Source organism: Anopheles funestus, chromosome 3RL, assembly GCF_943734845.2.
Source record: "Anopheles funestus chromosome 3RL, idAnoFuneDA-416_04, whole genome shotgun sequence".
In the NCBI taxonomy this organism is placed as follows: Eukaryota; Metazoa; Arthropoda; class Insecta; order Diptera; family Culicidae; genus Anopheles; species Anopheles funestus.
This window is the reverse complement of record NC_064599.1, coordinates 73717172-73839067: the sequence shown is the minus strand read 5'-3', so window position 1 is coordinate 73839067 and position 121896 is coordinate 73717172. Positions and strand designations below refer to the sequence as shown.

Genomic DNA, 121896 nt, shown 5'->3' with positions numbered 1-121896 from the left:
GCCACATTGCAGGATGTATTAATATAATAATGAATTGAGTAAAGCTCCTTTTAACCGGTCTGTTTCGGACTACACGCATTGCCGGATTCTTGAAAAATGAATTAGGATTTAAAACCTTTTTTATTTTTATTTTTGAGTGTTGTGTTAACCGGGTGTGTTTTGCACTTTTAGTTCTTAATAACATTTGATAAAATGGAGCTGTTATTTTAAAACTTTCAGAATAGATGGGTTCCATGTTGCTCATGCCTGCCATATTATAGTATCTGATCGACATTCCTTTCCCCAACCTTCAAAAATTGTTTAAATTGTCAAACAAGGAAATCCCTGTTATTTTGTTGCTTTCCCTTTACATTTTTTTGCATGTTTTATGTAGTAAGACAATTGTTGCAGCGTCAGAAAAACGTGGAAAAATTAAATCAATATTACTGATTAAACAATGTTTAATTTGGAACGGGAGTCGAACAACGGCCATCGGTGTACTAAACCGATAGCCGAGGTGGAGGGCCATTTCTAATCTAACATGCACAACTCATCTTGTACTTGGTGTTCAACATGTGAAAATAAAAAGTTTGGAATAATATATTATTAATTTCATTTTTTTTCAATTTTAAATTTTTGTTTTATAAAACAAAAATTAATATTTGGAACACGACGTATACGAAAAATGATGCACGACACCGTTCATATAGCAGCATAATAAGGGTGAAATATTTAATAACCCATTCAACACGGCCTAGGCCAATTAATTTTCCGCACAATTTCAGCCCACACTGGTACCTTCCTCGTACCCCTGCGCCTTGCATGACACACGCGCGAAACGATTAATGGGCAACAAAAATAGAACGTTCACTCTACATTAAACTATGATAATCATTGGAATTGCAAATGATTACGGTACACGGAGTGAAATGACATAAAATTGCTGAAAAATGTAGCGAGCATAAAATGTTTGCTTCCTATAGTAGCCCATTCGGCCAATGGTTTCCCATTTCCCACCATGCAACCGGGACGGAAACGAAAAATGGTGCCTGTATCTGACACTTTCGTCCGGTCTCAGGCACCCGTAAGCGTTTTCGAAAGCCGCTTGCACCGAATATTGTTCACCAAAAACTTTCCTTGCGCATTGGCAGGAAGTTTTATGCGTGGAAATGAAATTGTCACAAGATAGAAGGTGTGTATGTGTGTATGTTCGATGGAAACAAAACAAAACCCATCCCCTTCCCATTAGCAAAAAAGCAAGTGAAAATTGCACAAGTTGCACTTAGTCGCGGGGGGGTATGCCCGGAGGAGAATTGCATATAATTTTAATTACGAGCTCGAATTCACCACCCTTAGCCCGTTTATCTGCGTTAATTCGGGATATGCTGCATAATTCATGGCATTCCGGTTTTGTTGCTCCCGGGATGTCGGGATGGCGCTGTAGAGAATGAAATATCGTCACACACCACACCAACGTGCGCGCCAGGTAGGCATGAATAATTTTGAAACCATTTTTCTTTTTTTTTTTGGTTTAAGGATTCCATTTCTTTGTGTGAAGGTTTTGTTGGAAAACATGCGAATGTTGCTTTTTGGTAAAAATGATTTATTGAATTATCCTTATGAATGGCATTGTCTCGAGCAGAATAAAACGTCCCTAGGAAAGCTTTGGATCAGGAGCTGATTGGATTTTATCATACAAAACATTTTTTATTCTTCCTTTCTATTCTATATTTGACATTTATTGCTATAAGAATAAATTTTTAATTGCTATAAATCTGGTATAAAACTGTTACAATAGGTTGGCGCTTCCTAGTCAATTTAAGCGTCCACGTAAACATAGTCCATCGTTAGCTTCACCCTTGTCGTCTGCTACAATGCTTAACCTACAAATAAAGAACGATGTGTATGCGAACAAGCATGGTCATCCGATTTACAAGACGTTGATTTGCCTAAGGGTCATGGCTTACAAATAAAAAAAATATATATAAAAATAGCTACCTCAATCTACTTTTTTCCCTATAATGTCTGCACCTTGAATTCCCGCTCACGGCAAGACGCATTCCAACAAGGAATTGCTTCGTGCAGATAGTTCGCATGTTGCACGAAATAGCTTTTCCTCAGTGTCAGGCAAAAGCAAAAACCCCAAGTCCGGGCGACGAACAAACTCTGCAACATTTCGAGAAGAAGAACATGTTCAAACCCGGCTTATCGTGTTTCCCGCCAGGTTGAGTACCTCGGTGGCGTTCGGAACTCGGTGACATCGAGGGTTCAACACGATTAATTAATTTCGATTAGTTTGAACGCAAGCATTGCATGCTCTAACCGGGGCAGGTATTTGGCGAGTGTCACGATCCTGCAAACAGATTTGCCGTGAACCGTGGGGTGTATTGGATGTCGTTTTGTATTTTTTTTAAGTAAGTAAATAAAGAAAATAATGTAAATCCAATACTTTTTATGCTTCTAGAATACAAATCTTAAAGCAAACAAATAAAGAATACCATTGAGAAGGAATCAATCAATCCATCACCAATCACCTCCCTTTGGGCTATTGGGGAAAGAATTGCAATTGGAATTTGAATGGCAGGCTTCAGCCGAGACACGAGACGCGAAATTGCAAAAAATATGTCATATCATTTTTCCTCCAAATCGATAGATGATTGAAGAAATATTTCCAATACATATTGGAATGGATTTGATTTGGAAAGTTTTCTTTTTATAGCTAGAAGGATTTCCCATTCTAGCTGGAAATTGATTGCAATTTTATTTTGATAAATGAGATTTCCTTTTCGGGATGTTAATACATTTCTTATTTTCGTTACGTTTAAGTGAAACTTTTACCAAATGTTTGTAGAAAACATTATCTTCTTGATGAAACTTTACTCCTAACGTTCCACCACAAGCAAGAAAGCAATTAATATGTTATCTTAGTCGGGATGGTTTTAAAACCCCGAATCCCGGCTGTTGTTGGAATAATGTTTTGCCATTAATCTTCCTTATGCGTTCGCTTTGGACGCAAAGCTTAGACTAAGCTCACCATTTATACGTTAATGATTCGGGCGCATATTGAAGCGAATCTTAGTGTTTGAGATTCATGGCCGGTAATTATGGTTCTATTTACCTTATCTATTTCTATTTGCTCTATGAGCAGGGATTGCAACGGAATTTCCTTTCTTGGTTAGTAAATCAAGATAAATTCATTTTTTTTATAGTAAACAAATACTTTATTTACCTTGAGGAAAGCTTCTAAAAGAAGCATTGAAATTGAGCAACAAGCGATAAAAAAATGCCTTCGTAAGTTGGGAATAAAACTTCCCAAACCAAAAACATTCTAAGACTGTAATTATTATGCTATAACTCGTCTAAATTCGCTCAACCCCGCTTGATTTGTTTGATTTCATTTTCTTATGTAGAAGCATGTAATTCCCAGCATAATGACTGGCATGGCAAAATCGAAACAAACACCAGCTCGTTTTGAAAATGCAGTCACGCTATCGAAGGAAATAGCTTTCATAAAATCATATCTTAAGCTCGCCTGTATGTGATTGCTTCCCGGCCGGTTTCTAATCAACAAAATTACACATTCAAAATCAATTACCAAGCCAGCATAATTGTTTGCTACCACTGTCAACCTGTCTGCTTTTTTAAAAGAAGCTTGTAAGCCTGAACTAAATCATGCTGGAAAGAAAAAACGTGTACAGAACCTAAACACGCACTTAGGAAATTATTTGCCACGTTTAACTAAGCATTGTAAACAAAGCTTAAACCCTTTTCGTGGAAAGGGAATGGGTAACGACTTTAATGTTGAGTAAATGCTACTTTTGGCGAACAACCTATAAACCCCGTGCCTTAACTTGAAACAGTTTGTTGTATTTCAATTATGTCGTTTCTTGGTTCAATCTATCGGTGGAGAAAGGTATGCAAAAGAAAGGCACCGAAGGCGGGAATTAGGAGAACTTATTTTCCATACCCATTCGACAATCTTTAGCCCTCGGGTTCCGTACGCCTGCCATCAATTCTTGGCATTGCCACCCCCGGGGATGATTGAAAAGCGCCCGTTACCGCCGGAAAGGTTGATATCGGTCGCATTTTTCTTCCAGCGAATGGAGGGCGTCGGATTACCGCTCGCACGACATGGCAGCGTAGCAGCGGTGCCTCGGGGCAGTGTTTGATTAGCTGGTACGATCTGCAGTATCGGGGGTGGATTGCTGTCCTCCGATGTTAGAACCTGTGTGAATGGTACGATTGAGCGATAAAGGAGACGCGTTAGAATATGAATTGAGCTGTTGGTTGTGGAAGCTCAATTTTTCACTCTCCCACGGCGTACCTGTAAATAAGCTCTACTGGCAGTGGAACCGGCCACACTCAGTGCCGAACAGATGTAGTAGCCATCGTCATCTTTCTGCACACCGCGAATCTGAAGTGTCCCCTGTACCGAAACCTGCATATTATCGTACGTATTGTTGGGAAACATGAGTGTCTGTGAGCCTTCCTTAGTCCAGAAAACGGACGGCTGGGGGTTGCCTGAGGCGGTGCACTTGAATGATGCCACCCCGTTTAGGGCCGTCTTCTGATCCTGGGGCTTAATCAGGAATGTTGGTGGAGCTGGAATGGAACGAGTCTCAATCGAAATGATCATAGTCGATGGGAAGATGATGAAATGTCTCAAGATCAAAGGCGGATAAAGTTTGGAGGTAATAATGACGAATCAAGATGTGAGTGAAACGAAAGTTTGAAAGTAAAAGTAAAAAAGAGAGAAAGTAAAAATATATTTGATGTAAAATATTAAGTATTGGTTTGTTGAAGAATTAAAATATTTTGTGCAGAAATTCTTTACTACACATTGGTCTATTATTGGACTCTATTCTTAGAAAAAAGTCAAAATCTTTCATGGCAAGTTCTATTGAATCTTTTAACAGCAAAATATGCAAAATATGTAACAAGAAAAAGAAAGGAATATCAGAAAAAAAACATGAAAATTGTGTCATTTATGTCTAAATGTTTGAGAGGGAAGCGATTTGATTGACTCGAGGCAAAGAACTCCATGAATATACTCATTAGGGCAAAGAACTCCTTGAAAGTACTCCATATTGTGGTTGTGGACGTTGTTATGGAATTAGTTGCTCCAGCTAAAAATCTTGGTATAATAAATGAACACAAACATAGACACTACTAAATCGATGACCGACCTCGAGTTCTAGAACGTGACTCAGAAGAAATTTTTTCATCCAATTGCATAGCTGTCGTGAAGTACAAGCAACTTAGCAACGACTGTTTAAAAAAACGGCTGAACTCGGACCTACTCTATCAGTTTAACATGCCTTAGATTTAGAACTTTATGTAAAGCTCAGAATATTCAAGAATAAACAATTAGTATGCTAAATATTTGATTTATTCTTAATGATAACGGCTTGTGTCCTTATCGACAAACTCATAGGGCTGAAGTGTGCGACAATTTTGGCAAGTCATTTCCAGAACTCTAAATAGTCAGGATTGATGTTAAACTCGTTTGTATTTTCAACGTACGTGTAAATCGGTTTCCAAAATTTCTTGGAGAACTCGTGAAAAGCTTTACTAAAAAATAATAAACCTTTTTGATGCCATTCCTTTCGCCATTTTGTGAGAATTTATAAAATTATCAAATTCGTTATGATAAGTGAAGCACGTACTCTTGTGCATATGGATAGACTTATCATATGAAAAGTTGGTTTTTGTCAATACGGCCACGCCGTTCTACCTGAATAAAAAATGGTGGTTTTTCAATATTTTTTTTAGAACTTCGAAGTGTTCTGAGGTCCTGGAAAGCAGGCATTGATTTTCTTTTAGAACAACAAAAAAGTAAAACAAAAAATGTCGAAAGAAGTCGATAACTGATGTCATGCTTCTCATCTACCTGTACATTGATCAATGACCGTTCTACAGTGTACTAAAATTATTTTTCAAAATTGTTGCTTTTACAAATAAAACACATTTAACGCATTTTTTATTAAAATGCTTGTGTTATTCAATTTTCTGTTAGAAGTTAGAGAAATGACCAGAGTTATAATACGATCATCAACAGTCGCAGAGACAAATATCAAAGAGTGTATTTTTTTTTATTCATAAAGAACGGCCTGGCCGTATTGCTAAAGAGTATATTTATTAAAAACACAATCGTTTATCAACAAATGTGTGTATATTTGAATTGCTGTACAACTGTTCAAGTTTAGGGCAAATTTCCATATTCATAAATTTGTGATCCGAAGTCGATGCATTTATCTAGTACCGAAACACAATCGATATGCGTTCCTCACCTCAATCGTACGCGTAGTGATTTTTGTGCAAACTCGAAGCATTTCACCACTCATTGATAACCAATCGACCACAAACGTCGACCCCCCAGCGTACGGCTCTAATTGAACTAGCATAAATTTTTCAAAACCGGAACATCCGGTAAGACTAGAGCGAGAGAACCAACCTTAGGCACCAGCCATTGAACCTATGCTGCCATTCGACCAATCATCACTTCCATTTAATTCGAAGTTGTGTCCGGAATGCGATTGCGTGTGCAATTTCTACCACGGGGACACAATTCGCGTTGCATTGAATAGTGGATTTAATCAAATTGTCTGCTCGTGTCAATTTGCATAAACGATGAAGTCATTGGAGTCGGTCCGTGGGTTGAGTTAAAATTTTAATCAATTTAACAACAATCGGAAAACAAATCACTCGACAATTACCGGTTTTGCGGATTGCTTCGGATGTACAATTATGACATCTCGCGGTACTCATCGGTTGTGTGCGTGGTCCCGGTACCGTTTTGCTGCCTCGTTGAAAACCCAATCAATCATCGTATCGAGACGACAACTCCATAGGAAGAGGGGTGTGGGATGGATTGAAGAAGGGACGTGATTTAGTTGCGTCTAAATCAATGACCCACCATCCCTCCGGTTGTGATGAACGTTCGCGTCTGTTCAAACCACAAACTCGGTACTCTTTAGATGATTTTCAATTAATCAATCGATATTCCAATTTCGTGGGAGAATTTTTTTTTCGTTTTCAAAACATTAAAACTTACCTTAAAAGAAATTGTATTCTCTTGTTATAAAATCTAGTAATAGAATCTCGAAAAGTTTCCTTTACACCTATTCGAACACAGTACAAATGTCTAAGCAATGGTTCATTGCATGTCATCCATCGATGGTAGTCACATGTATCAAAGTCATCCATTCTCACACGGTACCATGTTCGGGAGCCGCCGAATACACCGAGTGGCTAAAGTAATTTCTTTTCAACACAAGTGCTTGGTGTCGTTTTCACTGATGTCACCATAAATCTTGCGTTTTCTATGCGAAAACTGTCTGCTAATGCAACTATAAATTCTACTGAAGAAGGGACCCTAATAGCCTTTCATACCGGTTTTTTATTAGTTGTTTTAGTTTCTTATTTTAGCATTTTTTTTTAGTTTTGTTTTAGTATTTTTATATTGTGCTTCTTGCAAAGGGTTATAAGGTTTTTACTCTTATATTTTTTAGGTATTTATTCTATTTTTTTTTCTTTTTTTATATTCTTATTAGCTAAACATTTTAGTTACAACATTTTTTTTTTGAAAAAAAATGCCCATTACAAACCAAAAAATGCAATGTTGTTACGTTAAATGGTTGTGAACGTTCCATGAATGGTTTGCTTGAAACGAGTTTTCCCTATTATCGAACTTTAAAATGTGCGATTTAGCAATCAGTATGCAATCGACGATTATTTTTATGACACTTGACTGTATGACGAACGTTCAAGTGTGTGTTCCAATGTGTTTAGTTACAACGAAACCGCATACCCATTGGCTCAAACCGTTTGACATGCAATTAAGACCACTTAATGACGTTTGCAGAAGAGGTTTTTAGGGTTGACGTTGTAGCGCAAGGAAAATGCGGTTGCAGTTGCAAAAGCATTTACCAATGCAAAACCAACTGAAACTGTAAAGCGCAATCCGGTTGAGGGTTGATTTAATTTGGCTTTTACAAAACCAATTACCGCTTGTTTTCGATGAGATTTCCAACAAGAATCAATATTACTTCCGAGTGCATTTCGGTAGCTGAACAAGGGTGCTTAAGAGTTGGTTGTAATAACTACTTGATGTTGTTAGATTGGTTCGATTTATTAGAGACTTGTTCGAATCGTATCAATTTGCTTTGGTGTTGTTAAAGTGTTTTAAAATAAAATTATGTATGTGCACTAAACCTATATACGATTATATGCAAAATATCATCACGAATCGTGGCTTTAATATCTACCAGTCCTGGCTGCAGCAAGAGTACAAAGCATACATTATACATCAATTACCACGTGGTCTGTGGCGACACTACATCATCGAGGGGTTTAGTGGAGAAGAATATTCGTTGATAGTGTTAAGCACCACCGTAAGATGCAACTATGAACATACATTAGGTGACATAAAGAGTGGAACCCTAGTGAGAGAGCATATAAATTCCTGGTGCGCTTCTGTGATGTGAAATTTATTGGAGCCATAATCAGAATTTATAGTGTGTTTCAACGCAACATCTTGGCTTTTTTCTTCTTCTTTTATTGAAAGTCGTGTAAAAAAACGGAGCGACTGAGAAACATTCCAACACGTGTCTTAAAATGAATTATTTTGTGCCAATATGGTTTCATACTCGTGGAGCTCCCTATGGTCGTTTTCCTTTTTTTATTCTAAATTAAATATTCAATTTCTTTTGTGTATAGTTAACATAAAAGGGCAAATTGTTCTTTTTAGTTTTTTTGTTCTTTTTCTCTCTTCCTTAATTTTTATTATCATAAGTGACTTTTATCCGTATAACATTCAATTATTAAATTTTGTTTAGCTGAAGAACGTGTTTTCAATGTTTGCAAAAATTCAACCAAAAATTTCAAACATAAACGTAAAAATTAACTGTTTTGTTATAAAATTGTTGTATTTTTCATATAATTTTCTCCTCTTTTTAGTATTTTACGTCGTACAATTTATCTTGTAGATTTTTTGATTGTTTTTTTTAAACAATAGAACTAGCGAACAAGCCTCTTTGATAACATTGATTTTTGACATCAAAAAATCCTTTTAAAGTACTTACATTTTTAAATCTTTTTATGGTATGATCTCCAGAAACTATAAAAATAAAATAAAGTTCTTCGAAATTGTTGTTGCAGTTTCTAGAAAGATACGTTTACACTTGGTAGTTGTAGTGTTAGATACATAATCTTATGTTAAGTGATATATTAAGATTTATTTTTGAATTATTTAATGCTCTTTTTCACATTTTTGTTTTCTTTACTTTATAACATTTGCTTTGTAACAAACTTCTTATTATCTTAATTTGTTTGTTCTTTAGGTTTTGATGCTTGTTTTACTACAAACTTCACTGTTAATAATCCATTTAAATTTGTTTTTTCTATTTAACATCCAGATTTTTATTTAACTTATATATTTACAAATTTTTCTCACTTTTTTGCCGTACCAAACGATGGCTGTTCGCAATATTTTGCACTAGCACACACGCAATGTGTTATCTTTCCATCCGCGGAAATGAACATCGCAACAGACAGCGTAATTTGATTTACAACACCAGTCTGTGGTGTGCGTACCATGGTTTCCGGTGGAACGCTCCGTTTGGCCATTAGTTTAGGAAGATTTGGTCTGATCCGGAAACGTAATCACCCATTCTGCCGGCGTCGTCAGGTCATTACGAAGCATCGTTAGGTCAACAACGGTGGTCTCCCTTGTTTTGCAATTTTGGGGGTTGTTCCGCTGTTAGGACAACGCAGGATCTAAAAGGACAAAAACTACAAAAGTGGCAAAGTACGCAATTTCGTGTTAAGGGAACCATGTAACCCGGGGCATCAAATTGAGTTGTTATTTTAACTTGTATCATTAACAGTACGTATCATTTAACAGACGATGATCTTTAATCGAAATTAAAGGGGTTTTTGTATTCTAGAAAAGTAATTTTAATCTCTAAAGTGAGTTATTTGCTAATTTAGTTTATTGTCGAGATTTTTTTTCTTAAATGTTTAAAAATTAAACTACATCAACAAAATAATCTTTAACCGATATCAGGAAATGTAAAAAAAAATAATTCTCTTCCCAAGAAGAAAGTTGCAGTGAAGGGTCATTAACGCCTTATATGCAAAATTACAACCTTATCGAAGATGTTATCCTCACAGCGATACTTCTCACGATCTTGCAACGAGGGTGTTGGCTCAAAAATAATTGGTTCCACTGAGCGTCAAACTAACGCACGGTGATGGTCAGTTTGCCGAAAACGACTGCTGAAAACTTTAATTGGAAGAACGGACAGCGAACGAGATAATTTCTTACACTCAACACCCAACCAACGAGTCATGATGCAAAAGATCGTGCTAATGATCGTGGCACGAAAAATGATAATCATGTCCCCAAGTCAGGTATCCATGTTTTTTTTTGGGACAGTCCGTTTGAATATTTAAGATCTTTTTGCGAATCTCGTTTGCAAAAACTCTGCGTTGGTTAAGTAGTTTTGAGTAGGTGGCGCTGACCAACGGGTTTCGATTATGTTTTACAACGTGACGAAGCGGTGTGAATCGAATGCGTCGCTAATTTGATATTATCGCTGATCGATCGCTACTACAATATTTTGAGATGGGTTTCGATCTTCAATGTATTTTAATTTTTTAGCAGATAATTATTTAAACTCTTGGTTTTTATCCTCATTGGTTAGGTTTAATTTTTGATGCTTTTCAATAATGTTTTATCTTGTTCTCATTAATTTTAGTAAAAACCCCGTTCTCTTTCTCGCGAGATTTGATCCAGTTCTAACCACTCACAAACAAACGTGACAGATAAAAACAAAACAGTATAAAACTCACCTTAATCCTGAAAAATAACACCCAAACACGAGTGTAGCGATCTGAACATTTTGATGACGCGTTTGATCAACGCCTGTTCACTGTGAAACTGAAATCCTCTTACAAAACATACTTTCTCACTTTGGTCGAAACTAGAGATGGGCGCGTCGATCCGAACCTATCGAGTCGGAACTTTGTGGATACTAGTAGGTCCAGTAGGTGTAACGATTCCGATAGATGCATGCGACTCCGACTCGTGGGTGCAACGATTTCGGATCGGACTCAGATCGAAGTAGGTTCAGTAGGTTCAGTAGGTTCAGAAGGTCCAGTAGGTGCAAGCTACCATAAGCGACTCCGACCCGCGGGTGCTACGAGTTCGGATCGGACTCGGGTCAAAGTAGGTTCAGTAGGTCCAGTAGGTCCAGTAGGTCCAGTAGGTCCAGCAGGTGCAAGCTACCATAGGCGACTCCGACTCGCGAGTGCTACGAATTCGGATCGGACTCAGGTCGAAGTAGGTTAAGTAGGTCCAGTAGGTCCAGTAGGTCCAGTAGGTGCAAGCTATAATAAACGACTCCGACTCGCCGGTGCTACGAGATCGGATCAGACTCGGTCGAAGTAGGTTCAGTAGATTCAGTAGGTCCAGTAGGTGCAAGCTATCATATACGACTCCGACTCGCAGGTGCAACGAGTTCGGAGTACACTCGGGTCGAAGTAGGTTCAGCAGGTGCAATGATTCCGGTAAGTGTAACCTACCATAAGCGACTCTGACCTCTGTGGGTGCCACAAGTTCGAGTCGGAATTACTGTCCCATCACTAATCGAGACATGAGCAAAAGACACAAAAAAATCCCCATTAGCGCAGCGCACTTTAACTTTGTGCCCACGGAACACGGAATGGACAGGTTCACCAGAGTGCCACGGTAACGGGAATGGATCAAATTCCATCGTGGTAAATGATTTAAATCACTCAATCAAAGGCTTCCCCGATGCTTCACTTTGTAGAAATTGATACACACCGACCACCCAGCGCCACGTGCCACGGGAAGACGACCATTACGAACTGGTTTCCCGGCGCGACATGACCGCCGCGAGTCCAACCGACGAGGCGGACGCTAATGTTGGAGTGACGCCCCCGTATGAGGTGGCTGTTTTTTTTTTGTTACTCTTCTACTGGCTCGCTTGGCTATGGTCGTCTTGAATTTCTCTGTCCAAACTTGTCTGTCTTAAGCAAAAGACGGTTTTTTTTGTGACGTGACGAGGTAAAAGTTGAAGGACTTGTTCGAGTTCGAGTGTAATAATTGGTTTTTTTATATAACTTATCGGAAAGGGAAATGAAAAATGAAGACTTATCTTTCTCTTCTTGGTATCTTCAGCATAATTCCGTCTCGTTTGAACTTGTTTGACGATAAAAAAATAAATAAATTGAAGCATCATAGAGCTATCCGCGGGATGCCAATTAAATCAAGCCATAAAATTTTCAACATGAACTTTATTGTTACATTATTCGAACCATAAAAAAAATCACAACAATGTAAATTTCTTTTCGTGAACAAAAGGTACAAAGTACACTTGTTGTCGTATTTTGACTTATAAGGAGGAAAAACTTTTCTTTTACAATAGAACGTTGAGGTCTGGTATTTTGAGTGGTACGGTTACTCCTAATTACATTATTTTTTGGATAATAATTCTTTTGCTACGCTGATCGTTAAAAAAATTAAGAAATATGTTACAGTTTTTCGAAAATTGTATATAATATAACCACAAAAAATAAGAACACTTCATTTAAATCATTTTAATTTTTTTGATTAAATATTTCTAAAGCAATTAATGCATTACTTTTGAAAAATAATGTAATTCAATTCCTTTCAACTTGTCTAAAAAAAATTCAACTAGTTAAATATAATTTCTATTAAAATCATCAATAAAATAGTTTAACATTTAACAAAAGTGGAAGTAAAAATCTTTTCTTAATGCACGTAATCGTTTGAGATATCCAGTAATGCATCTAAAATAGTTGTTCCTCTTAATTTGAATATCAAAAAATTATTTACCTTAATACAATTACTCTGAAGAAGCTATTTTAGTCTATTTTAATCATTCTTTAGTGTCAATGATAATAACATTTTTATTATCATCATTAGCTAACTGGTTGACTGGTTAGTTAGAAGACTTTTGTATCGCTTGATTGTTAAGGAACCATCATTTTTTTTAATTTCCTTCTGTGAAATCCCACAAAATAGTCTGTTCTGCAATTATTTTCCACCTCGAAAAACAGCAGACTGTAAACACTCCTTGTGAGGGAAGTTCCAAATGGAAATAAGAGAAAAGCGAAGCAACAATAAAAAAGTCATAAAATGGTTTCATTTTACCACACAAAAATGTTTCATTGTTGAAGGTCTTTTTGATGTACAGATGAATTTCATTGTTACGGTTATTTATTATTTATTTTGATATACTGGATTGCATTTTATAGATCTTTTTTTTGATAAAATATTTTACTTAAGTTAAACAAACAAATGAACAAATTTGAGAACAGGGAAATATTGAAAAGCTTTTCCAAATTATTACGGAGACAATCTTTAGTTTTCCTATTTTGGAATGATACACTTCTACTGTGTATTGAGCTAATGAAACCCAAAGCATTTGTATTCCGTCCTACATGTTGTCTTTTGTCTTGAAGCGTACATACAACAAAAAAACAATACTGGAAAATGTAGGACATAAAATGATCTAAATATGCTTACACTGAGAGACAGAAAAAAATCGCAAACACTACATAGATGCCACTTGTGTACATATCATCGTTCAAAGTATGCTTCACAATCAGTGGACAGGACATCAGGAGTTTCACAGTGCCCAACAGCCTTCAAACAATAATGCGATGCAAAGTCCCATGAGCACCACCCGCCTTTCTGCAACCATTGCTTCGTCTACAGCACGAAGAAACAATCGCTTAAACAATGGCGCCATATTATGTGGACAGGAAAAATGGACCCATACCCGAAGCGTGGAAGGCAAAACCCTGGAGCTGGGGGATTACTTATTCAGAGGAAAATCGAGCATGGGAAGTATTACGTTCGTTTAGTAGATGTGTGCGTCTGTATGTTTGCTCGATGTACATCCACGAAGATCTATAAAAGATAGGATTTTTTCTTTCCTTCGTATGAAATTTTTATCCATGCAGATGACATTCTTTTCCGTACGGTTAGTAAATACAATGTTGCAGCAATTCTTTCACTTTAATGGCTTTAAGAAAAAAAAATACGATTTGTTTTGTAATTTTAAAACATTGTAGAGTAATTAAAGCTGGTTTATTTTGTGTATGAAAAAGAAGGGTTTTCAAACAATTAGAGAATAATAAACCATCTTAAAGTATGCAACTACATAACCCATACAACTCAATGAAGGTGTAAGTGGATCCATGGACTCGGCGTTCTGTCTAATATACTGAAGATTGAGCATCAAGACAATGTTCCATCATCGGAATTCGCCTTAAAATTAGAAGCAATTCGGAATATGTCACCTTTTTCCACAGACACCGAAGCATTTTTGCAGTCGTTTGAGCAGGTCGCCTTCAGTTCCTTCAGTGAATTTTTCTGGATCACCTCAAATGACTCAAAGCGGCGTCGGCAAAGATTTATTTATCAGAAGTCACATTTGGCTAAATCTGCTGAATAGAGTGGATGTTCGATGACATGTGTCTAATGTTTGGTCAAAAGTATTGGGCCTTATTAAACGGTGCGTTGTTAAGAAGAGAAAATCCATTAGTTACCCTCCACAACTTAGTCCCTTTCTTACAAACTTTCTCTCACAAATGTTGCATAACTTGCAAATAGTACTACTATGTAGAACCGTTTGAAACGAACCATCTTCTCGATTTTCTGGACGTTTTTCATCAGTTGAAGACGATGATGGACGGCCAAAGTGGGACAAATCTTCGACGACATCTCGACCCTCTACGAATTCGTAGGTTCGAATTTTTGACAAAACATTCTTGCCATAGGCTTTTTGCTGCATTTTAAATGATTCCGCACATCCAATTCCGTTAAAAAACACAAAATTTTAAACAAACTCTTTGTTCAATGTTTTTCGCTTTGTTCAATGTATCCAAGGACAATGGATAAAAGAAGATACAATTACATTTCAAAGTAATACTAATTGACAGATAATTTCAAAATAAAACATAACAATGGACAGCTGTTGTGGCTCTTCCTTATCCTAGTGAAGAAAAATAGAATACTTGTGAGATTCGCTTTTGTAATGAACAATTCGTAGTACTTTTGTGAGTAATTTACGCATTTCAAAATAAGTCTTCGAGCAAGTATTATATTTGTTTCTCTAAGACTTAATTTTTTTGTTTTAAGGCATGGTTTTACACGGTTCGTTTCAAGTTGATGTGAATCTGTTAAATCTTTCTTTTTTTGGGCTTTTCCAAAGATTTTTAGCACAATGTACTTACTTACTTGAACTTCTTTCCAGAAGTCCAGAACTTTTACAATTTCGTTTTAAAAATCATGTAAATCTCGTGTCGTGATATGATTTGTAGATTTAAGAAACAGTTATTAATATTTCTTCTAAAAATTGTCGAAATTATAGTGCAGTTTTACAAAAGAAAAACACTTTTTTTCGCTTGTTAAATCCGTACTTGTAACAGCCTAAAAAAGCCTTACGAATAACGAACAAATTGATATGGAACCAACTGGATAAAAATTATAATAAATTGAGTTAAAAAACTCTAATCTTCATTTAATGGTATCTACTTGCCTTTAGCTGGGTAATAAAAAAACAGTAGCAATAGATATCCTTTTTATACCATGAAGTAAATATAATGAGAATATTTTTTTATTATTCTTGCTAAGATGCTTATCAGACTCTTCGATAGCATTACAAACTGGTCAGTTGTAGCTATAACATTATTCTTCCACGTCCTTATACTAAACGCCCGATATCATTAGCTAGTACGATAATCATAGTCATGATCATAACTGGTTCCATCATAAATGAACCAATGAGGTTGGAAGAAGGTAGACTGGGAAGCATAGAAATGACCGTTCAAATATGCTCATTTCAGCACCACATAACCGATACGAACCAATTATTCCAACATTCCCGAAGATTACACCATTAATATGCCAACAGCCAAACGTTGATTAATTCTTTACGAGCCCGAATCATGCATGGGGAGCAATCATGCGCAATTGTTTGCCCTGATGTAGTATGTGTATGGCTTTTTTTGTGTGTTTTGCTTCCACTCCTGAAAGGACGAACATTTCATATCTTTCGCATCGATCGATTGGGAAACATCCTCCGTATCGATGGCTCCAAGCAAATAGACGGGTTTGCGTCGATCCCCGTCGCCGGTGTGCCCGGTGGCGGCACGTTGTAAACAAATAATCAACGTATCAAAACTAACCCAAGGCCAACAACGACCATGCCGGAAAATTGGTGAGGAAATGGATAACCCACAGGGAAGGGGGGAGGAAGGGAGTGAGAGAGAAAGTGGTGAAACGTGCTGTGAATATCTTGCCGGGCACTGCACAAATCGATGGACCCCGACATGTATGTGCTGCAACGAAAGAACCTTTGTAAAGACACATTACTCTTCACTCGGAGGTCCTCCTCATCCTTAGGTAATGGGGGTTTACTTTAGGACTCCCATTTTATTGCTAAACCCTTTTGCCGGTGGAACTTCTTCCCGTTAAGCTTTTGGGGCATAAATTTTCCTCGATTGCAATCGAGAGCCTTCCTACGCCATCGATTCTCCTTGTAATGAGTATCCCTCCCTCGATGACCCTTACATTTTCTTTCACTATATGCAAGTGTCTACAGTGGAAACATTTTCCATCAGCTGCTGAACTCTTTAAGAAAACAGCACAGCACAAGACAAATGCTTGTGCAGATGAATGAGCCACAACTATTGCCGAGAGTATTTATCGTCGTTCATTTTGAATGTCAAACTCTTTCCACTCTCTCTCTCTGGCGGGGGTAATATAGCACTGTAATTGTGGTGAAATGAAAAGTTGCAACACTTTTCACCCAAACGCGGTAAAATTTACTATGATCGCTACATTTGCACCGAATACGGCACATTAGTTACTTGGCAGTGAAATGGAAGTGCAACATGAACACATCCATGTCCGGAAGCTTGTGTACGAATGGGTCTCACATGCACACGGCATCATACGTGGAGTTGATTCGGCCGGTGTGTTATGGCAAAGTACCAATAAACCCGGAAACCTCCGAGTGAGGGAGGGGTGGCAGAAACTTCCCGGCAATCGTTTCCTGCGCTGTACAAATACGACTCGGTACTCATGCAATTTTCCCAAACCAGCCAGACAAAACCAAAGTACCAGGGCTGGTGGTTGGTAAAGGCCCATCCTTCGACCAGAGCTTCTCCACAGCTAACCGAAGCATTATGGTGTGTCATGCAGAATTTATGATTTACGGACGAGTAATTCAATAATGCAAGGATACAAAGGCCGGGTACGTGTATAATCACGACAGAAAATGGCAAAATAGCGAACCTCAATTTCTGGCTGCGTGTTAGTAAAAAGAACCACGCCGGGGACTTGGCTTGTCTGACCGTTCGATGGTATGATGTTGTTATCCCTATTGTGGATTACTCGTTACCAGGGATGGATTATAAAACCATTCAAGGATGCTGAGCAGCGAAAGTATTTGTTTTACAACGTACACAAATCGGTCAGCATTATGTAGTTTGAGTTATTAGGTTTGTTAGGGATGATTACAATCGATTTCTAATAAAACATCATAGAACACCAAAATTCGAATAGCTTTTGTACCTATTTTGGGTTGTTTTATGGACGTATCTCTTAGAAACTTTAATATATTTTATGATGGAAGAATTTTTTCTTTATTCATTTTGTATTCTTTCAGGGATGTGTTCCTTTATAAATTTAAATGGCAAAAGTTAATAAAATTAATAGATTTTCTTATAGTTTAAAGTACTTTTTCTTTAAGTTCTCCTTTTTTTTCAATATTTCTGAGAGCTCATTTAGGTTTTTTTTACTTAACTTTAGCTACTTAAACATTGTTTAATGACTCATTTTTCGATTTAATTTATTTCTTAAATTGTATAATACAGATCTCAACATACATTGTGTCGATAACATGACAGCGATATCAGTTATAGTTTCAAAGGTTATTTATTCAAGATTATTATTTGTATAGTTGAAATCTTCTTCTTGTTCTTTTTATTTTTTCTTAGTGACCTCTAAGGTCATGCCAATCATTTCTGGCTTAATACATTTATTTTTGATGATTTAATGTATCAAAAAACGGTAATGCGTTAATTTTTGTTGATTTGTATTAGATTATTCAATCGGTAGTATACAGTAAGTAACATAACTCTAAGGCTACTTGCTTGCTCTAAACCGAAGAATAATTGAAGAGATAGATAAAAGTATTGTTTTACAAAATTATGCAGGAAAATATAATTTTCTTGGTTTATTTAACTATTTTGTCGTATACTATTAATTATCAATTCACCTGTTCCAAAATTATTTTATGCTATATTAACATGACGTTGACGAAAGCTAAGCGTTGTCGATGCGTACTGTCTTTTTTAAAATTGAGCCAAACCTTCAAATAGTTTTTAATGTTTCAAAAAATGTTTTAGAAAAATAGAATAATTTCTTTACGACTGATTGCTCCTGTCAATCAATTAACAAAGATTCGATCATAAGTTAAAAGCAATGTGATTTTCGGTGTTTTTGTTTTTGGATTTTAGTTTAAATTCTTTAGTGAAACATAGTATTATACTTTTCTCTACCTGTAAAATAGCTATTTTATGTAATTTTATAATTGAAGAATTAAAAAAAAAAAGTTTGTAAAATTATGCTAAGCACCGTATCGGTAAGTAAATGAATTATACGGTCACACGTAGTTCTTGATTCTATCATTTTTAACGTTCTTGTTTTCTAGGATTTTAAACTTGCTTGGAGTGACCATTCAACTATATTTGCTGCTACCGTTGCTGCTAAAATAACAAACTCACAGAACTACGTACAGTAAACTAGAATGTAATGCAGAGTTCCTATGTATATATATCCTGCATCGTTCTGGAATGAAGCATTTTGAGCTATTATGAGATCAGCTATACAAGTGACAAAATGAAGGATTTATAACTAAAACTACTTTCAATAAAACCTCCACAGAAGAAATACATACATTTTCAATTTAACTTTGTTTTATAAGCTATCTATGTTACAAACGCTTCGTACACTAAGCTGTGCATAAAAAACGATAATCACCGTTAAGAATCAAAAGTGTTTTATCAGCATCGTTGATCTCCTCTAGCGACGAGAATAAAAAAGAATACAATGAACTTTAAGAGAAATGTTAAAACTCGGCGCGAAAAATGGAAGAATCATAACATCACCAGGGCTTATAAGATTCACCCGGTACTATAAGGACAATCCAGCGGGCAAGCAATAATAATGCAATTTAAAACTTCACCAGGTGCTGACACAGAAAGCTCGTACCCTCTCCACGGCACGGCAAGACGAGAACGTTTATTTTCTTTGTCCAGAAGGTGCTTAATGCAAAAATCCGTCGTGTGGTGCAGTGGCAACAGCACCGAAACAGCAGCTGGAAGGTGAACAATTTAAATCCACCCACCCAGCAAGGGGGCGTTAGTTTTCATTGTGAATGTTCTTTCCATCCCTGGGAAGATGTTGCTGAAAAGATGGCTGGGTATCTCCGTACGGAGGGGGGAAATATGCAAATTGCATTCGGAAAATGTTGCATTTCCACTTAAGGTTTTGCCAGTGGCAAAAAATTGCATCCGCCTTTCGGTAGTGCAGATAGTCCCAGTAGTAACACCTGCCGGAAGCCACTGAAAAGAAAAACGCTTCCACAGAATATCGATCTTTTGGGTATTGTCCGAAAAGACTTTAGCGAGAAACCCCTGTTCCGGGGGTTGAGGTTTTGTGAAAAGAGGTGCGTAGCCTAGAGCAAACGATGCTTAATGTTTTGTCGTACCCACAATCAGGTGAATAGAATGGACTCATTGAAATGCAAAGCTAGTATAGTTATGTGAAAAAAGAATCTACCGCACACGTACTAAAAATTATGTCATTTCCACTTTATTGCAATTAAAACAAAATGTATGTATGTAATGTGTATTAAATGTAGGAAGTATTTTATATTTTTAATTTAACGATTTTAATCAACAATATATTTTTCTTATGTATTATTTTAAATGATTTTTTGTTTATCATGTTCAACAATCTACTACTTTGTACGTGTTCGTTTGGTATTTTGGTACGAACAGGTAACATAACCTTAATGGATTGTATTTCTATTGAAAAACGTTGGAAGGAAAGTTTTTTGTTTCCGGAAAAAATCCATCATCTGAAAATAATTTATAATAATACATTTTTAAGTAATTGTATTTTCAGTGGACGCGCCTAATACAATGACTAATTCTTACAACCAGCATTCTTTCCTCCTTTTCCTTTTCCTTTTCCTTTTCCTTTTCCTTTTCCTTTTCCTTTTCCTTTTCCTTTTCCTTTTCCTTTTCCTTTTCCTTTTCCTTTTCCTTTTCCTTTTCCTTTTCCTTTTCCTTTTCCTTTTCCTTTTCCTTTTCCTTTTCCTTTTCCTTTTCCTTTTCCTTTTCCTTTTCCTTTTCCTTTTCCTTTTCCTTTTCCTTTTCCTTTTCCTTTTCCTTTTCCTTTTCCTTTTCCTTTTCCTTTTCCTTTTCCTTTTCCTTTTCCTTTTCCTTAAACTATTTTTTTTTCTTTATTTCTTTTGTTTTAAACTTAAAAGCTCATTTCAAAGCTTGCTTTGCTACAATATGTAATTACAGAATATTTCAATATTGAAGTTTTTCTTGTACTCTACATAACCAGTTTCTCAGTTCAATCCGCAACAAACCATCTCTCGTAACTGACCATTATTAATTGGCAACAGCTGTGTAGCCTTTCTGATGGTTTTTTTAAAACATTGCCATCATTCGTCATGTGCAACCCCCATTCATTCTTGTTATGATTTGTAATGATTCATTGCTTACCTTCTGCAGGCTTTGTCCAAGCATGTGCAATGTAAAATTGGGTTTTGCTGTCGGACAAAATATATCTTTTCCGCAAATGTACGTTGCGTAAAAGCACAAAAATTAAAAATTATTACACGCATTATCATTAGCACGACGCGGAAAAGAATGATATGGCACCACCCCATGGTCCAGAATTCGTTTCGTCCTCTAATTGCAATCATCAGTGCTGTCATTATCACGTACTTTTGCACTCGGTGCACACATTCAAGGCTCACGCATTCCGACAGTTAGGGCATTTCCTTCGTTACTTAAATTCTTTTAGCACAATTTTTTGTTGCTGTCATTTTTTCTATCACGTTCTTCGTAGGCATTGTATTGGCCTACATCATTAGAGGATGATGATGAAATTTTCATCTCATACTCCATCCGCAGGAATCTTTCAATATTGGGATTTGGAAAAGCAATGACAAAAGCCACAACATGGTGTCCGGAGGAATACCACAAGAAAAAAATGTCAATCCTGCTCATCATTATCACCTTTTCACCATCAAATCCAATAACCGTCGTTAGCAGTAACATCACTTCCCATTTGCACCTTTCGTTGGTTTTAATCGGCGCTTTCTTGTAGGCGGCGCTGGGAAAAATCTCTCAGTGAATAGGAAATTAGGACAGTAAGTGAGAAAATTGTTTAAAAATTGTTATATTTTTTCTATATTTTAGTAATTGAATTACCAATTGTTAATTATTTTAAAAAGCATTTCATCCCAACTCATCTCAACATTTTTTATTTACTTATTGAACACTTTTTTTATTTTGTCTTTAATGATTTCTTCTGTTCTGCGTCTTCGATCCGATCTGCCGCCACGTACACTTTGTTTATTTTTATTGTCCTGTCACACCGTCAATATTGTGTCGGGCGTGTCAAAGACGCGGCTGCCGGTACAATTTGATTGCAATGATCAACGTACTTTATGAGCTACTGAGCGGTTCGAAATATCGCCCCCCCGGGTACGGTAGTCTTCCTGTTTTTAAGCTAGTGAACCGGTACACAACTGCAACAACGGTTGGTTTACAGTTTTTTTTGTTTTTGCGGTGACTCAACTTTAATTTCAACAGAACACGAGTTTTTGAAATCTCGTACGATCAAAGCATACCGGCTGTAATCCGTGCGAAGGAGCGGAAGGTGATAATTCAGCAGAAGTAAGTGTTGATGTGCGCTATTAAAATAAAGAAGATGGCTTCAACCAAACAAATCCCATCACATTGAAGACGTTGAACGACGCACCAAAAAAAATAATAATAAATTTAAATTGTAGTACCATTACTAACATGCCGTACTAACTTTGATTCTCTGGTCGGCAGATGAGGTCATCAGCAATGTTTATTCTTATTTTTGTGTTATGATGTTGTATGGCATAACCCGTGCTCAGTAAAAATAATTTACAATTACACAACGATTATAGAAGAAGACGCACATGATTGTTTTTATTACTTCAAAATTATTCCATTTATATAAAAATGTGGAATCAACTTATAAAAGTAGAAGTTATATTTAATTTAAAATAAATTTGAAATAAATAAATGGTGAGTTTAAGCACATTGATGTTGTACAAATCAGTAACTCCTTAGTTATTAATTAATACACACAACAAACAAATGAAATTTGCATAAAACAAGTACAAACAGCACATGAAAACGGCTAGAAAAAGCACAAAATACATTCCTACAGCATCCTTCCCGTGTGTGCTGTGTGACAAGTCACATCACAAGAGGAGTGAATTAATTTAATGTTTCACATCCGTGTTTGTGTACGTGTGCTCTTTGTGTTCGGAAAAGTTTTGCCAGCATTCGATTCATGAAGCAAAAACAATGCACCAACGCTTGGTTATCGCACGAGAGGCTTCAGGACGCCGAGCATTAGCATTTGCAAAAGTTGCTTCAACTAGTGCTTCCTGCTCCATTTAATTAAGGTCTGGTGGCGTAGTGGCGGGAACAAACGTTTCCCTCGCTTTCCAATTATCGGTATTGTCCTAATGCTTAATGCTTTGTTGCGTTTGTTCTGCAACAACAAAATGGGATCACTATTGTAACACGGTTTTTGGGTAAGTGGTGTGTTTCCACTATGAGTAATTGATTCTGTGTAGGCTTTGGTGTAGGCTGGTTGGTTGCTGATAAACTTCTGTCTTGTGTAGGCATGGATGAAAAGAGTAACTATCGTCATTCTTTAATGCGCTCGTGTAAGAACAGCCTCTTGTCAACGGGCCTAGAACAACATTCTGCTCCATAAGAAAGGAGCAAGTTTCTTACTGTTGAATTGATTTCTATATACAAAAGTTAAAGTTTCTCTTACTGAAAACTACATCTGGCTGATTTGCACAGTATAAAACACACAAGAGTATGTGTTGGGATTTGTTCAAAAAGATAACAAGTTCATTACCGCTGTTTCGAATTGAAATAAGTTGATAAATTGTTAACAATTCTTCTCCTTTTTTCTAAACACACCCTACCCTGTAGCTTGACATTAATCGGTTGTGTGATTTGCAAATGGATGGATTTGTTAATTTATCTTGTTTGTTAACAAAACCGATGTACTTGACTTCCTTAATTAATTGTTTGTAAGATTATCTTTTTCAAATAATAAATGTTAAATAAATAAATAATTTATACTCAGTTCCAAAACTTTACTCGGTTTTGAAGTGCTTTGTATTATGAGTAGAGTTGTAATGGTGTATTTAGATGACGTAGTTTAAGGTGCTTTCGGCAGCTCGCACTATTATTTTGGCAGTAGCCACCCATTGGGGATGGTTCATAAAAATGAATGGTCATAATTTATTAAACACAACTATATTAAATTTTTTTGAATTACAGCAATTGCAATCATGAATAATATAAGAAAATCCATAAATAAATGTCATTGATTTTAATTCATTGAGTAGAAGAATTAATGTTGTCCATACTCGTTGTTCATTGTTGCTAAATGTGAAACAGATTGGCGCTAGTTTTAGTAGCGTGTAATTGTTACAGACTTAGCTATTTCTAAAACTAAAATTTTATTTCAGTTACACACAAGTTATTCGCCCGAAAATTTTTATGGTTAATAAATTTTTCCCTTTAATAGATATATTTACATATTTCAGCAATTCTTAATGATTGCTTGAAACGCTCGTTTTAAGTACGTCAACACATTCCATAACCATTGTTCCATTCCCAGTTGCGAGCAAGTACTCAATCACGCCAGCAATTCTTTGTCGCTTATGAACTAATTCCGCATGCAAAACGGATTCATTCAACTTCTTTTCCCCATGGATTAGTTCGCCGCCATCTCCAACTACAGTTCCACCAGTTCACCATCCAAAACTACTATTGCTGTCATAAGGAACTGTACTGGTTGCACTCGACTCTACCTCGATGTTGTTTTTTCCCCCTTGGGAAGGGGGGAATGACTTCGTTTGTACGAACTTTTGTAAACCGTACTTTAAACGAAATTGCAGTCGGTACAATGCGGTAGGAAGAAATGGAACAATTTCGTCATGGCAATGGAAGCAAATCTCTCAGGATTTAAAGACAATTGAAGACGATAGATTATTCCTTGAAAAAACAGAAAAAAATGAATGAAGCTTGGAAATGTTGAAAAGTGACTTCAAAACAAAAAAATAAACATATTTTCCTTAAGTTATTTTTTTTCGTTTTTTACCATTTTCTTTTACTATAACGATAATCAATATTAACCGAAAATTTATTATACCCCAATGTTTATTCAAGTAATGAACTGGTGGTAATAAACCAACAATCGATCGGTTTCGTTAAGTTTAAGTTGACAGTGGTTGAGTTGCACGGCTACTCAAATGTGTGTAAGTAGTAGATGAAAAACACAAGAAATGTGAAGTTTATATTAGTATACAATTGGTAAATAATCGTCAACCTTTAGCATAAACGCAAAACCAAAAAAAACAATACTGAATCACACTAGCAACTCACACAAAACAAAACTTTGCTCTTTCTGGAACAATAAAATCAGCCGAGAAAAATATGTGCACCAAAGGATTTACATGCGAAACGAATAAATTAAATACTGTAAAGTAACATAAAAAACCCACACGCACAGAAACACCCGGTTATGGGTGTTAGTCGATCGGCATGTGGTGCGACAATTTTCGCGCCTTCGCACCTTTCTGTATGACCTGACCTTACTAAACACAGCCAGGGCAGACGATCCTCCGCCAGCAGTGTTTCGGCGTGGGCGACTACCCTAAGCGTTTTGTTTATGGTTATGTCTGTTCCTGGGGGATAATTAAATGCACTGTGAAGCGTTCGCCGCAGACACGTTCTTGTTGTCGTGGGAAGAAATGGGGTTGTAACGGCAACAACGAATGCTTTACAGAGGTTTTGGGTTGGAAAATGTATATACATAAGACACTTTTAACAAGAATGTACTCAATTGGTAGAAGTGTCATTTTTGTATTTAATTTATACATCTAACTTCGTTATAATCACTATTCTATTAATTGATAAATTATTAACATCTTTTACTCCACCCTTCCGAAGTGAAATGACAGAACGTTAGTATTTAAATTCAATTTGCGGCAAAGTGCCGCAAACCGAAAAAGAAATAAAGACTCATTTACCTCCTCAATAAATTACGGATTAGTTCCCACTGTGTCTGGTCATATTGTAGTAATAAATAAGCGAAACAACATATTACAACACAAGTGGACAGCTTTGTACGCTAAACATCTTCAAACGCAATACATCACACCACACTTCCGGGGTGTGTCGGGAACGTCATGTCATTTGCCGACAGTCGACAGTCTAATTGTTGTAAACGGGCCACTCCTCTCCGATACACGGGCGTATAGGTGTTCTTCACCTGTCCGGTCCAGTGGGACGTGGTATGACATAGAAAAAGAGAGAGAGACAGAGATACCCTTTTCCACACCGAAGACCACCCACCCTGTGTCTTTATCTTTATATTGTGCATTAAAGTGTACATTTTTTTTAAATTCCCGATGCGGGAAGGCTCTTAACAAGATTTACTGTACGTGGCATGGTATTAAACAAGAAGCTAAGAGGTTGCATTATTTTAGAGGAAAAACAATAGAATTTACCCTGCGCGTTGTGGTTGAAGTTTCACGTACAATCTCGATAATATGATCTAGCACGTTGTCAAAGTTTTTTTTTGGGGGAAGGCAATTTAGTGCGACTGTCTGAAAAGTTCATCATCGTGGATGGTAAATTCTTGCCACAACTTACCAACAACAAGTCCGTGTAGAATTTCCATAATTAATTGCACATAAACCTTAACCGGAGCTAGACGAGGCGGAATCCTTCCCCTTTCTTCCTTCCTTCGCTCCTCACTCGATCGGCATCGTTGAAGCATGAAAGTTGGTAAACTATGAAAAAGTTGTAAATTTATTAACAAGCCAAATCGAGCCAAGCAGCTCGTCCTGCAGCAAGAATCATCCCTTTTCCAGTGGGTGGTAAATTTTCCTTCCCTTCCAGGTAGTGACGAACGCGATCGTTCGTTGGTTTGTAGGTGCGAGGATATGAATCAGCAATAATCCCCCCGTTCGTCTTCGTCTGTGCCAATTTTGCAGCTCGATTGAAGCGAAGTGTGTGTGTGTGTTTTTTTTGCGAACATTTGCATCCAACAATAGAGCACTGGCTGCTGGGTTGGAATGGATGCTGGTGTGTCTGTGGGTGGTAAATGTTGGAATTGAGTAAAGCGAAAAAAAATGGAAATCTCCCTGCAACACGAGAAAACCTTGGGCTCAAATTGGTATTGTTAAGTTAAAGCCAAGTTAAAACCATCGGGCACACGCGTTACATTCGCGTTTCGCATTACATGTGTTTATGTTTGGGCCTCGGATCGCAAGCATAAATTTGTAGCTTCACGGACAGAGCGGGATGGAAATGGCACCGGGACGGACGGGATTGCAAGCATTGGAAGGAACTATTTACGATACAGTAACATCGTGTTCCCGTACCTACATAAGGCGGCAGCCGGGCACGAAGGCACCAAAGGTAGCCGCCGTTCATTAAAAGGCTCGGCGTTCGAGGCTGATGCTGTGGAGCAGCATCGTCTGTAGCTTTCCCGCGGGTGGGTGAAAATGGGTGATCAGTTGCATCGTCCGTACCGTAGTAGTACCGAACCTGCTAGGATGAGGATTTTTTTTGTACCACCTCCACCCGGCTTAACATATTCCAGGCACAAACCGTGACGCAGCTTGCAGTGTTAAGTGTGTGAGCTTTTTTTTTTGTTAAGCCGAGCCGCGTTGATCGGTGTGTAGAACAGTTAATCGCACAATGTAAGCACATTTTAGTTTATTTTATTGTGTAATATATCTTGTAAAATATATATAATATATTTTTGTGTATTATTGTGTATTGTCTCCATCTCTTTCGAATAATACTTTCTTATAAATATTTTAGTTGCATTGCTTCAAATATATTATTTTTAAAAACTAGTTAATTAAAAAATTCTAATAGTTAAAAGCTTTACATGAAAAAAGAGAGGTAAGAAAGTTGAATGAAGTATTCAACAAGAAATTAATTAATTAGAAATTTAAAAAGTTTTTAAACTAACAAAAAAAAAATAACAATGAATAAAGGAAAAATCAAATAAACAAATAAATAGGAAGATACAAAAACTGTACAAAAACAAGAGAAAAAACGTTACAAATAATTGCTACAACTTGAAAATTACAACATTAAAAAAAAATGTAGGTAATATATAAAACACTAATAAAAAGAAACAGTTTCTTTCTATACATATTGGTTATTTCGTGGATTATGCGAATTTTAGACATAAAAACCAAGTATTAAATAAAGAAGATAATTTATCTTTTTTTAGTTTTTTGTAACAAAAATCTCAAATTTGTAGTTAAATACGTTAATCTTGAATGTCTGTTAAAGATTTTCCAATTTAAAAAAAAATTAAAAAAAAAATTTGACTTACTGTTGCGGTTGTGCAGATCACTGTAATCGATGTAATGTAACGATACTTGTTTTTAACTTACGCTTCAGCGATGCTGGAAAAAAGAGTAGCAAACCGATACCAAAAGACACAACTCCGGTAGCGTACAGGAAGCGTAACGCGTGGCAGTTGTTATGAGCATCACGATTTATTGACCATTTTGACCGGAAAATGGTTAAGTGCAAAAAAAAGAAACAGCAAAAAAAGCAGAAAAACAACAACAACAGTTGATATGAATTTAATGTTACCGATCTCTCACACTCGCGTGGAAGCTTTGTGAAGCTAATTTTTGTATCGATTTATTGTTCTGACGGATGAATTTATCACACAAAGTTTTTCCCTGTACAAAGGTTTTAAGGAAAAGATGGGAGATGGATATTTTTGTCAAATAATAGCACGTAATTTGAATCCCACAGTATCGGATAATGAGCCCACCACTCAGCCCAGCATATCGAGTGATAATTGTTTCATCGTTAAAGATCCTTCAGCACGAAACTTGAGCTGCCATCGGGTGGACTTTTTGGCTTAGTGGTGGGAGTGGGAATATTTCCATTCCGACACCGACACTGTCAAACTTCCAACCAGCCAATTTGGACGGGCAAACGAGGAGCAAGTTTTAATTTGGATGGGTTTTCTCGCTTCAAACCACTTGGTTGGAGCATCTTGGCCTGGCTGCTTAATATTCATGCGAAAACTGTGGGAAGGGCTTTACACTGAAGATCAATGAAAAAGTCATTTAAAACCGAACCAATTCCGGACGTTGGGCAGAGGAACGTTGGCAGAAGAAGCATTTGCATCGCATTTGTGCAATCTGTAGTACATTTCGGTTGTGCCAGTGGATTCCGTTCCGTTGCTACGGTTTCGGTTGCATTTTTGTGATTGTGGGTTTTTTGGGATGGTAAAACTTTGTCAATTAGGTTTGCTGCTTGTTTTTGAGCGATGGGTTAATGAAAGCGAATTATATTCACCATAGATCCCCTAGACTATTGTCCTAATTGCATTTTGTAGTCCCACCCCCCATAGGGATGATGGCAATTTGCGGTGTGGAAGGATGGCTTTGTTTTGAGAAGTAAATGAGAAGGATTGTTTGAATGTAGTACGATTAAAGTTGCGATGTAAATGGACGGAATTGAAGACAGTTTTATTCGATTGCTAATTGATGGAAAATAATGAAGCTGTTTCAAAACTTTGGAAATGTAAAAAAATGGTTAATTTATATAATCTTCAGCAAAAAAATATGAAATTAAAAAAGTTGGTAAAGCTTCAAATAGCTGTCATTCTTAACTGTGAATAAATAAATAATTGAGAAACAGACTTTTTTTTTGTTTATTTTTAAGTAACTGGTGTGGTGGTTTAGATCCATTACTTTACAAAAGAAATAAAATGGCGGAAAATATTTAAAGAATTTAGGGAAAAGTATTTTCGATTTCAATTTAAATAAAACAAAGGATAAAACATGCTTTTCCTTTGTTTAATTTCTACATTATCATCTGGTTCTAATTATTATTTAATTATCCTCTAGAATTGTCAGACAATTAGCCTTATAAAATTCATTGCAGGATTGATTTGATAAAAACATTTTGCAAAAATACAAAATAGAAAGTAGGAAAGAAAAATGGCAATTAACTTTTAAAATTATTCAACGAACATTTTTTTACATAACATTAGAGGAATTATTTGACAGTTTTAGATTTATTTTTTGAACATTTTCATTATTTTCAATATTTTCCATTATATTTTGAGATTAATTGTTTATTTTAGAAAATTTTCAATATTTGAAAAAAATAAAACAATACAAAATACTACAATAAAAGTTTATGAAAAATGTGTGGTGGTTTTTGTTTTTCCTACCGAATGTGAAAAATAATTTACTTGTTTGGAATTTTACACTAATTGGTAGTTTTTATTGTGTGTATTATCAATCAATTATAAAAGTCTTAAACCTAATTCTGATACAAGTCGTTTATAGAATGTGATGGGTGTCATTTAATATTAAGCAATTTTACATTTCTTTATGTAATTTGAGATAGTTTACCCTTTGAGTTCGACATAAGAATTATTTGAAATAAAACTAATAGCTTAAAGCTCAAAGCTAATTGAAGATGGACTTTTGAGTGACTTTTTCTTGATATGCTTTGTTTCTAAAGTTTGTATGTTCCACCTCAAGGTTAAAAAATATTAATTTTGATTTAAGTTGGTTTTAAAATGTCTATAATTTTTTTTGCTCTACAAAATACCGTTAATTTAAACAACTTTAAGCCAAAACTGTACTGGATGCGTTACGGTCACTGGAAAATGACCAAATGCAACACACTCTCCTGCGGCGTAACACTCCATGCAACATTCTCCATGTTTCAGTACGCACTTTTCCAACATTTCACCTCGGTGTGATACACACTCTCTCGCAAACGCTCTCAGTATCTCTCACCCGGTGAGAAGGGGTCGAAAAACTTAACGAAAGACCTAAACGAACGGTAAGGAAGGTACGAGATGGCAACAACGCGACACGAACCCTGTACCGGCGCCTGTCAAGCAAGAAAGGGATGCTGCGTGCTGTTTAATCTCTCATCGCAGTTTTACGCTCTCGGCTCTCCACGAATTGTGGTACGCAAACCGGGTTTTTCTACCATCGGCACGTCATCATTGTTTTCGCTCTCAGTCTTTTACGAAACGCGTCAAAGTGAACGTTGTCCGTCGGCATCGTCGTCGTCGTTTGTGGCCGCGTTGGTTTTGCCAGTGTTGTAGCAAAACAATGGAAGCCGTTCCAGCTCGCGTAGCGTGACACGGTCGTTGCAGTTCGCGTAGTGGATTTTTTATTTTATTTTATCCTTTTGCGTTCACGGCATCAGCGTCCGTTTTAGGACGTTCGGGTTTTCTTGTAACAAAAAAAAAGAAAGGGTTCGTTCATATTTAAACACTTGGCTGCAACGTTGAAAAGTGCATCACATCCGTACATCTTCCAGCTCCAGCATCTTTCGTGTCGGGTCGGGGCAGATTTGTCAACACACGAAGGGTTTTTTTTGGTGTGCGTTAGTGTTAGTGGTCGTCTCCTTACGAAACAGGAGTATATGTGCATCTGGTGCATCTGGTGTTTTTTGAAAAGGAAAGTTGAAGCCAGAGGACGCTTCATTGCTTGGCTTTGTGTACGGCTGTTCGGTGTGCTGGGGCTCGTTCCTGCGTGAATGCATCCTCGTGCATGCGCTGTCGTTGTTGTTGTTCTCGCGTGAAGGTGAACAAACGGCCAACAGTGGTGTGCTCGTTTGTGTGTGTATGTGTGTGTATGCTGGTGTATGTATCCAAAGTGCGTGTTGTTGCAAAATTCCATTTCCTTCCCTGCCGGTGCTATTTATTTATATTAATAGATTTATCGATGATACGCAGTGCATAATTTAATTGCATCGTCTTGCATCGGCCGTTGTGTCCGAGTGTGTACGGTGTGCATCGATGCGTGTGATGTGCGACCCGGTTGCATGCGTTTGAAGTGCAGCAAGTGAAGACGTCTCGGCATCGGCATTCGGTCAATCGTGCGTTCGTTTCCTGCGTTTTTCCCTAACCATTTCCTCCAGGCCCTTGTTTTTGCTTGTGGTGGCCGAGCAATTCCTGGACCCAAAACCGGGAAGAGAATCCGTGCCTGCGTACATCCCCCTGTTTCCCCCTACGCACCCCCCATCGTATGTGTGCGCGTCAGCACACGAATGCTATTTCTGTACCGCGAATGAATAATTGCCGGCAATTTACGCCTCGTCTTCGGCAGTCGTGCGCAACGACTCTTCAAGTGTAGCAAACGCAGGAGCAAAATTGTGATCCGTCCGTGATCCCAGGGAATGTACACGTGTGCGTGTGTGTGTGTGTGTTTGTGTACGTGGCTGTTCGAGCGAGATTTAATTGTCGAAGCACAAATTAAGCATTAAACGGTTGGTGGTAGCGGTGACCGCTTTTAGAGCTAGGAGAAGAGGTCATCATCAGCAACGTGGGTCATCTTTGTACGATTCTTCTTCATTTGTCGCCAGCAGGCGCTACACGGACATCGTGAGCTGTCGAATAAATTTGCTCATTACCTCCCCCACCTTTCGTTGTGTTCATCCCCCCCCCCCCCCCTCGTATCAAACGCCATTCCCCCGAAAGCGGAATGGTGCGGAAGTCTTTCTAGTCAACGGGCAAAAGCGTACCGTAATCGTCTTATTTTCGTCTAGTCTTTTGCGGAGAGGGAAAGGTCGGTGCAAAATCGGCCACTTACTACACGTAAAACGTCATGGTAAGTTAAAATATGCCACGATCAAGATACTAAATACAGTTGCACAAAGAATGTCTACGATAATGTCATTAAACGTTTTGCGTTTTGTGATGGTACAAAACAAAAATCTTCTTCCAATTTTTTTTCTTCTCCCTTTTTATAACCTACAAATGAATTCTTGGTACGAAAATCTTCAATTTCATTTTTCGTTTTCCTGCAACGCTTTTTTTTATTTTTGTAATCCCATCGTTATCGCAACCGTTATAACTCATATTGAAAGACAGCCGAACGATAATACTTCCAATCTGCCTTGTACCAACAGTTTTCATTTTTCGTTCAAAATTTCGCTCAAAACAAAGCGCAAACACACACACAATATATTGTGTGATTTATGCGTGTGTTGTGGAAGGTTTGTAACGGAAGACATCGTTGCTGAAAAGTTACATTTGCTTTATGGTTTGCCCTCCCAGAACGCCTCAGATCTAACGAAGAAAAAAACAAGAAAAGAAAAATCCATTAAATTATGTTTATTGTACGACTTGCTGGGAGGGCCGCAAGCTAATTCTAACGCGCATTCGCAATCAAATATATGTGCTTCGGTACAGTCATAAACCTCCAAGTGTAATGGGTTGTTGCGTTATTTATTGTTTTTTTTTTGTTTATACTACCGAAGGTTCATAGTCCGTGGCCGATCATAGTCCGGATAGGTCCCGGTTGGTTGATCTTCGATATGGGCAAGATTTAATTTGTCTAATTATATATTTAATCCTCAAATGTGGTCGGAAACCACATGAAAGTGGATGATGTTTCGTTAGTTATTTGCTTAATGTTTTTGGTGACAGATTTTACTGACCCGATCTGGTCGGTTGAACAAAAAATCACTACAACGGGACAGACATGAAAAAAACTGTTCTTAAAACAATGTACTTCATGTCTTGTCACTCACATGTGTTCCCATGCTAATCGAACAATGTTCATTTTGTCATGATCGGGACACGTATCGTCGGACATGACCAGCTTTACCGGGGACTATTTTTACCCACCTTCTTGGGCTCAGCTTCTTCAGGGTTACGGTCGATCGAACGGTACAGATATTTCCTCCGCGTGAAGTAATAGGAAATTCCTCTTTGTCGTCTAGCCGTGATGGTTATCGCATGAAAATTCAATTAACGTCAACTCACGTGCTCGTCCAGAGGCGGTTGAATCGTACGAGATGTATTCATGGTCAATGTTTAATTTGTTACGAACCGGCAAAAGTAAGTGCAGAATGTTGTTTTGTCGCTTTGTTTCGATGCGAAACTAAAGCGAATACAAATAAGAGTCGATTTAAAATTAAATTCTTTAGAAACTCGTTTTGAAGCTTTTTTAAAGACATTTTAAATTCTTTAAAGTACTTCAATATTATCTCTTTGTTAGCAGATTTACAAAGAAAAATGGTTTTTTTATTATAAAACATAAAAATTGAGCAAACCATTTTGGTGATAGTTTTTGTTCAAGTTTTTTGCTTCGCTTGATATGTGTCTGCTTTCTCTCAGGTCTTATCTGAAGCCTTTCCGCCCCAATGCTATTGTCTCTTCTTTCCTTTTCTGCTGTGAAGGTGTGCCCAACGGGGAAGAAAATAAACTGTGACACTGCTGACAGCTGCTATCAGCTGTTTTTACGTTACCGGTTTCTCTTTTCGTGTTTTCTGAATCGGTTCAATGATTCCGTGGAGAAGTTAAGACCAATAATGTAGGTTAGGCAATTGGTTGTTTGGGTTTTGGACAGTTTCAACTCGGGAGTAGGGGTTTTCAGATAATAAATAATTATTAGTAAATATTAACAAATTTTCTACATTACGTTTTGTCTCTCTATAGAGAGGGAGGGGTGGGAGAGGTTGATATGAAATTTAATATATTTAAACTATCATACACTTTCTGTTATGTGATACAATTATTTTCCATTCAGGTATTCTCCGACTACTATCAAAACATTCAACTCCAGCTGCAATGTCATCACTATTCTCATGCAATTTATAAATTTCCTCCGCATGCGCTCTATTTCCGAATGCATTCCTGGAATACTTTCCCATTTTTAGATGCAGCAAAAGCTGCAGTAAATGATTGCAAATGCTGCATCATCTCATATTGCACATTCTGGTAGGGGACGTAAATGAAAATGAGGTGCTGTTGCAGTGAGGTGATTATTTATAAGCAAGGAGGAAAATATTGTTGAAAATATCTAGCTTTATTTGACAACTGCTTTGGTATGAGGTTTTTTTAATTGATTTAAACTCTTCTTTATTAAATCTTCTTCAAGTCAAAACAAAGCAAAGAATTACAGAAAAGGTTTAGTGAATAATAAATGACAGTTTCCCTTTTTTTATTTGAGACTGCCTTTTCACAAGAAGCAAACGTTTGTTAACTAATAATCTTCCTCATTTCATTAGGAAACAATTGTATCATAATATTTTTTGTGCAGGTTACCACATTTTTTTGGATAACAATATTTTTCTTTAAATTACTGCCTAGTTACTTTACAATATCTTTTAATTTGATTTGATTTAATTGGGAAATTGTATTTTCCAAATTGGACAAAATCTATCAAGTGTATCAAACTCTAAAACTGCATATTAAAACAAATAAAACAAGTAATTTCACAAGTATTTTTATGAGGAAAGTGTTCAATCGTTCTGTTAATGCTTGCCTTGACAATTGGGTTTAGTTTATGCGTTTTTTTTTCATCTTATCTGGCTTTTTTTGGCTTCAATTATATCATGTATTTACATACTTTTATTAATTATTTATCTCTTTTATGCTTGTAGTTTTAGTAAAGATAACTGTAGCAATATTTTCTATAAAATGGCATAAATTAGAAGCAAAACTTGTCAGACGGAAAGGAGTTATATTTTGTTTTCAATGCTGAATTTTTACAACAGTATTTTAGTTACATATTTTTTCTATAATTATGGCATAGTTTTATGGAATAGATAAGCTTGATGGAGACTGATTGAAAATAGTATAATACAGAGATTAAAAAAAAGTTGTGACTTTATAATTATTCCCACACGTGTAATTCATCGCCTTCATTGTACGGTTTCCGAGATTTGAGGGACACAATTTCATCGTACCAGCTGTGAAAATTCATCACAAATAAATGTCCCGGTGATGGTTCGAATCGATAATTTAATATGCTCATCGTTGCAGCCGTGTACTCCACAATCAACTCAAAACGATCTATTGAAGGCATAAAGGTAATGCAAAAACCCCGCACTGTATTTATACTACACCGTCAGCAATGTTTTAAACCACCTTTGAAGGGGTTTTTTTTTTATTCATGGACGAGAACAAAAAGAAAGACAGTTTCCTCTAGAGGGACTGATTTTTAAAAAAATGTTCCGATAATCTATGCGTGGCCTATTCGTCAATAAATCAACGGCAGAAGGGCCATGTTGCTTGTTCGATAAAAAAGTGGTCTTCAAACTGCCTTGTAGCACGTTCGGCTTCCTATTACACGAGCGACGATTATGATTGATTGTCGCTTCCGAAACAGCGATGGTTTTAAGACGGAGTTTGATGTGTTTTTGGAGTTGATAGATTTTTTTTTGGTCGTTGTTGTTGCCGCTTCTCGCTGCTTCCTCTTTCGCTACCCATCTCGGCACGCACTGATAACGCTTTTTCGTTGTGTTTGAGCAAACGCGCGCCTCGGTAGGTCGCTTCTGCCGCTGTCACAGGCCTATCAGATTCGGTGAACTGTCAGCGTACATCAAAGTGTCACACTTGCTGCTGTTACTGCTGTGCTGCTAGCTAGTGTTTTGATATCGCACCATGTCTCAGCAAGTGCCGAAGGAAGGTGCCGTAAGGGAACAGCACGACTTGGGCGGTTTGAGTGGTTTCAGCTTTACGAAATAGCTATTTGATTTGGACATTTTAAGATGACATTCGTAAAAAATATTATGTTATAGCGTTGTGCTCATAGAATCTCATAGAAAAGAGTCATTCATATGAATGTTTCAGAGTCATTCATTCATTTGAAAGATTCATTCAGATCATGAATCTGAATCAGATTCATCCAACACTAATATTTTATAATTCTCCTCTCTCCTGAAGATAATTTTTTTTGATATTTTTCAAAATTAAAAATACTGTAAAAAACGAAATATTTCCAATATTCATAGGATTCGAATTTAAATGTTACCTATAAATACAATTCAGCTTATTCAACACTCCTGATAATCTCTATTGTACTTCTACACGCATCAACCGCCCTGGAGAGTGATGCCACTCAGATCAGTTTAGATGGATCATATGCGTTCCATTTGACGGATCCTGCAATTGACCCATATTTCCGGTGAATTCTCTCCACACGCACACACAAAAGCCCCCAGCTGCTTATTGTTGACTGATTGATTGCTTTTTCAGCGCATCTACCAGCTCTGACCCTCGACATGGTTTCGATCGAAATGATGAGCATTTGAACATCGGAAGACGATGGCAAGTGCTCTCGGAAACATGCAAGACGGTTCTGAATGATTGATGCCATTCGAAGATTTAGCACGATAATGCAACTGTGATAGCTCACGTTTTTGTTTCACCGAAGATTGTTAGGGGGTTTAATAAATTTAAACAGATTTGCGTGTATGAAAACGTGATTTTACTTTATCTTTTTTCTGTTTTTAATTTTTTTTAATACTCTACTGATTATTAACAAGGGTGCATGGGTAGTTCTTTTTATCGTGTTCTTCAAAAAAAAAAACTCATTTAAAGACCTCAAGGAGATATAAAATCCATGATTGAATTATTAATTTAAAAACACGAAGATTACAACCGTTTGGTTGCACGCAAACTGGCAAACTGACGCATTTGGCGAAAGTTCACTTCACTCGTCAAAATTTGATGATGTGTGTCTGTTTTTTTTTCTTCTTCTGAATCTCCCTCCCTATCGGTTCAATGAAGCCGTTTACCTTAACGAGAAATTGATGTCCTGCCAGTCAAAAGTGGAAACATTTAACAAAACCCTCCACCACCGGTGACAGGCCGTACGGTGCCTGAATGGTGCCCCCCGGAACATGTTAATTGCTAGCCTTCCCCGAGACTCCGAACTTGCTTTGAGGGGCAAATAAGAAATAAAACATCACACTCCACACTTCTTGGGGCCAAGATGGAATAAGAGTCGGTATGTTTAATTTTGTCTGCTTGGCTCGGATGCTGTTATAGCGTGCCGTCGACATCATTGGCGATACCGAAGATCTTATCCAACTCTTCCGGACACATTCAGGGTTGGCTGGTGTTTTTTTTTTATTCGGTACGAGTGTGTTGAGGTGTTGATCCGGCTGTGGAGAGGACCTCCTGCCGTTAAGAGCCAGATGTGTCAAAAAAGAAGGTTGCATTCATCTCGACGTTTAGTGTTTTTATATAAAAAAGATATTAAGAGCAACGCATAAATATCCCCAAAAAATTGTGAAATATATTGTTTAATAATTTTTTTTTGTAATTACTGACTCCATATACTTTAATGATTTATATTATTCCAATTCTTGTATTAACCTTGATGACCCCAATTTCAACCCCGAATCAACCACCACGCTAATGTGTTTATTGGTAAGCTGATCAAATAATTATCTCGATGAATCAGCAATGATTTGTGCCTTCAAGGCTGTGTTACGAGTTACAAATCATATCGAAAGCTGGCATTGTGCGTATAGGAAAAGCATTTGATTCATCGTACTCCTTGCCTTTTTTCGAGATGCCAAACGAGATGAAACGAGTGGTGATGTTAATAAATTCACCCCGCCTAAACGACGGGCGTGCGATCAATAACTATTTTTTAATTATTCGAAACGCCTCCCGGCAGAACAAAACACCAAAACACAAAAAATGGTGCCCGTTGGCGTAAAAAAGGTTAAACTGGGACAACGTTCAAAGCCCCGAAGCCCCCGTTGTACAGTCTTATGTGGCCGATAGATAATGCTTTTGCCGTGGTGAAGCCATTGGAGTGTAGCTATTTGCCGGCTTTTGCTTAAGCGAGCGGCATTGTGACCTTTTTTTTAAACAAAAGGGTGTTAGCGCCCTTGATTTGCATTTATAAATTAGGGCAATGCTTATCAAATACGGTTCTTATATTGGGAGTCTAATTAAAGCGTGATTCTTGGAAAAGTGTGAGTGACGATTTTTCATTTTGATTTTAGAAGTTGTTTCCTTTTGTACCTGGTATGTTGTAATCATTAGATGAAAATTCAAATTAGAGGATATCTGAAACCTCAATTTTACTTCATGTTTTTGTCCTAAAGCGCCATGTTATGGCTATTGAAATGGTAATATCTTTAGTTAACGCGGCGAAGAGGATTTCGTCAGTTTTGGACAAAATCCATGTCTTTAAAGCGTATGTGAACTTTAAATTTGATTTTATAGACTTCGAATTTCCTTTCAAAGATTTGAGTAAATGGAGGTTTTTGAAACCGAATTAGGATACTAATTTCTCGGGCGCTACAACGACTTTCTGGTTTTAGCCAATTTCAAGAGTTCTCCAAAGTCATCACTTCATCTCACTTTAGCCTCCACATCAAACCACATCTGGTTTTCCAAGTAGACGACCTAGAAAGCCTTTACTTGCTAGATTGTTTAGTGCCATTCACATGACATGACCAGCCTAGTGGAGACTAGTGAGTCTAGTTCGCTGTACGGATTTTGAACTCAAAAGTCTGAGCTCAAAGAGTTCGTCATTATAGCGGCTCCTACATTGTTCTTACATTATGAGACCTTACACATATGAGACCTAAACTCCTTCTGAGCATCTTCCTCTCGAACTCGGCTAAGAGGTTGTCGACAGTTTTGACCAAAATCTATGTCTTAGAAGCGTATGTGAGTATTAGAAAAACGTCTAAGTCATCAGCGTATACCAGAATCTGCATTGGCATATAGAAGATGGTCCCAAAAGTTTCCTCTTCTGAGTCGCAGATGACCCATTCTAGGTTGAAGCTCTCTTTTTCGCAGAGCAATCAGGATTAAGATAAGCTATAGTTATTAAGTGTTATATGTACGATAGGGAAGCCAGATTAATTAAAAAAAATGTCAGACAGATGGGTAAATAAAAGGTATTTAGAAAAGTGGTTCGTTGAGGAATGACAACGAAATGATTAAGAAGATGATTTTATGCGATTTAAAGAAAAGAATTTTAACTTCTTAACTACACGGTCATATTGGCATGTCGGCACATCAGTAATTTAGTATAAATAAGGTTGGAATTTCGAAGTGAGCAAAAGGAGTTTCGACCACCGTATCCGGATGTATTTACCAACAAGCGTCGTAAAGCTTTGCATAATTTTCAAGAGGTTTTCTTACCTAATATAACTTACCATGATAGGAAACGTAATATTTCGATTAGTATTGCGAACAACCTTTCAAAAACTAATCCTCGCAATAGCAAAATCGTCAAGTATCTCCTTACCAAGCAATTTCTAAGGCCGTTTCTAAATTTAACTATTTGGAATGTCTCTCGTTTTGTGTGAGTTTTAACTGATGGCATATCAATTTGCTCATTTGCTAGCAATATGCTCTTGTCACACCTTCGACAGTGGACTCAGATTACGCAAGAAAACCCGATGGTCGGTCGGTAAGAACACGCTGTTGATTTTCATGTTCGTCTTATTAACATGCGAACAATCGATCGTTTGCTACAGGAAGCGTACAGCAATGGAACTACAGGAAGCTTACATTGATTCATAGCCGTTTCGGTACCTTTTGGCTGTGCCGACACATTTTTGGGAATCAAATTTCAAGCAACATGTGTTACTCATCCGTTTCGTTTTTTTTCTCTGTTGCTCTCCGATTTGGGTCTTTGCCTGGGCTGTGGTCTTCAAATTACAGTGCGGGTCAAATCGAACCATATCGCATGCGAATGAATTGTTGAATATCTTGAGGCATCGGCGAGACAGATTTAGTAACTTCCAGCATAGAGGGCAGCTCATCTCGTTGCTGCATTGCTTTGAATGTAGTAGCGAGACTAATTTGTTTTCGAATGATCCTTCTCAAGATCCGGATGGACCGGATATTGTGGAATGATGTTTTGAAAATATATTGCTCACGCGAACGTGAGACCTCCGGGTGTGTTGTTTGGAGAAATTGTTGCCTTACCATGATTGTTTACCGTTCGTTGTAGACTTGCGTTTGGGACGTGAATTTGAAACAGATTTTTTTTAAATCAATCATTTGAAAGTATAATGATGAGTGATTGTTTGGCAAGTGGGATTTAAACTCTCAACTAGTCAGTTCTTTACAGCTGAAATCTCGAAAAAAAACCCGTAACTTCTAATCACTCTATCTAAAAAGTCGAGTGAGTCGGCGTCGCATAACATCAAAGGGAAGCTTGAAAGTGACTATCTAAACGTGTTGGATGCGGTCACATAAAAGCTAAAGGAATTTAAAAATTTTAATCAATGCATCTTCGTGGGGTTCTGTTATCTTCTAAGCTGCAGATGACAGAACCGTTCCGTTCGTAAGATGCCCAAGGTTTTCCTTTCAAGTGAATTTATTATGATTAGAAATGTAAGCTTAAAAAAAGATCTCGAAAAGGAACTTCAAGATAGAACAAAATGGTTTTAATGGAAAACATAAAACCAACACAGGAAGTAGCATATTAATTCCTGCGAGTTCATACCTAAAGTAATACGAGTATAAAATTAAAAGGCAATTAAATTTCATGCTCGATGTGAAAACAGGAACTTTCAAAAATTTCAACTTGAATATTTTTTTCTTCCAAATTTAACCGCTTCACTGTAACAAAACGTATTAATTAATTTGTTTATTTCTTTTCTCCTTTTGCAGTGTACTGCGGATACAATAAATAGCATTTAACGTGTGTCCTCAAAAGAAAACGTATCAACAATACATCATCCAAAAACGTATAGCGTTAAGACACGATCACATCATTCAAGTTCCTGCCAGCACACAAGGCCTAACCGCATTTATTCCTCACAAAAATTGCATACCTAGAGCATTGGTGGATGAAACTGGACGACACATCGATAGAAGCAAAAACTGTGTGGCAGGAAGAAAAGACAATAACGCGGATCACTTTGAATTCCTAAACGCACCGCACGATCCTATCCGGCAGCTGTCGATATTCTAAGCTCTTGGAAAAGATATTCGATTCGACACGCAAATAAACGTAACGGAAACGTCCAAGGGAGAAAAAAACCCCCCGTCAAGATACGGCACCAGCTGGACGAACGACAATCGAAAAAGGATAGGGATCTTCTGCGAAGACAACATTCATAACTCGTAAAGCAATTAGGTGCACCATTCACAAAAGTTCCCTTTAAGTGAGAGAAGAAGAAACAAACAAAAAAACCTTCGGGGAAACGTGTAGGATTCGTCAAGCATTTCCCGACCCATCCGACTGAATACTTGCCCACTGTGATAGTACCCAAGGTTCCTGGCAGACGCAACCCAAAACCTTCTGACACCGAAGGTATGCAATAAAAAAAAATAGCCGAGACGAAGCAACTACGAACACCGAAGGTCACCTGTTACACGAGCCTGTTTCACAGTGTTACAAAAATGCAAATGTGTTACGTTTGAATGTGCGAAACCGAAAGGTAGTAAAAGGTGTTTGTGGAAACGTTCGGTTCAAACATATCATAAAACAAATCGTCACTGACCCAGACGAAGAACAGCGGCTCAACCAGCGTTGGTTAAAAGTCTTCGATAAAAAAGGTTGCCGTTACGGTGTAGGAAACATATTTTTTTTGAGCAGCAAAAAAATTCAGCTGTAAGAGGTCAGATTCAGACAATCTCCACAGCAAAAACAAGCAAACGCACAATGCAACACAACGGAACAATGCACTGGACGGTGTGGATCACGATAGTACTGACGGTCATGTTACAGCTAGCGAACGGTAAGTTGTAGCTTTGTTTGGTTTCCATCTCGAGAGCACTCTTGTATCTTTCTTAGACGATAGTTCCGCTCATCTGTCGGACACCTTGTCGCGACCCAAAAGCAAAACCGGGCATCGCAACATGGTACGGTGATGCGTGTGTCGGTGAATTGCTTGTCTCTGTAAACAATGCAAACTATTTCCCTGAGTCGATGGCAAAGGTAACAGAGTCATTTTTCAACTCTGCTGAAGATCCTCAAGACCTTCCCCCGGGAAACCTGTCCACGCGCGGTTAGTCTCACGATCTCAGATTAAGCTGCTTCGTTTTGTTACTGCATCCAATTCTGCTGCATAATCCATCGGTTTGTTGTCCGACAATCTCGCTCAATCTTGATGCATTGTATGCCGGGCCCGTCTGCCCCGTGCAACGATCTGTAAACGTCAGGTTTTTGGTCAGCAAGATAGTGTTTGGATGGGTGATCTTGTTCAGTGGATAAATTTCTTTAACCCCGGGTGCTCATCGTTTGATTAAGATAACTCGTGTAAACGTTGCCATTCGTGTCAATCTATTGTAAGCGGAGTTAATCCACAAAGCCCACAGGGTGATGATTGTTATAACTATTAGGTCTGCGAGTAAGTTTGTAGCGCTTTTTTTTGTTCAAAAATTGTTGGTATTACAATGAAATGATTATTTATTTTTTATTCAAATTCCTTTTGGGATTTCTCTCGAGAATCTTTTTTTACATCTTTTGGTTTGATTGCGAAGTTTTGATAGAAAATTAATTTTGTGTATAAATATGAACCATTTTTATTGGTGTTGCAATATGTGGAAGAGCATAGTCGTAACGAACTTTTACTGACTTGTGACTTGTGGTCGCAAATTTAGGCCCTTTAGTCCTTTTTGTATGCCGACTTCCTTGCATCTCATATTATAAACATTTGATATGCAACGATTGATGTTTTCATTCGCGTGTTCGTTCGCAAAATTTGAATACAACTAACATTACAACCAAGGTTGACATAGAATGAATTCTATTAATTTTAACTGCATAATTTAAAATATCACCTTCCAATACTTATTCTTACATGTAGGAAGTATCCTTATGTAGTGAATAATTTAATTTTGATAAATTTATTAATTAGTGCTAATTTTAACTTCTCTACTGTTTAAAAATTACTGCCATATCAATTCACAAATACATTCTTTGTCAACAAATTTGTGGAGGTGCCTAATAAGTTTTTTTTATTAAAAATATAGGACGTTAAACGAGATAACGATATTTATCAAAGCTTCACTACATTGTTTGAGTTTATATCGTCATTAGAACCTTAATATATTTTTAAGATTTTATAATTTTTTTGCGATATCGTTTGAAGCATACAACTCACTCGAAACATTTCACCCAAAAGATTATATTGAGGAGATATAAACAAGACAAATATAATAACGCTTATTATTTCATTGATGTCTAAATGAGATCTTTCATTCCTGGCTAAATTCAACCATTTTGGACTATATTATATCAAATGATTAAAACTTACTTGCACACCCAACGGGGCAAAATCAACTGCATTCAAGTAGAACATGTCGGAATGATTTGTTCGTAAGTTTAGTCTTAATAATTTTATTTGTATTGAGCGATATTTAAGCATCGATCCGCGGTAGAGTAATACTTTCGTCTACCTGAAATGTATATTATTTCCCAAAAACGAATAATTAAATTAATGAACCCTAGTAGAACATTCATCTAAGAGGAAATATTACCCTAATATTACCCACTACATCAAGCGTAGCCTACGTCTCCCATTTAATTTATCACGCAACTTGAAACATCGCAGACTCATCCGCACCCCGCACCAAAAACTTGAATTTCATTTCGCGTAGAAAAAGTCCTGCTTAAAAACTAGCAACTTTTTCACTCGATCGCTAACCTGCTCCGGGCGGAAGTTCCAATTAAGAAACCACCCTTGTGCTACCTGGCTTCTGTGCCGGGGTAAATAATTTTCTTGTTGTGGTGAAAATAATGAGGCAGCATCGAAAGTTTTGCGTTCGTTTCGTTATCGTTTATATTTTTTTCTTTCCTACAAGTCGTTATTTAGAGTGTAAACGGTGCTGTTCCCTTGGTAATTTAGCGGGAGTTTTAAGATTTATGCACGTAATTTCACCGGTAGATAAGAGATGAGAAGCGAGATGAGATTAAATTTAAGACGAGTTTTTGGTAGAATCTGCTAAGGTGTGTATCCGTGAAATAGATGGGTTTATCTTAAAGCTGTTGAATTATTTTAAAGTAGATCACTCGTTTTTACATGAAAAAATGTGTTTTTTTTATTTTATTTAATTTGTAATTTGTTGGCTAGATAACTTTATTTCAATATCACAAATTTGTTACCAATTCACCGAAGCTTGTATTTAACGTTCGCTTTTGTGGCGCATTAAAATGCATCCAATGCACAACTTCATAATTGTCGAACCGGAAAATGACTGCGAAATGAATGAACCGGGCATGTCCATGAAAGTGGTCAAATAATGAAAACCACCAACATGTCCATCGGGGCGTGATATTGCACTTGATGGGAGGTTTGCCGGCGTACGTTAAATGGCCGCTCTTGCACTTTGCACTTGTCGATGTTTTTTTCCCCTTCTTGCTCTTCTGTCGCTATAAATATTTAGTATTGCATTTTATTGTGACAGTCCTTGTTTTGATGTCTTCTTGTTATACGGTTGAGTTATTGCCGTACTTAATGTACACGTGGGGAGGCTTCATTTTATAGATAGAATTATATTATATTTTGTATCGCGGTAAAGTTGTTCAATTTATTAGATTTGTCTATAAGATAAGAATATTTTACTGCAGTTTTGTGTTTGTTTTAATTTTATTTTTAATATAAAAAATTATTTGAACAATTACAAACCGAACTAAACCAAATGCATAAAATGAATCAAACGATCATTCAATAGGTTTTTGCATTAAAAGCTTTCGTTTGCTCGGTGGCACAGGTTTTATGCAAACGATACCAAAACCGTACCGTACGTGAGGTCCGTCACAAAATGTTCGCTCCCGTGGCACTTTCGGTTTTTCTGGTTTTGACAATTTTCCCAGCATATACGTGCCTACATGCCATGCTGCAAGGTTCTGTTTTGGGTGGTTTGTGGTTTTTGTGGGTGACCGTTTTTAGCACACGAAATGCTAAATGAGGCTGCCAATTATGAAATCATTCGACTGGCGCTACGGAATAATAATCAGCAACGGTTTTGCCATTTTTGGGGAGGGCTTGCGTTACTCTAGATAGGGCATTGAAAATTATGAATAAAAAAACAAAAAAAAAACATCTCCTTTTGAACAACACTTCGAATGAGTTCGATTGTCCGACGGGTTTTTTTTTGTTTGGGTCCAACAAATCCAAAATGACGGATAAATGGCGCTGATTGTTTTCCCGTTTTAGATTGCGGTTTGCTGAATATTGGGCCAGAGTGCAGCATCTGGCAATGGTTGTGCAATGCGTGCCGAAAAATTTCATGCGAATAATTATTTTGCGTGTCTAATGTGCGTGGGAAATCAATGGTTGAGTTTGAATATTTATTTGGGTTTAAAAATTTACCATTTGGTCTTTGAAGAAATACAAAAAAATGTTTCTTTTTTATTTGCATGGTAAAATCTTTTAGTTTAATTAAAATAGAAATACGCTAAACCGAGTTTTTTTTATTCGTTCAGATTTTACCTTTTTTCCAACTTAAAACCATTGGATGGTTTTAATCACAATTGTTTTGTTGAAAGCTCTCATATATTATTTATTCAATTTACGCTTTTCTATGATAGATTTTCTTCCTTTCAATATTCGAATACAAAACTTGTTTCATTTGCCTATTTTATCAGCATTCAATTTCCGTTTCGATTGCACCAAATCCGGCATGTTCGTGTGTTTACTGTACATGCTTGCCGCTCTGGACACTCTTCCGCGTTCGCGGTGGTCGTTATTCAAATCACGCACAAACGTTTTGTTGTTTGTTGTTTTCGGCATCACTGTTATTCAAATATTACAACGATGCAATATGAATATTTTATACGCGATACCATTGGGCGGGAGTTACCACAGCTGTAGAAGCTTTTCACTAACAGATATTCATTCAGGCTGGTTTATAGTTTGCTCTAATGCCAGCTTTGTTGGCGCCAGCGTAAAGCCACACTCGGCAGATATTATTGCGAGTGTGCAAATTGTCAAAAATCAATATTCGGAACATGATAAGGCTATCAAATAAATCAAATGGCTTTTGTGTGTGTGTGTGTGTACTGAAAGCTTCTTTCCCTTTGGCGCTGCACCAAACACTTTTCTCAGCAAAACATGAGAATAGGTTGAGAAGTAGAAAAAGCAATGAAATTTTATTCTTTAGAAGCTGCACAATATGTAGTAATAATCATTAAAATATATTATAGCTTTATTATAATTATTATTGACCGCCAATATAATGTCTTATTAGACTTATTTTTATAACGAAAAAAGCTTATTTAAATAAGGGATGTAAAGCGTTCCGAATTGGATTTGAACCACTTCCTTTGATGTAGTAAATCAAGATCTTAGTCACATAACCATAAATTCATTTTAAAGTTTGGCTGCAAAATTCATATAAAAGGTAGCAAGTGCATTGAAAATTACTCAGCTACACCTCTCGGGATTTTATATTTTCAACAATATTTGTATTGATTTACAGATGATTTGTGTAATTTATTCACAACTTTATTATTGAAAGAAGCATAAACAATGGAAGATATCTTTATGAAATCTATTGTTTATTCATAGTTCGAGTGTATTTATGGATTGTACCCTAAGTGGATAATGATTCAATTTTTCTTATTTTTAATAATTCCAGCACACGAATATTATTAAATTTTGACCATACGAGATAGTCTTAGATCTCACACTTATTCAAACATTTTATTATTATGATGAGCTCATAAATGCCCCAAAAACGCCATTGAAGTTACATGAAAATTAAAGTCTTATGCTCTTTCACGACATTGCCGAAAAAAAACGATGAAAAAGGCTTTATGCCCAATGGGCAAAGGGTTCGTAATAAAGCGAAATTTATATCCAAAGCAACCCCAACACTTTCCATTTGTGGGGTCATATTTGTATGTTTGCATGTGTTGGAGAAAAAAAAACACTCAGAATAAACACACTGTCCGGCAGAATTTTCCTACCAGCCCTTGAAAAGAATATGGGCAAAATTAATGTTTCTTTTACGGGTGATCCTGCCACCATTTTGGGTAAGGGAGATAAATTGGTCAAGATATTCACAGCACGTACCTTCCCATGCGGTGGAAAGCTTTTAAGGATGTGCGTATAGTTTTCCCTTGTTCCTTTTTTTCTTCCTCCTCTACCGACAAGTTTTCACTTCTTAAACCTTCAGTGTATGGTTTACGTTATACTTGAATGTTTTGTTAATCGTGTGTTACCGATATTGCAAAGATGTGTTAGTCTTTTGGGGGAAAATGTTTGATTGCTCAGCTCTACTTCTCATATTGATATAAATGGGCAAGAAATTGGAAATATATATTTTTTCTTCCCCTTGGTGTAGGGAAACAATTACTGCTGATTGCTGGCTCATGGTCAAGAGGGGGGACCTTCTAAAGTATTAATCAGCATTCCAGTTACTGGAATATTAATGACGTGATTTTGGTAAATGTACAAATAATTGGTAAATATTGGTTATGTTGGTGTGCTGCTGGTGCCTTTTTTTTTCGTCATGAGTTTGATTATGCTTCGCATTGTGATGACGATGTTGATTATGAGGCGCTAGTGACGACAGTCGTCGGTCAACATGTGAGTCCCCTCATTTGCTGGTCCCCCAATAGATAATGCGCTTGGGCGGAAGTTTGTATTAAGAAAGTGTGCTGTTGGTTTAATGTTGTATGAGTCATGTAAAAACTGTATGGAAGTGTAGATCACTGGTCAAACATTAATCAAGGTAATCATAAGCAGACCTTCGACACAATGGTTAAAAAAACTATGCTTTCTCAGCATAAGGTTTCAAGGACCGGCACAGATGATGAACCTCGGACCTATAAAAATAGGTTAGCTGCCAAGAAAAGGCTGCGAATCATCTTGGCATTTTCCTTAGTGGTCGGTTTACCCCGGAAGATGACCTAAATCTTTTCATCAAGAAAGGTTCTACTGTTTACCTTTCTAGAGCATCGTTCTTCTGGAGCGAACTGTTTGTTATTAACAGCTTCTGTGTAGCTATTTTACCTAGCGATCGCAACTTTCAAAGCTTGCTTCTCCGGACGAAGGACACGCACCCATTCCGAGCATATCGTATCACCTAAAAGCGTTCTTATGCTGCAAACCCTGATAACACTGTGACTCGAGATTAAAAATACTGTCAGCCTTATTTCAATTTCCCAGGTTTTTGTAGTCGTTGATGATGAACTCTTCTAGCGTCAAGCCCTAAATCCGTGTGTCTCATCCTCTGTTTTGCGATGAAGCGATCTGGTGAAGTTGGTTTGTTGTAAACAATTTTACAAGTGGAAAATTAAAATTCTCCACTCCCGTGCGATGATGCGGGTATGGTTAGATCAAAGATTCGTTTCATGCCGACAGTGCGTCGATGTAAGTTTCCGTCACTAAGTGGGACGTACGCACACGCTCAATTTCGTATGCTAGCCGGAAAGGCCCACCCCCGTTTTTATCGCCCTATCTTACAGCAAGTTGTTAAAAAGGAAATTATGATTTAATCAAGGGCATGGCAGGATCAAACGGAAAAGGTCACGGCGGAAAAGTGCATGATACAAAATTAAAATGTTACTCAAGTGTGTGTTTCAACGGGGTGGCACAATTGAATTCGTCAAGTGATGAAAAAATTTGTTTTTCATGAATTATTCGTTGCAAAATTAATTGAAGTTTTATTATTTCATTTACAGTACAGCACATAATTATATGAGTTGTTTATTTAGAATATGAATTTAGGAAAAATTTAAGAAATATGTATTAATATTTGCTTACATGATATTTGCGAAACGCTGTTACATATGCTTTCCCCAGGAATCCGTTAAAAATTAATAAAAACCCGACAAGATTTTCATGTAAGTTAAGCATATTTTTGAATCAAATTTTTATCAAACTTTTGTCCACTGTGTCAAGCAACTATCAAAACCTGGTTGTTTTGTTTGTTTTTTATTTTGTATTTTTTAGTTTTAATGCAAAGTTTTTTGCATAATAATTTATGACATTAAATAAATAAATAATGTTTAAAAAATCATAAAATATCCAATCAAATGTACATAGCTTGGGGCAGCCCGGCCCGATGGTGTATTTGATAAACGGCGCCTATTCACACGGCAGGACTGTGGTTCAAATTCCATCCGGTCAGTCTCCCCGTAGCATGGGCTGACTATCCTGCTACGTGGTAAAATATGTCTTGATACGGCCAGGCCGTTCTAACCGAGCAAGAAGAAGAAATCTTCAATACATCGTTTGTTAACTAAAAACTCATATAAATATGTTACACACTGTACATGCCTAGTGTATGGTACATGCAGTTTTATTACAATTTAAAAAATTGCTACTTTTTTAATTCTTTACGAATAATATTCGTACAGGAAGTTAAAAAACAAACAAACCAATATTAATTTCTCAATAAAAATACAATCAATTGCGCATCAATCAAATAAGTGATCATCGCCCACGGGCACTTTAGACAGTGAACTTTTCCATCGACAGCTCCATGTCCAATCGGTGTTATGTTGTTTGTTGCCTTTTCGTATATGTTTTAATAAAACCGCTGTACCACGGTTCCACGGCCATCAGCATGGCAAGTTGCAGCTCGTGTAACCGATAGGAGTGCCTCCGGTTGCGTGTGCATATGCCATGAAATTGTAAAATTCAATTATATCCCCCTTACGATGCTGTTGTCTTTCTCCAAATTGAAGGTTGCGAGCTTTTGTCATACACACTCCATCCAATTGTCCTTTTTAGTATGTGCCGCTGCAGCGTGGCAGCGTTTTGGTGAAATGCACAATTGTCCAGTTGGGGCCAAGTCCATCATCACGACGGACTCCCACATGCAGACAGAGAACAGCAAGTGTTGCATGTCACCAATCATTCACGATGGAAAAGACTGCCCCCCCTTTTGTACATTATGTTGACGCGATCGGGCCCCCGGTCCGGTACAAGACAAAAAGTCGTAACCATAACATCTGTATCTTTGTGTGGCAACAACCCAAGCGCGCGGTACCGATGGTGCGAGTTAAATAAATCAATTTAATAATTTGTTGAACCAATTACGCTCCGTACGCGATGGATGGGCTCTATGGGTTGCGTTATCCGGTTCGCTCAAAACCATCCGCCCACACCATCCCAAAGCCGCCCACTTTAGCCTCATGTACGCGGGATCGACAGAAGGAGGGAAAATGTACTTTGAGCCGGCCTTACGTCGGTTAATTTGAAGCGTTATAAAAAAGGGAGGAAAATTAATAAAGAGAAAAAAAAAGAAAATAAATAAACCAATGGCATCACATACCAGGCCGCAATGACATGATGTATGATGTATGACAACGGAGTGAAAACGATATCGGATGATATTGAGACCCGGTTTAAAATGATGATGTTTGTTAATTTGGATGGGGGGAGCGATACATTTCTTCTGTTTATGCTTGTTTACCCTTTTTTGTGAGACAGTTTAATGAAGCGAATAATGCCATTTTATATAATTTTGATAAGCATTAAAGAGGAGGGTAATGGGCCGTCATTTTCATTTATCAGAAAATCTATGAAACCTTCTGGACTTTATAATTTGTTTAGAAAAACTTTTGTGCTTAACATAAATTTGTTTTATTGTACAAATTAATTTTTAGAGTCTTAAAATGAGTATTTCATTTTTATACGTTTAAACATTTGAATATAATGATTGACGAGCTTGAATCATATTCCTGAATCTTTAAACCGAACGAATGATTCCGAATCTGTGAGGAATTCTTGAGGACTCTTGAATATTCAAAGTTTAATTTCCAATGTTTGCTTCTGAAAACGAGATAAGTTTAGTTGGAAGAAGCACTTAAGAAATTCATTTAGCATGATTATTCAAAAGTAGAAAAACGTATTTATTCATTTCTAACTTTAGTACAGAGCACAAACTACAAGAAGTGACATACTAACTCATTGTTAGAAACAAAACTCCTTCGTTCCTTAAATCAAACGGGAGCAACTTTATTGTGAATGCGCGTGCCTTTTTCCCTCCGGCAGATATTTGCCTTCTCTTTGCGTAAGAGATTTCAAAGAAAAACGATAAATAAACAGGATGAGAGACAGTGCAGCGCCAGCAGCAAACATTCATTTAAAAAAAAAAACTAAATTGCCATGGCCACCAACGAAGCTCCAGCTGCTCTATACTCCCTAACGACTACGACGCACTGTGCATGGCTGCATTTAACTGCAACTGTTTCCAACTATTTCCCGGACAGATTGTCTCCGCTTTGCGCCACCCCGAGGGCAATAAGAATGGCAAGCAAATTTGTATCAAATGCCATAGCAAAACAAAGACGTTGCATTGTTTCGTGCCGGTGTCTGCCAATGTCTTGTTGACACATGGTTACGGAGTTTTGAAAGCGAAAATCTCGCCGAAAACATCTTCCGTGACCAGAACGGGTGCAGAAAAACACAAAGTTCACGTGTGTGGATGCCCCCATCTTGCGATGCATGATGTGTTTAAATATCTTCATTTTGCTTTTGATCATCAAACATGCGTGACTTGTGGAACGCTTCCAATGGGACTTATTTGAAAAATCTTTGACTTATCTTAATTACAATAGAATTGTCTTCATCCAAAAAAAATTGTTTGCATTCTAGTTACTAATAAATAATGTAAAATAAAGAACGCAGCTCCAACCCAATTTGTGGCTAATTTAGTGACTAATCTCCGTTAGCGCTCATGAATTTACGTTCTGCGAACACGAGGTTCAAAGAAGTGACAAAACGAAGCTTCCGTACGGGAAGCAGTTTCGATTAGCATAGATTGTGATCTGGCCACTAGTGGAAAGCCGAGCATCCATTAGGGGCCCGTTGCCCGTTGGTGGAACTATATCGCCCTGGTAATCGGGCAGCAATCGAGCATGCCATTATGGATGGGTCCGTCCGTTCGTCTCGACTGGCTGCAGCCATATTTTAACCGTAAACTGTCGTGGGTTGAATATTAAAAAAAAATATTATCTCTTCATTTACCCGCTTCATGGTAGACGGGAATTCGGTGGAAAAATGTGCCAGCCAGCAGTAGAGATGGTTATCGGGAGGGTTCCGAGTAAAAATCATGGACGGGACGGATAAACATATGGAATCATTTGTGCAAAATAATTCCCAATGAAGCTTTTACAAAATGTTACAATAAAATATTTTAAATATATATTATATATAATATATATAATATATTATAAATATATTAATATATATATATATATTATATTTATATTCGACATCCACGTCAGCAACTTAAAACATCTGGTAGGATAGTCTTGGAGTCTATCAGTTCTGGAATTGAACTGAGATCTCTTCAAACAATAGATGGAACATCACTTCAATTTGGCTGGAATTCAAAGTTCGAGAGAAAAAACCAAAAAAAATTATCAAGAACTTCATGATCATCCTAGAAAGATGAGTAAACTTAGTCTTTTAAAAATTAAACAGATACCTTCATGAAATTGATTAAACTTCCTGATATAGTTCAGGTTTTAGGTGAGATGTTTTAAAACCCGCTTAAAAATGGCTGCGATCACCCAATAATAATGTTTTATTACGTCCATTATAAATGTTTTCTCTACTTCAATTTGGCTCTTGGCATCCTCTGAAACACTAGGAACAGCAGTTCTTCGTATTCGCGAAATCTTGAAGAGAAATTTGGATAAAATTTATTTTTATATTTATTTTCTCATTAATTCAAAACACAGTTGCAACAATGCTTGCCGATTAGACGAGCGTTACATTAATATCCCAAAGTGTACCTAACTTCCTGCTCATTCACACCTTTACATCAACTACCGATGAATCACTAGCGTTGGCACATATAAACCCGTTTTAATTTCCGCACACACTACCGATAGAAACTAGACAAAAGCCACACGCCCGTCTTAGACGTCGGCGGGTTTTGATTTCTAGCGATAGATATTCCATTCTCAAGGCTTCTTAGAACAAAGCACAAGATTTTAAGGTATGGAATGACGCCGGATTTATAACTGGTACACTGTCATCGTAATGCGCTGACTTATTCCTATCAGTTCAGCTTTGTGACGCCTTGTAAATCACGACCCACCACAGACGGTTCGTGTGAGTACATGCTTTCTACGCAACTGTCAATCATAAATTAAGATTTTGCTCTTGGAAAAGGAGTAACGAGTCGTGGGCGATAAGTGCGATGCGAATTGCAGCGACAATTTGTTCGTTTCGTCTTAAAAAAAGTTATCGTGTGTAAGCTTGTACTAGCCTTCATCTCACTGAGATATATGTGATTGAAATATGACGTCGTGCTTTTTATGTCATCAATGCACTTGAGATCAATTATGAGTCATGAGTTTGAAAGCAGGATGTATCACGCAGCACCAGTTATAAATGATAATCGATGCATTTTTCATGGTCTAAAGAAACTGTAAAATCGCAACAAATAATGACAATCCGTTACTTATTTTTAAACACTCATTCAAACGGTACACAGATTTCGCGTAAATTGGTTGCTTCTGGAGGTGTTTTTTTTGCCGTCGTCTGTACATTTGCATGCCCACAGTGCCATTTTTCATCTCGCTGCATCGTGTCGGAGGCGGTGACTGGAGGATATCGCTTACTGCATAGCCACCGTTAATAGAAATAAGCTCCAGCGAATGTGGAATAATATCGACACCAGCACGTAACCAGTCCTTCTGGACTGCTGCACCGACCTTCGCACTGCTACCATTTTTGGCATATCCGAGGTGAGAATGGCGTTTGCGTGTTCACGATCGTTTGCGTGTCTTTCATTGCCGCACGTCCAGGCAAAATGACAGACGCCAAGTTGACGGGGCGCCGCTGCCAATATTTGCAATTGCATACCCGTGGGTGGACAGGATTGTTAATGTTTGCTGCGCGCGAGTACATCGAGTGCACAGTGGTGCATAGAGTGGCTAGTGTGGATCAGTGGTGGAGATCATAACGATCTGCTGGGCCGTATCAATCGAGATCGATGGTTTTGGGCTGAATCATTTACAAAGTGACAGTGATGTTGAAAATTGTGGACTACCTTTTAGGTAGGACTCCGCTAAAAGGACATCGATGTAGTGTCAATTCGTTACTTTGTTGTGAACGAGTTTGCGCTCCAACATGGGAATGGCTTTAGGCACGATGAGGTAATGATGTTAAGAAGAGTGATTGATTCATCCCACACCTTTAAGCCTTCAAATCTTGTATTTAGCGTTAATATGTTTAAAAACCTAAAATAATAACGAAAAATGCTGTGATATGTAATCATTTTTCAAAACACTTTGTCAACTTTTAGCCTTGCAGCGATTGCTTCGCACAACTACCACACTCCATTAATTCCATATATTGACAACAATCTCATCCATCCGCCCTAAGAACACACTGTGGATGGCAGACAGTCGATGGTACCAAGCCCATATGTCCCGATGTGGTAGAACGAAGGAATAAAAGACTTCCTTTTGCACTTTCGGAAGCAAACCGTTATCGTCAGCGAGTGAACGGCAAGGCGTGGGCAACATGAAAAATTACTTTCGTACGATGTGTTTGTATCACGCCACAGTTTGTTCACACGCCAGGCAGCATCTCTAACGCCCTTTTTTTTTCTTGGTGTGCTGTGCGTTTTCCTTTTCGACCATCGATAATCTCCTTCATCCGCTGGTTTGGTGACTAATTTGTTCCTGTTTCGTAATAACTAAGTGATCTCTTATGTGAAGTGTGGTTCGTTGTTCAATATGGGTTTTTGGTTCGGGCTTGTTGGGATTTTGTTAGTTTTTTCTTCTCCCGTTTTGTTCCATTTCTGATTCTGTGCTGGTGTGAATAGGGAACTTTTTTTTGTATCTCACACATTGGATTAGTTTGGTATGTTTTATTTCTCTTTTTGGTCCTTTATATCGGAGAATCAGACGATGATTTAAGAAAAAAAGCAATTGGTAATGGGAAAAGAATTTTTTTTAAAGATTTATAAAAAAAAGTTTTTTATATGAAATGTAAAATTGTTTTATTCGAATCAAGATTGGTATCGGGAAGAAACTAAAAAAGGTTATTACTTTTCAGACTCAGAATGGCTGTCCTGTTCTACTTACTTTATCATGCTTTTTTCTTGTCGCTAGTGATTACTTTACCCCATATTTCTGGCAATTCCGGGTATCATTTCGAAATGTCTAGTCTATTGGCCGATATCCATGTGTTCGATATTAGAAGCTCATAATATATAACACTCAGGTGGTCCCGCCAAAAACACAATACGATATTGTGATTGGGTTTTCTCACATAGTTGTCGAGGATAATAACAAACTTTCAATTCAATGTTATGAATTAAAGTAATAGGCTTGTTTTATATCTCCACAAACAACAGAAACTAGCGTCCGACGAATTCAGACTTGAGTACATACAATTTCCAGTTTTTCACATTTCAAGTTTCAAAATTAATTGCTCATAAACGAAGACAAATGTTTGGTTTGAGTAACTTCAAGTTACTTTTTGTGAGTAACTTTAGCGTTCTTCCGGTATCTTGATGGAATCTTGCCACGAAGTATTCAATTTCTTAAACTTTCCTGGTGGTTGTTTATCTTTACAGTCTTAGTACAGAATATTTTAGTTCCTGTTATCGTTGATTTTTCATGGAATTATTTTCTCTATTAATGGGCTATGCAATGCCTTGAAGCCGATCATTTTCGGGGTCTGGCTGAAGTGTGCAACATAATATTTGGAATGTCCTTTTATTGTTTATGGAATGTCAAAAGTAGCTCCTGCGATTTTTCCATAATTGTCTCACAATAATATCATCTCGTAAGGTCTTATCTTATTAGTTAGTTTTTACTATTGATTCAAAAATAACCGAAATATCTTCTTATAGACACATTCGTGTTTTAAGCGTGATTTACCGATTAGAAAAGTAATAGCGACATTTGCTATCAAAAACTGGATAAACCTTATTTATATCACTAATTTCTTTTCGAATTTTGTTTTCTCTCCATTTGCAGCACAATATCGTTCGCCGCGAATAATAGAAAATCCAAGTGACACAATCGTCCCAAAAAATGATCCCGTCACGCTTAACTGTAAGGCGGAAGGAAAACCACAGCCCGTCATCCAATGGTACAAGGACGGCGAGGAGGTAAAGCTGGACGCGAACCACGTCCTGTTGCCGGCCGGATCATTGTTCTTTCTGCGGACCGTTCACAGCAAAAAGGAACAGGATGACGGTGTTTACTGGTGTGTGGCCAGCAATCCGGCCGGCAAAGTGTACAGTCGCAACGCTACACTGCAGGTGGCAAGTAAGTAAACTGTTAAAGTTAAATATTTTCCACTTGACACAACATGATATACTTACAAGATTTAGGCAGGCTTATACAGTTTATCCTCCATGGCGATGTGGATCATCTTATCGATCGATATTTTTTTAAATTTCAGCTTTAAGAGACGATTTTCGTGTGGAGCCAAAAAATACACGCGTTGCTGCCGGTGAAACAGCACTACTGGAATGCAGTCCACCCCGTGGCAATCCCGAACCGAACGTTAGCTGGAAAAAGGTATGTTTTTTTAAGGAAGATTATTTTATTCTTTTATTTTCTCTTTGTTTCGCACTCTACACACCATTATCATCAACGAAATCACAATTTATCATGGTCCGCTTCTGAACCTTTTCCCTTTTTTATTGTTTGGGTTTGGCTTTTCTGTCGCGCCTTTTTGCAGAATGACGGCTTTCTGGAGCTGGACGATTATCGACCATCGAAGGAGCTGGCCCGGATACGGATCGTTGACAGTGGAAACCTTCTGATCAGTGACGTTCGGCCAACCGATGAAGGGCGTTACCAGTGCATCGCACAGAACATGGTTGGCTCGCGGGAAAGTGGACTCGCCAAATTAACCGTCCAGGGTAAGTGTGATTTTTGTTGCTGCGCGGTTCAACAGCCGGAAGGGACCATTTTCCAAAAAGGGTTTGCTGGAGGATGATTTACGGAGGCAACACTTTTTTGTAAAGTGCGGTCGCTTTCGGCCACTGAAATGAAGATCAATATGCGTTGGTTTTTTGTTGTTTGCTTCTCTCGTGCTTCCAACATTCCACCGGGTGAACCTTTTTATTCCCACCCCCCCCCCCCCGTTTTCGGCATGATTAATGTCCAATAGTAAAAAGAAATCATTAATGTACCTTTGCACAGCATAACAGCCGGTTCATCATCGTTAGTAGCTTTAGAAGTGGTATATAGAAACGCTTGAACACGAATTGCTTCTAACCATTTGCATAACAAATTAAATTATTCGTTCACATCACATCAATTGCGTTCCTTTGCCTTGCACACACACGGTTAGGCATATTTAGAAAGCTTGTTTTAGACATCTTCACCTACCGCGATGGGTGATAAATATTGCATAGTAATAAGGAAAAACCTGGTGGACAAAAATGAAAAACGATCGAACTGTTTCTTACTTGCTTGTACTTCTGATTGGAGCTAATTTTAAGCGAACAACACGCTTTGGTTTGGGTTGGTGGGGAGGAATAATAATTTATGTCATTTTTAATCAGCCCTGTCGCCTTCAGATCTACCGATATATGATTTACTACCTTCCGATCTCTTTCCCATAACAAAAAAAAACACAGTGAAACCGTACTTTGTGGCCGAACCGGATGATGCGACCGTGCTCGAGGGACATCGCGTACAGTTCCAGTGTTCGGTCGGTGGTGATCCGGCACCGCAAATACTGTGGACAAAACAGAATGGCGATATTCCTGTCGGGCGGGCAGAAATATCCGAGGAGGACCGAAGTCTTATCATACGCAATGTGACCGCCGATGATCACGGGCAGTACATCTGTGAGGCACGCAATTCGGTCGGTGTGATAAGTGCCCGTGCGAGCCTAATCGTAAACAGTAAGTATCGTACCGATGAGTGGTGTAATTAATGCAATTTGAATGACATTTAAGGCAATCAGATATCATGCGTCTATTGGTGAGATAAAGGTGGGATAATAAAGCTTCCCGACCGATCGATGTTGTCCGGCAAAATCGGGTATTCGGCAAAATGATTTCACCAAATCTCAGCATGTGGATCGTATCATAACACATCATTTAAGCCGCCTGTAGCCAGAAAGCCCGAACCGACGGACCGAATCTGGTGACGAATTTTACGACCGTTCGAATTGGAAATCAGATTTTAACAACCACCCAATGCAATGGAGGTTACATAGTGGCGTCATTTTATATAGCGACCAACGTCTTTTTTGAGACTCCGCATCACATCAGTTGGTATTGCTTCTGTTTTGCTTCCTTCCAAGCTTTGCTTAAACACGATTCGCGATTGTTGTGGCGTTTTATTGCGACGCTTTTTTTGGCACCCTGCTGTCGTTCCCCCTAGTCAGCTTCTGTGGGCGTATGTTTATGTGTGTGGCTGTGTGACACTAGATTAGCAGCAAACAATCATAAACCGGTGGTACACACATCTTGCTTAGCTGGAGTGTGTGAATGCGTGTCTTATGTTTCGGTTTTATGAGCATTCGAAAAGGTTTTCCTAACCGCTAAGATTCATTTGAATTTATTTCGCTTCGCGAATTTTAAATCGGTGGTACGAACTTTCAAATGCGCATTACGTTAGAAGCACCGATTGACATTTGAGGGAATTTGTGTTAAATTTTTTGGTGAATTACCGTGTAGTCCAATAGGCTACACCGCTGGTTATTGGCACCAAAATTATACAGTAATACTATGTGACCTTTTATTAGCACCACAAGTTGTACATGTGATACGATTTTTCGATTACTCACTAAGGATTGACATCTTCGAGTGGGTCAATGGTACGGTTCTATGGCTCTCGGTTTAGTACACCATAGGATCTTCATCGAAATTCATCTTGATTGTGACAGGGAGCGAGGGAACAATTTTGAGTTTAAAATAAATCCGATCCGCTTGCTGTAATAATAGTATTACAGTAGGTTTTTGAACCTAGAAAATGGTGCTGGAGATTGCTGGCGAAGCCGGTCTCTGCATGACAGGAGCGGGTATCAAATCCGCACAGTATCCAGCTCAAGGAAAGCTAGCAATGGCTAACCAAGACCTCTTGAGGTTGTAATGTCTCTAACGAAGCACTAAAGATTCACCATGAGGAAAAATAATTCAAATTTTAAGATTAATTCATCCATATTATGAAATTATGGTGTTTTACTTCTAATTATCATATCAGACGAACAAATGTAATTGTTTAGATTGAGGCTCTCAGTGGTTATCTTAAAGAAAGAATCTTCTTTTTCCAAATTCTCAATAATTTGCCAAAAAATCACAATTTTCAACAATCACAAATCAACAAACAAAAAATCACAATCAAAATAGCGTGTGTTTGTAAATTTGTGAGGTTGATGTTTGCTTTAAAATCTCAGAAACTCTTTTTACAATGGTCATTCTGTCGTTCGTGAAATATTGTTTCGTGATGTCAAAGATCTGAATAAAGAATTCCTCCTCAGAATGAAAGCTGAATTGCTACTGCATTGTGAGCTTGAACGTGAAGTCCAGAAATTATACTAAATCTCACTGATGCAGACTTGTGTAACTCCACAAACGTAATACTCTTGTCTAATGCATCTCTACATTTATCTTTATCCTACAGCACCACCCGTGTTCATTGTGCGACCACAAGATCAAAAAGTCACCGTTAATGGTGTGGTGACGTTTAAATGTTCCGCCGGCGGAAGTCCACTGCCGTCAGTGTTTTGGACGCGCGAAGGCTCCCAGACGCTCATGTTCCCGAACAATAGCTACGGCAATATGCACGTGTCCGGACAGGGTTCGTTGCAGATCCGCGGTGTTGAACGTGAGGATGATGGATACTTCGTCTGTTCTGCACTCAGCGTGGCGGGATCGGTAACGAGTCGAGTGTATTTACAGGTTAGTTAATGTTATAATTCACTATTTGTATTTCAATTGTGTAATTCTTTGTAAATAACACTGTGTCTTCTTTAGGTGACTTCTCCAATTGACAGTATTCCACCGCCACTGCTACAGCAAGTACCCTCGAACCAAAGTCTCCCGAGCGGTACGAAAGCAACGCTTCCTTGCCGTAGTTCATCCTTCGGTGGTTCTCTGCACGAGCCACCATCTTCAACGCCTCGTTGGCAACGTGACGGTATCAATCTTCTCACCGGGGCCGGAAAACGGTTCAAAATTCTTTCTGGTGGATCACTAAGGATTGATGGTAAGTACACTGAATGTTATGATAAATCTCCCAAAATACGATTGACGTCTATTGGTCGGTGCGGAAATAAGCTCCAACTGTAGTGCGCAAGCATTGTACTTCATTCCATATGCGGATAAAGAGCTACCGAGCAAAAGTTCCATCTGTGCACTCTAATCACTTGATAATGCTTTCCCCATGGTAATGAAAAGAAATTTAACAACGAGGGAAAACGGAGGCGAATTTCGTCTTTGTGCAGAACTTAAAACCCATGGAAACGGAAAGATATAATATCGGTTCCGTTGTGCAAAGCTTAATAGTCCTCTAATACCCAATTTATACCAACTGCAGCGCACATACTATCTGAATGATTTAATTGATGCATGAACAATCAACTGGAGAGCAATATGCGTTTTCCCTTTTACCTTCCTTTGTGTGTGCCTATATCGGTAATGAGATGAGGGTACACGCCTTTCAAGAATGGTACACCGTACATGCCTGCCTTTAACAGGGACGATTGGTTGCTTAATAAGCCTGACTTTGACGTGGAACTGCAATCACACACAAACACAATGCCTTGTGAAAAGTGCAATCTGGTGTTTGGGAAAAAAGGGGGAAAAACAGGCAGCATTCGCCTTCTTGTTGCGACGATCAGTTGCGTCTCATTGATTATTTAAAGAGTTTGTGCAGCTGTGCTGAAGGCAAGCAACGAGTGCGTACGATGGTTCCGTACCAAACGGGATGGTATACATATACCAGCAGCATGCTAGAAAATGCATGTTGCCTGCGGTGGTTTAATTATTGACGAGTGCTTTCGTTGTTTTGCTGCGTTCAAATGAACTAGAATAATAGAGATCTTGAGTTACGCTCGTGGCACTTGGTGGTTTGAGCGGAATCGTTGGCAATGGAAAGTGACACGTGGTATTAACGCTCCGCTCCGTGAAGTAAGGATATCCGGTTTCATTACTCAACCATGTAAAGATTTACTTCTCCATGTCAAGACCTTCGTTCGATAAGTTGGCAAAAACGTCCAACACACATCGCCAGGAAAGGATATACTTTTCACGGTACTGTTTCATCCCCCTAGCCGGGTAGATTGACCATGATTGATTGAATCTTTACACAGTTTAGTGCTTAAGCTGTTCTTTAGGTTATTTTTTCGTGCTAATATTCTCAACTCAATAAAATCCTCACATTGGATGTTCTGGCTTAAGCTTAAGGTAAAGTACCAGAGGAGTACTTTCATCGTAAGTAAGCGCATGCGAATTTTGTGCGCCGCGTGCCGTCGTACATATTCGTTACCCATACAGCTTATGCATCATCAATCAACATCCAAGTGATGTTAGAGAGTGTGCTTGGTGAGGAGTTCGTACGCTTTTTTTGTATTTTAGCATAAAACGATTTTCTTGCAAGTTCCCTCTGAAAAAAGAATTCATCACCATTCTCCTCCCCAAAGCCCCGTTGAAAGGCAGCACTCAGCAAGCTTATCAGAAGATTGCAGTAACTCTCCATGGGGGTTCCTATCTGTTCTTACCATCTTTCATCTAGAGTGAGCTTTAAGGAAATCTTTCTTCTCGACATCAGTGAATAGTGCTGTACTTTAAACGACAGAATACCTCCTGAATGGCAGATGTTTGTAAGAGCACCTTATCCTCCATTTACGATATGCTTTGTAATCAGCGATGTTGCTGGAATAAAACACGAATCATTTTCTTAGACATATTCTACGATATAGTCATCCTAACAAGTAAGATTTGCTGTATATCTTCCTTCTCCAGCCGCAATTCTATAATCTCTTACAAAGGTGACGATAGCGCCTCAGTTTGGACAGTCCAGCTGTGTAAATGCTAACGGTACTGTCACGGTGCACCTTTTTCGCCATGTGCCACGATGCATCTCTGTACATCGTTCGAGCAAAACGATAAACGACAACCACCATTACATCGTAAAAAAAATGGTTGAGTGGCGTGAGTGATCCTTTGAACCCAGCTGGGAACCGAACGGGTCAGAATAACTAGCCTGTTGCCTGACTAGAAAAAGAAGGGCTTTTCAATTAAATGTCATTATGTAAATGATCATTTTTCTCCTTTCTTGCTTGGTGTGGTTTACCGCCACACTGCCATAAAGGCTAACCGAAAGCGATGGTGGAGACAGAAGACAAAAATCACTCCAGTGTTAAGGTTTTGCCTTCATCTTCATCGTGCTTAATATTGAAGAGTTCAAGGGGCTATTCAAGGGGATTTCTCCATATTCTGCAACAAACGGCCAAGGATTGGGAGTGTGAAACCGTTTACAATGCGATACAATAGACTTGGAAAAAGGTAAAAAAAAGCATAATCAATCGAATCCGATAGAGCGATAAGCTAATGATGCTGGAATGCTGATTGAGCTTTTGTACTGCCAATTAGATTCAATTAGTGGTTAGTTGTTCATCTCCTAGTTGTGGATTAATGATCAAAAAATGAAACTTATTTCCTTTAATAATGAAAAAATTGTTTACTGTATTCTCATTTATTTTTAATCTTCATTTTATTTGTTCTCAAAGTAACTCAAAAGTCACCTTTTTCAACATTAGGAAGAGTTCATTTTTGGTGCTATTTTTACACACACACACACAAATATTCAACAGCTTCATATGTGATGTTTATTTTGCTGTTTGTGTTTTACGTTCGCCCACTTTAAACACCAGCCCTCGAGCTGAATGGGCTTTTCCCATCCACGGAATTTCGATTGACTTGTGTAGAGCCCCCCGTCGCACACACCGAGTACGGAGCGTGATCTGATGATGCCCCAGAAAGGGTACTTCACCGGTGCTCATCATTCTTCACATGTCTCAACCTTGGCAGCAGGAGCAACGGTGAAGCAAACAGCAAAAGGTTCATCAAAAAAGTTTTCCAATTTGATCCTGTAAGCCTCATATGTTGTCGAGGGTTGTTACGTGCCGGTTGCATGTAACGGGTATCTCAAGGGTGTAGCGTGCGTTTGTTTGTTTGTGCTTTTATGATTTTTTTTCCACTTCATTTTTAATTTTCTACCATGAGTGGTGGTACTTGTGAAAATTGATAAACTTTTATCGACTGGATGATTTATGAACGAAGTTTTGCATACCAAGGTATGCTGGAAGATGTGTTTTTTTTTTGTTAATTTGCTGGCATATATTCTGCATAATTAGCAGCAGCTTTCATAACACTTTAAATCTTTTCTAAACAATCACTTTTTTAAATCCTGTACAAACTTCCCCTTGGGTTGAAGTTTTCCGCATTGAAATCTTTTAAATTTTTCCTTCCATGAAACAAAATCTTAATTCAGTTTTCCAAGCACCAGACCGAAGGAAGTAGGAAAGCCGTAAATTTTACGTATAAATTTCCGGTCTCGGTATAACTTTTTTCCCGTATTCACGACACGTTCCACTTTGTCGGCGGATCGTACCCGAACCAATCGGGCATGATGCGTTGTTAGGGCGGCTGTTTACCTGGTACCTACAACTTAGAAAGGGAAAATCCAAACTATCATAAGCGAGAGTTTCCTGCTGAGCTTTGGCGGAGATACGGCATGAAAGAAGGCCAAAAGAAAACCTTCTCCCGCCAGCAACTTAAGAAACGCCTGTCTAAAAGCCTCGTACGCCTCACTTTGCGGTGGATTGAATAACTTTTATTAGAATGAAGGCCGTTCCATCGTCAATGACTTCCGATGGTGTTCTTGTTGAAAATGCAAATGCCTTCGATGATAAGGCGCATGGTAGACGTGCGTGAAATCGCACACACGTTCTCGACGTTTGCTTTCAAGAATATCATTTCCGTTCAATGGGAGCGTTGTAGGGTGTACGGTTTTCCTGTACCGCTACAGGTAGGAAATGGGAAATGCCACTTTTCTTTCACCATTTATGGTTCATTCCACAACGAAACGTTGAAAAGAATCTTAGCATCTTGAACGCATTATTATTTTACGTATGGGGTTTCTCAACAATGGCGTACTAGTGATGCGATTTAGCATTGTAGAATTTTATTTTTTTAGAACTTTTTGTGCGTGCAAATTTTTGGTACAAGCTTTACGTTTGTATATTAAATTTTATTTTTGGGGATGTACTTTTCTTTTTATTCAATTATCGTTTATAATAAATTTACTGAAAGTTTATAAAATGTGCTTGGAATATTGAGACAAAATTAAAGCATTACTCACTGAGTGGAATTGTTATTGAAACAAACTTGTCTTTGGACAACTTTATTGTTGTTGATTTGTAACAAGTTAAGTCAATAATAACCAGAATTAATATGCCTTGAATTGTCAATTGTTGTATAATAAAAAAATAACTTAATAAATAATAATTTCTATTGCTGTTCTATTGCTGTTTTTTGCAATTGCTCATTTTGGAGTATTCTTGCGACATTTGGAGTTCTTCTGGTATTGAAGACTGTAGCAGATTTGGTCCTGGAGATCGAGGAGAGTTTAGTCCCTACGTGCTTTGACAAATTGGACAGTAACCTGAGTATGGCGCTTCTCGCTAGACAAGTCTTTCCTTCTTAAAGGTGGGTCCCTACGACGGTTCTCTCCTCGATGTAAAATATACGCACTTTCTTAACAAGTGTGGTTCTTCATCTTTGACACTTTATGAAACATGTTCTATACGTTTGAGATGAGCTAGAAGACTGGAAAGAGAAGACTTAAGAATTGACTGCATCCAATCTCAAAATTAGAGAACCTCTTATACATTCATCACTGGAGCTTGGTGGAGCATGTTTTATCGGTATTCGTTTTCTAGACTAGTTTCTTTGTATCTGTTCCACCACCAGCGATATTTTTGCTTCTCCAATACCTTGTTTTGGGTTTAGATATTTTAAATTTATTTAAAAAAAATAAATAGAAATGGACTTTTGAAAGTTTGCGTTTTATCGAAAGCGATGAAGTGAAAATAATTTATTTCTCTTTAGAGATAGATAGAAATAGATCTTTCAACAAAATGGTAATGCCCTTTTGGTGCTCTCCAAATTCCACTCTCGGAATATTCAACAACACTCTGTTTAGGTGCTACTATTTTTGGGTTCTTCCAAGGACCCAATTCTTACGGCATTTCGCACCCCCTCCGTTCAGCATTGAAATAAAGTGGCACTCTAACAGTCTCCATCATACGCTGTCATAGCGGATATCTTAAAACAGCATACTGTGTGCATACAAGTACAATGCTAAGAAGAACACTACGAAGGAGTCTAACCCCCAAAAGCCTTCCGATGGTATCGATTTGGGTACGAAAAACCGGTAGCACCAAAAAGAAACAGCATAGATGTCAAGTATTTGAAGTCTAGGCCCGGCAGTTGGACATTTCTCGAGCACACTTAATGGTAAAGAGAATTAAGCCATCGTACCGCGTGAAGTGTTGCCATTTTAAGTACGTCGCTCCTTTTTCAGCACAACCACCGTGTTGTTAAATTTCTTACACATTTTTTCTCCCTCTTCTCTGCAATATCTACTGTGTGCCAATCGAGATCAATTTTTCCTTCTTGAAAGCCCATTAATAATGTTTCGGCCTTTCACGGTACATCTTTTTTTTTTGTTGGTGGAGCGACCCAACACGGTAAAGAGGTCAATAATTAGATATCGGCATAGTTGGTACGTGTCGGCCGGAGGTAGGTTCGTGCTAACGGTGGGTTTTTATTGCGGGTTTCGCAAGCAGTTTCCATACATTTTTGGTAGTGGACCACTAATTGCCCACTTCTTCCGCTACCAGGCTGAGGACGAAGATGATCGGTACGGGATTTGAGCATGATGGGGCACGAGCTGTGGGGCATTCGGTAATGACAAGGATGTGATAGAGGATGGTAATGTTTTTGTGTGGAAACCCTTTTCGAGCGTTGATGCGTTGTTGAAATTGGAAGCTTAATGAGGGGCTCTTAGAAGAAGGATGGCGGGGGATTTAATTCGGGACAGAACTCGATGTGATAACTTGCCTAATGGAGGGTTCATCTAGTGACATTATTACTTACCATTAAAGTATCTTCTTACTGCGTTGCTTTTAAGCTTAAGTAGATAATCGGTTTTTGAAGGAGTTAATTTGGGAGTTTTTTTTTGCTGTTCTGTTGAAGATTAAACCATACGGATTTTACGCTTTTTGGTGCAGATTTTCCAAACCTTCATCACATTATACGGAACAGAAACACAAAGACATGCTAGGGAAGAATGTTTGCTGTAAATGTCCATTCTACTTTGCTAATGCTTCTCACTACTCATTCACAAACTTTAACGCTATGCATCAACATTGCATAACCGTGTTAGTCCGCATAGAGTGAGAGAAACAGAATGGAAATCATTGTACCTGATGTAAACACAAAACCTTCCTACGTACATAAACATTTTAGGAGGACACAGAAAGGAACACGTATCGTACATATTGTATGTAGCGTTATGCTTTTCGAACATGCTTTCCCTAATGAAAGCACCAGGCGATGGTCGCTTTTCACCTCGTTCCATATGAGGTGGCGTTCTAGGTTTTTGCTGATTCTGTCGTTTCGTTACCGTAACGCACCGTTCTCCCTTTAGCTGTACATTTCCCTGTATTTGTATATATTTTTTCGTCGCCATCACAAAGTTTTTGCCTCTTTCAAGGATATGCTTTACGGATCGTAAAGATACACTCTTTATCCATTGAAAAGCCACGGCCAGGTGGTGTGAAAACAAAAACTACCGCTCACCATGCTGTCCCATTTGTTCGTTCCCCCCTCCAAAAGGGACCGGAGAAAATGGGCTGAGCTTTGTGTACTTTAGTCAGGAGTTTAGTGCTCTAGCACAAATGCTACCGGCAAGGGGAAAGGGATGTGACATGATGGTATAGAGCGAAGAAAAACTTTCCCGAGATCTACGTGAAAACGTTTTACTTTACACTTACATACTTCGGTACGCGTTTTGGTAGAGGTTTGTTTAAGGCGAGTTCTCAGACACTTTAACCATTTTTAGACGAGAGTTGCTTTGATTGTTGAAGTCTACTGTTTAAAGTTTCTATTGTAACCCATTTGTTAACAGTGTTTGGATTAACTCTTGCAAAAGGTATTCTAAATAAAAAGAAGGTCTAAATAAAAAGAGTGTGTGCCGGTGACATTTTGTTCGCTTTTGTTAGTTTGTGAAGAATCAACTTGAATTAAAGCTCAGTTTATCGTAAAATTGTACTCAAAGTTTCTAGTTACTTCAACAAGTGAATAAAATTTACTTTATAAAACATATTACATGTGTATTACAAAAGAATTGAAATATTTTAATACGGATATTAACTAAACCAGTTGGCTTCTCCAGTATTTCAACAATTATCAATTTTCTTGAAAAGTATTTAACGCTGTCTAGAGCTTTCAGATTACTCAAATTCGTCCTCATAGTAGTTGGTATATACAATAATCATTCCATTTATTTGTCAAGCCTAGAAATTCTTCTGCTAGAGACAATGTGTTATGAACCTTAAAAAATAGTCGTCGTAAAAGAATACGGCGGATGAAGAATAAGGTGTCACTCCAGATATTCTAGATATGTTTGACTAACTCAGACTTGGAGCCGAGTTCTATCATGTAATTACATGTTCTTGTTAAATCTTCGAATTATCTAAAGTAAACTCCGCTTGATGTCTCTCAACGTCATCTTTTAGGATATTCAATATCCATGTTTTCGAATCATGTCCGAAGTGCCTAACTAGTCAATAATGGTACTACATTAAGAAACTTTTTACTTTTACTCCTAAGTGATGTTCAGATTCAACAGAGTTAAAGTGTTAGAATGTTGTACAAATAGTTCAAAATTTTCATTTTCCTCAGCTGTCCAGAATGTGTTGTCGTCTACACAATATACTACCTAGTATTGGACCCTCGATATAATTCGCGACATGTTCTCTCGTCCACCTCATAAAACATAAAAAAATATTCAATACCAAATTTACAACCTAATATTATGTATCCAAAAACCACTTGTACTATTCAAAAGATTTTTAAATATATGTTTCTTGTATGTTTTCAGATCTCCAAACAGAAGACAGTGGATGGTATCGATGTTTTGTGAAGCTGGACGATCATGAATATTCTTGGTCTGCATATCTGAGTGTAAGTTTTATACTTCTGCTGCCTTTAAGTTTTATTTCTCTATAGTTTAAGTATAAGTTTATTTCATCCCTTGACGTATAAGTCTTATAATAGCTAATATAAAGCACAAATTGCATACCTCTAGGCGTACAAACGTTTTGACGCAACTTGGCAGAAAACCATCGAGAAAAGTAGTAAACCATTTATACAGCCGTTTGCTCTGAATATGCAATCATCCATAATAAAGCGTGTAAAATGTCACGCTTACCTGTAGCAATCATTTAAATTCCTTTGCCATAAACCAGTACCTACAAGCGTGCCCTTACCCGCAATGTCTCTTTTGCCCATTCGTTTTCCGTTCCATAGGTCGATAGCAATCTGCCGCCACAATCGCAGCAGATATTCAATCCCGAACTTTTACCCTCCGCACCGGGACAACCGAAGGCAGCAAACATTACCAACACAAACGTTACGCTTATATGGGCCCGTGGGCAGGATAAGCTGCGAACGAACGCGATCGCTAGCTACACGATCGAGTATCACAGTACGGACGATCGGGAGGTGGACGCCGGATGGAAGATTGCGTTGCGGCAGATCGCAGGCAATACGGCCACGGTGACGGGTCTGTCGCCGGAAACTGGATACATCTTCTCGGTGCGTGCTGAGAACGGTATGGGATTCTCGGGCCCTTCGCCCGTATCGACGCTTATTCGCACACTATCGTCGGACGATCGTGTCACCATACCGGAGGAGATGGAAACGGCCCGTATGGTGCTGAGCGGGAAGGTAGGTTTCATCGCTGTCCAATCGGGGTTTGCGATGTTGGAGATGAGATAATTTTTTGATTGTCACATTTCCCCGGTTCGGTTGGTGGGGAATTTTGCAGATCCTGGAGCTGATCGATATCATAGCGCTAACGTCAACATCTGTACGGCTCGAATGGCAGCTACAGATCGGTGGTTCGGAAGAGTACATCGAAGGGTTTTACGTTCGCTATCGCGATCTCGATAGTGATGTGCAGCGGTACAGCATGCTACCGATACCGAACAGCGAAACGGAGAGCCACATCATTACGAACCTAAACAAGTACACCCGGTACGAGTTCTTCCTGACGCCGTACTTTAAAAATCTCGAAGGCCAACCGAGCAATGCACGGATCGTACGCACGCTGGAGGATATGCCGACGGGACCACCGACGAACATACAGGCCGGTATGCTGAACCTGACCGCCGGCTGGGTACGGTGGAGTCCACCGTTGCGCGAACACCAGCACGGTGCAGTGGTGGGCTACAAAATTCAGGTGAAATCGGGCAATAACGCCTCGAAGCTGCTTGCCCAGATGACGCTCAACTCGACGACCACCTCGGTCATGCTGAACAACCTGACCACCGGTTCGAGTTACACGATTCGCGTGGCCATGTTTAATCGGCTCGGTATGGGCCCGTTCGCTAAACCGCTGTACCTCGTGATGGATCCATCGTTCGTGATCGTACCGCAGGGTGTACACAACAACCATCATCTCTTCAGCGACTACGACGACCGGCGCCATCCGCAGCATCAGCCGCACGCGAACAGTTTCCTGCACGAAACGTGGTTTATGCTGTTGGTGGTATTTTCGCTGCTGGTCGTACTGATCGTAGCGATCGCGGGCGGTGTGGTGCTGTTCCGCCGCCGCCAGAGCTTGGGCAAACCGGTTGTCACCGTGCCGACGCTTGGTGCGCGACGGGGCGACATTGCGAACTTGAGCATGTCGAGAAAGGATGGCGGGATTTGGATCGATCGTGGCTGGCGGACGTGTGATACGGATAAAGATTCCGGGCTTAGCTCGATCAAGCTGCTGGAGGGTAGTCAGACGCACCATACGTATCCATTACCCGACGGAGGCACGGATTACGCGGAGGTTGATCCTCGTGGACTGACGTCATTCTACAATCGAAAGGTAAGGCTGCGTTGCACTATGATGGCGGCAAAGGTCATAATTTATTTATTCAAAACTCGGAATATTACAACTGAATCATTGGTTCGCTGGCTTTAAACTGGGATTTTTTATTGACCTTTTTTAAAATTATTTGACATTGGATTGGAACACATTGGAAGCTTTTGAATTATTTGTAGCTTAAGTCTTGGTGCTTTATATTAGGTCGTATATTATATTTTTTTTTCTTTCTTCTAAGAAAGAAACTATATTAACATTGAAACAGAAAGGAATTATCTTAGTAACGCACCTTCAAATTTTCAAAAAATACTTTCTTGTTTTGTTAACGTGATGATTATATCGAACCAGATCATAACAGAAATATTAATTAGTGTAACATAAAATAAAAATAATTTATGATCGCGCCTTGTTTGGGGTTACCCCTTAGTGGAGTACGGGAATGAGTCACAGCCAGATATGTTTAACAATTTCTGTCGTGTGTTCTATTTCCATTCCAGTCTCCCGAAAGTCCTACACCGTACGCGACAACGATGATCATCAATGGCATTCCAAGGAGCGAAAATGGCGATCTAGGCTATCAGGGTCACGATACCTTCTCGTCTACATCGTCCAGCTTCCGGTCCTTCTACGGTTATCCGCGGCCAATCAACACAAACAATGGTACGTTTGATTCCGAATCGACATCCAAATCGCCACCTGTTGTCACCTTTTTGTATTTTAATCCTTTCTTCGTGCACTTTTGGTGTGTTTTGTTAAAAATCTTTCCTCAGTTCCACCGAACTGGGTTGACTATCTGCCACCGCCGCCAGAACATCCGCCACCGATTCCCCAGCCACTGGACATCAATCATCACCTGAACCATGTCTATCCATCCGAGCTGGTCGGTACCATGAACAGTTCGCAAACGTCCAGCTACTGCTCGCGGCGTACCAGCGGGTACAAGTGAGGGCCGGAAATGCGCTTTGGTTGGTAGGCGGTAAAAATACCACCAGCACCATCAACACAAAACTAAAACCAGACGAAAACAAATGCAACACACTCACGAAACCAAACGCCACACCTCACAGGCGCTAACCGTTAATGGCTTCGTGGTAACGTTAATGCCGAACGTGCCGAATGCGGTAGTGTCTTTTGCCGTGTGTCCGGCCTTCAATGTCCGAATATTGGTGGCCAAATCATCGTAGAGTAGTTGCTGTCTTTTTGTGCTGGGACGCAGTGTAAAACGGTTACACGCACTATTTTGGGACTGGAACTAGACGAAGATCGAAGAGTTGCGAAAAGGTGTTTTGTAAAGTTTTATTTTTCGACGGACAGTTTCCTTCGCTTCCAGTGCGTCAACTGCGTCCCGGCGGCCAACGATAAAAGATCCTTAAGGGTAAGTGTGTTGAAAGTAAAAATATTATATAAAATGTTTTAAATGCGAATTAGGACTCTTAACAATTGCAACATTACTTGAAAACATTTTTATAAATTAAATATGTTTCCATGGAAATTAGAATCTCTTTTCTCGTCTACTATTCTAGAAATCAATTTAATAATAAGGGAAAAGTTAGGGAAATAACAAAACAAATTAGTAAACTTTTCAAAAACATGATTTTGAACTGTGATACTTCACTTCTCGATTAATTCATTTACAGTTTTTTGAAAAAAATCCTTGTGTCTCATTCAATTTTCAGACACAACCCAGTGTTGTTTCTTTGTCTTTCGCACACTTCTCATCATTTTTGCGTGAAGTTTTGTGTTTATATTTCAATTTAGTTAGTTTTTTTATTGAAAAATTCGTTCTTTACTGTTAATTTTAATTATCAAAGCGAATAATGCTTGTTTGCTTGAACTGAAACTGAAAGTTCTATTTTATATTTTATTCTATTGTTTTATTGTATCTCATCTTTTGAACTGGTGTTCTTGATTATGCTTAGTTTTTTTTTGCATATTATTTCCATTTTTGTTTTGATTTTATTTTTTTTCTAATTTGGTCAGTTTTAAACTATTCTTGAACATCGTTTTTGTGTCGTACAAAATTGATAAATTGGATTTTTTTATCAAAAATGTCCGAATTCGTGTATGGCATATTTTTATCAAATATGATATCATACTAATCGGTACCATTTTGCTTTATTTTGATTTCCCTCCCTACAGGATTATCGTGCAATGTAGAACTTCTCCGGATTATGGCATGCTCTCGGTTGGTCAGAAACAATTCCATCAGCGATGAGGCTAGGAAAGATGTGTTGTTCCAACTGAAATTCGCTCACATACATCAAAAAGCTGTCTAGAGCTGATTGATAGCTGCTATGATTGTAAGTCATCTGGTCTATCTGATCTTGGACAACAGTTCCAGTTCAATGGCGCAGTGAGCAGCACGCACGCTGTTTTGGTCAAGATAGGCCAAGTTTAACGTTTATCACAAACCGCGTAATTTTTCGCCATAAGTAGAGATGTGCGAGTACGAAATCGTAGATGCAGATGGTAGTGATGAATATATGATATATTTTTTCTATGAAAAAACAATCAAAGAATAGTTGTTGTAGCAAATCTAATCGAAAATGTCTGAACCGAAATAACAGAAAAGATAAGTAAGTAATTATTGACATCTTTCCCAGTAAATTTATTTTTTAAACCATTTTTCACAGCTCGCTTTTTTCATGTTTGAATGTTTAATTACAAATTAAACAATGTAGAGAACCATCCCGATAATCAACGCACAGTGTGTACTCGATCCAATTAATGCTACTTTAAAGCTCAATTTAGCACGACATTAAACTGATTGTTGTGCACCGACAGCTTCCTGCCCATTCCTGCCCTATTTGTCATTCGCCTGTCCGCACAACAAAATGTGCGATAAATATAGCTATTTAATGGCTTTCCGACCGCTCTAAACAACCGCAAAATTGTTTAAAACATGTTCTGGGACAAAAGCTTCACCCCGTAAATATGCCAATATGGTAGCAGCATGGTGTTAAACAAAACGAACATATGTGGCGCACCATATGCGTTTGGATTTGTTTGTTTTTTGTTGTGTTGTGTAGTTTTTTTTTTAATTTCCAATTGAGGTCATGCTGTGGTTCGCTGAATGGATGATTATCCCATTCGGTATCATCTTTCCGAACACATGCTGCCATTACAGTAAGGGACGTAATATATTATAAATTACAAATGCAACACTAATTGCTGGCTGTTTAATTGAAATCAATCATTGTTATATGGTGCTTAATTATATTTCATCATAATACTGCTGATAAATTGGATTCTTTATTTAACAACCAGCCATTGCATTTATTGCTTGATTTAAAGCATTTTAATTAATTGTAACACTTCCTTAGCTAACACGGAATAGCTAACAGTCCCAAAGCAGGTTGAGTGAAAAGAAAAACAAGTTTACGACTGGCTTTCAGAAGAACATTGTTGATAACAATCAAAACCAAACTGTTTATAAAATGGAAACAAGCTTCACGTGGGTAGATGATACAATCCTTCTCATGTCAAGGTAGAACAACCATTACTTAAACACTTCTAGATATCACAATTTATAGCACGATCACGAACAACTAATCAGCGATAAATAAAGCAACAAATAAACAAGAATAGCAACAAATAAAAACCGAAATCAAAAACGTCTTTTGGGGCGGCTCGGTGGTGCATGTGAAAAACGGCGCCCGTCCACACGGCAGGGACCGGGTTTAAATCCCATCCGGACCGTCCCCCCGTAGCATGGACTGACTATCCTGCTAATCTACACATGGTAATAATCTACACAATGGTTTGATTGGCGCTAGCAGCGGCGACAGCACGAACTGTCAGCGCTGTCATCGAGGTTTACATATTTTTCTACAAAGAACGCGGTGGTTGGTTGTTAACGAAGTATTTTTGCTATTTTTCGTTAAATACAACGTTTGATAATTTATTAACTGTAAACTACTTTATTCGCCGGTTTACTGACAAAGTCTCCTTCATACTGCAGCAGCATGGATGTCCAAAATCGTGTTGGTGGCAAAATCGACGGCGCAGGCGGGAGCAACCGTGACCGGCGTAAACAATTGCACCAGCTAGCGCTGGAAAAGATCGACAATAAGGATTCCTGCTAAGATCCATCGACGGCGTCACCTGTCCGATACGTAGGGCGAAAAGCATCAGGATAATCTGGCACGTCGTACGGCGAAAGAAAGGAAGGAAGCACTGTCGTTGATATAACTGGGAAAACCACGCATCGTGACGAAACAGTGTATCAAGAACGGTACCGCGGCATCGGTTTATTTTCGCTTACGAACAAAAGTTTACGAACCCTTACGTTTTTTTTGAGAAATTTTGCAAAAAAAATTAAATTGATTTATTTTAATGCCAATCGGTTGCAATGTGTTTCTTTTCACTCAAGAAATGCTTTAAATACAAAAAAGAGTGAAAAATAATCAAAAAATCAAAAAAATCAAAAAAATAAAAATTTACTAAGGCTAAATTTTGCACAAAGTTTTGTCTATAACTCGGTCGGTATCCAACGGATCGCCAATCTTTAACCTGTGGTCGATAGATGGCACCAATGGCAACATTTTCTTCTCGGACGGTCATGCCCTCAGATGTATGTGCCAGAAGTTATTCGACAAACCAAGTTCCTTACCCTGTTTGAGAAAATGTAAAATTTTCCTCATTTTTCTGCAATTCAGCAAAACTTTTAAATGTGATATATTTTATTGCGAATTTGTTGCAATAAGTTCCTTTTCACTCAAATAATGCTTTAAATTAAAAAAAGAATAAATAATCAGAAAAAAATGTCAAAAAAATTTTCCACTCAAAAATTTCATAAGGCTTACCCCTTACGTTTTTTTTGAGAAATTTTGCAAAAAAAATTAAATTGATTTATTTTAATGCCAATCGGTTGCAATGTGTTTCTTTTCACTCAAGAAATGCTTTAAATAAAAAAGAGTGAAAAATAATCAAAAAATCAAAAAAATCAAAAAAATAAAATTTTACTGAGGCTCATTTTTGCACCAAGTTTTGTCTATAACGCGGTCGGTATCCAACGGATCGCCAATCTTTAACCTGTGGTCGATAGATGGCAACAATGGCTACATTTTCTTCTCGGACGGCCATGCCCTCAGATGTATGTGCCAGAAGTTATTCGAGAAACCAAGTTCCTTACCCTGTTTGAGAAAATGTAAAATTTTCCTCATTTTTGCACCAAATTTTGCCTATAACTCGGTCGGTATCCAACGGATCGCCAATCTTTAACCTGTGGTCGATAGATGGCAACAATGGCTACATTTTCTTCTCGGACGGCCATGCCCTCAGATGTATGTGCCAGAAGTTATGCGAGAAACCAAGTTCCTTACCCTGTTTGAGAAAATGTAAAATTTTCCTCATTTTTCTGCAATTCAGCAAAATTTTTAAATGTGATATATTTTATTGCAAATTTGTTGCAATATGTTCCTTTTCACTCAAATAATGCTTTAAATTAAAAAAAGAATAAAAAATCAGAAAAAAATTTCAAAAAAATTTTCCACTCGAAAATTTCATAAGGCTTACCCCTTACGTTTTTTTTGAGAAATTTTGCAAAAAAAATTAAATTGATTTATTTTATTGCCTATCGGTTGCAATGTGTTTCTTTTCACTCAAGAAATGCTTTAAATAAAAAAAAGAGTGAAAAATAATCAAAAAATCAAAAAAATCAAAAAAACAAAAATTTTACTAAGGCTCATTTTTGCACCAAGTTTTGTCTATAACTCGGTCGGTATCCAACGGATCGCCAATCTTTAACCTGTGGTCGATAGATGGCAACAATGGCTACATTTTCTTCTCGGACGGCCATGCCCTCAGATGTATGTGCCAGAAGTTATGCGAGAAACCAAGTTCCTTACCCTGTTTGAGAAAATGTAAAATTTTCCTCATTTTTCTGCAATTCAGCAAAATTTTTAAATGTGATATATTTTATTGCGAATTTGTTGCAATAAGTTCCTTTTCACTCAAATAATGCTTTAAATTAAAAAAAGAATAAAAAATCAGAAAAAAATTTCAAAAAAATTTTTACTCGAAAATTTTATAAGGCTTACCCCTTACGTTTTTTTTGAGAAATTTTGCAAAAAAAATTAAATTGATTTATTTTAATGCCAATCGGTTGCAATGTGTTTCTTTTCACTCAAGAAATGCTTTAAATAAAAAAAAGAGTGAAAAATAATCAAAAAATCAAAAAAATCAAAAAAATAAAATTTTACTAAGGCTCATTTTTGCACCAAGTTTTGTCTATAACTCGGTCGGTATCCAACGGATCGCCAATCTTTAACCTGTGGTCGATAGATGGCAACAATGGCTACATTTTCTTCTCGGACGGCCATGCCCTCAGATGTATGTGCCAGAAGTTATTCGAGAAACCAAGTTCCTTACCCTGTTTGAGAAAATGTAAAATTTTCCTCATTTTTGCACCAAATTTTGCCTATAACTCGGTCGGTATCCAACGGATCGCCAATCTTTAACCTGTGGTCGATAGATGGCAACAATGGCTACATTTTCTTCTCGGACGGCCATGCCCTCAGATGTATGTGCCAGAAGTTATGCGAGAAACCAAGTTCCTTACCCTGTTTGAGAAAATGTAAAATTTTCCTCATTTTTCTGCAATTCAGCAAAATTTTTAAATGTGATATATTTTATTGCAAATTTGTTGCAATATGTTCCTTTTCACTCAAATAATGCTTTAAATTAAAAAAAGAATAAAAAATCAGAAAAAAATTTCAAAAAAATTTTCCACTCGAAAATTTCATAAGGCTTACCCCTTACGTTTTTTTTGAGAAATTTTGCAAAAAAAATTAAATTGATTTATTTTATTGCCTATCGGTTGCAATGTGTTTCTTTTCACTCAAGAAATGCTTTAAATAAAAAAAAGAGTGAAAAATAATCAAAAAATCAAAAAAATTAAAAAAACAAAAATTTTACTAAGGCTCATTTTTGCACCAAGTTTTGTCTATAACTCGGTCGGTATCCAACGGATCGCCAATCTTTAACCTGTGGTCGATAGATGGCAACAATGGCTACATTTTCTTCTCGGACGGCCATGCCCTCAGATGTATGTGCCAGAAGTTATGCGAGAAACCAAGTTCCTTACCCTGTTTGAGAAAATGTAAAATTTTCCTCATTTTTCTGCAATTCAGCAAAATTTTTAAATGTGATATATTTTATTGCGAATTTGTTGCAATATGTTCCTTTTCACTCAAATAATGCTTTAAATTAAAAAAAGAATAAAAAATCAGAAAAAAAATTCAAAAAAATTTTCCACTCGAAAATTTCATAAGGCTTACCCCTTACGTTTTTTTTGAGAAATTTTGCAAAAAAAATTAAATTGATTTATTTTAATGCCTATCGGTTGCAATGTGTTTCTTTTCACTCAAGAAATGCTTTAAATAAAAAAAGAGTGAAAAATAATCAAAAAATCAAAAAAATAAAATTTTACCAAGGCTCATTTTTGCACCAAGTTTTGCCTATAACTCGGTCGGTATCCAACGGATCGCCAATCTTTAACCTGTGGTCGATAGATGGCAACAATGGCTACATTTTCTTCTCGGACGGCCATGCCCTCAGATGTATGTGCCAGAAGTTATTCGAGAAGCCAAGTTCCTTACCCTGTTTGAGAAAATGTAAAATTTTCCACATTTTTGCACCAAATTTTGCCTACAACTCGGTCGGTATCCAACGGATCACCAATCTTTAACGTTTGGTCGATAGATGGCAACAATGGCTACATTTTCTTCTCGGATGGCCATGCCCTCAGATGTATGTGTCAGAAGTTATTCGACAAACCAAGTTCCTTACCCTGTTTGAGAAAATGTAAAATTTTCCACATTTTTGCACCAAATTTTGCCTACAACTCGGTCGGTATCCAACGGATCACCAATCTTTAACGTGTGGTCGATAGATGGCAACAATGGCTACATTTTCTTCTCGGACGGCCATGCCCTCAGATGTATGTGTCAGAAGTTATTCGACAAACCAAGTTCCTTACCCTGTTTGAGAAAATGTAAAATTTTCCTCATTTTTCTGCAATTCAGCAAAATTTTTAACTGTGATATATTTTATTGCGAATTTGTTGCAATAAGTTCCTTTTCACTCAAATAATGCTTTAAATTAAAAAAAGAATAAAAAATCAGAAAAAAATTTAAAAAAAACTTTCCACTCGAAAATTTCATAAGGCTTACCCCTTACGTTTTTTTTGAGAAATTTTGCAAAAAAAATTAAATTGATTTATTTTAATGCCAATCGGTTGCAATGTGTTTCTTTTCACTCAAGAAATGCTTTAAATAAAAAAAGAGTGAAAAATAATCAAAAAATCAAAAAAATCAAAAAAATAAAATTTTACCAAGGCTCATTTTTGCACCAAGTTTTGCCTATAACTCGGTCGGTATCCAACGGATCGCCAATCTTTAACCTGTGGTCGATAGATGGCAACAATGGCTACATTTTCTTCTCGGACGGCCATGCCCTCAGATGTATGTGCCAGAAGTTATTCGAGAAACCAAGTTCCTTACCCTGTTTGAGAAAATGTAAAATTTTCCTCATTTTTCTGCAATTCAGCAAAATTTTTAAATGTGATATATTTTATTGCGAATTTGTTGCAACAAGTTCCTTTTCACTCAAATAATGCTTTAAATTAAAAAAAGAATAAAAAATCAGAAAAAAATTTCAAAAAAAATTTCCACTCGAAAATTTCATAAGGCTTACCCCTTACGTTTTTTTGAGAAATTTTGCAAAAAAAATTAAATTGATTTATTTTAATGCCAATCGGTTGCAATGTGTTTCTTTTCACTCAAGAAATGCTTTAAATAAAAAAAAGAGTGAAAAATAATCAAAAAATCAAAAAAATAAAATTTTACTAAGGCTCATTTTTGCATCAAATTTTGTCTATAACTCGGTCGGTATCCAACGGATCGCCAATCTTTAACCTGTGGTCGATAGATGGCAACAATGGCTACATTTTCTTTTCGGACGGCCATGCCCTCAGATGTATGTGCCAGAAGTTATTCGAGAAACCAAGTTCCTTACCCTGTTTGAGAAAATGTAAAATTTTCCTCATTTTTGCACCAACTTTTGCCTATAACTCGGTCGGTATCCAACGGATCGCCAATCTTTAACCTGTGGTCGATAGATGGCAACAATGGCTACATTTTCTTCTCGGACGGCCATGCCCTCAGATGTATGTGTCAGAAGTTATTCGAGAAACCAAGTTCCTTACCCTGTTTGAGAAAATGTAAAATTTTCCACATTTTTGCACCAAATTTTGCCTATAACTCGGTCGGTATCCAACGGATCGCCAATCTTTAACCTGTGGTCAATAGATGGCAACAATGGCTACATTTTCTTCTCGGACGGCCATGCCCTCAGATGTATGTGCCAGAAGTTATTCGAGAAACCAAGTTCCTTACCCTGTTTGAGAAAATGTAAAATTTTCCTCATTTTTGCACCAAATTTTGCCTATAACTCGGTCGGTATCCAACGGATCGCCAATCTTTAACCTGTGGTCAATAGATGGCAACAATGGCTACATTTTCTTCTCGGACGGCCATGCCCTCAGATGTATGTGCCAGAAGTTATTCGAGAAACCAAGTTCCTTACCCTGTTTGAGAAAATGTAAAATTTTCCACATTTTTGCACCAAATTTTGCCTACAACTCGGTCGGTATCCAACGGATCACCAATCTTTAACGTTTGGTCGATAGATGGCAACAATGGCTACATTTTCTTCTCGGATGGCCATGCCCTCAGATGTATGTGTCAGAAGTTATTCGAGAAACCAAGTTCCTTACCCTGTTTGAGAAAATGTAAAATTTTCCACATTTTTCTGCAATTCAGCAAAATTTTTAAATGTGATATATTTTATTGCGAATTTGTTGCAATAAGTTCCTTTTCACTCAAATAATGCTTTAAATTAAAAAAAGAATAAAAAATCAGAAAAAATTTTCAAAAAAATTTTCCACTTGAAAATTTCATAAGGCTTACCCCTTACGTTTTTTTGAGAAATTTTGCAAAAAAAATTAAATTGATTTATTTTAATGCCAATCGGTTGCAATGTGTTTCTTTTCACTCAAGAAATGCTTTAAATAAAAAAAAGAGTGAAAAATAATCAAAAAATCAAAAAAATCAAAAAAATAAAATTTTACCAAGGCTCATTTTTGCACCAAGTTTTGCCTATAACTCGGTCGGTATCCAACGGATCGCCAATCTTTAACCTGTGGTCGATAGATGGCAACAATGGCTACATTTTCTTCTCGGACGGCCATGCCCTCAGATGTATGTGCCAGAAGTTATTCGAGAAACCAAGTTCCTTACCCTGTTTGAGAAAATGTAAAATTTTCCTCATTTTTCTGCAATTCAGCAAAATTTTTAAATGTGATATATTTTATTGCGAATTTGTTGCAATAAGTTCCTTTTCACTCAAATAATGCTTTAAATTAAAAAAAGAATAAAAAATCAGAAAAAATTTTCAAAAAAATTTTCCACTTGAAAATTTCATAAGGCTTACCCCTTACGTTTTTTTGAGAAATTTTGCAAAAAAAATTAAATTGATTTATTTTAATGCCAATCGGTTGCAATGTGTTTCTTTTCACTCAAGAAATGCTTTAAATAAAAAAAAGAGTGAAAAATAATCAAAAAATCAAAAAAATAAAATTTTACTAAGGCTCATTTTTGCATCAAATTTTGTCTATAACTCGGTCGGTATCCAACGGATCGCCAATCTTTAACCTGTGGTCGATAGATGGCAACAATGGCTACATTTTCTTTTCGGACGGCCATGCCCTCAGATGTATGTGCCAGAAGTTATTCGAGAAACCAAGTTCCTTACCCTGTTTGAGAAAATGTAAAATTTTCCTCATTTTTGCACCAAATTTTGCCTACAACTCGGTCGGTATCCAACGGATCACCAATCTTTAACGTGTGGTCGATAGATGGCAACAATGGCTACATTTTCTTCTCGGACGGCCATGCCCTCAGATGTATGTGTCAGAAGTTATTCGAGAAACCAAGTTCCTTACCCTGTTTGAGAAAATGTAAAATTTTCCACATTTTTGCACCAAATTTTGTCTATAACTCGGTCGGTATCCAACGGATCGCCAATCTTTAACCTGTGGTCGATAGATGGCAACAATGGCTACATTTTCTTCTCGGACGGCCATGCCCTCAGATGTATGTGTCAGAAGTTATTCGACAAACCAAGTTCCTTACCCTGTTTGAGAAAATGTAAAATTTTCCTCATTTTTCTGCAATTCAGCAAAATTTTTAAATGTGATATATTTTATTGCGAATTTGTTGCAATAAGTTCCTTTTCACTCAAATAATGCTTTAAATTAAAAAAAGAATAAAAAATCAGAAAAAAATTTCAAAAAAATTTTCCACTCGAAAATTTCATAAGGCTTACCCCTTACGTTTTTTTGAGAAATTTTGCAAAAAAAATTAAATTGATTTATTTTAATGCCAATCGGTTGCAATGTGTTTCTTTTCACTCAAGAAATGCTTTAAATAAAAAAAAGAGTGAAAAATAATCAAAAAATCAAAAAAATAAAATTTTACTAAGGCTCATTTTTGCATCAAATTTTGTCTATAACTCGGTCGGTATCCAACGGATCGCCAATCTTTAACCTGTGGTCGATAGATGGCAACAATGGCTACATTTTCTTCTCGGACGGCCATGCCCTCAGATGTATGTGCCAGAAGTTATTCGAGAAACCAAGTTCCTTACCCTGTTTGAGAAAATGTAAAATTTTCCTCATTTTTCTGCAATTCAGCAAAATTTTTAAATGTGATATATTTTATTGCGAATTTGTTGCAATAAGTTCCTTTTCACTCAAATAATGCTTTAAATTAAAAAAAGAATAAAAAATCAGAAAAAAATTTCAAAAAAATTTTCCACTCGAAAATTTCATAAGGCTTACCCCTTACGTTTTTTTGAGAAATTTTGCAAAAAAAATTAAATTGATTTATTTTAATGCCAATCGGTTGCAATGTGTTTCTTTTCACTCAAGAAATGCTTTAAATAAAAAAAGAGTGAAAAATAATCAAAAAATCAAAAAAATAAAATTTTACTAAGGCTCATTTTTGCATCAAATTTTGTCTATAACTCGGTCGGTATCCAACGGATCGCCAATCTTTAACCTGTGGTCGATAGATGGCAACAATGGCTACATTTTCTTTTCGGACGGCCATGCCCTCAGATGTATGTGCCAGAAGTTATTCGAGAAACCAAGTTCCTTACCCTGTTTGAGAAAATGTAAAATTTTCCTCATTTTTGCACCAAATTTTGCCTACAAATCGGTCGGTATCCAACGGATCACCAATCTTTAACCTGTGGTCGATAGATGGCAACAATGGCTACATTTTCTTCTCGGACGGCCATGCCCTCAGATGTATGTGCCAGAAGTTATTCGAGAAACCAAGTTCCTTACCCTGTTTGAGAAAATGTAAAATTTTCCACATTTTTGCACCAAATTTTGCCTACAACTCGGTCGGTATCCAACGGATCGCCAATCTTTAACCTGTGGTCGATAGATGGCAACAATGGCTACATTTTCTTCTCGGACGGCCATGCCCTCAGATGTATGTGCCAGAAGTTATTCGAGAAACCAAGTTCCTTACCCTGTTTGAGAAAATGTAAAATTTTCCTCATTTTTGCACCAAATTTTGCCTACAACTCGGTCGGTATCCAACGGATCACCAATCTTTAACCTGTGGTCGATAGATGGCAACAATGGCTACATTTTCTTCTCGGACGGCCATGCCCTCAGATGTATGTGCCAGAAGTTATTCGAGAAACCAAGTTCCTTACCCTGTTTGAGAAAATGTAAATTTTCCTCATTTTTTCACCAAGTTTTGTCTATAACTCGGTCGGTATCCAACGGATCGCCAATCTTTAACCTGTGGTCGATAGATGGCAACAATGGCTACATTTTCTTCTCGGACGGCCATGCCCTCAGATGTATGTGCCAGAAGTTATTCGAGAAACCAAGTTCCTTACCCTGTTTGAGAAAATGTAAAATTTTCCTCATTTTTCTGCAATTCAGCAAAATTTTTAAATGTGATATATTTTATTGCGAATTTGTTGCAATAAGTTCCTTTTCACTCAAATAATGCTTTAAATTAAAAAAAGAATAAAAAATCAGAAAAAATTTTCAAAAAAATTTTCCACTCGAAAATTTCATAAGGCTTACCCCTTACGTTTTTTTTGAGAAATTTTGCAAAAAAAATTAAATTGATTTATTTTAATGCCAATCGGTTGCAATGTGTTTCTTTTCACTCAAGAAATGCTTTAAATACAAAAAAGAGTGAAAGATAATCAAAAAATCAAAAAAAATCAAAGAAATAAAAATTTGCTAAGGCTCATTTTTGCACCAAGTTTTGTCTATAACTCGGTCGGTATCCAACGGATCACCAATCTTTAACCTGTGGTCGATAGATGGCAACAATGGCTACATTTTCTTCTCGGACGGCCATGCCCTCAGATGTATGTGCCAGAAGTTATTCGAGAAACCAAGTTCCTTACCCTGTTTGAGAAAATGTAAAATTTTCCTCATTTTTCTGCAATTCAGCAAAATTTTTAAATGCGATATATTTTATTGCAAATTTGTTGCAATATGTTCCTTTTCACTCAAATAATGCTTTAAATTAAAAAAAGAATGAAAACTCAGAAAAAAATTTCAAAAAAATTTTTACTCGAAAATTTCATAAGGCTTACCCCTTACGATTTTTTGAGAAATTTTGCAAAAAAAAATAAATTGATTTATTTTAATGCCAATCGGTTGCAATGTGTTTCTTATCACTCAAGAAATGCTTTAAATAAAAAAAGAGTGAAAAATAATAAAAAAATCAAAAAAATCAAAAAAATAAAATTTTACTAAGGCTCATTTTTGCACAAAATTTTATCTATAACTCGGTCGGTATTCAACGGATCTCCAATCTTTAACCTGTGGTCGATAGATGGCACCAATGGCTACATTTTCTTCTCGGACGGCCATGCCCTCAGATGTATGTGCCAGAAGTTATTCGAGAAACCAAGTTCCTTACCCTGTTTGAGAAAATGTAAAATTTTCCTCATTTTTCTGCAATTCAGCAAAATTTTTAAATGCGATATATTTTATTGCAAATTTGTTGCAATATGTTCCTTTTCACTCAAATAATGCTTTAAATTAAAAAAAGAATGAAAAATCAGAAAAAAATTTCAAAAAAATTTTTACTCGAAAATTTCATAAGGCTTACCCCTTACGATTTTTTGAGAAATTTTGCAAAAAAAAATAAATTGATTTATTTTAATGCCAATCGGTTGCAATGTGTTTCTTATCACTCAAGAAATGCTTTAAATAAAAAAAGAGTGAAAAATAATAAAAAAATCAAAAAAATCAAAAAAATAAAATTTTACTAAGGCTCATTTTTGCACAAAATTTTATCTATAACTCGGTCGGTATTCAACGGATCTCCAATCTTTAACCTGTGGTCGATAGATGGCACCAATGGCTACATTTTCTTCTCGGACGGCCATGCCCTCAGATGTATGTGCCAGAAGTTATTCGAGAAACCAAGTTCCTTACCCTGTTTGAGAAAATGTAAAATTTTCCTCATTTTTCTGCAATTCAGCAAAATTTTTAAATGTGATATATTTTATTGCGAATTTGTTGCAATAAGTTCCTTTTCACTCAAATAATGCTTTAAATTAAAAAAGAATAAAAAACCAGAAAAAAATTCAAAAAAATTTTCCACTCGAAAATTTCATAAGGCTTACCCCTCACGTTTTTTTTGAGAAATTTTGCAAAAAAATAAATTGATTTATTTTAATGCCAATCGGTTGCAATGTTTTTCTTATCACTCAAGAAATGCTTTAAATAAAAAAAAGAGTGAAAAATAATAAAAAAATCAAAAAAATCAAAAAAATAAAATTTTACTAAGGCTCATTTTTTCACCAAGTTTTGTCTATAACTCGGTCGGTATCCAACGGATCGCCAATCTTTAACCTGTGGTCGATAGATGGCAACAATGGCTACATTTTCTTCTCGGACGGCCATGCCCTCAGATGTATGTGCCAGAAGTTATTCGAGAAACCAAGTTCCTTACCCTGTTTGAGAAAATGTAAAATTTTCCACATTTTTGCACCAAATTTTGCCTACAACTCGGTCGGTATCCAACGGATCGTCAATCTTTAACCTGTGGTCGATAGATGGCATCAATGGCTACATTTTCTTCTTGGACGGCCATGCCCTGAGATGTATGTGCCAGAAGTTATGCGAGAAACCAAGTTCCTTACCCTGTTTGAGAAAATGTAAAATTTTCCTCATTTTTCTGCAATTCAGCAAAATTTTTAAATGTGATATATTTTATTGCGAATTTGTTGCAATATGCTCCTCTTCACTCAAATAATGCTTTAAATTAAAAAAAGAATAAAAAATCAGAAAAAATTTTCAAAAAAATTTTCCACTCGAAAATTTCATAAGGCTTACCCCTTACGTTTTTTTTGAGAAATTTTGCAAAAAAAATTAAATTGATTTATTTTAATGCCAATCGGTTGCAATGTGTTTCTTTTCACTCAAGAAATGCTTTAAATACAAAAAAGAGTGAAAGATAATCAAAAAATCAAAAAAAATCAAAGAAATAAAAATTTGCTAAGGCTCATTTTTGCACCAAGTTTTGTCTATAACTCGGTCGGTATCCAACGGATCGCCAATCTTTAACCTGTGGTCGATAGATGGCAACAATGGCTACATTTTCTTCTCGGACGGCCATGCCCTCAGATGTATATGCCAGAAGTTATTCGAGAAACCAAGTTCCTTACCCTGTTTGAGAAAATGTAAAATTTTCCTCATTTTTGCACCAAATTTTGCCTACAACTCGGTCGGTATCCAACGGATCGCCAATCTTTAACGTTTGGTCGATAGATGGCAACAATGGCTACATTTTCTTCTCGGACGGCCATGCCCTCAGATGTATGTGCCAGAAGTTATGCGAGAAACCAAGTTCCTTACCCTGTTTGAGAAAATGTAAAATTTTCCACATTTTTGCACCAAATTTTGCCTACAACTCGGTCGGTATCCAACGGATCGCCAATCTTTAACCTGTGGTCGATAGATGGCAACAATGGCTACATTTTCTTCTCGGACGGCCATGCCCTCAGATGTATGTGCCAGAAGTTATTCGAGAAACCAAGTTCCTTACCCTGTTTGAGAAAATGTAAAATTTTCCTCATTTTTCTGCAATTCAGCAAAATTTTTAAATGTGATATATTTTATTGCGAATTTGTTGCAATATGTTCCTTTTCACTCAAATAATGCTTTAAATTAAAAAAAGAATGAAAAATCAGAAAAAAATTTCAAAAAAATTTTTACTCGAGAATTTCATAAGGCTTACCCCTTACGATTTTTTGAGAAATTTTGCAAAAAAAAATAAATTGATTTATTTTAATGCCAATCGGTTGCAATGTGTTTCTTATCACTCAAGAAATGCTTTAAATAAAAAAAGAGTGAAAAATAATAAAAAAATCAAAAAAATCAAAAAAATAAAATTTTACTAAGGCTCATTTTTGCACAAAATTTTATCTATAACTCGGTCGGTATTCAACGGATCTCCAATCTTTAACCTGTGGTCGATAGATGGCACCAATGGCTACATTTTCTTCTCGGACGGCCATGCCCTCAGATGTATGTGCCAGAAGTTATTCGAGAAACCAAGTTCCTTACCCTGTTTGAGAAAATGTAAATTTTCCTCATTTTTCTGCAATTCAGCAAAATTTTTAAATGTGATATATTTTATTGCGAATTTGTTGCAATAAGTTCCTTTTCACTCAAATAATGCTTTAAATTAAAAAAAGAATAAAAAATCAGAAAAAAATTTCAAAAAAATTTTCCACTCGAAAATTTCATAAGGCTTACCCCTTACGTTTTTTTTGAGAAATTTTGCAAAAAAAATTAAATTGATTTATTTTAATGCCAATCGATTGCAATGTGTTTCTTTTCACTCAAGAAATGCTTTAAATACAAAAAAGAGTGAAAAATAATCAAAAAATCAAAAAAATCAAAAAAATAAAATTTTACTAAGGCTCATTTTTGCACCAAGTTTTGTCTATAACTCGGTCGGTATCCAACGGATCGCCAATCTTTAACCTGTGGTCGATAGATGGCAACAATGGCTACATTTTCTTCTCGGACGGCCATGCCCTCAGATGTATGTGTCAGAAGTTATTCGACAAACCAAGTTCCTTACCCTGTTTGAGAAAATGTAAAATTTTCCTCATTTTTGCACCAAATTTTGCCTACAACTCGGTCGGTATCCAACGGATCGCCAATCTTTAACCTGTGGTCGATAGATGGCAACAATGGCTACATTTTCTTCTCGGACGGCCATGCCCTCAGATGTATGTGCCAGAAGTTATTCGAGAAACCAAGTTCCTTACCCTGTTTGAGAAAATGTAAAATTTTCCTCATTTTTCTGCAATTCAGCAAAATTTTTAAATGTGATATATTTTATTGCGAATTTGTTGCAATATGTTCCTTTTCACTCAAATAATGCTTTAAATTAAAAAAAGAATGAAAAATCAGAAAAAAATTTCAAAAAAATTTTTACTCGAAAATTTCATAAGGCTTACCCCTTACGATTTTTTGAGAAATTTTGCAAAAAAAAATAAATTGATTTATTTTAATGCCAATCGGTTGCAATGTGTTTCTTATCACTCAAGAAATGCTTTAAATAAAAAAAGAGTGAAAAATAATAAAAAAATCAAAAAAATCAAAAAAATAAAATTTTACTAAGGCTCATTTTTGCACAAAATTTTATCTATAACTCGGTCGGTATTCAACGGATCTCCAATCTTTAACCTGTGGTCGATAGATGGCACCAATGGCTACATTTTCTTCTCGGACGGCCATGCCCTCAGATGTATGTGCCAGAAGTTATTCGAGAAACCAAGTTCCTTACCCTGTTTGAGAAAATGTAAAATTTTCCTCATTTTTCTGCAATTCAGCAAAATTTTTAAATGTGATATATTTTATTGCGAATTTGTTGCAATATGTTCCTTTTCACTCAAATAATGCTTTAAATTAAAAAAAGAATAAAAAATCAGAAAAAATTTCAAAAAAATTTTCCACTCGAAAATTTCATAAGGCTTACCCCTTACGTTTTTTTTGAGAAATTTTGCAAAAAAAATTAAATTGATTTATTTTAATGCCAATCGGTTGCAATGTGTTTCTTTTCACTCAAGAAATGCTTTAAATACAAAAAAGAGTGAAAGATAATCAAAAAATCAAAAAAAATCAAAGAAATAAAAATTTGCTAAGGCTCATTTTTGCACCAAGTTTTGTCTATAACTCGGTCGGTATCCAACGGATCACCAATCTTTAACCTGTGGTCGATAGATGGCACCAATTCTTACATTTTCTTCTTCGACGGGCATGCCCTCAGGTGTATGTGCCAGAAGTTATTCGAGAAACCAAGTTCCTTACCCTGTTTGAGAAAATGTAAAATTTTCCTCATTTTTGCACCAAATTTTGCCTATAACTCGGTCGGTATCCAACGGATCGCCAATCTTTAACCTGTGGTCGATAGATGGCACCAATGGCTACATTTTCTTCTTGGACGGTCATGCCCTAAGATGTCTGTGCCAGAAGTTATTCGAGGAAACAAGTTCCTTACCCTGTTTGAGAAAATGTAAAATTTTCCTCATTGTTCAGCAATTTAGCAAAATTTTTAAATGTGATATATTTTATTGCGAATTTGTTGCAATAAGTTTCTTTTCACTCAAATAATGCTTTAAAAGAAGAAAAGAATAAAAAATCAGAAAAAAATTTCAAAAAAATTTTCCACTCGAAAATTTCATAAGGCTTACCCCTTACGTTTTTTTGAGAAATTTTGCAAAAAAAATTAAATTGATTTATTTTAATGCCAATCGGTTGCAATGTGTTTCTTTTCACCCAAGAAATGCTTTAAATAAAAAAAAGAGTGAAAAATATTCAAAAAATCAAAAAAATCAAAAAAATAAAAATTTGCTAAGGCTCCTTTTTTTGCCAAGTTTTGGCTATAACTCGGTCGGTATCAAACGGATCGCCAATCTTTAACCTGTTGTCGATAGATGGCACCAATGGCTACATTTTCTTCTTGGACGGTCATGCCCTAAGATGTCTGTGCCAGAAGTTATTCGAAGAAACAAGTTCCTTACCCTGTTTGAGAAAATGTAAAATTTTCCTCATTTTTCTGCAATTCAGCAAAATTTTTAAATGTGATATATTTTATTGCAAATTTGTTGCAAAATGTTCCTTTTCACTCAAATAATGCTTTAAATTAAAAAAAGAATGAAAAATCAGAAAAAAATTTCAAAAAAATTTTTACTCGAAAATTTCATAAGGCTTACCCCTTACGATTTTTTGAGAAATTTTGCAAAAAAAAATAAATTGATTTATTTTAATGCCAATCGGTTGCAATGTGTTTCTTATCACTCAAGAAATGCTTTAAATAAAAAAAGAGTGAAAAATAATAAAAAAATCAAAAAAATCAAAAAAATAAAATTTTACTAAGGCTCATTTTTTCACCAAGTTTTGTCTATAACTCGGTCGGTATCCAACGGATCGCCAATCTTTAACCTGTGGTCGATAGATGGCAACAATGGCTACATTTTCTTCTCGGACGGCCATGCCCTCAGATGTATGTGCCAGAAGTTATTCGAGAAACCAAGTTCCTTACCCTGTTTGAGAAAATGTAAAATTTTCCACATTTTTGCACCAAATTTTGCCTACAACTCGATCGGTATCCAACGGATCGTCAATCTTTAACCTGTGGTCGATAGATGGCATCAATGGCTACATTTTCTTCTTGGACGGCCATGCCCTGAGATGTATGTGCCAGAAGTTATGCGAGAAACCAAGTTCCTTACCCTGTTTGAGAAAATGTAAAATTTTCCTCATTTTTCTGCAATTCAGCAAAATTTTTAAATGTGATATATTTTATTGCGAATTTGTTGCAATATGTTCCTCTTCACTCAAATAATGCTTTAAATTAAAAAAAGAATAAAAAATCAGAAAAAATTTTCAAAAAAATTTTCCACTCGAAAATTTCATAAGGCTTACCCCTTACGTTTTTTTTGAGAAATTTTGCAAAAAAAATTAAATTGATTTATTTTAATGCCAATCGGTTGCAATGTGTTTCTTTTCACTCAAGAAATGCTTTAAATACAAAAAAGAGTGAAAGATAATCAAAAAATCAAAAAAAATCAAAGAAATAAAAATTTGCTAAGGCTCATTTTTGCACCAAGTTTTGTCTATAACTCGGTCGGTATCCAACGGATCGCCAATCTTTAACCTGTGGTCGATAGATGGCAACAATGGCTACATTTTCTTCTCGGACGGCCATGCCCTCAGATGTATGTGCCAGAAGTTATTCGAGAAACCAAGTTCCTTACCCTGTTTGAGAAAATGTAAAATTTTCCTCATTTTTGCACCAAGTTTTGCCTACAACTCGGTCGGTATCCAACGGATCGCCAATCTTTAACGTTTGGTCGATAGATGGCAACAATGGCTACATTTTCTTCTCGGACGGCCATGCCCTCAGATGTATGTGCCAGAAGTTATGCGAGAAACCAAGTTCCTTACCCTGTTTGAGAAAATGTAAAATTTTCCTCATTTTTGCACCAAATTTTGCCTACAACTCGGTCGGTATCCAACGGATCGCCAATCTTTAACGTTTGGTCGATAGATGGCAACAATGGCTACATTTTCTTCTCGGACGGCCATGCCCTCAGATGTATGTGCCAGAAGTTATTCGAGAAACCAAGTTCCTTACCCTGTTTGAGAAAATGTAAAATTTTCCTCATTTTTCTGCAATTCAGCAAAATTTTTAAATGTGATATATTTTATTGCGAATTTGTTGCAATATGTTCCTTTTCACTCAAATAATGCTTTAAATTAAAAAAAGAATGAAAAATCAGAAAAAAATTTCAAAAAAATTTTTACTCGAAAATTTCATAAGGCTTACCCCTTACGATTTTTTGAGAAATTTTGCAAAAAAAAATAAATTGATTTATTTTAATGCCAATCGGTTGCAATGTGTTTCTTATCACTCAAGAAATGCTTTAAATAAAAAAAGAGTGAAAAATAATAAAAAAATCAAAAAAATCAAAAAAATAAAATTTTACTAAGGCTCATTTTTGCACAAAATTTTATCTATAACTCGGTCGGTATTCAACGGATCTCCAATCTTTAACCTGTGGTCGATAGATGGCACCAATGGCTACATTTTCTTCTCGGACGGCCATGCCCTCAGATGTATGTGCCAGAAGTTATTCGAGAAACCAAGTTCCTTACCCTGTTTGAGAAAATGTAAAATTTTCCTCATTTTTCTGCAATTCAGCAAAATTTTTAAATGTGATATATTTTATTGCGAATTTGTTGCAATAAGTTCCTTTTCACTCAAATAATGCTTTAAATTAAAAAAAGAATAAAAAATCAGAAAAAATTTCAAAAAAATTTTCCACTCGAAAATTTCATAAGGCTTACCCCTTACGTTTTTTTTGAGAAATTTTGCAAAAAAAATTAAATTGATTTATTTTAATGCCAATCGGTTGCAATGTGTTTCTTTTCACTCAAGAAATGCTTTAAATACAAAAAAGAGTGAAAGATAATCAAAAAATCAAAAAAAATCAAAGAAATAAAAATTTGCTAAGGCTCATTTTTGCACCAAGTTTTGTCTATAACTCGGTCGGTATCCAACGGATCACCAATCTTTAACCTGTGGTCGATAGATGGCACCAATTCTTACATTTTCTTCTTCGACGGGCATGCCCTCAGGTGTATGTGCCAGAAGTTATTCGAGAAACCAAGTTCCTTACCCTGTTTGAGAAAATGTAAAATTTTCCTCATTTTTGCACCAAATTTTGCCTATAACTCGGTCGGTATCCAACGGATCGCCAATCTTTAACCTGTGGTCGATAGATGGCACCAATGGCTACATTTTCTTCTTGGACGGTCATGCCCTAAGATGTCTGTGCCAGAAGTTATTCGAGGAAACAAGTTCCTTACCCTGTTTGAGAAAATGTAAAATTTTCCTCATTGTTCAGCAATTTAGCAAAATTTTTAAATGTGATATATTTTATTGCGAATTTGTTGCAATAAGTTTCTTTTCACTCAAATAATGCTTTAAAAGAAGAAAAGAATAAAAAATCAGAAAAAAATTTCAAAAAAATTTTCCACTCGAAAATTTCATAAGGCTTACCCCTTACGTTTTTTTGAGAAATTTTGCAAAAAAAATTAAATTGATTTATTTTAATGCCAATCGGTTGCAATGTGTTTCTTTTCACCCAAGAAATGCTTTAAATAAAAAAAAGAGTGAAAAATATTCAAAAAATCAAAAAAATCAAAAAAATAAAAATTTGCTAAGGCTCCTTTTTTTGCCAAGTTTCGGCTATAACTCGGTCGGTATCAAACGGATCGCCAATCTTTAACCTGTTGTCGATAGATGGCACCAATGGCTACATTTTCTTCTTGGACGGTCATGCCCTAAGATGTCTGTGCCAGAAGTTATTCGAAGAAACAAGTTCCTTACCCTGTTTGAGAAAATGTAAAATTTTCCTCATTTTTCTGCAATTCAGCAAAATTTTTAAATGTGATATATTTTATTGCAAATTTGTTGCAAAATGTTCCTTTTCACTCAAATAATGCTTTAAATTAAAAAAAGAATGAAAAATCAGAAAAAAATTTCAAAAAAATTTTTACTCGAAAATTTCATAAGGCTTACCCCTTACGATTTTTTGAGAAATTTTGCAAAAAAAAATAAATTGATTTATTTTAATGCCAATCGGTTGCAATGTGTTTCTTATCACTCAAGAAATGCTTTAAATAAAAAAAGAGTGAAAAATAATAAAAAAATCAAAAAAATCAAAAAAATAAAATTTTACTAAGGCTCATTTTTTCACCAAGTTTTGTCTATAACTCGGTCGGTATCCAACGGATCGCCAATCTTTAACCTGTGGTCGATAGATGGCAACAATGGCTACATTTTCTTCTCGGACGGCCATGCCCTCAGATGTATGTGCCAGAAGTTATTCGAGAAACCAAGTTCCTTACCCTGTTTGAGAAAATGTAAAATTTTCCACATTTTTGCACCAAATTTTGCCTACAACTCGATCGGTATCCAACGGATCGTCAATCTTTAACCTGTGGTCGATAGATGGCATCAATGGCTACATTTTCTTCTTGGACGGCCATGCCCTGAGATGTATGTGCCAGAAGTTATGCGAGAAACCAAGTTCCTTACCCTGTTTGAGAAAATGTAAAATTTTCCTCATTTTTCTGCAATTCAGCAAAATTTTTAAATGTGATATATTTTATTGCGAATTTGTTGCAATATGTTCCTCTTCACTCAAATAATGCTTTAAATTAAAAAAAGAATAAAAAATCAGAAAAAATTTTCAAAAAAATTTTCCACTCGAAAATTTCATAAGGCTTACCCCTTACGTTTTTTTTGAGAAATTTTGCAAAAAAAATTAAATTGATTTATTTTAATGCCAATCGGTTGCAATGTGTTTCTTTTCACTCAAGAAATGCTTTAAATACAAAAAAGAGTGAAAGATAATCAAAAAATCAAAAAAAATCAAAGAAATAAAAATTTGCTAAGGCTCATTTTTGCACCAAGTTTTGTCTATAACTCGGTCGGTATCCAACGGATCGCCAATCTTTAACCTGTGGTCGATAGATGGCAACAATGGCTACATTTTCTTCTCGGACGGCCATGCCCTCAGATGTATGTGCCAGAAGTTATTCGAGAAACCAAGTTCCTTACCCTGTTTGAGAAAATGTAAAATTTTCCTCATTTTTGCACCAAGTTTTGCCTACAACTCGGTCGGTATCCAACGGATCACCAATTTTTAACCTGTGGTCGATAGATGGCAACAATGGCTACATTTTCTTCTCGGACGGCCATGCCCTCAGATGTATGTGTCAGAAGTTATTCGACAAACCAAGTTCCTTACCCTGTTTGAGAAAATGTAAAATTTTCCTCATTTTTGCACCAAATTTTGCCTACAACTCGGTCGGTATCCAACGGATCGCCAATCTTTAACGTTTGGTCGATAGATGGCAACAATGGCTACATTTTCTTCTCGGACGGCCATGCCCTCAGATGTATGTGCCAGAAGTTATGCGAGAAACCAAGTTCCTTACCCTGTTTGAGAAAATGTAAAATTTTCCACATTTTTGCACCAAATTTTGCCTACAACTCGGTCGGTATCCAACGGATCGCCAATCTTTAACCTGTGGTCGATAGATGGCAACAATGGCTACATTTTCTTCTCGGACGGCCATGCCCTCAGATGTATGTGCCAGAAGTTATTCGAGAAACCAAGTTCCTTACCCTGTTTGAGAAAATGTAAAATTTTCCTCATTTTTGCACCAAATTTTGCCTACAACTCGGTCGGTATCCAACGGATCGCCAATCTTTAACCTGTGGTCGATAGATGGCAACAATGGCTACATTTTCTTCTTGGACGGCCATGCCCTCAGATGTATGTGTCAGAAGTTATTCAAGAAACCAAGTTCCTTACCCTGTTTGAGAAAATGTAAAATTTTCCTCATTTTTCTGCAATTCAGCAAAATTTTTAAATGTGATATATTTTATTGCGAATTTGTTGCAATAAGTTCCTTTTCACTCAAATAATGCTTTAAATTAAAAAAAGAATAAAAAATCAGAAAAAAATTTCAAAAAAATTTTCCACTCGAAAATTTCATAAGGCTTACCCCTTACGTTTTTTTGAGAAATTTTGCAAAAAAAATTAAATTGATTTATTTTAATGCCAATCGGTTGCAATGTGTTTCTTTTCACTCAAGAAATGCTTTAAATAAAAAAAAGAGTGAAAAATAATCAAAAAATCAAAAAAATAAAATTTTACTAAGGCTCATTTTTGCTTCAAATTTTGTCTATAACTCGGTCGGTATCCAACGGATCGCCAATCTTTAACCTGTGGTCGATAGATGGCAACAATGGCTACATTTTCTTCTCGGACGGCCATGCCCTCAGATGTATGTGCCAGAAGTTATTCGAGAAACCAAGTTCCTTACCCTGTTTGAGAAAATGTAAAATTTTCCTCATTTTTGCACCAAATTTTGCCTACAAATCGGTCGGTATCCAACGGATCACCAATCTTTAACGTTTGGTCGATAGATGGCAACAATGGCTACATTTTCTTCTCGGACGGCCATGCCCTCAGATGTATGTGCCAGAAGTTATTCGAGAAACCAAGTTCCTTACCCTGTTTGAGAAAATGTAAAATTTTCCTCATTTTTGCACCAAATTTTGCCTACAACTCGGTCGGTATCCAACGGATCACCAATCTTTAACCTGTGGTCGATAGATGGCAACAATGGCTACATTTTCTTCTCGGACGGCCATGCCCTCAGATGTATGTGCCAGAAGTTATTCGAGAAACCAAGTTCCTTACCCTGTTTGAGAAAATGTAAAATTTTCCTCATTTTTCTGCAATTCAGCAAAATTTTTAAATGTGATATATTTTATTGCGAATTTGTTGCAATAAGTTCCTTTTCACTCAAATAATGCTTTAAATTAAAAAAAGAATAAAAAATCAGAAAAAAAATTCAAAAAAATTTTCCACTCGAAAATTTCATAAGGCTTACCCCTTACGTTTTTTTGAGAAATTTTGCAAAAAAAATTAAATTGATTTATTTTAATGCCAATCGGTTGCAATGTGTTTCTTTTCACTCAAGAAATGCTTTAAATAAAAAAAAGAGTGAAAAATAATCAAAAAATCAAAAAAATCAAAAAAATAAAATTTTACTAAGGCTCATTTTTGCACCAAGTTTTGTCTATAACTCGGTCGGTATCCAACGGATCGCCAATCTTTAACCTGTGGTCGATAGATGGCAACAATGGCTACATTTTCTTCTCGGACGGCCATGCCCTCAGATGTATGTGTCAGAAGTTATTCGACAAACCAAGTTCCTTACCCTGTTTGAGAAAATGTAAAATTTTCCTCATTTTTGCACCAAATTTTGCCTACAACTCGGTCGGTATCCAACGGATCGCCAATCTTTAACCTGTGGTCGATAGATGGCAACAATGGTTACATTTTCTTCTCGGACGGCCATGCCCTCAGATGTATGTGCCAGAAGTTATTCGAGAAACCAAGTTCCTTACCCTGTTTGAGAAAATGTAAAATTTTCCTCATTTTTCTGCAATTCAGCAAAATTTTTAAATGTGATATATTTTATTGCGAATTTGTTGCAATAAGTTCCTTTTCACTCAAATAATGCTTTAAATTAAAAAAAGAATAAAAAATCAGAAAAAAATTTCAAAAAAATTTTTACTCGAAAATTTTATAAGGCTTACCCCTTACGTTTTTTTTGAGAAATTTTGCAAAAAAAAATAAATTGATTTATTTTAATGCCAATCGGTTGCAATGTGTTTCTTTTCACTCAAGAAATGCTTTAAATAAAAAAAAAGAGTGAAAAATAATCAAAAAATCAAAAAAATCAAAAAAATAAAATTTTACTAAGGCTCATTTTTGCACCAAGTTTTGCCTATAACTCGGTCGGTATCCAACGGATCGCCAATCTTTAACCTGTGGTCGATAGATGGCAACAATGGCTACATTTTCTTCTCGGACGGCCATGCCCTCAGATGTATGTGCCAGAAGTTATTCGAGAAACCAAGTTCCTTACCCTGTTTGAGAAAATGTAAAATTTTCCTCATTTTTCTGCAATTCAGCAAAATTTTTAAATGTGATATATTTTATTGCGAATTTGTTGCAATAAGTTCCTTTTCACTCAAATAATGCTTTAAATTAAAAAAAGAATAAAAAATCAGAAAAAAATTTCAAAAAAATTTTCCACTCGAAAATTTCATAAGGCTTACCCCTTACGTTTTTTTGAGAAATTTTGCAAAAAAAATTAAATTGATTTATTTTAATGCCAATCGGTTGCAATGTGTTTCTTTTCACTCAAGAAATGCTTTAAATAAAAAAAAGAGTGAAAAATAATCAAAAAATCAAAAAAATCAAAAAAATAAAATTTTACTAAGGCTCATTTTTGCACCAAGTTTTGTCTATAACTCGGTCGGTATCCAACGGATCGCCAATCTTTAACCTGTGGTCGATAGATGGCAACAATGGCTACATTTTCTTCTCGGACGGCCATGCCCTCAGATGTATGTGTCAGAAGTTATTCGACAAACCAAGTTCCTTACCCTGTTTGAGAAAATGTAAAATTTTCCTCATTTTTGCACCAAATTTTGCCTACAACTCGGTCGGTATCCAACGGATCGCCAATCTTTAACCTGTGGTCGATAGATGGCAACAATGGCTACATTTTCTTCTCGGACGGCCATGCCCTCAGATGTATGTGCCAGAAGTTATTCGAGAAACCAAGTTCCTTACCCTGTTTGAGAAAATGTAAAATTTTCCTCATTTTTCTGCAATTCAGCAAAATTTTTAAATGTGATATATTTTATTGCGAATTTGTTGCAATATGTTCCTTTTCACTCAAATAATGCTTTAAATTAAAAAAAGAATAAAAAATCAGAAAAAAATTTCAAAAAAATTTTTACTCGAAAATTTTATAAGGCTTACCCCTTACGTTTTTTTTGAGAAATTTTGCAAAAAAAAATAAATTGATTTATTTTAATGCCAATCGGTTGCAATGTGTTTCTTATCACTCAAGAAATGCTTTAAATACAAAAAAGAGTGAAAAATAATAAAAAAATCAAAAAAATCAAAAAAATAAAATTTTACTAAGGCTCATTTTTGCACCAAGTTTTGTCTATAACTCGGTCGGTATCCAACGGATCGCCAATCTTTAACCTGTGGTCGATAGATGGCAACAATGGCTACATTTTCTTCTCGGACGGCCATGCCCTCAGATGTATGTGCCAGAAGTTATTCGAGAAACCAAGTTCCTTACCTTGTTTGAGAAAATGTAAAATTTTCCTCATTTTTGCACCAAATTTTGCCTATAACTCGGTCGGTATCCAACGGATCGCCAATCTTTAACCTGTGGTCGATATATGGCAACAATGGCTACATTTTCTTCTCGGACGGCCATGCCCTCAGATGTATGTGCCAGAAGTTATTCGAGAAACCAAGTTCCTTACCCTGTTTGAGAAAATGTAAAATTTTCCTCATTTTTCTGCAATTCAGCAAAATTTTTAAATGTGATATATTTTATTGCGAATTTGTTGCAATAAGTTTGTTTTCACTCAAATAATGCTTTAAATTAAAAAAAGAATAAAAAATCAGAAAAAATTTTCAAAAAAATTTTCCACTTGAAAATTTCATAAGGCTTACCCCTTACGTTTTTTTTGAGAAATTTTGCAAAAAAAATTAAATTGATTTATTTTAATGCCAATCGGTTGCAATGTGTTTCTTTTCTCTCAAGAAATGCTTTAAATACAAAAAAGAGTGAAAAATAATCAAAAAATCAAAAAAAATCAAAGAAATAAAAATTTGCTAAGGCTCATTTTTGCACCAAGTTTTGTCTATAACTCGGTCGGTATCCAACGGATCGCCAATCTTTAACCTGTGGTCGATAGATGGCAACAATGGCTACATTTTCTTCTCGGACGGCCATGCCCTCAGATGTATGTGCCAGAAGTTATTCGAGAAACCAAGTTCCTTACCCTGTTTGAGAAAATGTAAAATTTTCCTCATTTTTGCACCAAATTTTGCCTATAACTCGGTCGGTATCCAACGGATCGCCAATCTTTAACCTGTGGTCGATAGATGGCAACAATGGCTACATTTTCTTCTCGGACGGCCATGCCCTCAGATGTATGTGCCAGAAGTTATTCGAGAAACCAAGTTCCTTACCCTGTTTGAAAAAATGTAAAATTTTCCTCATTTTTGCACCAAATTTTGCCTATAACTCGGTCGGTATCCAACGGATCGCCAATCTTTAACCTGTGGTCGATAGATGGCAACAATGGCTACATTTTCTTCTCGGACGGCCATGCCCTCAGATGTATGTGCCAGAAGTTATTCGAGAAACCAAGTTCCTTACCCTGTTTGAGAAAATGTAAAATTTTCCTCATTTTCGCACCAAATTTTGCCTATAACTCGGTCGGTATCCAACGGATCGCCAATCTTTAACCTGTGGTCGATAGATGGCAACAATGGCTACATTTTCTTCTCGGACGGCCATGCCCTCAGATGTATGTGCCAGAAGTTATGCGAGAAACCAAGTTCCTTACCCTGTTTGAGAAAATGTAAAATTTTCCTCATTTTTCTGCAATTCAGCAAAATTTTTAAATGTGATATATTTTATTGCGAATTTGTTGCAATATGTTCCTTTTCACTCAAATAATGCTTTAAATTAAAAAAAGAATGAAAAATCAGAAAAAAATTTCAAAAAAATTTTTACTCGAAAATTTTATAGGGCTTACCCCTTACGTGTTTTTTGAGAAATTTTGCAAAAAAAATAAATTGATTTATTTTAATGCCAATCGGTTGCAATGTGTTTCTTTTCACTCAAGAAATGCTTTAAATAAAAAAAAGAGTGAAAAATAATCAAAAAATCAAAAAAATCAAAAAAATAAAATTTTACTATTGCACCTTTTTTTTGGCTCATTTTTGCACCAAGTTTTGTCTATAACTCGGTCGGTATCCAACGGATCGCCAATCTTTAACCTGTGGTCGATAGATGGCAACAATGGCTACATTTTCTTCTCGGACGGCCATGCCCTCAGATGTATGTGCCAGAAGTTATTCGAGAAACCAAGTTCCTTACCCTGTTTGAGAAAATGTAAAATTTTCCTCATTTTTCTGCAATTCAGCAAAATTTTTAAATGTGATATATTTTATTGCGAATTTGTTGCAATATGTTCCTTTTCACTCAAATAATGCTTTAAATTAAAAAAAAATAAAAAATCAGAAAAAAATTTCAAAAAAATTTTTCACTCGAAAATTTTATAAGGCTTACCCCTTAGGTTTTTTTTTGAGAAATTTTCCAAAAAAAAATAAATTGATTTATTTTAATGCCAATCGGTTGCAATGTGTTTCTTATCACTAAAGAAATGCTTTAAATAAAAAAAAGAGTGAAAAATAATCAAAAAATCAAAAAAATCAAAAAAATAAAATTTTACTAAGGCTCATTTTTGCACCAAATTTTGCCTATAACTCGGTCGGTATCCAACGGATCGCCAATCTTTAACCTGTGGTCGATAGATGGCAACAATGGCTACATTTTCTTCTCGGACGGCCATGCCCTCAGATGTATGTGCCAGAAGTTATTCGAGAAACCAAGTTCCTTACCCTGTTTGAGAAAATGTAAAATTTTCCTCATTTTTGCACCAAATTTTGCCTATAACTCGGTCGGTATCCAACGGATCGCCAATCTTTAACCTGTGGTCGATAGATGGCAACAATGGCTACATTTTCTTCTCGGACGGCCATGCCCTCAGATGTATGTGCCAGAAGTTATTCGAGAAACCAAGTTCCTTACCCTGTTTGAGAAAATGTAAAATTTTCCTCATTTTTCTGCAATTCAGCAAAATTTTTAAATGTGATATATTTTATTGCGAATTTGTTGCAATATGTTCCTTTTCACTCAAATAATGCTTTAAATTAAAAAAAAATAAAAAATCAGAAAAAAATTTCGAAAAAATTTTTCACTCGAAAATTTTATAAGGCTTACCCCTTAGGTTTTTTTTTGAGAAATTTTCCAAAAAAAAATAAATTGATTTATTTTAATGCCAATCGGTTGCAATGTGTTTCTTATCACTAAAGAAATGCTTTAAATAAAAAAAAGAGTGAAAAATAATCAAAAAATCAAAAAAATCAAAAAAATAAAATTTTACTAAGGCTCATTTTTGCACCAAATTTTGCCTATAACTCGGTCGGTATCCAACGGATCGCCAATCTTTAACCTGTGGTCGATAGATGGCAACAATGGCTACATTTTCTTCTCGGACGGCCATGCCCTCAGATGTATGTGCCAGAAGTTATTCGAGAAACCAAGTTCCTTACCCTGTTTGAGAAAATGTAAAATTTTCCTCATTTTTGCACCAAATTTTGCCTATAACTCGGTCGGTATCCAACGGATCGCCAATCTTTAACCTGTGGTCGATAGATGGCAACAATGGCTACATTTTCTTCTCGGACGGCCATGCCCTCAGATGTATGTGCCAGAAGTTATGCGAGAAACCAAGTTCCTTACCCTGTTTGAGAAAATGTAAAATTTTCCTCATTTTTCTGCAATTCAGCAAAATTTTTAAATGTGATATATTTTATTGCGAATTTGTTGCAATAAGTTCCTTTTCACTCAAATAATGCTTTAAATTAAAAAAAGAATAAAAAATCAGAAAAAATTTCAAAAAAATTTTCCACTCGAAAATTTCATAAGGCTTACCCCTTACGTTTTTTTTGAGAAATTTTGCAAAAAAAATTAAATTGATTTATTTTAATGCCAATCGGTTGCAATGTGTTTCTTTTCACTCAAGAAATGCTTTAAATACAAAAAAGAGTGAAAGATAATCAAAAAATCAAAAAAAATCAAAGAAATAAAAATTTGCTAAGGCTCATTTTTGCACCAAGTTTTGTCTATAACTCGGTCGGTATCCAACGGATCACCAATCTTTAACCTGTGGTCGATAGATGGCACCAATTCTTACATTTTCTTCTTCGACGGGCATGCCCTCAGGTGTATGTGCCAGAAGTTATTCGAGAAACCAAGTTCCTTACCCTGTTTGAGAAAATGTAAAATTTTCCTCATTTTTGCACCAAATTTTGCCTATAACTCGGTCGGTATCCAACGGATCGCCAATCTTTAACCTGTGGTCGATAGATGGCACCAATGGCTACATTTTCTTCTTGGACGGTCATGCCCTAAGATGTCTGTGCCAGAAGTTATTCGAGGAAACAAGTTCCTTACCCTGTTTGAGAAAATGTAAAATTTTCCTCATTGTTCAGCAATTTAGCAAAATTTTTAAATGTGATATATTTTATTGCGAATTTGTTGCAATAAGTTTCTTTTCACTCAAATAATGCTTTAAAAGAAGAAAAGAATAAAAAATCAGAAAAAAATTTCAAAAAAATTTTCCACTCGAAAATTTCATAAGGCTTACCCCTTACGTTTTTTTGAGAAATTTTGCAAAAAAAATTAAATTGGTTTATTTTAATGCCAATCGGTTGCAATGTGTTTCTTTTCACCCAAGAAATGCTTTAAATAAAAAAAAGAGTGAAAAATATTCAAAAAATCAAAAAAATCAAAAAAATAAAAATTTGCTAAGGCTCCTTTTTTTGCCAAGTTTTGGCTATAACTCGGTCGGTATCAAACGGATCGCCAATCTTTAACCTGTTGTCGATAGATGGCACCAATGGCTACATTTTCTTCTTGGACGGTCATGCCCTAAGATGTCTGTGCCAGAAGTTATTCGAAGAAACAAGTTCCTTACCCTGTTTGAGAAAATGTAAAATTTTCCTCATTTTTCTGCAATTCAGCAAAATTTTTAAATGTGATATATTTTATTGCAAATTTGTTGCAATATGTTCCTTTTCACTCAAATAATGCTTTAAATTAAAAAAAGAATGAAAAATCAGAAAAAAATTTCAAAAAAATTTTTACTCGAAAATTTCATAAGGCTTACCCCTTACGATTTTTTGAGAAATTTTGCAAAAAAAAATAAATTGATTTATTTTAATGCCAATCGGTTGCAATGTGTTTCTTATCACTCAAGAAATGCTTTAAATAAAAAAAGAGTGAAAAATAATAAAAAAATCAAAAAAATCAAAAAAATAAAATTTTACTAAGGCTCATTTTTTCACCAAGTTTTGTCTATAACTCGGTCGGTATCCAACGGATCGCCAATCTTTAACCTGTGGTCGATAGATGGCAACAATGGCTACATTTTCTTCTCGGACGGCCATGCCCTCAGATGTATGTGCCAGAAGTTATTCGAGAAACCAAGTTCCTTACCCTGTTTGAGAAAATGTAAAATTTTCCACATTTTTGCACCAAATTTTGCCTACAACTCGATCGGTATCCAACGGATCGTCAATCTTTAACCTGTGGTCGATAGATGGCATCAATGGCTACATTTTCTTCTTGGACGGCCATGCCCTGAGATGTATGTGCCAGAAGTTATGCGAGAAACCAAGTTCCTTACCCTGTTTGAGAAAATGTAAAATTTTCCTCATTTTTCTGCAATTCAGCAAAATTTTTAAATGTGATATATTTTATTGCGAATTTGTTGCAATATGTTCCTCTTCACTCAAATAATGCTTTAAATTAAAAAAAGAATAAAAAATCAGAAAAAATTTTCAAAAAAATTTTCCACTCGAAAATTTCATAAGGCTTACCCCTTACGTTTTTTTTGAGAAATTTTGCAAAAAAAATTAAATTGATTTATTTTAATGCCAATCGGTTGCAATGTGTTTCTTTTCACTCAAGAAATGCTTTAAATACAAAAAAGAGTGAAAGATAATCAAAAAATCAAAAAAAATCAAAGAAATAAAAATTTGCTAAGGCTCATTTTTGCACCAAGTTTTGTCTATAACTCGGTCGGTATCCAACGGATCGCCAATCTTTAACCTGTGGTCGATAGATGGCAACAATGGCTACATTTTCTTCTCGGACGGCCATGCCCTCAGATGTATGTGCCAGAAGTTATTCGAGAAACCAAGTTCCTTACCCTGTTTGAGAAAATGTAAAATTTTCCTCATTTTTGCACCAAGTTTTGCCTACAACTCGGTCGGTATCCAACGGATCACCAATTTTTAACCTGTGGTCGATAGATGGCAACAATGGCTACATTTTCTTCTCGGACGGCCATGCCCTCAGATGTATGTGTCAGAAGTTATTCGACAAACCAAGTTCCTTACCCTGTTTGAGAAAATGTAAAATTTTCCTCATTTTTGCACCAAATTTTGCCTACAACTCGGTCGGTATCCAACGGATCGCCAATCTTTAACGTTTGGTCGATAGATGGCAACAATGGCTACATTTTCTTCTCGGACGGCCATGCCCTCAGATGTATGTGCCAGAAGTTATGCGAGAAACCAAGTTCCTTACCCTGTTTGAGAAAATGTAAAATTTTCCACATTTTTGCACCAAATTTTGCCTACAACTCGGTCGGTATCCAACGGATCGCCAATCTTTAACCTGTGGTCGATAGATGGCAACAATGGCTACATTTTCTTCTCGGACGGCCATGCCCTCAGATGTATGTGCCAGAAGTTATTCGAGAAACCAAGTTCCTTACCCTGTTTGAGAAAATGTAAAATTTTCCTCATTTTTGCACCAAATTTTGCCTACAACTCGGTCGGTATCCAACGGATCGCCAATCTTTAACCTGTGGTCGATAGATGGCAACAATGGCTACATTTTCTTCTTGGACGGCCATGCCCTCAGATGTATGTGTCAGAAGTTATTCAAGAAACCAAGTTCCTTACCCTGTTTGAGAAAATGTAAAATTTTCCTCATTTTTCTGCAATTCAGCAAAATTTTTAAATGTGATATATTTTATTGCGAATTTGTTGCAATAAGTTCCTTTTCACTCAAATAATGCTTTAAATTAAAAAAAGAATAAAAAATCAGAAAAAAATTTCAAAAAAATTTTCCACTCGAAAATTTCATAAGGCTTACCCCTTACGTTTTTTTGAGAAATTTTGCAAAAAAAATTAAATTGATTTATTTTAATGCCAATCGGTTGCAATGTGTTTCTTTTCACTCAAGAAATGCTTTAAATAAAAAAAAGAGTGAAAAATAATCAAAAAATCAAAAAAATAAAATTTTACTAAGGCTCATTTTTGCTTCAAATTTTGTCTATAACTCGGTCGGTATCCAACGGATCGCCAATCTTTAACCTGTGGTCGATAGATGGCAACAATGGCTACATTTTCTTCTCGGACGGCCATGCCCTCAGATGTATGTGCCAGAAGTTATTCGAGAAACCAAGTTCCTTACCCTGTTTGAGAAAATGTAAAATTTTCCTCATTTTTGCACCAAATTTTGCCTACAAATCGGTCGGTATCCAACGGATCACCAATCTTTAACGTTTGGTCGATAGATGGCAACAATGGCTACATTTTCTTCTCGGACGGCCATGCCCTCAGATGTATGTGCCAGAAGTTATTCGAGAAACCAAGTTCCTTACCCTGTTTGAGAAAATGTAAAATTTTCCTCATTTTTGCACCAAATTTTGCCTACAACTCGGTCGGTATCCAACGGATCGCCAATCTTTAACCTGTGGTCGATAGATGGCAACAATGGTTACATTTTCTTCTCGGACGGCCATGCCCTCAGATGTATGTGCCAGAAGTTATTCGAGAAACCAAGTTCCTTACCCTGTTTGAGAAAATGTAAAATTTTCCTCATTTTTCTGCAATTCAGCAAAATTTTTAAATGTGATATATTTTATTGCGAATTTGTTGCAATAAGTTCCTTTTCACTCAAATAATGCTTTAAATTAAAAAAAGAATAAAAAATCAGAAAAAAATTTCAAAAAAATTTTTACTCGAAAATTTTATAAGGCTTACCCCTTACGTTTTTTTTGAGAAATTTTGCAAAAAAAAATAAATTGATTTATTTTAATGCCAATCGGTTGCAATGTGTTTCTTTTCACTCAAGAAATGCTTTAAATAAAAAAAAAGAGTGAAAAATAATCAAAAAATCAAAAAAATCAAAAAAATAAAATTTTACTAAGGCTCATTTTTGCACCAAGTTTTGCCTATAACTCGGTCGGTATCCAACGGATCGCCAATCTTTAACCTGTGGTCGATAGATGGCAACAATGGCTACATTTTCTTCTCGGACGGCCATGCCCTCAGATGTATGTGCCAGAAGTTATTCGAGAAACCAAGTTCCTTACCCTGTTTGAGAAAATGTAAAATTTTCCTCATTTTTCTGCAATTCAGCAAAATTTTTAAATGTGATATATTTTATTGCGAATTTGTTGCAATAAGTTCCTTTTCACTCAAATAATGCTTTAAATTAAAAAAAGAATAAAAAATCAGAAAAAAATTTCAAAAAAATTTTCCACTCGAAAATTTCATAAGGCTTACCCCTTACGTTTTTTTGAGAAATTTTGCAAAAAAAATTAAATTGATTTATTTTAATGCCAATCGGTTGCAATGTGTTTCTTTTCACTCAAGAAATGCTTTAAATAAAAAAAAGAGTGAAAAATAATCAAAAAATCAAAAAAATCAAAAAAATAAAATTTTACTAAGGCTCATTTTTGCACCAAGTTTTGTCTATAACTCGGTCGGTATCCAACGGATCGCCAATCTTTAACCTGTGGTCGATAGATGGCAACAATGGCTACATTTTCTTCTCGGACGGCCATGCCCTCAGATGTATGTGTCAGAAGTTATTCGACAAACCAAGTTCCTTACCCTGTTTGAGAAAATGTAAAATTTTCCTCATTTTTGCACCAAATTTTGCCTACAACTCGGTCGGTATCCAACGGATCGCCAATCTTTAACCTGTGGTCGATAGATGGCAACAATGGCTACATTTTCTTCTCGGACGGCCATGCCCTCAGATGTATGTGCCAGAAGTTATTCGAGAAACCAAGTTCCTTACCCTGTTTGAGAAAATGTAAAATTTTCCTCATTTTTCTGCAATTCAGCAAAATTTTTAAATGTGATATATTTTATTGCGAATTTGTTGCAATATGTTCCTTTTCACTCAAATAATGCTTTAAATTAAAAAAAGAATAAAAAATCAGAAAAAAATTTCAAAAAAATTTTTACTCGAAAATTTTATAAGGCTTACCCCTTACGTTTTTTTTGAGAAATTTTGCAAAAAAAAATAAATTGATTTATTTTAATGCCAATCGGTTGCAATGTGTTTCTTATCACTCAAGAAATGCTTTAAATACAAAAAAGAGTGAAAAATAATAAAAAAATCAAAAAAATCAAAAAAATAAAATTTTACTAAGGCTCATTTTTGCACCAAGTTTTGTCTATAACTCGGTCGGTATCCAACGGATCGCCAATCTTTAACCTGTGGTCGATAGATGGCAACAATGGCTACATTTTCTTCTCGGACGGCCATGCCCTCAGATGTATGTGCCAGAAGTTATTCGAGAAACCAAGTTCCTTACCTTGTTTGAGAAAATGTAAAATTTTCCTCATTTTTGCACCAAATTTTGCCTATAACTCGGTCGGTATCCAACGGATCGCCAATCTTTAACCTGTGGTCGATATATGGCAACAATGGCTACATTTTCTTCTCGGACGGCCATGCCCTCAGATGTATGTGCCAGAAGTTATTCGAGAAACCAAGTTCCTTACCCTGTTTGAGAAAATGTAAAATTTTCCTCATTTTTCTGCAATTCAGCAAAATTTTTAAATGTGATATATTTTATTGCGAATTTGTTGCAATAAGTTTGTTTTCACTCAAATAATGCTTTAAATTAAAAAAAGAATAAAAAATCAGAAAAAATTTTCAAAAAAATTTTCCACTTGAAAATTTCATAAGGCTTACCCCTTACGTTTTTTTTGAGAAATTTTGCAAAAAAAATTAAATTGATTTATTTTAATGCCAATCGGTTGCAATGTGTTTCTTTTCTCTCAAGAAATGCTTTAAATACAAAAAAGAGTGAAAAATAATCAAAAAATCAAAAAAAATCAAAGAAATAAAAATTTGCTAAGGCTCATTTTTGCACCAAGTTTTGTCTATAACTCGGTCGGTATCCAACGGATCGCCAATCTTTAACCTGTGGTCGATAGATGGCAACAATGGCTACATTTTCTTCTCGGACGGCCATGCCCTCAGATGTATGTGCCAGAAGTTATTCGAGAAACCAAGTTCCTTACCCTGTTTGAGAAAATGTAAAATTTTCCTCATTTTTGCACCAAATTTTGCCTATAACTCGGTCGGTATCCAACGGATCGCCAATCTTTAACCTGTGGTCGATAGATGGCAACAATGGCTACATTTTCTTCTCGGACGGCCATGCCCTCAGATGTATGTGCCAGAAGTTATTCGAGAAACCAAGTTCCTTACCCTGTTTGAAAAAATGTAAAATTTTCCTCATTTTTGCACCAAATTTTGCCTATAACTCGGTCGGTATCCAACGGATCGCCAATCTTTAACCTGTGGTCGATAGATGGCAACAATGGCTACATTTTCTTCTCGGACGGCCATGCCCTCAGATGTATGTGCCAGAAGTTATTCGAGAAACCAAGTTCCTTACCCTGTTTGAGAAAATGTAAAATTTTCCTCATTTTCGCACCAAATTTTGCCTATAACTCGGTCGGTATCCAACGGATCGCCAATCTTTAACCTGTGGTCGATAGATGGCAACAATGGCTACATTTTCTTCTCGGACGGCCATGCCCTCAGATGTATGTGCCAGAAGTTATGCGAGAAACCAAGTTCCTTACCCTGTTTGAGAAAATGTAAAATTTTCCTCATTTTTCTGCAATTCAGCAAAATTTTTAAATGTGATATATTTTATTGCGAATTTGTTGCAATATGTTCCTTTTCACTCAAATAATGCTTTAAATTAAAAAAAGAATGAAAAATCAGAAAAAAATTTCAAAAAAATTTTTACTCGAAAATTTTATAGGGCTTACCCCTTACGTGTTTTTTGAGAAATTTTGCAAAAAAAATAAATTGATTTATTTTAATGCCAATCGGTTGCAATGTGTTTCTTATCACTCAAGAAATGCTTTAAATAAAAAAAAGAGTGAAAAATAATCAAAAAATCAAAAAAATCAAAAAAATAAAATTTTACTATTGCACCTTTTTTTTGGCTCATTTTTGCACCAAGTTTTGTCTATAACTCGGTCGGTATCCAACGGATCGCCAATCTTTAACCTGTGGTCGATAGATGGCAACAATGGCTACATTTTCTTCTCGGACGGCCATGCCCTCAGATGTATGTGCCAGAAGTTATTCGAGAAACCAAGTTCCTTACCCTGTTTGAGAAAATGTAAAATTTTCCTCATTTTTCTGCAATTCAGCAAAATTTTTAAATGTGATATATTTTATTGCGAATTTGTTGCAATATGTTCCTTTTCACTCAAATAATGCTTTAAATTAAAAAAAAATAAAAAATCAGAAAAAAATTTCAAAAAAATTTTTCACTCGAAAATTTTATAAGGCTTACCCCTTAGGTTTTTTTTTGAGATATTTTCCAAAAAAAAATAAATTGATTTATTTTAATGCCAATCGGTTGCAATGTGTTTCTTATCACTAAAGAAATGCTTTAAATAAAAAAAAGAGTGAAAAATAATCAAAAAATCAAAAAAATCAAAAAAATAAAATTTTACTAAGGCTCATTTTTGCACCAAATTTTGCCTATAACTCGGTCGGTATCCAACGGATCGCCAATCTTTAACCTGTGGTCGATAGATGGCAACAATGGCTACATTTTCTTCTCGGACGGCCATGCCCTCAGATGTATGTGCCAGAAGTTATTCGAGAAACCAAGTTCCTTACCCTGTTTGAGAAAATGTAAAATTTTCCTCATTTTTGCACCAAATTTTGCCTATAACTCGGTCGGTATCCAACGGATCGCCAATCTTTAACCTGTGGTCGATAGATGGCAACAATGGCTACATTTTCTTCTCGGACGGCCATGCCCTCAGATGTATGTGCCAGAAGTTATTCGAGAAACCAAGTTCCTTACCCTGTTTGAGAAAATGTAAAATTTTCCTCATTTTTCTGCAATTCAGCAAAATTTTTAAATGTGATATATTTTATTGCGAATTTGTTGCAATATGTTCCTTTTCACTCAAATAATGCTTTAAATTAAAAAAAAATAAAAAATCAGAAAAAAATTTCAAAAAAATTTTTCACTCGAAAATTTTATAAGGCTTACCCCTTAGGTTTTTTTTTGAGAAATTTTCCAAAAAAAAATAAATTGATTTATTTTAATGCCAATCGGTTGCAATGTGTTTCTTATCACTAAAGAAATGCTTTAAATAAAAAAAAGAGTGAAAAATAATCAAAAAATCAAAAAAATCAAAAAAATAAAATTTTACTAAGGCTCATTTTTGCACCAAATTTTGCCTATAACTCGGTCGGTATCCAACGGATCGCCAATCTTTAACCTGTGGTCGATAGATGGCAACAATGGCTACATTTTCTTCTCGGACGGCCATGCCCTCAGATGTATGTGCCAGAAGTTATTCGAGAAACCAAGTTCCTTACCCTGTTTGAGAAAATGTAAAATTTTCCTCATTTTTGCACCAAATTTTGCCTATAACTCGGTCGGTATCCAACGGATCGCCAATCTTTAACCTGTGGTCGATAGATGGCAACAATGGCTACATTTTCTTCTCGGACGGCCATGCCCTCAGATGTATGTGCCAGAAGTTATGCGAGAAACCAAGTTCCTTACCCTGTTTGAGAAAATGTAAAATTTTCCTCATTTTTCTGCAATTCAGCAAAATTTTTAAATGTGATATATTTTATTGCGAATTTGTTGCAATAAGTTCCTTTTCACTCAAATAATGCTTTAAATTAAAAAAAGAATAAAAAACCAGAAAAAAATTCAAAAAAATTTTCTACTCGAAAATTTCATAAGGCTTACCCCTTACGATTTTTTTGAGAAATTTTGCAAAAAAAATAAATTGATTTATTTTAATGCCAATCGGTTGCAATGTGTTTCTTATCACTCAAGAAATGCTTTAAATAAAAAAAAGAGTGAAAAATAATAAAAAAATCAAAAAAATCAAAAAAATAAAATTTTACTAAGGCTCATTTTTGCACCAAGTTTTGTCTATAACTCGGTCGGTATCCAACGGATCGCCAATCTTTAACCTGTGGTCGATAGATGGCAACAATGGCTACATTTTCTTCTCGGACGGCCATGCCCTCAGATGTATGTGCCAGAAGTTATTCGAGAAACCAAGTTCCTTACCCTGTTTGAGAAAATGTAAAATTTTCCTCATTTTTGCACCAAATTTTGCCTACAACTCGGTCGGTATCCAACGGATCGCCAATCTTTAACCTGTGGTCGATAGATGGTAACAATGGCTACATTTTCTTCTCGGACGGCCATGCCCTCAGATGTATGTGCCAGAAGTTATTCGAGAAACCAAGTTCCTTACCCTGTTTGAGAAAATGTAAAATTTTCTTCATTTTTCTGCAATTCAGCAAAATTTTTAAATGTGATATATTCTATTGCGAATTTGTTGCAATATGTTCCTTTTCACTCAAATAATGCTTTAAATTAAAAAAAGAATGAAAAATCAGAAAAAAATTTCAAAAAAATTTTCACTCGAAAATTTTATAAGGCTTACCCCTTACGTTTTTTTTGAGAAATTTTGCAAAAAAAAATAAATTGATTTATTTTAATGCCAATCGGTTGCAATGTGTTTCTTATCACTCAAGAAATGCTTTAAATAAAAAAAGAGTGAAAAATAATAAAAAAATCAAAAAAATCAAAAAAATAAAATTTTACTAAGGCTCATTTTTGCACCAAATTTTGCCTATAACTCGGTCGGTATCCAACGGATCGCCAATCTTTAACCTGTGGTCGATAGATGGCAACAATGGCTACATTTTCTTCTCGGACGGCCATGCCCTCAGATGTATGTGCCAGAAGTGATGCGAGAAACCAAGTTCCTTACCCTGTTTGAGAAAATGTAAAATTTTCCTCATTTTTCTGCAATTCAGCAAAATTTTTAAATGTGATATATTTTATTGCGAATTTGTTGCAATAAGTTCCTTTTCACTCAAATAATGCTTTAAATTAAAAAAAGAATAAAAAACCAGAAAAAAATTTCAAAAAAATTTTCCACTCGAAAATTTCATAAGGCTTACCCCTTACGATTTTTTTGAGAAATTTTGCAAAAAAAATAAATTGATTTATTTTAATGCCAATCGGTTGCAATGTGTTTCTTATCACTCAAGAAATGCTTTAAATAAAAAAAAGAGTGAAAAATAATAAAAAAATCAAAAAAATCAAAAAAATAAAATTTTACTAAGGCTCATTTTTGCACCAAATTTTGCCTATAACTCGGTCGGTATCCAACGGATCGCCAATCTTTAACCTGTGGTCGATAGATGGCAACAATGGCTACATTTTCTTCTCGGACGGCCATGCCCTCAGATGTATGTGCCAGAAGTTATGCGAGAAACCATGTTCCTTACCCTGTTTGAGAAAATGTAAAATTTTCCTCATTTTTCTGCAATTCAGCAAAATTTTTAAATGTGATATATTTTATTGCGAATTTGTTGCAATAAGTTCCTTTTCACTCAAATAATGCTTTAAATTAAAAAAAGAATAAAAAATCAGAAAAAAATTTCAAAAAAATTTTCCACTCGAAAATTTCATAAGGCTTACCCCTTACGTTTTTTTGAGAAATTTTGCAAACAAAAATAAATTGATTTATTTTAATGCCAATCGGTTGCAATGTGTTTCTTATCACTCAAGAAATGCTTTAAATAAAAAAAAGAGTGAAAAATAATAAAAAAATCAAAAAAATCAAAAAAATAAAATTTTACTAAGGCTCATTTTTGCACCAAATTTTGTCTATAACTCGGTCGGTATCCAACGGATCGCCAATCTTTAACCTGTGGCCGATAGATGGTACCATTGGCTACATTTTCTTGTTGGACGGCCATGCCCTCAGATGTCTGTGCCAGAAGTTATTCGAGAAAACAAGTTCCTTACCCTGTTTGAGAAAATGTAAAATTTTCCTCATTTTTCTGCAATTCAGCAAAATTTTTAAATGTGATATATTTTATTGCGAATTTGTTGCAATAAGTTCCTTTTCACTCAAATAATGCTTTAAATTAAAAAAAGAATAAAAAACCAGAAAAAAATTTCAAAAAAATTTTCCACTCGAAAAATATGAAAATTTCCTTAGGCTATAGCTAGTGGGTCAAGAGCAAAAGAGGTATTTCGATCGTTCCGGTCATCTTATTGCGCGCGCTCAAGCATGGCTAACGGGAAAAAGAGGTAGCTGTATCGCAGGAATCGCTCCTGCGTACAGCGCTCCTTCTGGTGCGAAACTTCGCTCCTGGGAGCGCTTCGCACAATCGCTCCTGTGTGCAGCGCTCCCTGTGGAGCTACCTGAAGCGCACCGCACACTTTAGAGAGCGAGAGCGGTGCGCTCCGCTCTGGCAAAAGAGCTACTTGACCCAACACTATACATGATTGAATGATACTCAACTGATCTAATTTTTGCATTTGTATTTCTTTACCTTATAGTTGCCAGCAAAATCGAGCTATCCTGGCCGCTATTGTAGAAAACTGTCATGAAATTAAACGTATAGCAATTTTTTTATATGGAGTTTCGCAACATATTTCTGAATCGCGTTCGCAAACGCGACATATGCTAAGCGTTTAGTGACGGGGTAAAGCAGCATAAGATATCGGTTGTCAACGATATTTAAAGCTTTTTAAATGTTGAATACTTGTAATTAGCAACATGTTTCTCTAACTACACAGAAAAGAGTGAAGTAAATAAATATTAAAAAAAGCATAGCAAGATATTTAAAATTAATAAAAGAAAATATTTTACAAAATGTATATGAGCTTTCAAAAAATATATTTCCAAATATTTTCTAAAATTAGTAATCTATTCTCTTATGAATATTAAATTAGAATGAACCTTGAAGATAATCTTACTAATCATCTTTAAGACGCCTTGCTTGGCCTTCGCCCACAAGATAATAGGGTCTTATACTATTCATGATACAGTCACGCCCTGAAAAAAGGCCAATGTGCGAACAAATTAGAACTAATTCCAAAGACAAATAGATGGTCCGCCAGTCCAGTTGGCGACAAGTTTTCCGATATAAATCAATTCCATCCTGTACCCGGAGGCTTTGTTTTTCTTTCATTTCCTGGATGTGTTTGGCGCCTAAAGGAATCGTGACTGATCCACACGCAAGGTTTCATGAATATGGAGGAGATGAAACCTGCAGGAAGATTCAGGTCTTCAGGGTTGAATTTGGAGATGTATGTGTGTGTGTGTGTTGGAGCTTAGGGAGCAATATCATAATGTTTTCTGCACACTATCAATCCCATTTATGTTGTGCCCGTTTTTAACGGAGGCAAACAATTAATTGCATGTCGAAGTTTGTGGATTAGCGAATGTTTCACCGAGTTGCCACATTACTGCAATGATGCGTAATGGTGTATTTACTGGATGGCATGGTTGCAATTATATTGCTAATGTTAATACCCTTGGCACATCGTTAAGCGTTACTACAAGCTGGTATGTTGTTGGCTATGGACAACAAGTCATGCTGGAATACTCAGGTTAGGTGTCAATCGGCAATTGGAAGCTATTCAATAACATGGAATGTAATTAACGATGTGCTAGGAAAGTGTTTCTAGGTTTCTTTAATAGAAGCAAAAGTTATTGAATGTAACTTATTATAATTTAATAAATTAATCAACTATTTAATTCTATGGATAATTAACTTCATTTTTGGTGATGTGTTATATCCTGAAGAGATCTTTGGTTATATTCGAAAATGATGGTCTTCTTATTTGTTACACATTGCATCATAATATCCTTTTTTTATTAAATCTTTTCTTCTCAGTTACATAAACCTCTTACTGAGCTAGTACATCCTTTCGCCGGTCGTACGGTAATATCTTGTTAAGTCCGTTAAGTACGGTGACACGCAGTTTCGACCCTTTCGACCGAATGTTCCACTCGGATCTATCTCAATCCGAACAATCCAACTATCCGAACCGTTCAAGTCCATTTCGGTGAACAAAGAACTTCAAGATTACGTTCATACGCGTCCTTTTTTTTGTTGCGGAACGAAGTCCTTCTCCAGCAACAGAGGAAAATCCTCCTTAACGAAGAGGAAAACGAATCATTTAGTTCGACGCGTACCCCAAAAGCAAAGACAAAGCATACTGATAGCAACGAAGGAAATAAGTTCGAAACTGGACTTCGAACTGTTTGGCAACGGATGAAGCTACACTATGACTTTGAGTTACGAGAAGGATCTTCGAGAAGATGGGAGAGGAAAAAAAGACGATACTTCTAAAAGAATGATAAACGATGCTTCCTTTCGGCCATGATTCCATGATTAGGTTCCTTTTCGCTCACCCGCTATCGACGTGGAAGCCGTTGTCTACCTCCCACCTGAGGGAACTTGCACATCGTTCACGTTTGTGCAAACATAATTTAGAAACAAAGAAGCGAATCGTTCTGCCGTTCGAGCGATCCAGCACTTCATACCACGTGTGGCTCATACCGAGCGTTGCTTCTTTTCTGCTTCTGTGCCAGTGTCAATAGCTTCAGAGTTCAGTTCATTACCTTTTCGGAGCTGAAGGTTTACGACTGGGTAGCCAAACTGAAAGGTGAACAATTGAGTGGTTCTAGTTTTATTTTTGTGTTTATACGTATTTTTTTCATCTCTTTTGTTTTTGTATTTCTTTAGCATATATTTGGGATTGCTTTGATGTTTCGATTTGTTTTGTTTTCCTGTGCATCGTTACATGAATACTGCAACATGGAAATTTATTTAGTAATGAGATTTTTATATTATTACTTGGATATTAATATTCTTTATTTAAAAAAAAGCTCTACATACATCAGGCAAAAATTATCCTCTTTTTTAGTAACTTTTATTTAGTTTTTTTTCCCTGTCGTTTTTAAAATGTACCATATCTAAATGACAGTTTCGCTTCCTTCAACACAAACGAGCTAACTAATGGCTGCCCCTACCGGAAATGTGTGTCGGAAATGACTGTAGAAAGATTTATTTCCGTTTGATTACCAACCCGGGCTGGTCCTTTGCAACACTTCACAACATCGAACGGAGCAATGATGAAAAGTGTGCCCGTTCACATGGATGTATATTTTTCGATCAACTTTTCTTTGATGAATTTCCATTAAAAGTTTTATTTGCTTTTTTTGCTGCTTTGCTGGATTCGTTCCCCAAAGGGGTTGGTCCGATATTTTGTGCTGCACAACTACACGCTTTTCAAAAGGATGGGAGGAAAAAGTTTTTCAATTTACGAATGATTCGATTGGAGTTGATATCTACTGGTTGATGGTGTTTGTCTCTTTTTGGAATTGAACGTTTAGAATGATAAAAAAAAACAAATTAATATTTTTTTGGGGAAAACATTTTTATGTTTTCTTGGATAGTTTAAACTAGACAAAAAACAGCTCAAAACACAAACAATACTACTTCTCTTCGCTTGCTCTTTATTGATGTTTTGCATCGATATTCTTCAACCAGTATATTAAGATTTTATGCTAACGATGCTTTTATGCGCTGGCAGTAAGAACGATACATTAAAATAAATGTGCCATTGTTCCAACTAAATTCAGAACCCGTATGTTCTTCTCTTTTACTTGATTTGGATATATGTTCCATTGGATTTAATTTGAAACGAGGACTATTGTTTCGTTTGTTTTGCATTTGTATTCTATTTTTCTCACCTTTCTTCATGTATCTATTTTACCATGTTTATAAAAAAAAGATGACTTTTAAAATTATTTACTTCGCCTTTTTTATATTCTTTTGTGATGCAAATAAGAATATGCTTTAGCTTTTGTGAAGAAACGCTTCCAGTTTCAGTAAAAAAAGTAAATAATAATATAAGAAACAATATGTTAAATTTAATTAATAAGATAAATAAAATCTTCCAAATAATCTGCTCACTGCAACAACTAATGCTGCTATTATTTTTTTTAAAGTTAAATATAAATGCTTCAAGATATACTTTGTAACGACTAGCAAACAATTGCCTCCATTGAACACAAAAACTATCGAAAACTTTTTCCTCTTCCCCAAAGAAATGTCTTAGATGGAAACAAGTTTTCTTGCGGTGTTGCGTAAGCGTATCATACCAAGCACTAACTCATATCCCAAAGTGTCCCATTAAATTTTGTTTAGCTAAGCCTACTAAATTCATCCGCTAAAGGGCTCGGGATTAGGGTCGTGTGCATTAAATCAGCGTATTAGTTTGTACCAGACGCGGTAAGGAAAAAAACAACTCTCCCACACTGTCACGATTGGTTCGATGCTTGAACCGGAGGAGATCATGCCAAGCTTATACATCATACGCTTACAAGCCCCGTAGGAAAAATGGCGTTGTAACTCAAGGGAAATTTATCACAACGAGCGTTGTCATCTGGTTCACTTGTTTCGGCACACTTAATCATCACTTGGAATGTTGGAAGTAACAGTTGCTCTGAGTGTGCTTATGACACTTGTTTTTTCTTGTTGGTAAATTGAAGCAAAATTGGATTGTTTTATGTTTCATTGCGATTTCGAGCAGAATGTTTTGTACCCTTCGAGGAAAACATTATTCGAATAAAGTCTAAAGTCTGTTTATTTTAAGTAAAAATATTTCTATTTCTTGAAAACAGACTCAGACAACGAATTCTACAAATGAATTCTTCGTGAAATCATGCTTTTGCATTGGAATAAATTTTCGGAATTTGTAAAACAACAAAAGAGGAAGAATTTGTTATAGATTGGTTGGATATTTTTAAATATGCTTAAATAAAGACGGCTAAAAATATAAAAAATATCATAACTCGAAAAATTATTACAAATATGTATTGTAAAGTAAATACAGTTATCATTAAATAGATTGAAATTTTGCATAATTTTTTTAAAATCTTTCTACCTTATGAATTTCCTTTTTTATTGCAAAGTGTTTATATTAAATTTATTTAAATTTCGTTTACATAAAAATGATCTCCCTTGCTTTGTGCTACGATCGTTGATTGACATGATCCGCACCGTGCATCATGGACTTTGGCTCACACATAAAAATTATGAGACTAAACATTTCGATTCCGTGACACTTCGGGAGTAAACATCATCATCTACTTCATGTAGCATCCGGTGATGGCAAATGTTTCACTTTCACCATGTACAAAACTCAACGAACCGCGTGTGATGTTCCGCACAGAAAGTGTCGACCGCAGAGACGTTCACTTCAAAGAAAACGGGCCAGCATATTGTAGAGGTGGATCAGAATTTTACTCGTTTTGTTTTAGTGGACATTTTTATTATTTTTATTTGCATTTTATTTCTTTAACCTCTGCAGCATAATACTGCCATAGAGTGCCAAAGGTTTTGCGACAAGACGTGCCGACGTGACGAGGAAACGATTTCATGACGCTGTTATGCTGGCGGTTATTCCTTATGACAAATGAGCTGTGAAGTAGAAGTCGGCGCGTGACGCAGCCTTGGATAAGCGTAGGTACGACAATCTTTTATGCTTCTCCTTTCGTTTGTAGACTAAACAGTAAGTAGTGATAAAAAGCTTGAAAGAAAATGAAAGAAATCGCCTACAATTGTCTAAATAGTTTTCTGTCCAGTGAAAGGCGCACAATTTCAGAGCGGAAATTCGTGTACACATAGTTTTTTGGCACGTTTTACCACAAACGCTCGGTGGCAGTAAATTTTGTACGATCACTACGAGACCTTTAATCCACTAATTAGCTGAGAAAAATGTCCCGCTTTCCTTCCCACAACCGTCATTTGCTTTTTCATTTTTTCCTTCTGCAAAAAAGCAAGCGAAAACAACAAAAAATTAATTGCCAACCAACTCCGGGCTGCACTCCGAAATCTGCTCATGCTGCTCCAGTAGCTACTTTGCGCGAAAGTAGACTCTCCGTTTGTGGTCTGTCAGGGTGTGTGTGTGTGTATTTGATCAGCATACAATTACACTTAGCAAACGGTTTAACATTTTGCCAACGTTGCGGATGAGCGGAAAAAATTGGGCGATGATGGGTGGTGTAATAAATTTTCCAACAATCCGACATCGTCGGATGCCGGATTTTTGGCTGTGCGGAATTTCACCGCACGGAACCATTCGCAACCGTTTCAACCGCATAAACTCTTTTCATTTACACCATTAATGGGGTTGCTTAAATGATGATTACTGTAAACAGAGAAATATGTAATGAAATGGTCGAAAGATGTGGGTTGTTGCACGTACAAATGATTACTTGCACGATTTCAGGCGAACAAACAAGATGGAATTTTTCGTGAGGAACTATGTGAGGATTTCGGCGAACTAACTGATGAGATGTCTCGGAAGATGAACGTTGTCGAAAGTGATGTATTCTTCTCTTGGTTGGTTACAGTTGTACATGGGAATGAAAAAGTTTTTGTTCAGCTGTTCATCCCTTAAAAGTGTTCTTTGGAAAGCTTTGGTAGTGCTGAAGTTTTGGAACATAAATAGCAAAATAAAAATGTTTTAATCAAGCCATTCTCATGAAATTTTCATTTACTTTTTCTCGTTTTTTTCAATTCTTTGTATTGATTTCTTATTTTTATTTAACTTTTATTTTTTCATTTCATTTTAATTTTCATTCTAAAAAGTTCGTCAATCAATAAAACTATGAAGACTATGTCGTTGGGAACTGCACTCTTTGTGATAAGTCGAGTAACTTCTTTTAAAGACTTCTGAGTGTTGCTGGATGAGACGGTCTCTTATAATGTCCCTGTTGAGGATGTAGTTTCAAAGACTAGTAAATCATTGGATCTGATTGTTGGGATATTATCGGATCATGGAGATCCCCTCTGAACTCTCTAAGGAGTTTGTAGCTAACTCTGAAACACAGTAGCGAATAGCTAGTTTACTCAGCTCACTCAGGACAACGATCGACATTGTACAATGTTTGTAGAGTCCACGTTAATTGCGGTAAACTCCTAAAGAAATTGATCGTATCAAGATTTTGAATGTCACAAGATCATCAATCGACGAGGTAATACAATTTTTCTATACAATAGCTCCTTTAAATCAAAGCTGAAGATCAAGTACCCCGGTAGCCAACGTAACTCTGGTCGTTAGATTATGAGTTCAAATTTGAATGCGAGCTTAAATTTGTGAATAATGTTGACATTGACAATACAAAATACATCTTGTGGCCTCCAGTTGACGACTCCTGAACTTCAGCTTAGTTGAATTTTTGTGTGGTGTATCTCCGAATTTTATGCAATTGAGCTACATACAACGAACAGACCACTAAAGATCCTTTTAAATATAAGAACAAAAAGTATTCCTTAACAACATTCGTTAGCAAAAGTTGACTGCAAGGATAGTAACCCAACTAACAAAGTGCAACTTGTTGGGCGAAAAGTTTACGAATGTTTCTCCATCATGTGAAAGTGCATTGTGATGTCATTTGGCTAGTTTAATATTAGACACTGTTTCTATCGAAAGCGTAAGCCATGTTCACCCATTGCAGCGAAATAGTTTGTCGTTTGCTTGTGGACTAGAGTGGCAGAACGGTGAAACAAGCTTTCTGCATTTAATATTTGCATACAACACCAAGACCAGCTCTGAACCACTGAACTCACTCAAAGTCGTCATAGAGCATCCTTCCCGCCGCTGCACTACTTTCCAGGGTGAATCCAGAAAGTTGTGTGTTTGTGTGTCTGACCGAGTGTACTCCGGGAGAGGATCGGGCAGCAATCATCTTCTTCAATTAGTGTGTCCCGACTAACAGAACCGAAGGATGAAATGCCATTGCTTATTCGAACCACGTTTGCATCCAATTTCCGACGATGATGGCGAGAAATTCTCGGCGGCAATTACTTCGACGCTGTTGTGCGCACCGAATCCCCGAGGTGTCAGGACGCGCATCAACGGAAGACAAATTAGAGGGACAGGACAGGTGGGGGTTGGACTGAACATCGTCGGTACCGATGAAACTGATTTCCTCTGGCACAGACCGATGGGTTGTGGAAGCATTATGCGTGATAGCTTTCGTTTCGGGCCGAGTTTTCCCGAGATTTAATGCTGGAAATGCTGACTCGGCATCGTTCCGGGATTGGCTCAATTTGCCCGTCCCACTAGGCCTGCTTATGTTCAGCAAAATTCCACCATGCATGTTTGGCATTCCTCCTCCTATACGCTGTATGAACCGTTGTGAGTTCCATCAAATGCATCGAAATTTTCCCGTTTTTCGAATTGTGTACAACCTACAGAAACACAAATTATGAACTAATTTCAAACATGATGCCGTGAACAAAATCAACACCAATAAACCGTTTAAAAGCAGCACTAGCATAAATTTCGCGTGTAAAGCTACGGGAAGTGCAACCGAATGCAAAAGTACTAAACTGCACAGACCTTGTGTGCAGGGTGAATAGCATTCAATTTTAATCAACATTTATGGTCCATTGTGGATTTGGAATGTTATTTCCGGCAAAATGGTGCAAACGCGACGGTAGACAATGGCATCAAACGGATGTCCCAGGGACATTGTGGTTTTTGGACATTAACCACGATGGTATAGAATGGTTGTTACGTGTTTTGAAAACCGCTGACCTCGTAGTAATGGAGACAGAGAGATTCGAAGAGAATATTTGTTAGCAGAATAAATTATTTAGATTCATATTAATTATATTTTAATTTATTTTTATCTCTTTTTGATATAACAATCTGCTATGATCCTTTAATTACTTCGCAGCCTTCGAATATCCTTAGATAAATATCTCGGTTGTTTCTAGTTTTGCGAGGTAGAGTCCAAATGTGTCCGGTGGTGTATAAACGGCTCTGCTTCCACACGACAGGACCGGATATCAAATCCCATCCTGAACGTCTCTTCGTAACAAGGACTGACTATCCGGCTATGTGGTAAAAATAAGTCTAGTAATCCAGAAATGGCCGACACGACCTTAAGTGTCGTTTAGCCAACAAAAGAGAGAGAGAGAGATGGTCTAAATGTGGCGTAAATCGATCGAGGATCTTTGATGCATTAGCTCCGGCGCTTAAGCAGGATACTAGGCATTTCATGGACAATGCGTTAACTATGTTGG

The 121896-nt window shown here is 36.5% G+C and overlaps 2 protein-coding genes and 2 long non-coding RNA genes across 8 annotated transcripts; 1 reads left to right on the top strand and 3 right to left on the bottom strand.

The window, feature by feature from the left end:
- Positions 1–615: 615 nt before the first annotated feature.
- Positions 616–7456, bottom strand: LOC125767094 (roundabout homolog 3-like). Its single transcript, XM_049433353.1, has 2 exons — positions 4304–7456; positions 616–4204 (listed from the first exon to the last, which is right to left on the bottom strand). Exons 1-2 carry the CDS (start codon positions 4613–4615, stop codon positions 3989–3991), a joined length of 528 nt encoding a protein of 175 aa, XP_049289310.1. The 5' UTR covers positions 4616–7456; the 3' UTR covers positions 616–3988.
- A 22893-nt stretch (positions 7457–30349) lies between these two features.
- Positions 30350–73492, top strand: LOC125766964 (roundabout homolog 2). 2 transcript variants are annotated; one of them, XM_049433107.1, is made up of 14 exons: positions 30350–32054; positions 40835–41907; positions 56079–56372; positions 56509–56627; positions 56791–56974; positions 57698–57967; positions 59694–59971; positions 60047–60278; positions 68244–68326; positions 68672–69091; positions 69192–70244; positions 70739–70901; positions 71012–71616; positions 72381–73492. In XM_049433107.1, the coding sequence occupies exons 2-13, from the start codon at positions 41832–41834 to the stop codon at positions 71185–71187; spliced, it is 3348 nt and encodes a 1115-aa protein (XP_049289064.1). In that variant the 5' UTR covers positions 30350–32054; positions 40835–41831; the 3' UTR covers positions 71188–71616; positions 72381–73492. The 2 variants fall into 2 exon arrangements, with proteins under 2 accessions (XP_049289064.1, XP_049289065.1); XM_049433108.1 differs by lacking the exon at positions 30350–32054 and adding an exon at positions 35063–35265.
- A 4152-nt stretch (positions 73493–77644) lies between these two features.
- LOC125771855 (uncharacterized) lies at positions 77645–99767 on the bottom strand. Of its 4 annotated transcripts, XR_007419415.1 has the most exons (6): positions 95561–99767; positions 91434–91957; positions 88060–88583; positions 86826–87348; positions 82554–83647; positions 79419–79539 (listed from the first exon to the last, which is right to left on the bottom strand). It is a non-coding gene; the product is annotated as an uncharacterized LOC125771855 (long non-coding RNA). The 4 variants fall into 4 exon arrangements; XR_007419413.1 differs by lacking the exons at positions 86826–87348; positions 88060–88583; positions 91434–91957 and adding an exon at positions 86115–86304 and having other exon boundaries at positions 82554–82933; positions 95371–99767; XR_007419414.1 differs by lacking the exons at positions 86826–87348; positions 88060–88583; positions 91434–91957 and having other exon boundaries at positions 77645–79539; positions 82554–82933; positions 95371–99767.
- Positions 99768–103438: 3671 nt separating this feature from the next.
- LOC125771856 (uncharacterized) lies at positions 103439–107723 on the bottom strand. Its single transcript, XR_007419417.1, has 3 exons — positions 105220–107723; positions 104136–104325; positions 103439–103945 (listed from the first exon to the last, which is right to left on the bottom strand). It is a non-coding gene; the product is annotated as an uncharacterized LOC125771856 (long non-coding RNA).
- Positions 107724–121896: the final 14173 nt, after the last annotated feature.

What these genes read in the sequence shown, in the direction of transcription:
- LOC125767094 (XM_049433353.1), bottom strand. Translation starts at nt 4,615, where the DNA reads ATGATCATTTCGATTGAGACTCGTTCCATTCCAGCTCCACCAACATTC. An exon ending in CCAGTAGAGCTTATTTACAG is followed by an intron (nt 4,205 to 4,303) that starts GTACGCCGTGGG and finishes CCATTCACACAG; the next exon opens with GTTCTAACATCGGAGGACAG.
- LOC125766964 (XM_049433107.1), top strand. Translation starts at nt 41,832, where the DNA reads ATGCAACACAACGGAACAATGCACTGGACGGTGTGGATCACGATAGTA. An exon ending in CGCTACACTGCAGGTGGCAA is followed by an intron (nt 56,373 to 56,508) that starts GTAAGTAAACTG and finishes TTTAAATTTCAG; the next exon opens with CTTTAAGAGACGATTTTCGT. An exon ending in TGGATCACTAAGGATTGATG is followed by an intron (nt 60,279 to 68,243) that starts GTAAGTACACTG and finishes GTATGTTTTCAG; the next exon opens with ATCTCCAAACAGAAGACAGT.